The 144,179-nt window shown below is 42.4% G+C and overlaps 1 protein-coding gene across 2 annotated transcripts; it reads left to right on the top strand.

Annotated features, from left to right (window-relative positions):
• The first annotated feature begins 44,132 nt into the window (after positions 1-44,132).
• Positions 44,133-124,022, top strand: ELOVL6 (ELOVL fatty acid elongase 6). Of its 2 annotated transcripts, XM_041395778.1 has the most exons (5): positions 44,142-44,189; positions 44,347-44,408; positions 94,744-94,875; positions 115,699-115,850; positions 117,761-124,022. In XM_041395778.1, the coding sequence occupies exons 2-5, from the start codon at positions 44,395-44,397 to the stop codon at positions 118,183-118,185; spliced, it is 723 nt and encodes a 240-aa protein (XP_041251712.1). In that variant the 5' UTR covers positions 44,142-44,189; positions 44,347-44,394; the 3' UTR covers positions 118,186-124,022. The 2 variants fall into 2 exon arrangements, with proteins under 2 accessions (XP_041251711.1, XP_041251712.1); XM_041395777.1 differs by having other exon boundaries at positions 44,133-44,408.
• Positions 124,023-144,179: the final 20,157 nt, after the last annotated feature.

Here is a 144,179-nt window from a genome sequence, read left to right as displayed (position 1 = left end):
GCTTGCTGGGTTCCAGTCCACTGGGATGTGTCCAGATTCTCAAAACTTTAAAAATCATTGAGAGAGGTCTTGTGATAACATCAGCCTGCTCTTTGCATACCCTTGGATGAATCTGATCAGGCCCCATAGATTTACAGAGAGGCAACTGTAGTAGCAAATCTCACACAAGTTTGGGATTGACTAGGAGTTTATCATTTCACACTGTATTTCTTTCTGTATAATTGCTAAGTTCAGTGGGATGTATTTCAGAAGAGGATAGCTCTCACAGCTGCAGCCTGAAATCTGACTCCATGAAAAGCTTTGGTATCAAACCTGATCTCAGTGAACTATGAGCAACCTGAGTACCTGAGTTACTGGGTGACTTTGGCTTTCAAAGTGTAGGGTGGGATTATTGGCTGGTTGGATATAAGCATATGAGTTTTCAAAGACGCAGATGGAAGAGTGATGTAAAGAGAAAAAACTGTCTGGCAAGTCAGCTATTTTGCAGTGTTTATGGTTAAATCCTCCTATCCTTGCTTCTGCTGTATAGCCTTAATTAGCTTCCTTAATATGCCTCCAGGAGTATTTAGGTAATAGGAGGAAAACCCTTCTCTACATTGTCTTGTACCAGGGGTGCTTGTTCAGCACCAAAGGTGATAGCAGTTAAGCAAGTTAAAAAATCTTGTGTCCCTTCTGATGCTGGCAACCTTGAGACAAATGTGGCTTCAGACTGACCTATGGTGAGGGCATGGCACACCGTGCAGACTTCCCTTTGGGAGTGAGATTCACTGGCATGGAGGTCTTCAAGTTTTGATAGGTCTTTCTTAAAAGTAAAATAAGCTGCTTTCTTTCAACATAAAGACAAGGATGTGTTGAGGTATCATGTCTGGTTCCAGGTGATAGTGACCATCAAGCTTTTCCATTATGATTAACCAGTTGAGTTTAGGTTTATGTAGAACACAGCACAATCCAGAAGACCAAGAAATATGTATAGCAGTATGGCACAGCTCAGCATGTGCCTGTGCCTGCTCATGGATCACAAGCTCCTGGAATACAACTGTCTACTTAGAATAACTGCATGTGCTCTGTAGTCTTAAAGTGGATGTGAAATGTCCTAGGAGGAAAACACATAGAGTTCTGGGCAAAATTTGTAAATTGCTTAGTTTTCATGGCTGATTTTTCCTGGGGGAAATTTATGAGTAGTACCAGCTTTTCCAGTGTTTTCTGTGTGGAAGTGCTTATATCACAGTAATTAAAAGGCCTGTAATTGCATGGAGAGGAGCATTTCCACATCATTTACACTAGCTGTGTGTTGCTGAGAAGTCACAAACAGGAACAGGACTCAGGCAGCTGTGCTGGTAATTCCCAAAAGAAACTACATAAGATCCATCTTCTCTGCATTGCTTAACCCTAGCAGAGCAGAAACTGCTTTCAGGGATGAGAGGACTATTTTCCCTGTTCACTTCAGTGATCTTAATCATTATGGACACTGCCAGGGAACAACACTCAATTGGTGCCAAATATGGGCTGTGAGAAACAGACCTCAGCCCACTTGGAAAGCTCCACAGCCTGCCACTTCCAGGCTTGCAGATGCCTGGGATGAACTGTCTGGTCTGGCAATGCTTCCTTTCTCCCTCTTTGGTAGTGTGTAGTGCGCTCTTCACACCCTGAAGGGGCCCTTGCAGCAGCTGCTCCCAGGAGGGCAATGCTTTTCCTATGCTGCTGGAGCTTTCCTGAGCCACAGAGGATCTCCCTTTGTAGCCCAAGCCACGGGGGACCAAACTAGACCAAACTTAAAAACTGGCAGTGTGTAATACAAGCTTTGTCTTCAAGTTATGACCATTTCAGCTAAGAGTATAAAAGAAAAAATGTTATGGATGTCTTTTTTGTCTGTTTTCCTCTATTGTGCAAGCCCACATCATAAGGATAAGTCTGGGCTGTGCAGAAGCAGGTGGTAAAATTCTTATTGATTTCAAGAGAGCCTAGGTTTTACTTCAGAAATAAACTGTAGAGCTGTGCAATGAATTAATTCAGCATCCCAGACACAAACTCATACATTTTACTGTTTAAATTATGCTACTCTGAGTGTATAGTTCCTGCTACGGGAGCGTAAATTATTCCTGTGTTTGCTACTTGTTATTGAAAATCAGATGCCAGACTTAATCTGCCTAAACTCCCAAACTAGTGACACATAATTCAACTACAAATTGTGTGCAAAAATGTGCAAGCTGACTGGAAGTAGCTTCAGTCAAATATGTGTCTGGGATTCAGTAATGGATACCACGTTACACTTGCCAGTTCATTGCTGTCTGTGCTTTCCTCATGCATACATCCTTGACTTACATTTTTACCTAATGGTAGGCCCATTCCTTTCTTCCCAAAATACTGAGAAGGGAACTGAAATGAAAAATTAAAATAATTGTCTAATTTTGTACCAGCAGAAGGTTCTTTGGCATAGATTTGCAGTGAAGCAGGCATTATTGACAGCTTTGTCAAATTTCCCATATGGACAGTTTATGCTGATTGCCAGGCAGTTACAAATAATTGAAGTTAATATCTCTGTAGCTTGTCTGACAAGGCTGAAACAAGAAACATGTATATGTTTGATTTTGGGAAGTTTATAATTTCTGGTGCTGCTGGTTTGCCTCACCAAGGAACTAACAGTTTATCTTCCATCACCAAAGAGCAGAGACTAATTTGGCACTGCCAGAAATGATCACAAAGTGACTTTCATAAAAGATCAGACAGTGCAGCCTGAAGAAAGCTGGTAATGTCAGGAAAAATGGAGCAAATCCTTCTGTTCAGTATGTGTTGAGCAAGAGTCCATTTCACCTGTCTTTGCTGTCCTACAATCTAATTTTCAATATGGAATAAAAACAGTTGTAAGGAAACAGAAGCTTGCCAGCCTGACAGCTAGACATCTTTTTTTATGGTGAAGATGTCTGTGGCAGTAAAAATCTGTTTATTAAAGTCTCTGAATATGTGTAATTATAGGGTACTGTGTGATAAATAAAGATTAAGTTAGGCATGAAATAAATGGTATTTTAAATGCTTGAAGTAGTTGTTAGATACCTTAAAAGCACCTTAGCTCATATTGGCAATGTATGAACAAAATAGACTTTCCTTGATGACAAAAATTGACAAAATTACCAATGATCAAATCCAACAAGCAGAATCACCACAGTCATTATTCCTGAATTTTGTGTGTATGACAAGATTTGCATTGTATATTTTATGTGTTTGCACTACTAACACAGTCAATAGGGGCAGGACCAAGAATCTACTGATAACTGATGTGTGTTGTAATTATGCTAGGTCTGGTTTGTGTCTAGTGATAAGATTCATGCGTTTATATAATTTAGACACCTGAAAAGGAAAAATGGGAGTTTGGAACCTCAAGAATTGAGGGAGTTCCTTTTCCTGCTGATTCATGGAAAATAATAGGGCTGAAGGTTGAGAGGTTATCTAGTCCATCCTCCTAAATCAGTGTAAGCCCAGTGCCTTTTGTGCAGCCTCTGAGGAACCAGGAGTAGATGAAGAGCATTTACATATTCCAAGGCTATTCTCATGCCAATTCTTCAGTGCTATTTTTTTAGGTTGTTGCAGTAGTCTTTTCTACACCAGTGCTCCTGACCTTTTCTTCTTCCTCCATAAGGTTTATTAGGGGAGAAAGAAAACTCCAGAAGCACCTTCTGTTCTTGAAAAAAAGAACTCACAGTGGATCTTTTCAGTGAATATGAACACAGAATCTTGGGTTTATTCACCTTCAGTCAAAAGCTTTGCCCACATGTCAGAATGGTGCATTTATGGACTGTCACAACTTGTTGCCCTTGTTAGAGGCCTTTAGGATTAGCTGTTTTTCTGCAAGAAATAGGAACTTTTTATCTTCATTGACATAGAAGCAGTCAGTGAATCTCAGGCTCATGCTTCACTAGGAAATTTTAATGAGAGTCCATACTAGAAAAGTCCACCTCCCAGTTATAGCAGTATGGTGCATTTGCTGACTTTGGGAATGTTCTATCTGAAAGAAAATCTCTGAAGTATTTATGGCTGTTGCTTAACAACATCTTTAGGAAGATGTAGAACAATGTTAGGTCAGGTATAAAAAAATATGATGGCATATTCTTCTACATTTCTGTCTGGCTAGAGACATATTACCTTTTGTTTGTTCTGTTTGTCCTGATAGAAAAACTGAAAATCATGAATCAGAGAAAAATATTATCTCATTTGCCAGGCTTCTGTTTCCCTTCTCAACCCCTTACAGTTGTATTTATTCTATTAAGCTAATGTATTAAAAAAGTTAACTTTACCTCTGAGTTTTGATACTGCTCAGTTCTTTGCTTCATCTTACAAAAAATGTTGGAGTTTAATGCACGTGTTATGGATGTATGGTACCTCCAGTAGGAATTGCTTCAGCTAGGGCTATGTAGTATTTACTTTGAACAGGGAATTCTAGGAGATTCTATACAATCTAAAACTATATGTAATAAATAATAGTAATATTACTTTTATGCCTACAGTTAGGATCTCCCCTTCTTCTTGCAAACCTTGTCCTGGAGCATTTATTCCAGTGAATTTTGATCATGACTTACAGAAACCAGTGAAAAGTTTTTTCAGTCACACTGCAAGGATGTAGTACAATTGTCTTTAAACTGCTCTTGTTTTCTGTCTCCTTTTGTTGTGCTTAGCATTCTCAGTGTCACCTCCTAAGCTTCCATAGAGTTCTCTTTTTGCAATAGAAGTGCTGTCTTCCACTAGGATTCCCAGAGCTGAATTTGGCCCATAACCTCAGTGTGCTCTCAGAGTGAGTGTGATTTCCTTCTGAAAACATTGATTGTCCTGAAAATATTGTTTAAATATCTAAAAACCTACTTGTCAGATTCCTAGAAGATGAGCAGTGATGTAGATCTCCAGAGTTCATCCACTGGTTGCTGCCAGAGTTCAACACCCAAACACCCTGAATAGCTGTACCAGATTGATGTTTGTATATGGAACTAGTGAACATTTATAGCACCAGCACATAAAATATCACGCTGTATCATTTCTTCTTTCTCACAAGTACAAACAGTTTAGAGTATCTTAAAAGTCATTAAAGATGCAGAGAACTAACAGACCTAGTTTTAATTTAAAAAATAATGGTCATTTAAACAAAGTTCCCCTTGCAAATCGATCAAATCCTCCAGTCTCACACTTCTGCATCCCAACATTTCATCTTAGTGTCATCACTTTCCACATAAATAGCAACAACCAAGTGTGTCATCCTTAATAGTTATGAGGAATTTCTCCCTTTCTGACTCTGAATTTTGCTTGTGAAGAGCTGGAATTAAATTCTCATCCACCAAGTGTTCTGTCTTTCAAAATAACTAAGTTTTCATTTACCCACAGATTAACTCCATGAGTGTATCATCCTCAGGAGAGATAAGGCTTTGATGTCAAAGAATTAAATCATTAATCTCTCTTGCAAACTCTCTTGCAAAATTTCCAGAACTCTTTGGGGTTTTCCTAATTTTTATCAATTTATGTCCGCATTTTATATTTCATGTGTTCTCTTTTTTCTCTTCCCTAAAACTTTGTACATCTTTGTCTGCTGATTGTAATTTCTTCCTTGTCTTTTCTTCACTTTTTGCTTCTTTGAGGAAATCAATTGTCAATTTTTTAATTAATTATCCTAGCACTGTCTTTATATTGGGCATGACCTTTGAGATTTTACAGTTTTGGCTGATTTAATTGGCCAAGTGACACGCTCCTCCTGTTTACTGAATTCCTCTCCTTGCTGTAGAATCCCATTTGTTACATCTGGGTGACAGAGCTCTCTCAGCTGCAAACCATGTCAGAAGAGCTTTTTCTTTCTTATCACTCACTCCTTTCTTTCAAAAAAAATTTCTATTAATTAGTTTTTAAATCATAAGTTTGAGTATCTCTGTGTAGTCTCATTCTTATCTCTCAGTGCTTTACACTGAGGCTGTCCTCAATTAGGTTGTGATGGCTATTTATATCACTCTGGAATGTTCATCTCCAATTATAAATCTGTACAAAAGGCCATATCTGAATTTACACAGAGCATACTTCACCAGTTATAATATAACTGACTGAAGTGTGATCAAAGAAATTAAGAGAGTCTTGTGAAGACAATTTAAGGTTCTCTTGAAGTTACTGAGGCTCTTTTAAAGTGATGAAATCAGGATTTGATGCCAGAATGGGAATTTTACATTAGATTTGGTATCATATCTGTCAGGCTGTGAATTTTTCTAGTATACAGAATAGAAATAAAAACAGATCTCTTAACATCATTGCAACTAGTTTACAAAAAGATTTTTGCTCCTCTATAAATATATAAATTTTAATATTTGTCTTGGGATTGTTTTTTTCCTAGCTACCTAAGCTGGAAAAAAACCCCACCTCTCTCTTTTGTCCCAGCTGAGTATACATTAACTTCAGGTGAATTTCATATAGTCAGTCTTTCCCATAAAATATTTATTTTTAATTGTAAATCTTGTTTTCAAATACAGTACAAGGAAATAGCATGCTACATTTTATGTAATAAGCTTCTGGGTAAAAGGTAGATGCAATCAATAGATTGAACACAAGTGAAATCTAGTCAAAGATATGTGAGGATATTTTTCTACTGTCATCCTTTCTTTCTCTTTCCTTCTTTCTCTCTGTCTTCTTCTAACTTCTTCTCCAAATATATTGTAAGCCAGACTAAAAGATCCCAATCAATGCCTCAGTAAGTGCCTTATGTCTGAATAAGTTAAAGATTACGTTTTTAAGTTTATGAAATACCTTACTTTGTCTGTATATTGTTTTAAAATTTGCCAAGTACATTATTCTACCTTATTGTCCTAAAGTTTGCAGGTAAAAGTTTGCCACTGAAGCTTCTGAGAATATTGTTGTTTCTCCCACACACCACCTAGAGTGAATCAAAAACCTTCCCCAAAACCCACTGAGCAGACCAGGGCATAACAAGGTGTTCAAACCCTGTCATTCACCATGTGATCCACCCACAGATGCTTTTTTACCGCTCTTTTAATGGGTTGGAATATATTCTTCAGTCAGATTCTGTTATGGAGGCTGATTTAAGGATTTCTACAGCAATCCAGAAATATCTACTGCATGAAATTTTAGCTAGAAAACTGCTTATTTCTGAACCCTTATTTTGTTTGGGCACTCTGTAGAGCTGGTTTTCTCATCTATGTCAAGATCAGGGGTGAAATATCTATGGAAAAGCAGTGCCTCCAACACTAAGTCCATTTTATCCATTCTTTTCCCTGTTTGAGACCTGTGTGCTTCCTTGATTAGTCTCAGGGTGAGGAAATTAGTCTAACTTAAGTTGCAGTAACTGGAAAGCCCCAACCAGTGGTTGATTTTAGTGCCTAATGTAATTGGGATTACACCAGTGATGAATTTAATGCAAGTTTAACAAACACAGTCCAACTATAAAAATGTCTTGTATAAAGCTGAAAATCCTTTCACGCAGTTCATTAAACAACCTCCATATTGCAGAGTAGTTCAGTGACACTTTTTCCTCATTTGTAAACATTTGCTTCTTGCTTTAAAATTCCCAGTTATAATGCATCCAATTGTAGATCTTATCTACAGTCCAGGGTGAATTGTACAATAACACCCTTTAAACACTGCAGTATCTTCCCTCTAACACTACTCCCTTGACTGGTTCTGTTGTGAAAGCTCCTGGAAGGGCTAGGACTGTTTTCTTCAATACTTTTCACTAGATCACAGACTCTCTCTCCTGCTTTCCTGCTAAACAGGACCCTGTCTGGGCTAGCATTGACACTGAAGATAACTGATTCCTGCTAATGGGGCACCATAAATTTGTGTAGAATTCATCCAACAGCAGAACTGTCTGGGAGTTCAGGCTTCTTCATAGTAGCCCCAAAAATATTTGACTTTCTAAAGGTTTATAGTTCTTGAAATTATAGACTTTGAACAATATTGTTTTATGAATGGCAGAAAAAAACAGCAGCTGCACTAATCACCCTCTTATTTCTTGTTTTCCAAGTCAATATTTCTCAGGCAGTATGTTGTGGTCACTGGGGATCAAAGAGGAGGAGTCAGAAATCTTCACAATTGAGTCTATTATCCACCTTGGTGTGACTGATGTCCTGTCAGCAGTTAAAAGTAGTTCTTATCCTAGCTTGTGTAAACTGCAAAAGGAGATTCATCAGCAAAAGGTTTAAGGAACACAGCTTTAGAGTTTGTATAGAAAATGACAGTTTCCTGAAAACTGGTGAAGTGTTCACAGTCTAAACTTAAAGTCTCAGATAGGTTTCATAGAGATGAGGAATCTGATGTTAATTGTGAATTTTTATCCCAAACATCCTGTTGAAAATGTCTATTTTGAAGGAACAACACTTGCATTTTCCTTTTCTCTGTGAAGACCAATAATGTTTTGACTCAGTATAGTTGACTAGATAACACACTTGCAAGTCTTGCAAGTTTTTCATGACTTTTCATCCTTTCATAAGTTTTTACAGCTCAAGGAGGAAACTTTCATCAATAGTTGCCAGCATTTTAATTCTGATTCCTACATGAAAACGAATCAATCCCCTTTATAAATCTATCCACACCCTTTGTTTTCCTGTCAGCAGATAGCACAACAGAGCTGAGGGAAATAAATTTAAACAGACCTGAAGGAAAGAAGTTCAGTGTGAGTGATTATTATGTCTTTCTTTCCATTGTCCTTGTTTCTACCCTTTGCATGGAAAAGCAAATGGATTGTGAGACTGGGAGGAACTGAGAAGAAAAGCTGTCCCTTTTTGCTTGGTGAAGGAGAGAGTAGCAGGTGTGAAACATTATGTATCCAGCCTACTGTTAGCAGTTCCCATTTACCAGCACACTTCAGCTTGGAATGCTCTGTGTTCATTTTGTACTTATATCTGCAATTGATGCACAGATCCTGTAGAGCATTGCCTTGAGAAATTAAATCCTCTTCTATTCCTCTAATGGTGCATTTGATTTCCTTTATTTGGGCTCAGTTTATTTAAAGCTTTCTGAGCATTGAACCTCTAGTGCGTAAATAACCTCAGGCAGTCCAATCTATTGGGAAGAACATCTCCAGTTATTTATTGTTTTTTTCTAAAATGGCACACATGGAAAAGCAGACAGTGAAAAATATCGATGCATAACTGATTATTATATAATTGTGTATATCATAAAGAGGGCAATGTGCTATCTACTTTTAATTGCCACTTCCACTATAGTATCTTGAGGCACAGGTCTCTTCTTTCAGTAGTATACTTGTTTATGGAAGCAGTAACTCCCTGCCAGATAAATGGTGCTGTCATCATTATAACAACTTCATAGTCATGTCCTATGTGCAGTATTGGGCAGGATTTCAAACTGCTTTGTTTATCCACATGTGTTTCCCTTGTTGTGGATATCTGTGTTTGTGGGAGCTAATACAAAGAGATTGGCAGCATTTTGATAGTTTTTGCACTGACCTCCCTTCAGTTTTGTAGGAAACTGCCTACGGGTGGTTCAGTGCAAAGCAAAAGCTGACTGTAGATTTAAGTATTACTTACTCTGTATTTTTAGTAGAGAGTGCACAGTGTGATCATCTGTCTGAAACAGGCAGAAGAAAAATGAATTCCAAGGAAGCAAAGAGCAAACTGTGCCATGGAGGAGGCCATTCCAAAGCGATTTTCTCTAAAGACAAATACAGCAAAATTCTTCCTTTTGTACTTGTGTGAAACAAAAGGTGAGCCTGTATCCTGCTGAGCTTTTTTGCTTTTCCACATCCAACTCCCTAGTGGCTAATGTAGTTTGAGTGTTTGGTGCAGTGGGCTAAGCTCTGTCAGTACCTCTCAATAGAATCACAGAATTATTAAGGTTGGAAGAGACCTCTGTGCTCATCAAGTCCAACCATTAATCTAGCACCACTATGTTCACCATTAAAGCCTATTGAGTGCTGCAGAGAGCCAAGCTGCCCTGTCTCAAAGGCAATAAGCTTCAAGCATATCTAGGAGTTTCAAGGGGTCCCAGGGAGTGCTGATATTGTGTTGCCTTACCTCCCTAGGTGTTATATTTTCAGGGAAGTTTGATTTTCTTTGCCTACTCTTTCTTTAGCTCCTTTGGGGCACCTAGTAAAGTGTATTGGGAGTCTGAAACAAGACCCCAGAAACAAATCATTCTATTAACTGAACACCCTAGCTCTGTTGAGGAGGAAAAGATGCTTTGAATGAAGATATCCTACATAAGACAGGTCACAAGCAGAGAAGATAGATGATCAGGTAGAATCTGCAGGATGGGCAGCTATAGCCCTGAGCACAGATCTTAGTTTTGGCTGACCTGTGCTCCATTAAGAGAAGTTTTGAGGCATTTCAGAGTCCATAGCTGGTCTTAGCCATGGGAACAACTGAGGGGGAGGAGGTCATTGCTGTTGTGCAGGGATAGCTCCTGCTTGTTTACTGAGAGCATCTATGTCTGCTTCAGTTCTCAGCCTGTCCTTATAGGAGAGGTGCTTCAGCCCTCTGATCAGCTCTCTGGCCTCCTCAGAACTCACTCCCACAGGTCCATGTCCTTCCTGTGCTGGGCAGCCCAGAGCTGTTGCAGCCCTGCAGGTGGGGTCTCAGCAGAGCAGAGCAGAGGAGCAGAATCCCCTCCCTCCCCTGCTGCCCATGCTGCTCTGGATGCAGCCTGGGACAAGTTTGGCTCTCTGGGCTGTGAGTGCACATTGCTGGGTCAGGTCCATCCTGTCACCCACCAGCACCCCAAGTCCTCCTCAGCAGGGCTGCTCTGATCTGTTCCTCCCCCAGCCTGTGCTGGTACTGGGGGTTGCCTCAGCCCAGGTGCAGCTCCTTGCTCTTGGCCTTGTTGAATCTCATGAAATTCATATGGATCCAGGTCCCTCTGGATGACATTTCATCCCTCAGGCATGTCAACCATACCACTAACCTTGGTGTTGGGAATTTTAATTTAATTCAGTCTCTTAGTAATAGTAATTAATTCAGCTGGGACTAGATCTCATTAAAATACCTAAAAAGGTATTGACTGTACTTTTGTCCATAAAAAACTGTTATATTCTCTTAAAATATGACACTACAGTGCATTTTTCCAAATGGAATTTAAGCTCCTTTCTAAGCTGGATTCTTTTGGACAAACATAGAGAGATTTGGGATTTCTTCAAATGCTAGAACACAAGCTGAGTTAGAAAATAGTATATTTTACAAATAGTGGGAATTGAACTTTAATTAAATAAAACAAAGAGGGCAGTTCCAAGTGTAATATACAACATTAAATTAGCAACATGTCTGGCAAGGATACAGTATATTCTGGAATATCTTTGCAATTGTCAAGTGTTTAAATTGTTGTTTCATTATCAGCAAGGTAAAGAGAAGTGACATAGGATCAGAAAGTTGACAGAAAAGAGTAAGGGTGAAAAGAGATAGGAGAGAAAAGTGAGTTATGCAGCAGCAAGAGAAAGGAAGGAGGCCCTACCCATTCATCTAACTACACAGCAGCTTGAAAAAATAAACTCAAGCTGTGAAAGGCTGCCTGTTACTGGCATCATCAGTGGCCTTTGAAGACATGAGGGAGAAAGCAGAAAAGCTGTCGTGCATCATCCTGTGCTGTACCAATTCATATCTGCTGCTGAGGACAGCCCAGCTGGCAGTGGCAGCTGCCTTGGTGGTGAAGAGGTGCTGCCTTATGCCTCTGCCCCTCAAGGCTGGCAAAAGGAGCTGTGCAACAGCGACTGTGTGACCCTGGGTGTGCTGGAAGAAGGAACTTCCTTTTCACTGAGTGCAAAGTTACCTTCTCCTGCGTTTAACCAGGCTCATGCAAGTGGGGGGTGTTTTGAAGCTTGCGGTGAAAATAGGTCATTGTAGGAAACAGCTACTATGTCAACTCTGTGATACTGTTTCTGGATACCAAAGCTCTCAGAACTCACTTTTCAAAAAGGAGATTCAAAGAGAACAGAAGAGCATCCTGCTCCTGTAGGATATGATAAATTTTGTCATCAAACAACTTTTTTCTTATTAATGTCTTTGGTAAACTTATTTACGAAGTAGTAGTAAAAGTGAATGTTCAATGTATGGTTTGAATTGCAGTACAGTCAAACCACTACTTTTTTTAGCAGACTTTTAGCTACTTTTCAAGTGTTAACGTCAAAGGTTCAAGTCAAGTGCCAGAAAGCAGATATTCAAAACACATGTTGGGTCTTTTATAGACTCTGCAAAGGCAGATGTAGCAGTATCAGACAGAGCTGACCAGAGAAGATCCTGCTAGCATGCACTGAACCTTCTTTGATCCGGTCTGCCAGCTGCTCCTCCCATCCACTCTGTCCTGCCTCCTTTGGGGCAGTGGCTGTCCTTTGTCATGTGCTTCTGGCGTCCTGTGACATCCTAGAGTCACAGAACCTCAGAATAGCCTGAGATGGAAGGGACCCACAAGGATCATGGAGTCCAACTCCTGGCCCTGCACAGGACACAGCAAGAGTCACACCATATGGCTGAGTGTATTGTTCAAGAGCTTATTGAACTCTGTCAGCCTTGCTGCTGTGACCACTTCCCTGGAGAGCCTGTTCCAGTGCCTAACAAACCTCTGGGGGAAGCATCTTTTCCTAATATCCAATAACCTTTTTTTCTAATTTTCTAATTTTCAATTTTCTAGTATCTAATAAACAAAACCTCTCCTGACACAACTTCAGGCCATTCCCTCAGGTCCTGTCATTGGTCACCACAGAGATCAGTGCCTGCCCCTCCTCTTCCCCTCTTGAGGGAGTTGTAGACTGCAATAAGGTATCCCCTCAGTCTCCTGTTCTTCAGGCTGAACAAACCAAGTGACCTCAGCTGCTCTTCATAAGGCTTCTCCTCAAAGCCCTTCACCATCTTCACTGCCATCCTTTGGATGCTCTGTAACAGCTTAATGTCTTTTTTATATTGTGGTGCCCAAAGCTGCCCCCAGCACTTGAGGTGAGTCCACCCCAGCTCAGAGCAGAGTGGGACAATCCCTCCCTTGCCTGGCTGGTGATGCTGTGCCTGATGCCCCCCAGGACAGGGCATCCTGGCTGCCAGGTCACTCATATTCTATTTGGCATTCACCTGGATCCCCAGGTCCCTTTCCACAGTGCTGCTTTCCATCATCTCATTCCCAGTCTGTCCATAAACCCAGGGTTGCCCCATCCCAGGTGCAGAATCCAGTTTTCCTTTCTTGAACTTCATATCATGGGACTGTTAGAGATATAACTGTGCTACATCTGAAGTTTTGGAGGAAGTCAGAGTAGGTAAGCAAACTTCAACTCCAGCACTTTCATTTAGGGGTATTATCACCTCTTATCTCTAAGCTATATTAAATCTAAGGACCTCTCTGCCTTATCTGCTGCCAAATAAAAAGGGAGTCCAGATATTCTGGCAAGGTTTATAGGCAGGCTGTCAGATAAAATCTGAAGAAATACAGGCATAAAAAGACTACAGACATCGTATTACTAGCCCTTCTTTTTATGAAGTTGCTTTACTGGAGAAAATGGTTTATTTTAGGTAATAAACCATCTTTTCTCTGTCTCTCTTTGTTGCAGGCAGACAGTGGTAGCTGTAAATGCCATCCTCTTCCTTCCAGTGACTTAGCAGAAAGGCAGCATGTCTGCCAGGCAAGTACAATAGAAAAAATTGCTAAGATGGTTCTGAAACATTGAACCTGGAATGGAAATGCTTCTGCAAGTCCTTTAGCACTACTTTCCAGCTTCACTCAAATAAATTCATACATTCAAGTCTGCTCCTGTATATTGTGCCCAGTGATTGTACCAGAAGGTCTTTGCTACCTGCCTACATCCATTTTTAGCTGCAATACCTTTCTATTTTGAGTAAGTTTTTCAAGTGGGAAACAGTCTCATGAGAAGCTACAGCAATCTGAAAGAGCAGTAAGTTAGTTAGCAGTCATGAGATGCTGCTGGGAAGAAATGTAATCCCCACAATTGAAATATGCAAAACACAGCCCTGCTGTTTTGATCAGAAAATAATCTTTCAATTCTGATTATGCTCCATTCAGACAGCAGGTCACCAGGCAGGGCTGCAGTTTTTTGTTAGCAGAAGGCAGAAAGAAACAAAGCCAAATATTTTACCAAACCATTTCCCATTGCTTTTTTAACAGAACTCCATAGGTTTGCTATAGTATGGCTGCTGGAATCACCCAGGCATTTAAGCCAGTCCTATAAACCTGTTCAAGGAAACAGAGTAGACCAGATGTATTTTTTCATACCTTTTGCACTTAGTTGCCTAATAGTAAATAGGATTTGCCACCTATTTTTATCTGATTATATAAACTGAGCTTGGTAGTACTGCTAGGCACTGATTTAAAGCTGAGATAGTCAAGGTCACAAATCCACCATTTACTTGTGAGGTCTGTCAAGTGTTGAGGCATATTTATGGGAAAGTGCGGGAGGAAGTTTGTGCATTTCCAGTGACTCGCTCAGACTGTCGGTCAAGGTGCTTTGAGCACAAAATTAATTTTATGTTACTTTTAATCCCATTCATTTCTGCCAGGGCAGTAGGGTTTGTTTCTCAGATAAAGTTTTGAAACAAGCAGCTATACCAAGGGGAAAACATATGAGGTGTTTGCATTTTTCTGAGACCATTGACCTCCCAGGCTCCCTGTCAGTCACACCAATAGAAGTGTGCAAGGAATTAACCCTGGTTCAAATTTCTGTCATACTTTGTAGACTTTTTTTTAAAATGAAATCTGGAAGCTGCTTAGCCTCAAATATCTTAATGACCTGGAAAAAGCAAATGCACCTTCTAACTGATTATGGAAAAAATGTTATGATAAGCATCTCTGGGTTTTTGGGGTTTTTTTAAGAGTAAGATTGATGGTCAACTTTTAAATGGAAAGAGCTGGCTGAGTCAGACCAGCTTTGATGCCAAGTTCTATAATGGAAGGAGAAGATACTATCTGTTCCATAGTATTACTACTTTATTCCTAAATTGACAACACTGTGCACATGGGTGAAATCCATGTTTCCCATCAGGACTATATAATAGTCAAGATGTGGTTTTGTCAGGATGGTGGAGTAGGAATTATAGAAGCAAAAGGGCCCTTTGCATACTTGAATAAATAGTAAATATTCAACTGACCTAAACAAAGAAGGTACTCACTTATACCACAGTTCATGTTCACTCTGGGAGAAGAAGTGTAATTGATTTAATTTCAACTAAAAGTATTTAACTAACCAATAGTTAATAGTTAATTACAGCCCACTTAAAACACTGTAGGAGACATTGGCATGAAACTGCATGTAGCTGTACCCAATAGGCAGTGATCTAATACAATATCCTTCAGCTGAATACAGCATCCAGCCACAAATGGGGGATTTTTAATTTAAGTGTTCAGTTTGATAGGAGAAAAGTGGTCAACAATTCTAGCAATGTAATTTCCCTTTCATTATATGAAAAGTAGTCAGGCATAACCAGTACTAGCACTCTCAGGGACAGCTATGAGCACTATCCTACAAGAGCAGCTAATTCAGTTCCAGCCCCAGTTCTGATTGTTAAGTCCAGCTGTCAGCATTAACTGGGAAAAAACCCCATAATTTTTGAGTGGAAGTTGGAGCACAATATATACCCTGTGATATTGACTTTAAATTTTTTTCTGGAGATTGGAATTGAGCTGGGCCAATAACAGCAAAAATCAGCTTTTTGTTTGAGAAATTGCTATAAATGGAGGTGTAAAGTACTGGGCATATACATTTTTTAAATAGATAAGGGACTGTGCTTGAAAGAGCATGTAAGAAGGGGCTGGGATCTCCCTTGGCATACTGCTCTTGGCAAAGCACAGATGGAGCTCCATGACTCAGCTTCCTTGTTCTGCTGAAAAGATAGGATGAGTCCTTGGTAGATCCGAAGTGTTATTCTCTCTGTGCCTAGACAGCTCCAAAGACAAATTCAGTTTGGTGGTACATGCAGCCTTCTGCCCAGACCGCAGTTCTCTCTCCCTACCTGCTTACACGGCAGATGGAATGCTGTCACCATTATGTTGTATAACTGTCAACATATTTTTCCCATACAGCTACTGCCAAGGTAAAGTTGCTACTTATCCATAGGCTAAAACTCTAACTCATAGACCTTCATGCCCCTTAGACTCCTTAAACTGCTTGCTGAAAATGAAATATGCAGTCTGTATGGACACAGGCATTTATGACTGACTGGTGATACCAAGTCTTCAGAGAGAAACATTATGCAAGCAGATGGTAGCTGCTTTCAGCTGCCTTTAACCAGGAGATGAAGGGACCAGCTGGAGTCTTACTAGTGCTTGAAAAGCAAAGGCAGCCACTCATTGACATTTCCCTGAGCCACCCAGTTTCCAGAAAAATGTTTTTTAATGTATCTTCTGCAGTGCAGAGTTCCAGCCAGGAGCTACAGCCCAGCAAGTACAAAAGGAAGAAGAGGTTTTATCGTCTGGGACTGATACTGATGTCACTGGCTTTGAGAGCAGAAGTTGATTGCCATACAGGCATATGAGAGGGAGCCATCTAAATCAGGAATTAATTCTTAGCCAGGAAACCCACTGACAATGGTAAAAAGTGCTGATGGGGTTTCTACACTGAAATGTGCAGTAGTTTAAATGTGGACAGCATGTGCATCATGAAATCCAAATTTCCTCAGTGTAGGATGGCTTGCTGGTTTTTCAGACTGAAAACTGGAAATCAGCCTCAGGAGTTTCAAAATTTCTCTGATAGCTTAGTGCTGATTGCAAAGTATGCTATGCTGCATATAAATGGCTGGTTACAATATGAATAAAATACATGGAAACTTGGATTGCTTGGAATTAAGCCACACGATTTATTTCAATTATAGATATATATCTATCTATATATATATAGAGAGAGAGAGAGGTTTTCTCCTTTCAATTTGGACAGTCCTCTCTCTTATCCAAGCATCATGTATGCCAGGGCCATTCTAGAAGCAAATTCCTTTCCTTTCTGCTTGCAATCCCTCTAATGACTGCAGGCAGTATTTTGGCTTCTGTTAAAGTACAAATTTTCAAGTAATAGAACGGATAATTTTGGAAAACAGCTGATTGAAGTTCATATGTATGCATGCAAGGGCAGAGAGCAGATATTGCTGGTTTGGAAATATTGCCAGCATCCTCTTCACTGCTGCCTGGGGAGCAGACTTCTGCTCTACTCTCTCAGAAGCTGAGAAGCAGGGGCTGGAGGATCTCTGCTGCAGTGCTTTGCTTGTCTGTAAAGCCTCTCTGTAGTGTGTGCACTTCATCACTTGCATAACCAGTGCCCAATTGACCACCAGATGGCCTTTGCAGAAGCAAGAAGTTGAGGTCAAGATTTTTATTTCCAATTTGCAGAAATTTCCAGTCCTGTATAAACAGATTCTCTGCTCATCAGCTAATTTCCTAAGTCATAATGTATTTAGATGGGTAGAAAATTGCTTACATTTTTACAAGGTAAAAATTGCTTACATTTTTACAAGGTAAGCAACACTCCTCAGTATCCTTCTTGCAGAGAGGCAGGATAGAGACATGAATTGTTAATCACACAGGTTCTCCATTCACTCCCAACAGACACTGCAGGGTTGTGGTGCCTCCAGCTGGCTCAGGGGGGCTTAGTTTGCAACAGAGTGGGTAACATCTGTCTGTTGTACCCACAACATCAGGGACTGCAGAAAATGCTGCAAAATGGGTTGGAGAAACTGAATGAGCAGTAGGGTGGATATTTCAACACTGAGTTTTACAGCTGCAGCAATAGCTGAAGAGTTTTTGACTTAGGTACATCTGCTGTATTCTGTTATTGTGGCAGGGCAGCGGAGTCACTGTCAGGAAGCTAAACACTGAGCTGTGCAACTTTCAGCCTTGGTAACGACAATGAATCTGTACCTCAACCTTTACATGTGGTGTAAATGGAAAATAGGAGTGTACACAGGACTGCACTGGAAGACGTTATGTCTGTTTTCAGGGAATTGGATGCTGAAAAGCATTTCCAGGTGATTTCAGTCCCAGTTAGAAATTGCCCTTCCTGTGCCAAACTGACACAAAGCTGCCACTCCTCTTTCCACATGTCCCCTCAGGTCTACAGAATCCCAAACCATTCCCTGTTCCCGTCTCACTTTTGCTTCTGCTGCAGCTCCAAGCCATCAGTCTGTGTGTATGTGTGTGAGTGTGCAACATTGCCTCTCACAGCAGTCCCAGTTAGTCTAGGTGAATATTTCATTATTCAGTTTTTTCAAGGACTGTTTCCTTCTTTCTCATGCGAGGTGAGGCAAAGGATGCTTGTGACTCTGTGTTCGCATTGCACGGGGTGCTGCTGAGGGAGGGACATGGCATTTCTGGTTATGAAAAAATTAGGATGCCTAGAGTTCCCAGAACTATCTTCCCTTTGTCTTTTTCCTCAATGCTGATGGGTTAGCAATCGCCTTAAAGCCTTCAGAGATCCATAGCAAAGGGTGGGCTTGAAAATACAAAAAGGAATTAGATTGAATCATTGTTTTTTAAATTAGATGGCTGGAATAGTCTTCATGTCCTCTTCCAGGTTCAAGGAAAAGTCCAACCAAAATACTGATTAATTTTTTCTTTCACCATCAATATATATTTATGAAATGCTCTTGTATGTCCTGTGACTGTGAGTTTATTGAAGTAAATCACCACCTATTTCTTGTCATTGCCAGACATATGCCAGGATGTGTGAATGAGTAGGACTGCTTGTGAACTTCTACATACAGAATCATGGAAGCATTAGGGTTGGAAAAGTTATTCAAGACCAAGTCTTGGACCAAACACCACCATGCCAATCAGACCACAGCACTAAATGCCATGTCCAGTTGTTTCTTGAACACTTTCAGTGGTGATCAGTCCCGCATTTCCCTGGACAATTTCTGTTCCAACACTTAACCACCCTTTCAGGGAAAAAATTCTTTCTGATGTCTAACATGAACCTCCCCTGGTGCAGCTTGAGACCATTTCCTCTCATCCTGTCACTGGTTGCCTGGGAGAAGAGACCAACACGCACCTGGCCACAACATCCTCTCAGGTAGTTGTAGAGAACAATAAGGTCTCCCCTGAGCCTGCCTTTCTCCAGGCTGAACAACTCCCAACTTCCTCAGCTGCCTCTCATGTGAGTTACTCTCTAGACCCTTCACCAGCTCCATTGTCCTTCCCTGGACATGCTCCAGGACTCCAATGTTCTTCTTGTTGTGAGGGGCCCAGAACTGAACACAGCATTCAAGGTATGGCCTCACCAGTGCCGAGTACACGGGGACAGTCACTGCCCTGGTCCTGCTGGACACACTCTTGGCAATACAGGGCAGGATGCCACTGAGCCTTCTTGGCCACCTGGGCACAGCTGGCTCATTTTCAGCCAGTGTCAGCCAGCTGTGCCCAGGTCCTTTTCCTCTAGACAGATTTCCAGCTACTCTGTTCCCAGCCTGTAGTGCTGCCTGGGATTGTTGTGACTCAAGTGTGGCACAGAGAACTTCACCTTATTGAACCACAAACTGTTGGCCTCAGCCCATAGATGCAGCCTGTCCAGACCCCTCTGCAGAGCCTTACTATAAACTCCTGCAGATCAACACTCCCACACAACTTGGTGTCATCTGTGAACTGACTGAGGGTGCCCTCAATCCCCTTATCCAAATCATTGATAAAGATTAAACAGAACTGGCCCCAACACAGACCTGGAGAAGCCCCCTAGTCACCAGCCACCAACTGGATGAAATCCATTCTCCCCAACTCTTTGGTTCCAGCCATTTGGCCAGTTTTTAGCTCAGAAAAGAGTGCACCTCTGTAAGCCATGGCCTGCCAGCTCCTACAGGAAAGTGCCATGGGACATGGTATTAAAAGCTTTTCTAAGTCCAGCTAGACATATCCACAGCCTTTCCCTCCTCCACTAGGCAGGTCACCTGGTCACAAAAAAGCAGGTTGGCAAAGCAGGACCTTCCTTTCCTAAACCCATGCTGGCTGAGCCCAATCCCCCAGTTGTCCAGTACATGCTGCATGATCACACTCAAGATGATCTGTTCCATAACTTTTCCTGGCACTGAGGTCAGGCTGACAGGCCTGTAGTTCTCTCGATCCTCCTCTAAGCATTTTTCTTGGGTGTCACCTGGTCAACCACCAGTCATCGGGGACCCGCACAGTTAGCCAGGACTGATGATAAATGATGGAGAGTGGCCTGGCCAGCTCTTCCACCAGCTCCCCCAGTACCTTCATGTGAACCCCATCTGGCCACAGAGACTTGTGAGTTTCTAAGTGGCACAGCAGATCAAGTAAGGATGCCAGGGATGGTGTTCTCATTGAATATACCTTCCAAAAAAAAGCGAGGGCAGAAGGCTATGGGGGAGCTGCCAGTGGACACTGACAGAACCAGGAGAAGTGCAAGAAATTCTTTTCCCAGAAATACAACTGTCACAGCAAAGGAGAGGGTTGTGGTGCATCTTATGAGAGAAAGTGTTTTTACAGTATTCCTTACCACACAGGTAAAGATGTCAAATGAAAATCACAGCTATTAAATAGATAAAAGTGGGAATCTTGAGCAGAAGCTATTATAATGGCTGAATTCACAGATCAAATCTGCTTAATTCTGTGCCATGACTAATTGTTGCTTCACAGGGTGCAATCAAGCTTTGGATGAACAAAGCCACTAACAAGGGTCTTACTTGTATAAGCTAATCGTGTGCTTTTTGCTGGGTGGCAGACCAAAACTGTGGGAGATGTTTACATTTTTTTCCAGCTCAACTTGGAGCCCGGTTTTGGCACAAAATCAGGACATACCTCATTCAGCCAGAAAAATGTATCTTTTTGGCCAGCCAGGAAAATTCACCTTTGGTTTCTGACCTGCCAGAGTTCTCATTTTGTTTCCTTCCCAAAGCCAAGTTTCAATTAGCGCACTGAGAGCAAAGACTTGGGCCCTACATGACAGTGTTTACCTCAGTGTGGAAACCACAGGAGATTGCTGAGCAACCAGGACTGCTAAATAGTTCTTGGGAACTAGTGCAGAAAGAATAATTGAGAAGCAGATGAGGAGTTTGTGTGCAGCCCGTTCGCACAGGCATACACAAGCCTGCTCTCAGTTGCAGTAGCTGAAGTTGTGCCTACTAACAAGTCTCAGCTGAAACCATCGGTTTTATACTTGACAAAGGGTGTTTGTGCAGTGTCAAATAGTTGAAACATAACAGGTTTGGGGTTTTTCTCCCCCATTTTTATTGTACTGTATGTTTTGTGAAAGTAATCACTTAGAAATCTCCATTATGTAATGCTGTCTTAAAACATTCTTAAGCTCCATGAAAAAAATCTGTTTTAATTACGTGATCAATTTCTTCCTTTAGCGTGCTTTTTTTGCATGCTACATGCCTTTCTTTCTACCACATTATCTTCATGGGAGCATAAAGAATAGCACTATTTACTGTTCTAGGATTACAGTTTCATAAATAAAACATATAGTGAGAATTACCACATCTAAATAGGATTAGCATTATTTTTCTTATTTTTTAGGTGGATTATTTTTATATAATTTATTCACACCCATATTTTGTGTAGCAGTAGAACAGCTTTAAGCTTCTAACCCTCTTCTTCCCTTCTTCTGCCTGCTGAATATTTTCTTAACATAGAAGTTGCTGAATAAAGCTAGAGGCCAGGTCATGTATGAAACAGGATCTGATTTTTTTTTTTAAACTGGAGATATAAACTTAGAAGTCTATATCTCTCTTTCATCCTTCACTGTCCCACCAGAAGACATGCACTAAATGATGCAGTTCAGGAGGGGAAATGTGCCTTCCCTGAGACTGAATTTCTAAGAGGTGTTTTATGGGCTCTGCCTAGAGCATGCTGCTGGAGGGGCTCCACACACCCTTAGCTGTGGGGATAGCTGACACACCCTTAGCTGTGGGGACAGCTGGGCCATAAGCAACTCCTGGAAGAGTGTCCTTGCTAGACCTTGGCCCCAGCTCTGTGGACAAATACTTTAAGGAGTGCAGCTTGAAGACTTCAGCTCATTTTAAATTCAGGCTGGTGGTAATCTGCTAGGGACACTTGACATTCTTACTCGAAGTAAGAATGTCCTCTGAGGATAAGGGCAACAGCTAGCTCCCATCTCCTCAAATCAAACTGAAAAGCCCCAAGGAACAGGTGCCTGCCTTTCACCCTGCAGGTCACCTCCTGGAAAGGGCATGTGAGGGCTCAGAGTCCCCACTGAGCTTTGTGCAAGAAGCAGGCTCAAGGGGCTGCTGGAAGATGCCCGGAGTGTTTGCCAAGACGACATCAGTGAGAGCTGCTATTTCAAGTATGATGCACAAGCAAAAGTAGCAGTTTGAATGTTCAGAAGGGATTAGTTTCAGAGACAGAAATACAGATTAGCAATTAGGATACTACTGCTTCCAGGGGTAGGTGGCAACTGAGAGAAATCTTGAGGGCACCTGCCTGAAACATGGAGCCATCACTGATAGTTTTGTTAGACAGCCTGATTGTGTTCCCAGAAAAGCCTGGGACACGTTGGACAAAAACTTTGTTAAAATATCCACTATAATGAGAGAGAGTATTTTGCTTTCTCAACAGCCAGTAGTTTTAAAGGAGCTGGTTGAGGACCTCAGTATTTCTAGGATGAATTTCAAATGAGTATTTAGAGGCAGAGGCATCTTCAGCTCTATGCCAATGTTTACAATCAGAAGATGGCATGATTCAGATGCTTTCAACTGCTATTTCTCATTCTGATATTCATTCTCTGTGAAATATTTTAAATGGGATATAATAATAAAATAGAGGAGAGAATTAATGAGTTTATAATTATTACTTCTTGCTATTTATTAAAGAGCTTAAATGGATGCTTTCATATTTGAAATAGATTGCTAGATAAAAGGATAAATTTGGCTAGCACTGGGGGATATAACATGCTCAGGCATCTGGTAAGAGTTAGATTAGATCTTACATAATATTTTGACACTAAATAAGACTGCCACAAAATTACCAAAGCACATCTTAAAAAAATAAGATGGGTGACAAGTCTTCAGTACACATAAGTAGGTAACCATGAGCAAGCATATGCTCTTCCAGAGTGGTCAGTGGTCAGCTGGTGGCTGCTTCTTCATCATTGACTAACTGCCAGAAACCAAAGAGGTTTACAATGACAGCAATGTTGAGCTTAAAATCCAGACAGAACAATGGGGTTCTTTGAATAAACTGAGAATAAGCTAAACAGTGCAGGTCTTAAAATGAAGTTTATTACTCAAATACATGGTCTGGGTGCAATTTATAATAATAAAAATGAGGGGAGGAAATAATCCTGCATCCCAAAAGCAACATCTCTGCAAAGAATGGGAAGGGTAATTTGAGCTGCTGGGGTAATAAGTTTCTCCTTGACAGGATAGGGTCTAATGCAGTCCTTGGATGTATAAACAGAGGTAGTTCAAATAGCAATGGAGCAATGATATTTGTGTTTGGCACTGGAGAGAGCACTAATGGAATCTGTGTCCAGTTCAGTCATTTGAGAAGGGTACTGGCAAACTGAAATGGGTTAGAGAACAATTAAGAAGCTGGAAAATAGTTATTATGGGTAGAAAACCGACAAGCCATGAGCTAGTTTCTATTTTATAAAAAGAAAGTTAAAAGGTGCCTAATTTGCAATCCATGAGTTTACAAGGGAGGAAAGCTTTGGTGATGGCTTCCTGCAGCCTTGAAGCCAGAAAAAATGGGACTAGAAGCATGGCACAGGATCTAACAGTAAAGCTCTCATTATAAGTTATGGTAGCAATTGTAAAACTTTTTTTTTCTTGTTTGCTTCTTACAGCTACACTTTAATGAGAGACAACACAGGGGAGTGCCGCTGGCCTCCCCATTGGCCTCAGGAGCCACAAACCTAAGAAAACTACAGAGAGTATCTCAAAAAAAGTGAGTTAAAATTGCATGAGCATCCACACAGAGCCATAAATACAAGCATGAGGTCAGGGTCTTACCTGAAACCAAATGCTTTGAACATTGAGAAAACTGCTCTAGACTGTTCACATGTTCATATGTACATAGAAAAACAGGCACCATATGGCACACTGACTGTCAAGAGAGAGGTAAGAAAGTCCCAGTGCTTGAGACTGAAAAAGGAACCCAATATTGCTAGGAAAAAGGGTTGGTTGGGCAAATAACGTGTGTAAGGTGTGGGGCAACGAGAGTAGCAGAGAAGCCAAGTAACCCCCTGCCATGAAAGGAGGTCTAAGAGTGGGGTTTTGTACAAGCACATAAGGGTGAAATTAATCCTGAAAGGAAAATGGATGAGGTAGGGATTTGTGTTAGGCTCAGTTTTTATGCAGGTGTTCTCATTAATGTGAGAGTAAGGGGAACTGCAGATGATGTGAAAGTACAAGTTACTGTCCTGGAGGAAATATGAAAGAAGATACAAAAAAGTGGTGGAGGATAATAACACAGGCACAGAATAACAGTGTAAGATTCAGAGTGAAAATATGTAAATTAACTCACTGAGGAAGAGGAAAATATAGAATTAATCCAAAGGAAGGGAAAATTGTACAGAGCAGCTATGCTGAAAGATAAGAAATGTGCAAAGAGGGAAATACAGAGCCAGTGAAATGAGTCTGCAGTGTGATGTGTAGCTTAAAAGATGGCATTAGTTCTGGATTTCACATGTGAAAACACAAATTCAGAGTCTAGACCTGTAGGAAGGTCTGCTGCCAGGCCCTAAGCACAGCACGAGGTAAAGATCTCCTCCTAATGTTGTTTTCTTGGGAAGAAAAATACCATGCTGTGAGTTGAAATATCAATAATACAAGGCAATTTTGGAGTAACTGAAAATAGTTCAAGCAGGATCCAGACATGGGTCAAAGTACATTTGGATCAGAATTTAGCTGAGATATTTTGATATTGGACAGGCTCTAGCCAAACTCCCATTTGCACACTGAAAAGTGACACAGATTGGATTGAGGCATGTTGCTGAGGAAACTACAGGCTGAAAACTTGGAGAAAATTAGTTCTGAAACTGATCTGGAAATCTGAGTCTTCCTTGGTTGTCAAACAGGGCATTTCCTTAGAAAACTTCTAACAACATTTTCACTGCCTTAAATACAGCACATGTACAACTGTACCATAAAGAAAAAAAGTTTCAGAGGCAAAAGGATGGATTAGAATACCCACTGTTTTTTTTCCACCTTTGTGATGACTTTATGAAAGCACTTTGTCAGCTCTTCACTAACTACTGTGCACTTAGCTCTGATCTGTCCTGTCAGTCTATGGTTTGGGAAGTTAGATTTAGCTATAAATTCCAATCTGTCTCTCTGAAATCTAAAAATAGAATAGTTGAGAATGTAAGGGCTGAATTATGGATCAAATGTGTCACTGCAGAAATCAAGGACAAAATGTGTGACATTAAACTGATGTAAAAGAAAAACTCTTTACTTGACTATTTCTGTACTCATAGAGTACATTTTTCATACACAGAGCTCTGTGAAGACATTAGCTAATTAATCTTCACAGGATGTCAGGGGACCATTACTCACACTTTTCTTTTTTAGGCAGAAGAGAAAGTTTAGAGATTCTTTCCAGCTTCCAACGGGAATCAGGAATATGAACATCTTGCCCCGTGCTGAAGTCTCCAGCCCACACTGCCACCTAATGCCTGGCTAATACATGGGAGAAAATGCAGCCTTGACAAAACTGATTAAGTAGACATTTTCAAACTAGTCACAATTTTTAGTATTTAAAAAAATTATATGATACATAAATTCGCTCGAGGGAGGGTTTGAACTGGTTTAAACTGGTCTGGAAGAGTTTAAACCAGTTCGATCTGGTTTGAACCAGTTTGGACTGGTTTGAACCAGTTTGAACTGACTTGGACTGGTTTGAAACAGTTCTAACTGGTTCAGACTGCTTTGGACCAATTTGAACCTGTTGGGACCAGTCCGGACTGATTTGAGCTGGTTTGAACCAGTCTGGACTGGTTTGGACTGCCTTGAACGGGTTTAAAGCGGTGTGTACAGGTTTGAACCGGTTTGAGCTGGTTGAGACAGTTTTGAACCAGGTTGAACCTGGGTTTAAAGTGGTCTGGACAAGTTTGAACCAGTTGGCACTAACCAAGGCAGATGCAGCACAGAGTGAGGAGCACTGTTTCCTCTTGGGAGAGGCTGCAGGCTGCCTGTCTGTGCTGGTTTGCTGCAAACGTGATGCACAGCAGCACGGGCACTGATCCACAGCTTCTGAGCATCACTCGTGGACCACTCTGGTAACGCCTGCCTGGGGCCAGCAGGGATTGGAAGGAGTTTCCTCATCACTTAGGGGGCTCCAGGATTGATATTTCCCTCTATCACTGCAGCAAGCACTGGTGTATGAGCTCCACCTTTCTGGTAGAGGGGAAACTAGGCCAGCCTGTGATTGCAAGTCTTCTCAGAGAGCTCAGGAGCCCAGGAATCCCCAGCCATCATTCGGGATTACAGCAGCTGCTGTGCCCTACATACTGATGAGGCCAAAACTTGTCCTGGGACCGCAACGCTGAATTGCTGCTCCCTCCATAGCAGTAACTTCTACTGCATCATCAGTCACAATTTCTTTAGTTTGCAGCTCTGCCACGAGCAGTTAGAGTAGCTATTATTCACAGATCCATCCCCGGCACAGCAATATTCACAGCCACACAGGCCTCTGTGCGCTCCCCCGGGTTGTTTGCAGCTGCTGAGGCTGGACCAGGGGCAATGCCATTTACACAGCCATTGACAGAGATGCCACTGTTCTTAAAACAGAAAGAGGTGGCAGACTTGTTGTGCTGAGCTAACATTCCTGATTCACCTACACTCTAGATTTGCTAAAAAGACATGCTTGTCAAGTAGCCATTGCCCAGAGGCAGTATAAAGCAATTGTAAATATTTTTTCTCAAATTCTCCAACAGTTAGGATATTCCATTAACAGTAATATTTGCATGGTCTTGCAACTCACTGAGCAATTTTCCTGTAACTATTAGGTTTAGTACTGGTTTAATGAACCCTGATATTTTGTTGTCCCAGCAGTGCTGACAGCATTGCCATTGGAAGACAATAACAAGGCAGAATGAACTTCTATTGTCATCTTGTTGCCATTGTCATAGAGGTGAAAATCTGTTTCGCTGTGGTTGAATAACCTTTAAATCGGGGGAAAAATCAGGCCTATACAAGTACTCTTGTGTTTTCGTATACAATATGCTGAATGTAGGGGGTTGCTGACAAGCAAGGGAAGCAGTCATAGTGAAAGCCAAGCTTTTTCCATTAGAGAACATTCCTGTCTTTCTGACCATCACTCAGAAATCCCTTATTAATCTAATGCATGACTTGTCCAAAGCTACAAATGTATGCACAGAAATGTAATGCTATACCTTTGAGGATCTGGAGATTACACACTTTGCTTTTGTCCTAATTCAAGTGGAAAAACAAAATGTTTGGAGTCCTTTATGTCAGCACTTGAAGGCATCCTTACTCTTGACTTATGTTGACTGCATAGCAGACATCACTAGAGCTTTCAGTCCTAAAAGTACCCAAAATTTGTGCCTGCCAGAGATCTGTGCACCAGGCAGACTAGCTTACCTGGCATCTTTTCCTTTTGAAGAGAGCTGCCAACTGACTGGGAAATGGGACAGGCAAGAAACCTGCTGAAGAGACCTTGTTTGTTTTCCTTCTCTCTAAATTTCACTGGCACAGACACACATTTGCAAAGCATTTCAGGTTCAGTTAATTCAGCAACTTGTAGTGAAAAGAGAGTTTTCTCTGTTCTGTTTTCCCCACAGTGGTTCTAATCTTACCAGAAGATAGCTAAAATTACTGAGTATTAACTTTCATTAGAAATTGTTAAAGAGAAAAATTCATAGCCTGATTTTTAAAAGGTAATGACTGCAAACTTTCCCACTGGAGTGCACATGCTTGAAGAAATTAGGTTATTTTCCTGTTTCAGTATCTTTCAAAGTAAGCCAAATTCAGCTTGGGAGGAAGTAATTGTATTTATTACAGGACAACTCAGTTTTCTGGGAAGTCAGTGGCTTTTTTCCAGGAAAACTTCTGTTGTTGTTACTATTATTGGTAGTGGTGTTGTTTCTGTTAATTCTGTATGGCAGTCCCACTATGTTATGTAATATAAGATAAAAAATGCTCCCTACCTCGAAGAAGGTAGATCTCAGGAAGAAAAGAGCAAAGCAAAGAAAAGGAGAGGAAAGAGGAAAATTGCAGTTTCCCCATGGGATCACATGTATAGGCCTTACTGTTTCTTATCAGTCATCTTCTAACTTTCCCCCACTGCCACTCGAGTTTAAAAAGGAAATGTTTTTGATGACACCCACCCCCCTCTCAGAGCATCACAGTGTCACTGCTCTGTGCTGGGTTTCCAAGTGCATTCCCAAGCAGTCAATTAAAGCAGACAAGATAGGTACCAAAGGAAAAAATAAATATTCGTCAGCTGCCACCTCGTTATGGAATGCAAGTGCCTGCCCCCTGTCAGAATCACTGGAAGGCTTTTTACAAATGCATAAGTGCATAAATTGTGTCTGGGAAATCGCAGCTACCATTGCTCCCAGAAAAGTGCATCCCGTTAGCTTGCTTTTTAAAAGATAATATAATTAAAGACATGAGTGAGGCTTGTGCAAAATTCAGACATACTGAATCTGGAACATGAACTTTTGCAAAATTAACAGGGCTTCAATTCTTCACATATCTTGGCAGATATCCTCCTTTGCCAAACATTTCCATTCTGCTGTTTACTAGACATGGGACAGGCTGAATTCAGGAAGAGGCAAAGTCCTGGTTTTGTCTAAGAATGCAGACACAATTTCTTGCCTGCAGTCAGGTACATGTAGTAGCCAGTCAAATGCTGAGACTAAGTATGTTAAGACACACAGAATTGTCCTTGAGAATAAATAATGTCTTATGCCTAAGAGGCAGCAGACATCAATTTACATAATTTATCACAGATCAGCCATAATTAGCCTGAGGAGCACATGCTAGTCTTGAGCATTTTATTGCCAAAGTTGTGTGGATACAGTATTTGTATAACAGGAATGCTATGCTTTTTGTTTTGTTGTTGTTGTTGCTAAAGCATCACATTACAGTGTTATTTGTACTGAGTGGCTGTGGGGAGTAGACCTCCTCTCTTCCCTTTGAGCAGAGGGTGAGACAGAGGATATTTTGGACTGTGATTTCTACCTTTAATTGCTACTGTTTTGTCCTTAGAGGTAAGCTAGATAGAATATCTATTTCTGAGCCTGATAAAAGAAGCTGAGATCAAAGTGTTGATCTTTTTCTTCTTAGTGGCATTGCTGTAACTAACTAAATTACTTGGGAATGGAAAGATAATGAATACAGAAAATGGATTGGAAATGTTACCAGAATACCGTAATGAAATAAAAATTTTAGAAAGGCAATTCAGCAGCACACTGATTGTCCCTTACAAAGTCACACATAACAGTTAGCGTGCAGTGCAAAGTACAGGAGGAGCCTACCACAGTGACCAGCTTCCATTAAGCAATAACACCTAAGGATGAAGGTTTTGTCCTTGACCTCACCTTTGATGAGCTTTGGTATTCTCCCTGAACTTACTTATGAAACTTCAGGTTTTTCAGGTCATTTTAGGGGACAACAGGAGTGAAAATCTTGCCATTGTAAGTAGTTGGTTTAAATATAATCCCAGTTGCTAGTGGCCAGAATTCTGCCTGCTGGCACACACGGCCAATGCTGGCATCCAAGCTCTGGTGAGATAATTGTCCAGGTCCCAAAGGTCACCATGACTGGCTTTACATGCATTTGCAAGGAAGGGATGTAGCTGAAAAGAAAGCTGCATTTCCACTTCTGGAGGCCAGCATGATCATGCATACTGCTTTTGATATTTATTTTCTGGAGGCAGATGATTTGCCTTCAGTCCTGTTTGAGGCTCTCAAAGACACCTCACTGCCTTGCTGGAAGGGAATACCTCGTGCAGTAGAAAAGCATGTTTTCCCACACACACTTTCAACTCTCTGACTCCACATAAACACAGCCTTTACAGACTGAGTACCTCGTAATAATGCAGGAGGAGGAGAGCAGTACTTCAACTCTGTCAGTTCCCAGGTGTGTTCATGTAGCTCTTGAAAGCCTGGCACCTTCAGCAGTAACACCCTGCTTTGTAAGATCTGAGTTGCTGTTTTTCTGGCAGAGCTGAGGAAGTTGTTGGCATCCAAGATGCACAGAACACCTTATTGTTCTGCTTGTCAGCTACGATGCCAAGATCATTGCCTGCACACTTCAGTGCACATCTCACAAATTATAGCTGTACCTGTATGCAGGCTCAGTTAGGTTTGTTTGTGTACAGGAAGCTGAGACATTTCAGTGCTGCCTCTGCCAGTGCCTATTCCCAACCCTCTGACGTGGAAAGAAAGAATAAAAGGAGTACTTTTCACAAGAGAGAGCAGAAAAACCAGAAAGGAGACCTGCAGTAACACTGGTCACTGCTTCTCATTGTATTATCTACAGAGCAGAAAGATCCAGGGTAGGAGCAAGGGCCTGGGATGTGCACAGGCCACTGGGAAAGCAGGGAAGGAGCACCAGTGATATCATGGGGAACCCAGGCCAGACCTTTAGGGCCAGAGAGAGGTCAGGAATAGAAGCAATAAGCTTGAAGTTGCTTTATAATCATCTGCCTGGGGTTTTTTTCCTTATGTCTCTTCCCCAGTTAAAGAATGGGAGAACAAATTAATACTTCTCTAGTTTTCTGGTAACTGAGGTCTTTAATTTTACTCATAAGCTGAAAAAGCAATGAAAAAAAAATTCAGAATGAAAATTTGAACGTTTAGGTTTCAAAGGCATTGAGATTAAATTTTGGCTTATCCTAAAATATGCTATAGGAGCAGAGGAAAACATGGGATCCAACTTAATTCAGCTGAATTCATGTGTGATCACTTGAGACTGAATTCTCTATTACATTTAGCTGCATTTGCTAACAAAGTTTAATCCAGTCTTGTTTTTTTCTTTTTTGTTTAATAATTACAGTTTATGGTACAACTATGCTCATGCTGCAAACTAGATAGTTCCTATATGTGGATGTCTGGCTGTAATGCTATTTCTAATAAATTTGGACTCCTTTTTATTTTTCATTTCTTACTATTTAAATGAAAATTATTTCTGATATTAAATAGTTCTAGATGTTGAAGAAAAGGTGCTAAAAATGACATATTGAATGCTTGGAAAGTTGATTTCAGTAAATACGCATGAGTTTGGACAAATTAAACAAATCTTGCCAGAAGATCCATTAAATATTTTTTTTTATCTAGGTAGTGAGAGATGCTTATAATTTATATAGTATGACTTGCCCTTAAAATGTCTTTTACAGTTAAGGTTCTTATGTCACCTGTATTTATAAATTATTTGAATGAAGGGGAAATCAACCAGTTCCTTAACATGTGACTTAGGGCAACATTTGTCCACCAGACTCTGAAAATATGAAGATAGTGAAGAAACAGATGTTGGAGCAAGGAGGTGATTACTATGGCCAGCAGGAAGACAGGGGCTACAGATGTGCTACCAAGCCTGAAACCTTCATTTTCCTCATCATGCTTGTACTTTGACTCAGTCTTCCCTGCTGCTAGAGCTACAATGCAGCTTTTTGCAGACAGAGTTTGTTCTGTTAGAAAAGAGGGTGGTGACCTTCCAGGCTGGAATTACAGATGAATGCCTTTGGAAAGGCAGCAGGAAAACTGTCCTCAGTTTCAGCTGTCAAAAATGAAAGGCATGTCTACATCAGTCATGGTACATATAGGCACACACAGTTCTGAATTGATCTCTGGTCCTACTTAAGAGTTACAAACAGGTTACAATACACAAAATGCTATTTTGTTGCATGTTACATTGCATTTTACAAAATACCTAGGAGATATTTTACATTGAGGGTTAATGTTGTTTTCCTTCAATAATATGTATGGTAAAGAAAGGTGCATAGTAACTTAAAACACAGGCATAAAAAAGAATTATTTTTATTATTTCTATTAAAAAAAAATCAGTAGTGACAACATTGAATGCATGTAATTATCTAACACTTTCCCAAAAATAATTCCCCTTCTATTTCAGTTTCCTTTCTCTTCACTCTTCATAGACCCTCAGTAGTTTTTGTCCCTGCTATTTTTCTTGTAGCTCAAAGCATGGCTTCCCTGCAGAGAAAACAAATGAAAGGAGTTTAGCCATTGATTTCAAAAGGGACTTGATTTGACTCCAGATCGTCTTCCTGGCCATCACAAAAAAAGAGTAAGGGCTGAAACACACAGTCTAGGAGCTTTTATGGAAATTCAAGTCTTTATTCTGAATGCACTCAGGTGCAGCGTTTCACAGGAAATTTCCAAAGGTTCAGCCAGATGATAGAAATCAAAAGTACAGTCTCACAGCCAGTCTGACCACTTTGCCTGAGACTGAAAATCATGAGGATTTCCTTTGAGCAGGGCTGATCCCAATAAGTGCATCAGGCCTCTGAGGTTAAATGTATTGAAAGGCAGTCATTAATGTCACTGGAGTTATAGCAGGGATGCATTTATGCTGAGAGAAATCTGTGGTGTAGAAGTACAAAATGCCAAGCTCAGTTGAAAGGTTTTGGGGCATGTGTGTGCAGATGGGTAGAAAGATGTGATTTCTTTCTGCTCTGTTTGATATTTGGTTTTTTATTTTATTAAATTTTTGGAGTAGTAATTTATTCGATGCAGCATGTAGTGCTATTTGTCATCCTTATTCCTTCAACCATTCCAAAATCGAGGCTTACCAGTTTTGGGTGGCACATTTCAGGTCACTAAACTGGGAAATGAAATGAAACTGGAAAGCCTGTAGAAGTAAACCACAAGGAAAAACTCCTAAAGGACTGCTATTATCAGAGCATTGAAGAACAAATACAGAAAAAATATGCCTGTGTCTCCTATTTATCTGAGCTAAACAGTGACTGTGACCTACAGAAGTTGTGGACAGGACAAGGTCTGTTTGTCTAGACGCCCACGACAACATGGACACATATAGCACTTTCTTCAACGCTCCTGAGGGAACACCTTAGCCTGTCCACAGCCAGTCTAGAAGCTTTAATTTATAGATGCCAGCATGCCAGTAGTATTGGAAGGTTTTCCAGTTTTGCTCTGCAATTGGAGCAAAATCTCTCCCATCACTATGCAGAGACCATAGTAACTCTGTGTGTGCATGAATATTAGCTTTGTTGGAGCACAATCTCCCTACCAAGGAGGTCCTTCAAAAATGCCTAATTATTCTAAGGTAAATTCAAGGTGAACCCACAACCCTTCTTGAATGTGAAGGCAGAAACTGTCCCCAAAATGCAGATCAATGAAGGTGTCAATGAAGGCATATCAGAAAGAATAAGTCAGTTATACATTTTATTATTCATTCTGATCTCTCAGGAGTCTTTGCAAAATCCTTTAATGAAAAAGTGATTTGGAATGTTTGCACTGGATGTGGAAGTGATATAAAGTCCTTCTCTACATTGCTGTCGGCAGAAGAAAAATCTGTGATGGAATGCATGGTAGACTTGAACCAGCTGATGTCAACTGACCTTCCTCCACTGATTTCCACATAACTAAAGTGGTTGACCCTCATTAAAAATCTGCCCCAGTAATTCTAGTCCTTCTCCAAATCTGTTTCTTATTAGCAAATGAGTTTCCTGAAGTACCTTCATCCATCTTGTGCTCTTCTTCCTATCTAATATTTTCCAGAGTAAGACATCCTTCACTAGAATACATTTCACTAGGTTAATTCTCCTGAGGTTTATAAATAACAAGTCACATAAGCACAGCATCGTATTTGCTGTATCTGCTTCATTTATTTCAATACAATTCAGTTGTATTTCCCTGCATGGAAGCAGCAGGAAATAGCCTGCAAGTACCTAACAATACTCAAGACAGTACAAAAGATTGTACTGAGTAATGAACTCAGCACAGCTCAAACATCCAATGAAGCTGTGACAAAAGCCTCTCACAGGCCACAACTTACAGAGCCAACCTCCAAATTACCTCCTGGTGCAAGAGTCTTGATTCTCCCTGCAAAATAGAGGAGGAAGCAACACTAAAATCTAGTTCAGCAGCTGGGCCCACTTATCAGGGTTTCTCAGTCCTAAGGCTGGTGCTTACCATCCCTCTATTCAGTGGAGAGAAATGGAACCTGGCACTGGGGAAGAAAGCCTGCTAACAGGCTGGAAATTGCTGTATAGACTGCAGAAATTAATTAAATTTCCACTGGAGCAGAGAGAAACAAATAGTGAGAGCTCTTGTTCTCTGCAACTAAAATTTACCTGGGAACAGAACACTAGAGCTCAGGTGCCTGGCTCTAGGGTTTATTCAGTGTCTATCCCAAACCAAACAGTGACACCATTGCAACCAACAGGACCTTAAAATCAGCGGGGGAGAACTGTTACTGACCCCATCCCTTGAATCAGCAGCCTGGGAAAGCCCTCAGGAACACCTGCTGTTGGGAGTGGGGGCTGTGGAGGGCTTACTTGGATTTTAGCACTGACTGGCCCTTTTGCCCAAGCCTGGGTTTGGGTCTGGTCATTACCCAGCAGTGTCCAAAACGCAGGCTCCAGCAGAGGGCACAGCCACCCAGCAGAAGCAGGGAGCTGGGCCAGCAGCAGAGGCAGTGCCAGCAGCAGGATGTTCCTGGGAGCAGAGATCACACAATCACAGAATCTGCTGAGTTGGAAGATACCCACAAGGATCATCGAGATCATCTCCCAGCTCTGCAGAAGGCTATCCCCAAGAATCACACCGTGTGCCTGAGAGCATTGTCCAAATGCTTCTTGAGCTCTCTCAGGCTTGGTGCTGTGGCCACTTCCCTGGGAAGCTGTTCCAGTGCCCAACCACCCTCTGGGTGAAAAATGTTTTCCTAGCATCCAACACAAACCTCTCCTGACACAACTTCAGGCTGTTCCCTCAGGCCTTGTCATTGGTCACCACAGAGAAGAGATCAGTGTCTGTCCCTGCTCTTCCCCTCATGGGGAAGCCATAGACTGCAATCAGGTCCTCTTCTCTATGCTGAACAGACCAAGTCTGTTCCTTCTAAGGCTTCCCCTGAAGGTCCCTCACCATTTCCACTGCCCTCCTCTGAACACTCTCTAAAAGCTCAGCGTCTTTCTTATATTGTGGTGCCCAAAACTGCCCCCAGCACTCAAGGTGAAGACACCCCAGTGCAGAGCAGAGTGGGACAATCCCCTCCCTTGCCCAGCTGTCCCTGATGTCCCCCAAGACAGGCTTGGCTCTCCTGGCTGCCAGGGCTCAGTGACTCATATTTGACTTGTCACGGACCAGGACCCCCAGCTCCCTTTCTGCAGCGCTGCTCTCCAGCCTCTTGTTCCCCAGTCTGCATGTACATCCCAAGTGCCAAATCTGGCACTTTCCCTTGTTGAACTTCATATGGCTGGTGAAGTCAAAACGCTCAGTAGAACTGGCTCCTGCTGACCCCAGATGCACCCTAAGAGGATCTGGGGCCCTTTTCTAAAAACACCCTGGTCCCTGCCACTTCCAAGAGAGGTGCAGCATCTGCTTTTAGCACCAGGGCATATGAGCACCTGGTCTGGGCAGGTTAAAGGAAGGTAGCATAGCCAGAATGTTGGTGGTTTTTTGGTTGGGTTTTTTTGGTGGTTTTTTTTTTTTTTTTTTGGGGGGGGGGTATTTGTTTTATTTGGGTTTGGGTTTTTTTCAATGTTATGTTTGATCTTATTTTGGATATGTGCATCAGGCAGGCTTCCTAAGCTGGCAGCTGAGTTTTACTATTTCTTCCCACTAAACTCAGGTTCTAGATTCAGGAGTATTTGTGAGTCACCTGGTTAGAAATGTGCTTGCCTTGCAAGAAACAGAAAACCTACCAGCTGTAACCTGTAAAGAGCTTTTCTGCCTAGTTCAACAGGGAGACATGGGCCTGAGGTGTAGTGGGGCATGGAGGGCCTTCCTCTCTGAGCTGGGACAGCTCTGCTTCCTTTCCCCTCTATTAGCCTCTTCAGCATTTCAAATGGACCAAAGCAAAGGCATTCCTCCTTTTCAGCCAACAAGTGAGGAGAAAGTGATAAACATCCTTCAGGGAGTTACAAATCAGGAGATGTGCCTTCCTTGTGCGAAGGAGAGCTCAGGGACCACTTCTTCCTGTGATGCCTCCCAGTGCTCATTTCAGCTCTGTGTTCTCCCCAACAAGGGCTCTCCCTCTGCGGCATGATTGAAAGCACACTTGAGCTTTCTGTTCGTCTCTGCAGAGCATCATGGCAAGTGCAATTGTCATATTATACAACATGACAGCAATTAACACCTAGCTACAGCACTATGGCATCGAGGTCTTTCTTCACTGATGGCCACAAATCACAGACAAGAATTTACACTATGAACAGTATGAATAGGGTACATTTTAATTACATGGACAACATATGTAACAGATATGAAATGTAACAATTATGCTTTGTACATAAGCACTTTCCTTCTAAGGCTCTCCCTACATTTGAAACTCAGTAATGAATTTAGCCTTCTGAATCAGCTGTGATGGGAGAATTTTGCTCTTTAGAGAGAAAATGAAGCACAGAAGTGACTTTTCAGAAGCATCTTGGAAACTCTGCCATTGACCCATTTAGGCTTAATGAATAAAACCCATAAAGTTCACAGGTTTGGCGTGTAACCATAAATTGTGTTTGCACATGCCTGCTTCTTGGGCCTGACTGAAACCCAACAAATATTCTGTTGATTCCTGCAATAAAGAGTCAGCACTTTGACCTTCAGAGATCATGCCATGACACAAGTTGTAAGAAGCAAGTGATGAAATTTCCTGTCTTCTGGGTGTTGATTTGAACAGATGAGGGGTTCAGATAGGAAATACATTGATTTGCTGTCCTTCCTAAAGAAAGCTAGTGAAGAGCCCTATATGGAAATGCAAAGAATCTTCCTCTGGTCAGTTCCTCGTGCTGATCAGGGCTCATATCTGACCTGTGTATTCAAACCTTAATCCAATAGTCATATAAGCATGCTGGAAAATTAATCTCTCTTGTTTGGACTGTCCTGGACAAGGGAGAGAGAAATGAGGAAAAAGGATCTTGGGATAAAAGACAGTGGTATATTTCTGTATGTTCCTATGTGAAGGCAATTCTTATCCCTGGAAGGATCTTTCCCAATATCTGTACTTTTGAAAATGTTGGAGAAAAATCCCACAGTTCCAAATTTTATCACCGTTTGTTCATATTCAATATTACTTAAGCTGATATAATAATGTCCTACTTTATGTCCATGTGACAACTTATATATGTCCCTCATACCAGAACTCTGAAACCCCTCATTTCCAATTGAGAGCCAAACTTTAAACAGGGCCCTCTCCCACACCGAGCACAAGTTAACTAAGCTGAGCAAACCTGAACCTATCCCTTTCTGATCAGAATAGTTGGCCCAAGGCTAATCTATTTCAAGCACTCTGCTTCTCTGAGTGAGAAGTTGTGTCTGCTGTAAGCTTGCAATGCTGCAGGCTTATCCTTGGACAGCAGCTGGCTGTAGCAATATGCATTTCCCAGTTTACAGATTGGTAGATAGATGACCACTGAAGCAGGAAAACAAGATTAAAACAAGCAGATAGCTGGAACTGAGGAACAACCTGTCTGCTCAGTAATGTATAAAACCCAGAGAGAACTGACACCTCACACTTTAGCACCCTTGCCATACTTAGCAGGTGGTCTTTCTTCCCTGCCTATCCCACAGCCCCTGGAGGTGTTTCAAGAGTTGAAACTTACTGGCTCACTTGGCCTTTTTGAAAAAGTGCAAGGGAGCATCTCAGTTCCAGCTGTACCACCAAGCACACTACTCACCCTTTCTATGGGCCAGACCTGACCTTTCAGGGAGCCAACACAATTCATTGCACAAGCTATTTGCCCTTCTTTTTTTAGATGAATTACTGTAATGAGCAGCATCAGCTGATGGAGGGGCCAAGGGAATGCCAGGGTCGCAGAAGCACGGGGAATGCACGACCAACAGGAGAGCAAGGAGCAGAAACTCCCCTTCTGTGGCAACCAGGCTGGTTCAGCCCTTCCACCCAGGACTTCCTGCCAGTGTGGCAATCGGTTGGAGTTCAGAGAGCAAGATGACATGTTATTTTGGAACACTCCCCAAATAGCATTCATCCTCCAAACAACTGTAATTCCTGTGGCACTTGTGTTGGAATGCAAACAGCTTGAGGCACACAGGCATGGTTATGTGCTCAACTGCAGGTGATTGCATCCACGGGTAGGTAGGCTAGGGTATCCAGCACATTTCTGGGGCTGGTACAGAGGACATGAGACTTAGGGAAGCAGCTCCTGGAGGCCAAGAAGAATACTGGAGGATATCTCAAATAGCAGTACCAGGCACCTATCTCTCTGAAAATGAGTTGAGACGGAACAACTTATGTTAAGGGTCCTCAGCCATGATGTAACATAGCTCCAGCTACACTGATGAAACTGCTGGGATATAGGATACTACAAGGCTTGAGTAGCAGGGGCAGAGCCTGCCCACAGACTTCCCCAAACCTTTGAAACAGTGACAGCAGATTCAACATACAGCTGGGTACAAAAACTTACCCTTGACCCCACTGACTTCCTACAAAAATCCTTGTAGTTTTATTAGCATCATAATTTGTTCTCCTTTCTTCATGTATTCAATCTAATGCTATCATAGACCACTTTTTTATGCCAACAAAAAGTACTTATGAAGCCAAAAAATACATGTGCAGAAGATGTTCAAAGATGTGTTTAAAAATTAAAAGAAGCCCTTTAAAAACAGCTTATCTGTGCAACCGTGCAACTGTTTCCATAAAGCATTTCTTTCTTGTACTTTAAAGTGCGTGCATCTCTAAAACACAAAGTAAAGTAAGTAAAGTTCTTTTCTACAATATTTTTCCACAGATTCCAGATGGCACAGAACAAGTAACTTTGCTATTGAGAACTAAAGGTTTTAGAGGAGGTGACTATAAAGATTTCTTTATCTTTTGCACCCCTTTCCTCGTTGATTGTAGGGTTTAGTCTGACTGATGAAGTGAAAGAACAAGAGAAAAGCTCAGCAATCATTTCCCGTTTTCAGTCTTGAAGAATCAGCTTAAGCATTATTTGAGGCACCATTACTTTTTTGATAATTCCCTAAAAGTGAATGTGATCAAATATTTGTATGGTTAAATGTCTCATTATTGCATGGAGGAGTGAGACCTTCTTTTTCCTCTTTCTAATCAGTGAGCCTTTGTGCATACCTGTATGACCTCAGCAGCAGCAGGAAGATTATGCAGCATACCTATGACTTAGTCCTGTCCTTCATTTTGGTAATCTCTACATGGCACTTGTGTAGCACATTCACATTTGATCTAATAACAGCAGTAAGTAATCATAACCTTAACAGTTAAGCAATAATTAACAGGAATTAAATCCTGTTCCTGCTGTGAAGGAGCCCAAGTGATAATTTTTATCTTCAAGTAGGCATCAAGTGGGCACCATTTCCAAATCCCACCGCTGACTCCATTACCTCAGACAGCAAGTGTGCCACCATATCTAGTCCCTGCTGAGACCAGCAGGTCTTTCCAGAGCAAGATACAGCACAAAGTTCTGCAGCAGAATTGCAGTCTGTTTGCACTGCAAGCTGGAACAGTTGGGATGGAGCCTGTAAGCCATTTGGCAATGCCACTGTTGCATTATCAGGGTTTTCTTACGGAAGGGAGTGAACTGATTTGTTCAGGAGTGATAGCAGTATCAGTTGTGTTGGCTCTGGAAGCAGTTAAACCTGCACAGAGCAGAAGCAGGTGAAAAGTCCAGGCCTGTTTGATGACACTTTCCTAATCACAGCTGGCAGGCAATCTCACTGCTAGAGGGTGAAATCGTGAAGAAAAAAACCCAGCCACAAGATTTTCAGGGTGCCCAGTATTTTGCTCTGCAGCCACTTTATCAAAGCACTTGTCAGCTTTTTGCTCACTTTCCAAGATCATGAAATATGCAGAAACAGGTTTTCAAGAAATCCAAACTATAAAAAAGCATGGAAACTAAAGGTAGAAGTACACACATTTGTTGCTATGTTTACATATTTTCACTCTTTACCCAAAATACAGGCATATCTACTCAGACACTGGTAATAACAACACTAGGCATCTGAAGCCATGTTTTCTGCTTCTATGTATTTTGTACTGCAATGTAAAATTTAAATGGTCTGTAGAATCTGATTGCACAGACCCCATTACTTCAACCATATTTTCCATTTTAAACTTAATTAAATTAAAAAGTAATACATAGGAATGACAAGAAAATATATAGATTAACATCAAATACCATAAGTCAGTTCCTATTCCAATCTCTGCCATAGACCTTTATCATGACCTCAGCATGCAAACAGGTTGTTCAGCACAGGCATCCAGCTGCAAAATTATGTGTTCATATTTGAGCTTTTTCGCCTTTTGCTTCTGCATCTTGCCTCCTTGCCTTACAAAACAGATTCTTTTTGTTGAGTTCTGAATAATGAAAGCAATTTATTTTCTCTCCCATTTACTAATATCATCCTACACAAGGTTGTAGGGAAGGAAGGACGCTGTTGTGTTGTGCTTTCCCCAGCTTGCACGGATGAAGCACTCCACAGGTCTGCAGATGTACTGGCAGATAATGCAGAAAAAGGCTTGTGTCTTTTGCCTATGAATGAATACCATCTGGGATATGCTGAGAACTGCTACTAGTGTGTGCAAAGATAGCAAATACAAATTTGGTGATTTATATGGAAATGGCTGTAAGGAGGGAGGTCTTGCTGTTGGATTGTGCTTTATATACAAGATGTCATGTGATCTAAACCCACAGATATTTTCCACTTCTTGCCACAAACCACAGGCTAGAGCTTCAGCTCAAACTGAAGAATGCTTCTGGTTCTTATGGCTGTGAAGGAAATACTGAGAGGGGCTGAGAAGTGAACCATGTGAAGACAAAGATAAAATTACCCCACTTTCAGCATTAAGCTTTTATTGAGCCAATCTAAACCATAGCCCTGACAATGAGGAGGGGCAGATCTGAGCCACCCACAAGGGCTGCACCCTGGAGCTGCTGCCCAGGCCCAGCATGCCCTCTGCAGCTTGCTCCTGCCCATCATCTTTTCTGTGGTAACTGTCATGAGCTGCACTAAAAATGTTTCAGAAGAGCTCAGATCTAGGTGGCTTCAGAGCACGCAGGTGACTTCTAAGCATATGATCAAGCTGAAGTTCCTGGGTTCTGTAGCATGACAGAAGGGAGTACATTGAGACATAGGCTATTTTACAGGCCTTAAAGATGACACAATAATCCTGCTTTAAATTTCCTTGTAACATTGTAATTCAGGTTAATGTTTACTATTAATTTATTATGTGCTAACCCTTCCTGTGTACAACAGTTGGTTCGTAGGGTTGCTTAGACTTAGCATGGAATCCATTCAAGCAGCTTCCCAGCAGCCCATGGTTGAGATCAGGAGAAATGCACTGGCACAAACAATTTGCAGGCCTGAGTTGCCAGGTAGACTTGGGCTGGACACAAATGACCTTTGTCCATTCTTGGTTCATTGCTTGGCACTTGATAAAATCTTTCTCTATGTTAGGACCATTCATTCTTGATACTAACTCCCACTGCCTTATCCAAGAACATCACCGAGCTGTTTCTAAATCATGGGGTATATAGAAGAACCCAGTTTTCCATGGCTTCCATTATTGCATGTAGCTTTCATTTCAGGTACACCAAATCGCAGACAGAGAGATTAAATCTTTTGATGCATTAATTGATACAGCTGGAAATAAGCTCTTGAGCACACAGGTCTCCTTCAAGTCTTTGTGTGTTTTAGTAATTGATGTCATGTTTAAATCACAGTGTCAACTCTCATTGCCACTTACTATACCTTATGTTGACTTGTCAGCAGTATAGCATCTCATTTCCCAGCAGCTGCTAAGAGTTTAGCTGAGACCTAGGTATACATCAGCAAGACAAACTATTCAAAATTACTTCTAACAGCAATAGAAGCCTAATGGTTTTTGCAATAAATTAACTCTATGACACAGAGGGAAAAGTATTTGCTTAGTAGCAGAAATGATAATGGTAAGGTGCCCAACCTGATCAGAGAGTTGTCTGTAAATCCTGAATGAAGCTGCTCATATTATTCAACCAAAAGGTCTTGGGTAAATGAAAATGGCATAAACATGTATCTGTATGTATCATTTACCTGCTATGCCTTCTACACAGCCTTAGGAGACATGCTAAATAAAGGGAATGAAAAGTAATGCTCAATAACTATCCACTTACTGAACGAGATGGGCACCCCATAAAAAACCACAACAATATAGAGGTATGCACATGAACAAGCACAGAGGGACTAACATTTTACTCCCTGTCTCTTGAGACCACGTAATTCTCCCCACATCCTTTCTCCTGAGAGACATTTCCTACTTTCACTTCAAGTTTGTGCTTTTATGTGAGAACTAATTAAATTACTTCAAAAATGGTTACATAAAAGTTCTTTTCCTTTAAAATAGACTGTATGTTTTTGTTTACTGTTCTTGACTGTGATCAGTTTAATCAACTAGAAGCAGGTCTTACAAACTCCTCAAGGCTAAGAAGGTTTTTATGCTTTTCCATTGTTCACACAGATTTTGCAAGTGACCCCAAACTTGAGGATTAACTTGTAGATAGTAATGTGCTAGGGGAAATTTTCAGGTAGAGCAGGACAGGAAAGGAAGTAAGAGTCACTGCAGATTGTTTAACCTATGCAGAAGTTGTGAGAGCTATAGAAAACTTGGAAAAGTCCCCAGTGAGTTTTTGAGACTCACATGAATCTCAGTAGGCTTTTGTATTTCCAGACTGTTTATGTATTTCCTAAAAGTGTGAGTGTACATTTTCAAGTCTTGCTGTGAATTACCCTCTACCTGATGTCTTGCACTTTGCAATGAAGGCTGAATGCCACTGGATGCTTTGCAAGTCTGGTTGGCAGTTGAGCTCCCAGGTATACAGAAACCCTGCAGAGGTAACAGTCAACCTTATCTGAAGCCCCATGGCCATCCTAACCCTAAAGGAGCCCTTGTCATAACATAAATTTCCGCTTCATCCTGTGCACTCTACGCCATGGCCATCCTAACCCTAAAGGAGCCCTTGTCATAACATGTTATAACTTTCAGCTTCATCCTGTGCACTCTACCAGCTCTGACAACAACTTTAAGAAGCTGCCAGTGTAAGGGAGCAGGTCTTCAGAACTTTGGGCTAATGTGCTGAAAAACATGACTCTGAAGAGCGTGGTAGTCCAATTGCAAGCAGGATCATCAGATTGGTTAGCTGTTGATGTCTCAATACTTGAGGGCTCTCTTTTTTCATTTCTTCATTGCTTGGGTTTAATGATACTAAAAACTTCCATGTCAATGAGAACTGAAGTCCAGGAAAGTCAAGAGCACTTTGCTGACCTTGCTGGACCTGCTGGCTTATGCTGGCTTCTTTGACCCTGTTTTCCTCCTGCCTTAAGACTTCAAGTTTAGTGGGGGCTGGGACCACTCTTTTAGCTCGGCTTGTACTGCAGTGCACATCCAGGATGCTGCTGGAGTAGGAAGAGCTCAGCTGGAAACAGCAAGTGGCAGATGAGACGGGAAGGAAATAAAGGCTACATAAACCCCGTGTGACCCAACTGCGAGAGCGGCTCAGCAGGTGATGGCTAGACTTAGTGTCTCTGCCCCATGCATACTGTAACATCCAAAAGCGTGTCTGTGCACAGCAGGGAGCTCGGGGCCACCTGGCTGCAGGACGGTGCCCCCCGCATGGGGACACCCAGCCTCAGCCGCTGTCCCCGCAGCAAGCTGGACCCGGCTGGGCAGGGGGGCCGAGAGCCCACTCCCTCGGGATGGAGGCAATCGCAGCAGGTGCGCTGGGATCTAAATGCAAAAAAAGGACGTGTCGGGGGTGTGTAGGCTTCTTCTGGAGAAGGGTATGGGTCTGCCCTTCTGGCTAAATTCGAGCTTGTGCTTTTAGGTTCACGGCTGGCCGGCAAGGGCACGCAGGGCGCTGCGGCATGGATTCAACACAGGGGTGGGGGCTTCCTATTTTTGTAGCTATTTTTGACAGCCTGCAGTGTGTGTGTAGGGGGGGGTCCTTCCTGCCAGGAGTGCAGCCCCGGCGCGGTCCACGGAAGAGCGCCAGGGCTGTGCGAGGGGCGGCGGGGGGCGGGGGTCCCGGGCGGCGGCGGCGGGCGGGCACTAAGACCGCGCCGCCCCCGGGCGCTGCGCGGCGGCCGCAGAAGAGGAGGAGACCGGCGGGCCCGGGAGGAGAGGCGCGGAGGGGAGCGGAGCTATGCTAAACCCGGGGTACCGCTGAGGCGGGGCGGGCCAGGCCAGAGGCGGGGGCTCTCCGGCGGCGGGCGCGCAGGGGCCCGGCTCCCGAGGCGGCGGCAGGCAGCATCTCGGCGCGGGGAGCGGCTCCGCAGCCACCGGGCCAATGAACATGTCAGTGTTGACTTTGCAGGAATACGAATTCGAGAAGCAGTTCAACGAGCATGCGGCCATCCAGTGGATGCAGGAAAACTGGTGAGTGCCGCCCCCGGGCCCCGCCGCCCGCCCGCATCGGGGAGGCGCTGAGCCCATCCGGGTGCGCGGGTTGCGCCCGGCCGGCGCGGTGCGGCTCGGCTCGGCTCTGCGCCGCCGTGCGCGGGCACACGGGCGCTGCTGCCGGGGCTACCTGCTCGCCCGGGCGGGGTCCACCCCGCCGGGTTACACAAGGCCGGAGCATCCCGCCGCGGGCGCGGTGCGGTGCGCTGCGGGGCCCGAGCCCCACCGCCGCCCCCTCCCGCCGCGCCCCGGCCCTCCGGCTGGCCTGGCGGCGCGGAGCCGCACACGTGCCCCGGCTCTGCCCTCGGCCTTTCTTGCCTCCATCCTTGCCCGACCCTACCGCTCCCCGCGCTGCAGCCTCCTTCAAACAAGTTGCGGGTTTGCCCGCGCTCCCCGCGGAGCCCCTTTGCCTTCCCCCTCCCCTCCCCCAGCTCGTATTAAACTTCATTTGCAGCCATGCGGTTATTAACTTTCCCAGCGTGTGCGTGCGGCCGGGGAGCCAGGGCGAGCCGAGCCGCGGCGGGACCGGGGCTGCGCATGGACCCGTCGGGGCTCCCCGGGTCGCGGCCAGCCGGAGCCTGACGGCCCCGCGAGGGGACACACGGTCACTGCCTGGCCCGCCGAAGGGGAGTGGCTGTGCCGGGAGGCTGCTCTCTGCCAGGCACTGCCCCGGGGGCATCCCTGGGCCTTGGCCGGTAGCAGGGAGACGAGGATGGAGAGAGGACCCCTGTGCCCTTCCCCCCTCCGCGGAGCCCTCTGAGCTGTCCTAGGGGCCGGGATCCCTCTCTCGATGACATTTGCCCACCTTGCCCCGGTCCTTGTCCTAGCTTTGACCACCTGCACCGGCCTTGTGTTCACAGTCTGTCCCCACTCACCTGTGCCTTGCTGGTGCACTGTCCCTGACCACCCTCTCCTAGTGCCCAGTCTTGCCCTTTCTGCTGCTCCTGTGGTCTCTCTCTCCAGCTAGCCCCCAGCTTTTGCTTTGCCTGCAAGCCCCCCGTGGCAGGGCTGTGTGCCCTTTTGAACCCCTGAGTGAGGACCTTCCCCATGCCACCCTCATGGGACAGTGGTAGTATAGGACTGCCTCTGGGCCCATGCTTTGGTGTCTACATTTGTAGGGCAGAATGGTCCAGGATCCTAGGTGAATCTCAGCCAGGGATATGCTAGAATCCTTTAGTGATTTGTCTGGAGAATTTTAAGGGCAGTATAATTAAAATGACCATTTAAGTGCATGTATGTCTCCCTCTGTTCTGCAGGTAAGCTCATCACCTCTTGAAGGGTGCCTGGTGTCACTCATGTTTCAGGAGAAAGGAGACCACATAGATATTCTTGGGCTGGGAGTATTGGATGCTTCCCATTCTGTCCATGTTCCAGAAGAAAATTGGCATCAGAATAGGACATGCTGGTGAAAGAGGATGGAGGGGGTGATACATGAGTGTATATAATAATCAAATAACCCAGAAGAGATACAGTTTATTTAAAATAACATGCCTAGCAACTAGCACTCCTGCATCTTCTCCCTGACTCTCCTGTGCTTCATGATGTGACCTTGGGAACATTACATAACCTCTCCTAGGCCTCAGTTTCCCCAGCAAAGAAAGACCAGGGGAGTGAGGGATAATAATGCTGAAATGCCCTTATGAGGTGCTTTAATGACTTAAGTAATGTTTACTGAGTGCCTTGAAGATGTCAGGTACTACATAAATACCAAGCAGTGTTGTTGAAATCTCTCTGGCAGTTTCATGTGCTGCAGAGGTCGTCAGATGGGGTTCTGTAACGCCGGGCTCCCACTTTCCAGGTTCAGAGGAGGAGACTGTCAGTGTTACGCTGCTGCTGTACAGCTAAAGAGGCACAATCATACATGTCCACATGCTTTTCAGTCTAGTTTCACCTTCTCTGAGGGAGCTGATGAATTAATGTCTTTGTATCTTGTGAAAGTGAAGGAGAATGATCTTCTTGTGTCCTGGGAATAATTTTGGAAATTAAATAGAGCTGTGGCCTCTGAGGTCTCTGTTGTGGCAGGCTTTTCTTTAAAATGCTGCTGAAGACTCTTCCAAGTTTCAGGTTAAATTGTGCATTTTTATCTTGAAGAAATGCTCTTGCTTAATGAAGCAGGTCCTGTTCAAGTGCTTGAGTTTTGCAGGGAGCTGAACTGGTAAAATATAGCAGCGTTTTTTGCTTCCTGTCAGGATGACTCAATAGGTTTGTGTATGCAGACATCAGTGGCAGAGTACGTGGCTCCTGCACTTTGTAGGTGTAGCCTTAATGTACACATCCTTAACATAAGAGCCATCCGAGATGAAGTTGTCAAGTAGCAGTATGTAGGAATAAACATGTTCCTGTGCTCTTTGAGCAGGAAGACAGACTAGGGAGACTTGCTTAAGAAAAAAACTGGCAGGATATTATACTGTAATTGTTATTTAAATTAGGGTGCAATACTATTACAATGTATAACAAGAAGGTAAACAAATTCTATAGGTGTGGCATTTGCTATTTTACCTCATCTCAGAACTGTCTTGTTACCTTACAACATGCACACACACAAAAAAAGGCTGTAGGGTGTTAGGGGGCATGAATTGGCTTTAAGGAGTTGACCCTGACTTTTGGATTTTGAAATGTCTGACGAAGTTGCATATGAAGATGTAGTCTAGTTTGAGGATGGATGTGAATCCTTTTACATATCCTCTGAGTTCTGAGCTGGTTAAAGCACCATCATGCTCTTTTAATTAAAGCTGTGTAAGCCTAAAACTGGAAAAGCTTGAACTGAAAGCCTAGGGGTAGTGGTATACACCCCTAGGTACTGGTATGGTTGGTCAGGAAGGATCATGGTGCAAGGTCTGGTTCTGTTCAGCCAAGGCTTGTCCCTCTTTGCCGTGGTCCTTTGAGCCTGCTCCAAGCTTTGTCACTCCCTGGGGCAAGTGCATTTCCTCTGCCCTCACCAGTAGCTGGCACCCAGTCTTTTCTTTCTCCTCCTGGGGATTGTTTGCTTACTGCCATTTGCCCCTGAAAATCCCATCTGAGGGCATATTGGTCTAGTGGCAGTGAATGAGCTCTTCCTTCCTTCATTCCAGATATTCTTGCTTCACTGTATGGAGGAAACATGCATGTCACTGAGACCTCTTTAAAGCTTGGGCCTGGATTAGCAGTGCTGGAAAGGGGGTGCTGTTTTTGAGGAGAAATAAAGAGTCTGTTGCCTGATACTTCTGAGCGGATGGGTTTCATGCCACCCTGAATGCCTGGCTTTATGTTTACACACACCTTTATGGAATAGCCCCCAGACTGCCTGGTTCTTATGCAGGTAGGCAGGTTGGAGACTGCAAAGATGGACCTGCAGCCTGCTGGTCTCTGATGATAGGAGCTGCCAATTAGTTGCCTTCCCTAAATTAACAATGGCAGGATTTCAGGAGGTTAAAGTACAGCAGATCCATTTACTCTCATGAAACTCCTTATACTTTATGTTGTGGGAAAGCTGTTGTTGATACATATCTAAGTATAGTGCCATCAAGTAGCTTTGCTTATAAAATACAGTATCACTTTAAGATATTGTCATATTGTGCTCAAAAATCATGGAAGGTTTGATTTCAGTATGTTCAGGATTAAGTCAAATGTTTATTAAAATAATTGCTTCAGATGATTTCTCAAATCAAATTCTCTCTGCACCTCCTCCAAAACTTCTTCGAAGAGGGAAGTGATATGAAGTAAATAGTCTGCAAAGGTTTTTTTTCCTTTAAGCTGCTGCATGAGAATAAATGCCACTCTAATCCTTTATTTCTTATGGGTAAGTATATTAATATTTGTGGAGAAAATTCACAAATGTTATGTCAGACATGCAGCAAAAAGTGTTGTAGCACTGAGCTCCCGATTCCCAGCTGCAGCCTGTGAGGCAGGAAAAAGCTGGCTGGTACTCAGGAAAGGCAAAGTGACAAACATGCCTGGATGGAATAGTGACCGCTGGAGTCCTCCTTCATCGTGCTGCAGAGCACCAGGTTCAGGCAACAGCACGAAGTGACAGTCGTTCCTGTTATAATTGTCTGGCCAATAATAATTATCTTCAGATGTCTGCTGACGAGGGGCTCGCCAATGGGGAGGCAGGAGGCCTGTGCTGACTGCACTGAGATTATCTGGGAGCGCTGACGTCACACCAGGGCTTGCCTAAAATCACAGAAACTTTTCCTGTGCTGCTCCGCTGGCTGCTGCAGCGCTCCGGACGTCCCTGCCCCAGCCTGATGTCCTCCTGCCAGCTGCTGCCCTGGGCAGGCTCTCCTCAGTCCTCTTTCTCTCCTTCCTCTCCCATTTTGCTTCCTAAAAAGCGAAGGTTTAACCCTTGGCAGCCGGCAGCATGCTCGCAGGTAGTACTGGGAGGAGGACGAGCAGGATGAAAGTGAAACTGGTTATTCCCTAAACGTGCTGTTGGGCTGTGCTGCAGAAACTGGCTGATTTTGTTATCATTATCTGAAGTAATGATTCAGTAGAGAGAAGGACTGCTGGGAATTTTTTGGTATCTGACAACTCAATTCTGAAATCAAGTTAGTGGACCTTGGATGAGGATAACTGTTTATGTATTTGAAAGAAAGCATCTGTGCAGGAAGTTATTTTTTAGCCTTTTGTTAACAAAACTTTTATGAGACAGAGGCAGAAAATGGAGCCTGTGCTGTGAGAAATTTGTCCTTTGTTGTTATTTTCTTTCGAGTCACAACTAGAGATAAATGTGGAAGGGCAGAGGGTCAGCTAATTTGGATTTGTAAATGCACTTGCCTTTTAATAATTCACACAAGCATCATCGTCCTAGACAGGTTTGTTTCCTAAATGCAGAACAAGCTCTCCTCATCCACTTAAGCTGCTCTTACCTCATGCAGAAATCAAGAGTGAGAGGCTGTGAGCGTACCTCTCCAGGCATATGTGCGTAGCAGCCAAAAACTGATGTAAATTACTTCCCCCCCCCTCCGCCCCGAGTTCTTGCTAGATGCCAAGTGAAGGATGTAGAGAGGGATGCTGCAGTCACTGTGTACTTTCCTCTGTGCTGCAGCAAGGACTCATAGGGAAGATGTGAATGGTTCTTTGCAACAGGGGGACTGTTTTACTTGAGCAGAATTCAGTTGGCCCAAAAATTTAGCCTACCTCCTCCACATGTAGTTCTCCAGACAGGATTTTTCCTGCTCTCTTGTGCAAACTGGCCATAAAGCTGACAGAGCCACCAGTGCATGGCAGAGATTAGAGGATCTTATTTCTTTGCCTTTCTTTCATCCTGCAGGCCTTTTCTGTCTGTGTGGGTTTGGGGAAGAAAAAATTTTAAAATATGGTAGACACCAAAATGTCATCCTGAAGATAAAAACACCAGTGTCTTCTTGATTCAGCCTACCACTGAAACATAGGCATTGGCCTTTTGTTTACTCTGTTCCTAGAGTATGAACATATCAGTCATCATGTTGCTTCTGTGATTTTAAGCCTCTTGAGACTTCTGGCGACTTCTCTTCTACTTTGTGAAACACCACATGCTTCTGGGAATAATAAAGGAGTGCAGCCAGGAGTAGTTTAGGAGCTTGCCATCATCTTCAGAAGTGAATATGGCATGCAGGAATGTGGACGTTCCAAAACACTTTTTGGAAAGCTTTGTTAAGAATTTAAGTGCTTTTTCTTTTAATGGAAAAGAGAAAAGATTAAAACATTATTTTAAACTGTAAATTAGTTTGAAATATAAAATAAATTTTTCACTGGCTTAGGCTATACCAACATGTAAGATGTTTGTGTAACCACATTACCTGTGTAGTGATACCCAGTAAATTTTTTCTTACCAACAGTTTTGTCAGCCTACTTGAGCCTTGCCCTGAGTTGGAGTGGTAGGGTTTTGTCTTCTGCTATGCTGTCCCATCACCAAAGTGTCCCAGACTGCTGCTACTACAAGCTGTGCTGTTCCTGTGTGCAACCCAGCATCACATCTCCTGGGGCTTCCTGGATTCGCTGGGGAAGGCTGGTGCAGCCCCATGGGGAGCTCTGCAGGGACAGCCAGGTTAACATTTCGCAAGCTGTCAACAGAGCAGGAAACAGCGAGGCTGTGGCTGCACCCAGGCTAATAGAAGGAGAAAATTCTATCAGTTTGTGTGCAAGGTTTGCAAATGTTATGATTGCTTTCAGAGCCAAAGTAGCAATGGTACCTGATACTGCCCTTCACGGTGTGCCTTGTACTGTGTGCTCTGTTGCAAACCATCAGTTGCAAGACTTGTTGACTTTTGTGAGGACACAAACTTTTTTTGGTGTGAATTTTATTTGCATACTAGGAGCAAGGTGGAAGGACTCCAAAAGCAACATGACCTCAGTTTGCCTGGAGAAGGGACTCTGGTCCCACAGATCAGACATGCCATGAAATGATGGGCAGAGCTTGCATCTGCTGAGCAGAGTCCTTGACCTCCTGTGGGAGGAGCTGGTATTCAGAGTGGGAAAGAAGAGGCGGTCAAGTTGGGGGAGTTGGGACCTTGCAGAGCACAGGCAGTGGTTTATGTGGTGCGTGGCGTACAGGGAATGATATCTCTGAGTATATGGAGAGCCTGACTTCAAACTGAAGGCAGCCATAGCCACTTTTTAGAAGGTGGGTATCAGTCAGGTGCCTGAGTCCCATCATTTCAATGGAAATCAAGGACCTGTGTCATCTCTGAAAATTTCTTTTTGTGCCTTAGTTCCTCTGCTGTGAAATAGAGAACAATTCCTTTCTGGACATATTCAAAGTTGGTTTTCTGCCATGTCGCAAAGGTGATCCTGAAGTGGTAAGACCTTTATATAACTATGATAAAGCAGTACAGGAAACATAATGGTCTTACACCATTGCTGTGCACTTCTACACTTGTACTAGCAGCAAAGAATACTTTATTTTTGCCAAGGATGTGGTAACTGAAGACTGAGAAGAACTGCTGTAATATTAGAGGCAAGACAGTTTGTCATAGGATTAAACTGCAAAATTCCAGACCACTTTTAATTGCAAATTTATGAAAGGAATGTCCTTCAAATAGTCCAATAAAACTTCAGACTTTTCAACATCTGATGATAACTTTTAAATAGAATTTTTTAAATTTGTTGGTAATTAATTTTGGTATGTGATGTCTGCAAACTGAGTAAAAAATGAATTGGATGTCATCCGGGTTGTGAGCTCATCAGATTGAATGTGTTGATTTTGATATCTGATGGCCTCAGTTACCCCTGAACAGAAAACTTGAGGTCAGTCAAGAGTGTAATTAAGGCCAAATGTCTGCTCTATATGTCTTGAGTCATAAGTAGTATAAATACACCTGGAAAGAGCAATCCCAGGGGGTGCCAATTAATGTTTTAAGGGGAAGAAACAATGGGCCAAGTTAATTTTTGAAAAAAGAGGACTCTTATCTTTTGACTAATAAGATGTCCCGGGTTTCAGTTATTTTTTTTTTTTTTAAAGTTATTTGGAGCCATTAAGAGCTACTTAAGATAGCACTAAAATCCCCTAAGTGTGAACAAAAGTGGGATGCCAAAATTGTTGCACTGTGCCATACAGTTTATGAACAAATGTTTACAAAGTCTGTCTTTTTCCTTATGTAATTTTCTTTTTAGCTTTAATTAGGAATTTACCCTCTAGGTCCCCTGATGTGATTCTTCTGAATGCGGGTCCTCTGTAAACATAATTGGGAATTTTGTTGTTGCCAGCATACATCATCTCCAGGCAGCTGAAAGCCATGGCTTTTCTTCTTTTTTGTTCTCCCTGGTGGAGCTGGCTGTCCAACTCCTTTCCTATGTCTTTGCAGGTCACAAGCAAAAGAAACGTTAGTTATTAGCAGGAAATTATTGCATTTCAATTCCTTCTTGTTTCCTTACTCACCTTGGCTTGACAGCCATGCAGAAAACTCCAAGCTGTTTTGTCCACCCCATGGATGTCTGGATGCTCTTGTCTACCTTGACTTTCACAAGGGCTTTTGCTCCGCTGTCGCAGTAGATCTGGGGCTGCTGCTGCCCTGGACCCTGTTGCACCTCAGCCCCGGTCCTGGCTGTGGACAAGGATCCATCCTGTTCCGTGGCATCTTCCATGGTCATGAGCATCCAGCCCAAACCCAGCCAAACCCATGGGTGGTTTCACTGCCTTTCCTGGGTAAAAGCAGAAGCTGTGAGGATGTGCTAAGTGGAACTCCTGATGAGAGTGTGCAGCATTCATTTCAGAGTCACGATGAAACAGGTTGTTTAGCAGGCAGAAGTATTTCAGGATGCATAATGTTTTCTATACATTATTTTGTGAGGGCATTTCCCCATTATAGGCTTTCATAAAATACTGCTGTTGGCACTGTCTGAAACAGGATACTGCCTAATTCAACCTTTGATCTGACCTGACTGCTCCTGTGTGCTTAAATATCTTATTTTGATCGCATGTCTGATAAAGAAAATACTATTTTTGGTCACAAAACAACTGTCTGGGAGTGACGTTGCCTCTTGAAATGGCAGTGTACACAGATGATCAGATTATTTTGTTACGCCATTATTTGTTGGTTTAGAACTCTGTAAATACTGTGGAGTTAAATAATTTTTTTTTAAAATCTTGCTTGGGAGACTCATGCTAGGCAAGATTCCTTCTGTGCAAGGCAGTGCCCATAGACGCAATGAAAAACTCTTGTCTTGCCCCTAACTTTAGGTTTAGTTTAAGACTAGTACCCCAAGCAGACAAAACTCACTATTTTTTTAAAAGTTCAGGTAAATTATTGCTTGAACTGTGACAGCCAGATCTGTGCCGCTACATTGCCACCATCTCTGTGACCCAGTGGGGAGTTTTGCTTCTGTTCCACTGAGGAGAGAATGGCTCCAAACAACCTAAGACCATGAAGAAAAGTAATGTTATAGCACTGAAAGGAATCTTCAGTGTCCTTGTTCACAAACTTCCAATATCAGGATTGAAATGTAAATTTCAGTCTTAAGAAATTCACATAAGCTTTCCAGCATTTTCCAAGAGCTCCTCTCCTATATCAGTGCTTAGATCATGGACAAATTTCAAAATTTTGTTTGAAAGATAGGATCAACAGCAGCTATTCCTATTGTAACTCTTGGAGCCCGACTGTCTCAAGGCTGTTGTAGCCAGGATGCTCACACTTGTTAGGAAATAGAGGAAAACATTTTGCTGAAAGAAAGAATCTGAAAACCAGTCCCCTGATGTTTGTGAGAGGGTGAGAGGTGGTCCATGTGTAATAGTGCCCCTGCATCAAGATGGTCATTACAGTGGATGTGCTTCCCAGATCCTTCCACACATGATGTCTTTTGACAAAAGACATTTTGATGTCTTTTGTCCTGCTCGGGATGTTTGCCCGGGATGTTTTGTTTAATGTCCGAGATTCTGGTATTTGATGATTACAGACAGTTTATATTACTGTTCACTCAGTCAGGTCCTAGGAGCACCTTGCAGGCACTGGTGATGGCATTTGCCTGACCACAGATGTCTGCTGTGTGAGGTGTCTGAGTCATCAGGAAGTGGGCAGCTGAGGGAAGAAGTTTTATTGTAAAACCGCTCCCTCTCTTACCAAATGTAGAGACTCAGGGAGCAAACTAGACCATGGTTATTTCTCCTGATCCTTCTTCCTTCTTCTCCCCCACAATGCATTTTTTCTCTTTTTTCAGGTATCTATTTGGTTTTTACTTTCTCCCACCCTTTCCCATTCCTCTTTCATTTTGTGTATATCTTTTTCCCCTTTAGGAAGTTAAGTTAGCAGTACAGGTGGCTGGGGAAGCCCTGGATGTTTCTGCAGAACACCCTGCACGATGGAAAACAGCTGGGACATATTTTGGGTTTGGGCTGGTGGGGCTGGGCAGCACAGGCCTGGCCTTGAGCTGTCTCTGGCTGAATGTAAAAAGCACTGCATCAGGGTAGTCCCACTGCCATCTTCTGATGAAATGACTTGGTTTCTGGAATAAGGCAGTAATAACCGAGGAAGAGTGCTTGCTTGTGCCTTTCCACAGCCCCATCGTATACTGGTATAAAAGAGCCCTCTCTTTTAAAAGCCACTTCCTAGTCACTAAGTGGAAAAATTCTGAAGTCAGTCCATGGTAAAATGGCAGTTGGCTTCAGTGTATAAGATTTGGTTCCTAAGTTTATGTGTGTTGGCTAAATGTAATGTAGCATCTGGTATGTAAAACAATTATGACAATTCACATATTTTGAAATGGTCATTACTGTAAATGGAATAATTGGAAAAGATGTTAGGAGAAAATGAAGAGAAAAGAAGTTGTGCCTACATTTAGAAAAAAATACACCAGACTGATAATATGGGCAATCCAGAGATTAGAGAGAAATCATAACTGGAAGAGCTACCACAGCTTTTTATTGTGGGGTGAATAAGCAGAGCTCCTTCCTCTGCTTTCTGTAGTGGCATGCCATTGATGGAGAGGAAAACTGGATGAGGGTAACAAAACAGGATCTGTTGCATTGATCGTGTATCAGCATTAAAGCTGGGAAAGCAGATTTTGACCTCAGGCTTTCCAAATGTTCTTGGCTTAGCAGTTCTTGTGACTTCAGATCTTAGGGTGCCATATGAATTCTGGTGGCTCTGGGGTAGGCATGCTAAGTGTGTAAGATACTGAGGGTGGTCCTTTGCTGTGCCTCAATGAACTGTTGCAAGGACTGTGACCAGTTTTCATTGCTTTCAATAAAATGGATTATAGGATTGAGGGACGTTTGTGACAGTCCACAGGTATCTTGCCTATGCTTTTATGATTGTGGTCTGGCATTTTGTCTTTACAGGCTGTGTCCTGATGACCATAGTTACTATTTATTTCTGTCAGAGTTAGACTGCTTTCCATTAAACTAGATAGTGTTGTATCTGTTTACAGGGGATATGAATTTGGCTTCAGACATCTTTAGCCCACTTTCCTTGTTTAAATTTTCAAGAATGAGTCTTTACTTGATGGAGTTTCAGGTAGTTCTTGTGTTGTAAAATAGCTGTACATCTTGAAAGAGGGACACTCGTGTTCACTGTATTACCATGAACAGTTACGGTATTTTAAGATTCCTTTTTCACTTTGCTAAGATCAAGACTGAATCCCACAGTCACATTCCTGGTGAGTTAGATGCTTTAATGACAGAAAAGCATCTATAATGTAGCATTTCTAAGAACAGGAAGGCTGTCTTGAAAGTTGTGGATCCACACAGCCACAAGGGCTGCTCTGAGAGCTGCCTGAAGCCATTGCAGCTGGAAGTCTTCCCAAATGAAAACGACCATTTCCACTGCCTTTCAGCAAAGGTCTCTCATCTAACCTCCAAAGTCCTATGTGACATTAAAAGAAAGCAAGACTTTCGTTCCCAAAACTTTGGAGAGTCTCCCATTGCATATACAGACATAAACTTGGTACCATCATGCATTTTTCCTGGATGCTGGATCAAATTCTCCCTCTTGAATGTCAGCCAGTCTGTGAGGCAGCAGGGACAGCCTCACAGTCAGCCAGGTTGCACAATGGGATGATATCAGGGTGGGATGCCTTGAGTTTGCTGGCAGTGGAGTAGTTTCCCAGGGCTGAACTTTGGCCCCATGCTGCACACGTGGAAGCGCTGCCACAGCTGGGTAAACGGAGCTGCATTTCGTGACTCCTCCTGCGGCAGAGTGGAAGGGACCAGCAGAGGCAGTAAACTACCACACTGCTCCAGCTGCCTTGCCTGGAGGCTGCCTGTGTAGCTGTCCTGAAAGCAGTTCTGGAGGAAGCACGGCATGGAGGTGATGTGTCCTAGGTAGTACCCGTGGTGGCATCTATGCTCAGGTGCTTCTGTGCCCAAATGTTGCACCCATGCAGTCTGAGCTGTTTCCTTATGGCTGTGTGAGCGGGGATAAACACTCTTAAGTTGTGAACTGAGCAAACTCCCCTCTCTAACTGGATCCCACGGTCTGCTGTGATAATGCCCTGTGGTGTGGCTCATAGACTATCCTGCTCAACCTGCTTCATTCAAAGAGTGGGAAAGGCACCCATCTGGAGAGCTAGAGACTGTCAAGGACCTTCATTATTAAAATTGGGGCCTGGGATTCATCCAACATATCTGTGATGGGAATGGGAAGAGGATGTACATTTTTTTGGATGAGTAATGAGATGGCTCTACCATTACCTGTAGCTTTGGAGCAGACAGAAATCTGAGTGCTGCTGAAGTCGACTAAGCCACCGTCCCACAGGCTTCCTGGAGAAATAACGATGAAGAGTTTTAAATGCAGGATCTGGCTGTAGAGTAAATGATTAAATATGTGAGATCACTAGAAAGCATGAACACTAAACTGAAAAAGGCTTTTTTCCCAGATACAGACTTAAATGCAATCTTCTCTGTGCAAGTGCTCCTCCTCCAGCATAAAACTACCCAGTGTTGAATGAGTTAATATGAGCAATGGCTTAGGCTGCCTTCTGCTGTGCTGTGGGGTGGTGGCTGTACACTGCAGAAAGCCTCACAGAACAGAAAGGGGAAATATGTCATTTTAAGTCAGGCTGTGTTGACTCATAGGAGACATCCTGAAGGTTATAGATATATGTTAAGCAGGTATTAAATAGCTCTTGCTTTATAAATATCATTTACAAAAGCAAGTATCCTTGAGGCACCAGAGTATATAAGCATGTGAGTTAATTAGAGCCCGCATTTTCAAAGTGGCGGAACAGGATTTAGATCAGAAAAACTGCAAATAAGTTTGCTGATGACGTGAAATCCAGTGACTTCTGTAAAACTTCCTGGCTTTGTGCCTGCTTTTTCTTCCCCCTCACTGCTTTCTGTAGCTGTGTCCCTTGGATGGACTCTGTGCAGTGGGTTGTGATGCGTGTGGCCCCAGAGAGGAGTGGTGCAGTCCCATTCCCTGTGGCTGTTGCACAGGTTCAGCACTGATGGGGACATGTCACAGCAGTACTCTGAGGCACTCAGTCACTTCTTTTGCAGAAAAAGCAGGCTGGCAGGAGGAAGAGCCAAACCACAGGCTAAACAGGCTCGGTGGAGCATTTCATGGCCTGCAAAGTGACCAGGCTAATCCTGGAAACCTGCAGCCTTCATTGTGACACCTGACACAGCAGCACAGCTAGCCTCCTCTGCTTTACCAGATTTCCATGCTCGCATCTCTGTCTTTCTAAACATGGCACAGATTTTTTCCTTTCTCCGGCTTAAGGATGGAGGGAGGGTGGGGGCACTGGGAAAAATCTACATGAAAACCTCCCCAAAACCAGTATGAAAATTTAGAGGTCCCCCTGCAGAAGGGTAGGGACCCTCACACCAGGATGGTCTTCCAGATTACCAGGGCTGTGACTTTGCAGTGTGAGCAGCCTGGTGGTGCATTCAGAAATGCTTGCCTGACTAACATATTGCTCACATTTGCTGACTCACTCTTGCACTGCCTTTTCTCTCTTGTTCCCTGGATGTGTTGATTTTTATCTCTGTTACTAGGGCTGTGTCCCAGACACTGTATAATCATCGTGTTTATGTTTGGCTCCTGTGTCGGTGGGAGGTATTTACATTTGGATACAAACGTTAATATCATTCACCCAGAAGTGAATAACAGCAATGAAATACGGGGTCTGAAGACCCCTGGGATGGGAAGGAGTGCAGGGACGGACATTCTGCTCTGGGGCAGGGCCATCCCCAGTATCAATGCCTGGCATTTCACATCACCATCTGCATTCGGTCTTGCTGTCTCTTCAAGCCCTGCTCGCACAAACTGTTTTGTACAATTAATTTAAATTCAGAATCACAGAATATTCTGAGCTGGAGTGGACCCACAAGAGTCATCAAGTCCAGCTCTTCAATGCATGGCCTGTAGGCAGCTTTGTGTTTTCACCTGCAGAAGACACTAACACAAGCAGCCTGTGGCTGAAAGCACCTACTAAGTGGGAGCCACACAGGCATGGCTAAGAACCTTGGCAGAGCTTGTGGGTCCCCACTGTCCTGCTTTTCTAGGACAGGTATGAGTGATCAGAGGCCCTGCCCTGGTTGTAGGTTGCTCCTGGAAGGGCTTCATCTGGCTGCTCTTCAGCAGCTGTGCTCTGCAGCCCTGCCTCCTCACATCCCAGTGTGCTTTCTTCCCACTTCGATCTCTCACCCAGAGCTATTTAGCGTCTATGTCTCTTGCCACTTCAAAGAATGCCTGTTATTGATATGCAATGTCCATATACTTCTGGAGATACAGCTCATTTCTGACATGTCTTTTCAAATACCAGTGATCCTAAGTGATGGTCCTAAAATATTCGAGGGTCCAGGTTAGTATGCAAGGATATTATGTCTTCAAGTTCTTTCCCTTTAAATCCCAGGCTCCTAAACTTTTGTATGAGTAGCACAGATGATTGCAACTATCTTGCCTTCTCAATGGCTTCTAAACAAGAAGCCATTTATTTTTCTTGTCCAGCTTGTTTAGGTCTAGTTTGAAGCCCATCTCATTAAGTTGCCATCACATGATGCTCGTGTCTCTTGTTTTAAGAAGACGATGTCCAGTGTATTCACATAGTCCTCATGCAAGGACACTGCATGGCCAATTACCAGGGAACTAATTAGCAGCTTCTTTCTCATGGTTCAAAGAGCTCTATGTATGATTTCCCATAAGATCATACCACATAGCATCACCTTGCAGCAGCATTGCTGTAAACAAAACATGCTGTTTGCCTCTCTGCCTTCTCCTTCCTGCTCACCACTTTGTGGCAGTCTAGGTGCAGACAGACTGTGCTCCCCAACATCACCAAGAGGAATCCAGCTTCCATGGTGCCTTCAAAACTGTCCCTGGGTTGGAACTGCCGCCTCTCTGTGCTGGTTCTGCACCTCAGCAGCTGAGCAGAGCCAGGCTTCTGAGTGTGAAATATAAAGCTGTGTTTCGTGTCAGGTACATACAGGCAACGTGTGTATCTGTATTGTGATATGTGTGGAAACTGACCGTAGGGCAATTATAAAGACAATTCTAATAAATAACTGAGGAAGTAAAGCATAGAAGAAGGCCTTCGAACCTATTCTTTGTTTGCAATTAACCTGTATAAGTCTTAAGTTGATACAAGCTGGACCTGTATAAGTCTTAAGTTGAACAATTTAAGGATATTGCTGTTTGACAGGAACTTTCTGCTTCTAGCTAAAAAGAGTTTTGCAATAATAACCTTTTGAAGTATAATTTTAGAATATTGCTTGTAGTAAAGATCTTTGAAACTATAGCTTTAGAATATATAAAAAAGAAAAGTGCTTATCTAGATGCCTTAACAAAATATTGAAAAACAGCTTGAGAAAGGAAGATGAACATCAACTCAAGGATTGATCGTTTCGACCAGGGGAAGCTGGACATCACTGTTATGAGATTTATAGTCCTCGCAATTAAAAGGTGAACCTGCATCTGGAATCTGGACCTCACCAGCTGGGAGACTTCTTTCTTCTTTCAGAAGCTGGACCCCCCCATCTGGGGATACTCCTTTCTGAGATACATCCTCAGAAAAACTAAATCACAATAGTTATAGAATTGTGACGTAAAAATTTGGAATAGAAACTGCTGAGAAAGCGTATGAGTACCCCTATAAATACCTGTAAGCCCCAACTACCGTTGTGCAGTTGGAGGGAAAACTTCCCCTGCTGTAGCCAGCACTGTATTGCTTATACTTTACCATATTAATTAATAAATTGATTGCTGCTTGAATATTGGCCTAGTCAAGCTTCTTATTTATAACATGAGTGCCTGGACACTTTGAGGAGCTTTAGCCTGGAAAGGGCTGCCTTTTTGGTTCTTCTTAGGCATGATTGTTTTTCTCAAGTTAAACAGTATTTATAGGATTCCTTTTTGCAGGTTTCAGTATTCCAGATTCAGTGAGATCAGTGATATTTAGCATTTGCAAACAGAAACTTCAGAAAAATCTTGGCATTTTTGATTGTGAATTTAAGTGCTGGAGGGAGTTAAACATGCAGCTTCTCTGGTGTCTTCTGTTACCTGTTTATTCATAGTGGAAATGACTGTCAGCTTCTTGAATCAAGCTCTGAAAGCCCTCCAGGCATTTCAGTGGCAATGCTAAGGACTTGTGTCCAGCTTCAACACTTCAACATTTACATTTTTGTCATTGATTCTGAATACATAACGGACCGAGTATATATTCAAACAATATCAGGACAGTGTGTGCTTGTACACATAATTTTGTATACTTGTTAATGCATTTTTCTCAATCCCTTTGACAGCAGAATGCAGGCTACAGTCTGCTTTCACTTGGAGGGGCATGCAGTACACCTGAAATCCACTGCCCCAGCAGTAGAAATACAGCTCTATTATCTGCCATGGACTTACCCAGACTGCACTGGAGTGGGATAAAGCTTTGGAACACCTGCAGTACATTGATGATATCATTGTGTGGGGCAATAAAGCAGAAGTTGTTGAAAAAGGGAAGAAAATTGTCCAAATCCTTCTGAAAGCCACTTCTTTTTACTGAGTCTCAAAAGCAACGCCTGGCACCTTGAACCCACACAGTTCGAACTAAATGATGAGCAGAGCTTTTGTTTTACATTAAATTAGCCCATCTTCTCTATCCCAGCTTCCTCTGAATTTGTGTTATACTTACTGGCAAAGAGCATCTAGCATGACCCATTTGTAAGTCATATATTTAGATTTATTTTGCCCAAGTGAACAGAAGCCAGTTCAGAACAGACAGTAATATGAGGGCTTTAATAATGATGCCTTATCTTTATCAGTTAATGGTAGTGCGTATCCTGGTGAGGTCTGCTCTGCTGAAATATTTCTTCATTTCTGTTGCCTAAGGTGAGCAGTAAGCTTTTTCTTCAGTGTGACACACTCTCACAGGACTGGGTGAGCAGTGGTTCTAGAACAGATGAACCACCTCCAAACTGCAGCACCTGCTCCTAGTAATGTTTTATGTTCCTTTGTGCAGTTGGACAATGAATTTCTGGGACGAAAAGCTGCTTCAATGCAGAGTTTATAATGGAAACCAGGATTTTGCCACCCAGCTTTCAAATCCTCTCTTTTAGAGAGTTGAGTAGAGGGCTTTGTTGCCTTACCAGAGTACCCAGTAGCCTGGAAACCCTAAGCCTACTCCCACCCTGGTTGGCCTCCAAACTGCTGACCCTTCAGTTTTTGGCCATATGCCTTTCCCTGGTGACTTGGCTTTTTCTATAAGATAAAGAAAGAGGTTTGTACCTCTGGAAGGTGCTTTAGGCTGCAGGCAGCGTCAAGGAAATATCCATATATTAGTTATATGGATAGTTAGATCAGATTTTCCAGCTGTTTATTTTACAAGCCTGTTGCGACATTGTAATGCAGTTAGAGGTTATTAAGTCCAAGTTGTTAATTTTAATGATTTTAATAGAGCTGTAGCATTTCTGTTTGATCCAGTACTACTTATTGGCTTATGTTGTTTGTTGATACTTTTTTAAAGTGTCTGATTTGGCAGTTCTCTGAAAGAATACCTGTGTTTCCCAGATACTTGGACGAATTTCTTTCTGCTGCTGTTAACCAACATAGACTTCGTAGTTGCATTTGGACTAAAATTAAAAGCCATCTGCAGAAAGAAGCCTGATGCTGTTGTAAGCAGCATCACTGGCTGATTTTGAAAATGGTGCCTGTATGTGTCTGCCAGGCAAAGGCATTGGGTGGAAGGCTGATTGAGAGAGAAGGGAAAAGATTTGGTTTGGTTCAAATGAGGCATAAAATACTGTACCAGCCAAGGAGACCTAAGAAGCTGCCCAGCTGACCATGCAACCTTGTTCACTGAAGTGAAGCCTAGCACAAGATGCTTTCCCTCTTCAGATTCCCTGGGAGAAGCATCCTGCTGGCTAAAGCACAACAGAATGAGTATCAACCACTTTTTCTGTGTATCAAACACTTTTTTCTGTGTTAGTTAAACATCTTTTCTTTAGGCTTAAAAGTGCTTCTCCACTAATCCAGTTTTAAGTTTCAAAGTTTCTAGACTACATTAGCATTTAATCTGCTTTCCACTAGCTGGCAATTTCTATCCTGATTTGCAGTGACTAAAAAGTAATCTAGGTAAGATTTGGTGGTACTCCAGGATTCAGGCATTTTGATCTTCTAAGTCAGATTTTAAACTAAATGTACATTTACATGTACATCTTATTTTAAAAAAATAGAACCAGAGTTTCATTTTTAATGAAAGGACTATTGATGGTTTTCTGATTTACTCAGAATTGTATAACTGTAGCCCCACAATGAGAGAGTACATTTCATTTGACTGGGGGCATCTTTTTGTGGCTGGTATCAGAAAAGTACAAAAGCAGTTTGTAAGTCTTTACCTGTGGCTGCTACGTTTGTGCTGTTGTGTTTCAGGAAGCAAACCCGGGCAAAGTTTTCACTAATGCTATAAGGACAAGTGTTTTCTATACCATGAGCAAGTGTAAAAGAATGCTAACTCAAAAAGAGACTTGAGCCCATGTGAATACTTGTTTCTCTTACAGAGATTATCCCAATGGGACTTTCCTAAATAATTTGTCAAGCTTTTCTGTCTTTTGTTTTCTTTAGCATATGTTGGCACTACATGTCTGCTGACTTTTTGGATCAGCCTTCATTGTTTAATAACTTCAGGTAATGTATGCAAATCCTGGAATTTATTTAGTTGACTGGTTTATGAGTAAATCCATCTCAGTGTTTGTTTAAATCTGCTTGAGTCTTAAGCAGTGAGGATGTTGATACCCTATGAATGTATTGCAGGTACTTGCACATGACAAATTTTGTTTAATTACAACAAATTACCAGGTGGGAGTGCTAATTGGGGTACATGACGTGGACCTATTGGAGTGAGCCCAAATGAGGCCATGAAGATGACCAGAGGACTGTAACACCTCTCCTGTGAAAACAGATTGAGAGAGTTTGATTTTTTTCTTCCTGGAGAAGAGGAGTTTCTGGGGAGACCTTTGAGCAACTTTCCAGTACCCAAAGGGGGGCTATAAGAGAGCTTGAGAGGGACAGTTTCCAAAATCATATAGTGCTAGGAATAGGGGCAATGGCTTTAAACTGAGTGTAGATTTAGATGGGATATAAGGAAGAAATTCTTTACTGTGGGGGTGATGAGGCACTGGAACAGGTTGCCTGGAGAAGCTGTGGATGCTCCATCCCTGGAAGTGCTCAAGGCCAGGTTGGTGGGGGCTTTGAGTAATGTGTTGCAGTGGAACATGTCCCTGCCCACAGCCAAGAAGGTTGGAAATAGATAATCTTTAAGGTCTCTTCCAACATCAGCCATGCCATGATTCTATGGTTTTCCATAAATACATCATAATTAGTATTCATCTAAATTATTCCTGGCTATTAGTTCATAAAGGGCTACACAGCACTTTCACTGGTTAAATTCAGTGATTAAGCACGTATGAAGAAACTCAACTAACCAAAGCTGTAGTCTTTGGTTCCTGGTGTCAGTGCTTTGTCCATATGACTTTCATGGCTTGCCTCTCACTTTTTCATGTCGTGATCTGTTTAGCTTAAGATATGTTTTGATCTTTGGCTTGTAAGCAGAAGCAATAAACACTTGTGTAATGTGTCAAGGGCTTTGTATTGAGAGGAGTCTGTTGTGCCATTTAGTAACTGTTTAGTAAAACAGCTTAGTGAAATTTTAGTGAAACTGTTTAGTGAAATAGCTTATCCCACTAGACACTGAAATGCATTTAAATGGTGATCCTATTTCTAACTCAGGTTAGGCAAATAACTGTATTTGGACTCCTCACCAAAGGTTACTGTGTTATCCAGTAGGCTGCAGTCACACTGTCAGACATTGTTTTATCATCTTTGAGTAGAAAATAGTGGCATCCTTGAGTAGCATCATGCCGTGTCTCAGTTTTTCAGCACCACTCAAAAGCAGATGTAATGAGCATTGTTTTGTTTTCATTGGGCCTGCAGTCACTGACACATGGGGATAACCCCTGTTTCTATTTCGTTATGCATGGTGTGTACTCCTGTGTTTTACATCACTGCATTTTGCTTGGTACCAGCCTGGACTGTGGTCCTGCATGAGGTCTCCCTCCCTTTGTCTCACTCTGGGAGCTGCTTCCAGTGCACCTCAGGGTGAAGATGCAGCAAATCTGCAAAAAGTGAAACATTCAGGCCTAGGTTTCAGCCATATTAAAGTTTTTGAATATTGAAAATCTTTGATTGTCATTCTTATTAATTTCCTATAGTGAATGTGAACTAGGTCTAAAATTGCAACATGCTGTACGTTTTAAAGCTCTTGTAAGTATATTTCATTGAATTCAGAGAAGATTTAAAACCTTTTAGGGTTACTTTTTCAAGTGAAATATAGAACAATGCTGTTACTGTTCTTTTGTGTATAATTCTGTTTTGTGACTTCTTCATTTATGTACAGTACATTTTTGGTGTTACTTGGGTAACATTCCTAAGTCTGATAAGAGGTTAATTTAGAAGACCTAATTCTTAAACTTCTGTCATTTTAGCAAGGTGTGTCATTTCAGCATTATAAATTTGTCATCTTCTGCAAGTAGATTCGTAAGTCAGAACAAAGTTCTAAATCAAGTAAGTAAGAAATAAAGTATCAAGTACAGACTTCCAGAATCAAAAAGCACAAAGGTTTAAGAAAAAAAGAAGCACTGGCTTTAATGAGATGTAATGTTCTTACCTTGCAGAAAAAGCTCTCTAGAGAAAGATCACTGTTGTCTTTAGGTTATTATCTAGAGTCAAATGTTTTTCTACTTACAGCTAATCTCTAATACAATTGCTTTTCAGTTATAAAAAATTTTCCTTGAGACACAATGGCTCTCTTATTTAGTGTTTCTTGTTTTTGCTCTCCATAGGTGGGACCATAATAACTGTCCTGCTGTACAATAGAGGTAGCAGACCAAATACAGGCACAGCAGTGTTTTGCTAATTTTCTGACAGATAAGATAAGGCAAAATCAAGTACCCAAATTCCTGAGAGCATTGCAACTTCAACATGTGATGTGTGGGAATCTGGTGCTCTGCACAGGACTTCACATTGGAGTTAACTATGGAGACAGACTCTGTATTTAAATGGTGAACTTTTCAGAAGGTGATAAAATAATATCTTAACATTTACATAAGCTATTCCTCAGTAACAAAAGGTGATGCAGGAACCTGCACAGGTTGATGTGACTAGACTAGAGTGTCCAATACAGAATGACAATAATGCTGTTCCTTTACTATCTATTACCAGTAGAAGAATGATGGACAGCCCAAACTGCAAACTCATGTAGACACTGCGTGCTCTTTCCTCATTCCCATGCTTGCAGAACTGTGCAGAGATCCATCTGTTCTTCTCTGCACTTCAGTGTCTTCTATGTGGGGAGAGAAAAATCACAGGTTTGCAATGTTTTTAGGCTCAGTCACAGTCTTCACAGAAGGCAAATTTTGAAGTCGTTTTAGAAGATCATAATGAATGAATCAGCTAGCCCTGTACTTTTCAGTTAGAATTGTTATGTAATTCTATATTAGATTTAGTTCAATTCAGTGTAGTTTAGATAGTTAAAATAGCAGGGAAATAAGCAGTAAGACTGGAGAATGAGTCCACGGGGGGAAAAAAATCACCAAAACCTGGTCAGCATCTCAAAGGTTTAAAAAATTAGCTTATTTGCAAAGAACTTCAAGCTGCTATTTTCTGTAAGGCCAGAAGGAATTTGCTGTATTCTGTCTGATCTTTTTGGGTCACTCCCTACGGCTCCAAAGTGTAAAGGTGGCTAAAACTAAATTTGCTTAATGTAGAAAAGGGGTATGTATTTTTTAACCTCTTCTTTCAGTCCAGGATGGAGAAAATTAGAGAAAAAGAGAACAGCCTATGAAGCATGGTGTGGACCTTTCTCTGCAGACCTGATTAACCTGGGAAGCTCTTAGCAATTATGGGGTTTGTCTTTATAGGGTCTCTTCAGTACTGGGCTATGTAAACAGGAAACAGTTGGAGAAGAAGTACAGTGCTCTATTTCCAATGCATTTCCTGTGCAACACTGTGGGCTGAGCCATTTGGGAATTTCCCCTTAATTGCACCCTTGGTTGGGAGAGGTGTGTTGATTGAGCTTCAACAAGATCCAAATTCTGAGTATTAGACTTCATCCACAACAACTCCTATAGGCTGGGGGGAAAGAGAGTGGAAAGTGGCCCCATGGAAAATGACCTTGAGATCCTGGTGAACAGCCAGCTGAATATGAGGCAGTGTGTGCCCAGTGGCCAAGAAGGCCAGTGGCATCCTGGCTTGTATCAGCAATAGTGTGGCCAGTGGAACCAGGGCAGTGGTGAGGTACTCCTCAGGTGCTGTGTCAAGTTCTGGACCCCTCACTACAAGAAAGGTATTAAGGTGCTAGAGTGAGTCCAGAGAAAGACAGTGGGGCTGGTGAAGGGTCTGGAGAGTTAAATCCTGTGAGGAGCAACCGAGGGAGCTGAGATTATTTATTTAGCCTGGGGAAAAGGAGGCTCAGGGGGACCTTATCGCTCTCTGGTACAATTACCTGAACAGAGAGTATAGCCTCGTGGGGGTTGGCCTCTTCTCCCAGGCAACAAGTGACAGGACAAGAGGTCCTTCCTGTCATGGTCTAGTTGACATGGTGGTGGTCTAAGGTTGGACTTCATGATCCTGGAGGTTTTTCCCAACCTAACTGACTCTGTGATTCTGTAGCTGATCTTACTTCACACACCTGCCTACACACACACGTGCTTGGAAGTGATTGGGGCAAATTGCCGTGTGTAATGAAAGGTGTTTCAGCTCAGTTTGCTGTCTAAAAAAACTGAGGGCTGAATTCAGTCCTCAGTTATGCAAGATGAGTTGCAGAGAGATTGTGACCCTCTTGCCAGCCGTGGGAGGAGGACAGCATGGTATGAGCTTGGCACCATCCTCCCTTCAGGCATTCCCAGAGAAGTATCCTCATGATTACAGCTTCTGCTGGTTGCAGGTAGCCCCACTGTGTGGTTGGGGAATGCGCCCCTGCCCTTTGGTCACACATGAAGTTGTGTGTGTTGCACAAATAAACCTTACCATATATAATCCTCTGAGCTCTCTGGGATGAGCTGCACTGCTTGCCTTGGGGCTTCCTGTTTGTTGCCATGTTGCCGTAGTAATAGTAATGGCATAACGTCAAATCAGACAGAGGAGGAGACCATGTGAGATGGGCAAGTCCTTTGAAATACAGTGAGTGCCAGCAAAATGAAACTAGGACATCAGGGTATCCATAACCCCTTGAAAGTTCAAGAAATTTGTGCATGATTAATAGCAGTAACCAAAGCAGAGCAGCAGTTGAACATTGGTCTTGGCTTTGTTTTGGCAACTGTTTGGTATGTCAATTTTCTTGACTAAGAAGGAGCAAGACTGGAGGTAGGTTTCATTACTATCAAACTCAACTCGATGCCACTGACAAGCTTTATCACTGCTGAAGATCTCAGGATTGTGTTATTCTTTAATTTGCCTTCAGAGATGCATTAGTTCTGAGGTTTCCAAAGGATGAATTTGGCTGCGGATACAGTAAAATCTTTTAGATTTGCCCCAGATGACTAAGACCTTTCCAGATTTCTGTAGTGCTGATTCAAAGGAAGATGCAGGCAGTTGTTCTCAAACTCCTCTTGTAAGTCTGCAATTAAAATCTATAGGGTTTTATGATACTTGCTGGATTATTCATCTGTATTATCCAGAAGATGTAGCTGTGCTGTAGGGATGGATGCACACATACATGTAAACTTTTGAAAGGCAATTTTAATGAAAAAAATGAAGCAATACAGGGTAAATAAAAAATAAATGCGTGGTCAAACTTAAAATAAATTGGTTTATGTTGGTTTGTTTGTTTGGCTGGCTGATGATATACCCACTCTTTGGTAAAATGATTTTTCTTGGTGTGATTGAGATGTGTATGTAAAGATCACTGGTTGGATTAGAAGTTTCTGTGTGAAATGCCATTTGGCTTCTGCTCCCTAAGTTTTCATTTAAAAGCATCTTATGATCATCCAACATGAAATATGAGATTGGATTGATCATATATCCATATCTGTAGAAAAGAATACCTTTTGAATCTATGCACATGATGCAGAATTACTCTTTTTACATAGTTGTGTTTGGAGGGATGGTATTTAAATTACAGCCTAGAATAATTACAGGAAAACAAACAAATACATTCATGCATCTGATGGTTTAGAAGTTCAGTTTCTTAAATCTATTTGCTGAATAAATGTCACCTTGCTGGAACTTGCACAACCGGGTGATGTGTTCACTTGCACAATTCAGAGCAATTCAAACAAGGCAAGAGGACAAAGATAAACTTGGTTTTGTAATGATAATGCCAAAGGCTTTTATTTTTGTGCAATTAAAATTTCACCTCAAAATTGCGTAGTGAGTTGTTTGCAAAGCATTTCCTTTGAGTCGTCAGCCATCTTATTCCAAGAAAGATAACATAAAACATGTGTCAAACAGGTGCTGAGCTGCACTTTGTTTGGAGCTCTTCTGGGCTGTGGTGCTTGCTTCTGATGAGGTAGTGCTTAAGGTGTCAGGTGGTGCTTTTAGTTGTAGTCATCCTAAGTTTGTCTGCTTTCATATTTCTTCCCAAGGGCTGAGAATAACTTCCAGTGAAACATTTGTGGGTAGCTTAACCATTTTGCAGTTTGTCTTGAGCCTCTCAGCCTCTGAGTGCTTTGGTATTCATTTTTTATGGCAAGAAGGAGGAAATCCCTGCTTTTCTTGATTGTTTTTAATCTTTGGTGAAGTGCCTTGTAGAGAAATCAAGCACACAAGCCCATGTTTAATGGTACATCCAGTGTGCTTGGGGTCCTCTGATTTCAAACAGCACTTTTGGAGGATGTGCCAGTGCATTGGCAATTGTTGTTATAGACTGGTTAGGTTTTTCCTTCCACAGAATATGCTCAAGCCAATGTCCAAAGAGGCAAACATGGAATAAAGTAAAAGAATCGTTTTGGATATAGAAAAAAAAAAAATTGTATGTATCCAGCATTGACAGTGTTATTGCAAAGATGGAAGAGATTGGAAAGAGCTCTCAGGTGATTCAAGGTCTGCAGAAGATGCCCTCTGAGAAAATATTTCAGCATTTATCTTATGGTTTTATCCAAAATTGTCATGTTAGCACCAGAAAAGAAAGAAAATACTGAGCACTGAAGACTTCTTCCATCCTGTAAAGGGAGGATGAGCAAGGGTCTGTGCCTGAGAGGTGAAGTCCTATGCACAGCATTTGTGGCTGGTAATAAGCCTGATTATGTATTGGAGGAAATTAGTAACCTACATAAGGTGACTACTGTAAAATGTTTTAGCACCTAAGAAAATATTGTCCTTTCCTTAAGTGTTTCCTGACAGTTCTTCTTGTGATAATCACATCTTCAGAAACAGCATATATTCTTATCAGTCCCTAGGAAGAAGCCTTTGATTCTAGTGAATCACACTAGTGAAAGAATGTTCAGAAATTGTATTATTTTAACTGCCATACATAGTTGTTTGTGTGTACCATTTCATGTGTTCCCAGTGTTGATGATGGCATTCTGGGACATAAGGTTTGTTGTCACATAAACAGCTGCTGGAGATGAGATGCATCCCTTTCTTTACTCTTGCTCACTGTTGTTCCCAGGGTCAACTTAAATGTATGTTCAGTATGTTACCTGTATAGTTTCATTAGATTAGCTTTATGTATTTGTTGCTGTGGGTGTAACAATATTTAGAGATACTGCTGCCTTTAATTTTCCACTGGATTATCACATTTGTTTACTTATACCTTTGACCAAATTATTCAGCCAGAAGGTGAAGCTAAAATGAGGAAAATGAGGAAACTAAAAATACTGAGACCACTGAGCTTTGGTATGGGTAGCAAACAATTATTTTTTCCTGAAAGCAAAAAGTGTTTGCAGTGGGTAAAGCCAAGGGATGACAGAATTTTTTATCAAATACTGCTGCTCATAACTGCCACTTGGGTTTCAGAAACCAAATTGTCAGATAAAATAGAACTAAATACTTGGGAAAAAATTATTAAACCCATGTGATTTAAGTTTGCATCAACATGTAATTTTCTGCCCCATTGCTGGAACTGAATTGAACGCTGCCTAATTTTTTTTTTTTCCATAAGGCACTAGTTCTGAGAGTTTAATGATAACAATTTAAAAGCATTCTTCGCTGATTCCTTTGTGGGCAAACATAAAAGAAGTGGACTGGGAACATCACATCTGAATGGTGTGATGGGCTGGGTGATGGGCTGGATCTGAGAAAGCAGTTTTGGGGTTTGTTCCAATTAAATTCCCTTTCCTCCCTATTCATCCCAATATGCACACAGTGTATATATAGGGTGTGTGTAGGTATTGCTTTTGCTCAGTGCAAGACACAGAGATGTCCCAGATAGTAAATTTTGCAAGCTTGTCTTTCCTAAATGCTTGTGTTAATGAAAAGCTCATTATTGGCTGCTTCTGGAGCAGAGGCAGGACACTTGGTGGTGGGCAGCAGCCTGTCTCTTATGTACCAGATGTTTCCCCAGTCCAGCTGAGCTCCGGGCGGTCCCTGCGGGTGCTCTGCTCTAGCAGCAAGTGACATCGTGCTCTCTGCAGGGACACAGTGACTCAGGAGCAGACAGATCCCATACCAACATCATAGCACTGATGGGAGAGTGCTCAAACACAGCAGCCAGCAGGGATTTGAACAGTGCTTGTGCTTGAGAGAACGAATCAGAGGCAATGAAAAAAACCACCCTAAATGGCTGGAAATTTAAAAAAAAAAATCCCAGCAACCAAAACCAAACCCCGCATAACAACCGTAGTGCATTGATCTGCTTATTGAGATATGTGTGTCTGTCCTTCTCTCTCTCTTTCTAGTAATCTTCTCCACTGTCACTTGGAGTGCCTGATTTTTGAAAGACTGGGATTGTTTTTTATTAAGAAACTAACAAAAGCACTATGTCAATTAGCCAATTGTTGTGGAAGCAGGCTGCTTATTTTAGTTTATTGTAGGAGTAAAATATGCAGTTAGGTCAGCAGAGACTAGCTAAGCCTTGTAAAGCTGCTTATGTTGTATTAGAGAACCTGTAAAGTAAGGGGAGGCTCATTATTTCTTATTCAAAGTTATTTCAGGAATGTCACTGTGAAGTGCAGAAGATCCCACTTCAGAAGAATCCCAAATATTTGGAAAAAAAAAAAGAAATTATCATTGCAAACAATAAAAAGATCTGTCAGTAGTACAACAGTGCCATACCTTACTGTTTGATGAAAACTATAAATGCAGAATAAAATGCCCCATTTCTAGAGAATCAAAGCTTTGTGTTCAAGCAATGCTGTTAAAAGTGCACATTCTTCCTGTCAAGTCTCTGAATTCAGACAGATTTGATTTTGATACATTGAGGTAATTTTTCTGTTGCTTTGTAATATCAATATCTTTTGGAAGCTGCCATCCAATCTGTTTAGAATAACTATTAAAGTCAATAAACAAATAATTTGAATGTGGCTGTAGTTAACATGACTGATGGTGTGGTTTCCTAGAGTAAAGCACTAGCCACTCATCAAGACAATCTAGTGTGTCAAAGGTTCTTTTGGTTGGAGCCTTTTTTAGTGTTGAGGGTTTTATCCAGGAAGGTGCTTATGCAAGGGCTGCAGGGATGACTTCATAACCCAGCTGGAGACAAGCAAGTGAAAGCACGGAGCAGCTGAGTTATTACTGAAGGGTGCATGTGTAATTCAGGGAAAGCCATGTTTGTTTATGTGGTGTCAGATTTGGAGGGTTCTTAACTAAATGAAGAATTATTTGTTTGAATCTTAACACATGGCATTCATTACTCTGCTGCAATATTTGTGTGAAATCTGGAAATGGTGGGCAAAGAGTGCCTGTGAGCAGGACAGTGTCTATGGAGTTAGGGCTGCACCATGTAATGTGAAAGTTTCCCTTTGAAATGTGCATGAAGTGAGATGCTTAGTCTTGGATCTATTGTGTCTCAAGGTTTCAAAGTGACTAATGGTTATAATATCTCCCCATGAGTTTCCTAGTTAGAAACACCTTATGAGAGTCTGCAAAAGATATTGAGCAGCTCTTCTCTGAAAGCCAGACTGGGTGCCAAGATCTTGGCCACAAGCATTTACAGTCACTATTCCCTGTGACATCTAAGACAACACTGCTCAAAAAGTTGTTCTTGGCTCTTTTTTGAGGCTCAGTCATTTTATGACTTTGCTGAGGCTCAGTTATATATATGTAAATGTAAATATATGGCAACTTCCCAGTTGGGTCAGTGACTGGTTTTTACCCAAGCTGCAATCCTTTTTCTTTTAAAAAAAAGCTAAGCTAGAATTACTGTCCTATATGACATGACTAAATACTAAGTATTGATCATTACTTTTTAAAAATTCATGAAATAACAACACCCTGCAAGCATTTAATTTCTCCCGCATCTGCACACATGGACATTGGAAGGGATAGCCTGTAACTACATTTGAAAGAGTGCTCTGATCATAATGTCAAATCCACAGAGGGTGGAGTTCCACTCAGCAGTTTTAATTTCATTTTCCATGGCCAAAACAATGGTGAGGGTTTATGAGATCTCCCACCAGTAATCTCTTGCAGCAAATAATCCAGTCCAAATAAAACTGTTCTTAGGAGACTAAGGAAGGGGAAAACTGAGGTAAGCTAGGGAATTGCATTTATTGCATACATTGCCTATTTTGTCAAAATCAGTGCTGGAGGAGGGTGCTTGTTCAGGATTTGTTGTGTGTCTGTTGTGACTCCATGTAAAAGCAAGAGTTAGATGGTGAGGTGAAGGAACATGGTGCCAGAGGTGTCATCCTGTTAGTGAGACACATAACCTCGGTCGAGCCCCTGTGCAGTCACAAGAGGAGTGCCAGCTTGAGTGCTTAGTATTTCTGTTTGAGTAATTCTGGTGTGCCTACCCATCCTAAAGTTCCCCATGAAAATGTAACAAGTCCCACTTCATATAAGTCCTTGAGCAAATAATTTTGTTGCATGACCACGTCACATTTTACTGTCTGTGAAGAGGCAGCAGTATCTTTTAAGGCTTGCACTGGAATGCTGTCAGGGTGGATTTATTAATTTTGGTATGTGTTTATCTGTGGGCTGAATTGTATCAGTACCAAACAAAAGAGTATAAACTTTTAAAGGGGTGGACACAGTATGTGTTGGCTACTGCTGAGTTAGCAGTGTATTGTGTGTATTTTTGTTGTATTTTGATTTATGTGGTATATTGGTATTTGTGTATTTTGGTATGTGTGGTATATGTGTATTTTGGTTTGCTGGACTGTCAAGAGGGCACAATATACCAGGATTAACATGGTTCACATCCCTAAATGCACTTCTGAACCTAATGAGTGACTAGCTAAACCTTAGACGCAGTATGATCCTTTACGGGTTTAGGATTTATTTATTTTTCCTGTTTTCTTTACAAGTGTGCTAAAAGCAAACAATCTGTGACAGTGAGTCAGAGAGGCTAATGGTGTCTTGCGCAGAGACTCCACAAGCTTTTTCAACTCCAGTTATTTCTCTTTCACCTTCATTGAATTCATTGCTGGTGAAAGATGCTGGGTGAACAGTCCTAATGTCTGAAATATTCTAACCACAGCTATGTAAAAGTAGCAGTGACCTTGCTCAGCTTTGCGCTTCTGCTGAGAGGAAATGATAAGGCTGTTTCTTGCTAAGCATAGGCTTAATGCTACCAGCTCGTGCAGATTATCAAATAGTCTTCAGGTAGTAATGACCTTTGGTCATGGTGGACATGGGCCAGATCTAAACTAGCAAACTGTAAAAGGATCTATATCCCATTACCAAGCCTCTATCTGGTCTTACTCATTAACATTTTAGTGGCAAAAGTTCAAATGAGTTATTTCATTAATAGTCATGAAACTAATTACATTGAAGTGCATCTGTCAGTGGTAAAGACAGCTGACTTCTATGCATCTGAATAAATTCAGTCTGTATTAGGAAATGTTATTCTGCTTCTAAATGAGATAAACACATTGCAAATCATGAAGATGTATTAAAAAGGAGAATGTAGATGTGCCCTACATGTAGATGTGCTTGATGCTGCAGTTCCTTAATGCAGTTAGTTAATGAAGTGAATAATCAGAAGTGCGCTTGAGTAGAGGCGGGGTCTTGAGCAATATTTTGTGCCATATTTCCTCCAACAGACACCAAAAAGTCTGCAAGCTAAGAAGGGTAATGGGGCAGGAGTGTTGTCACTGACAGCCCTCACATTTGGTAAAACCAGATGCACCCCAGTATCAAGACTAGTTTGGATATAGAGACACCTGGGTATAATGAGAGTGAGTCAGGGAGGAAAGAGAAAAGGGAAGTCTTACATCTGTTCCTCCTAAGTTTTGCCACTGGACAGCATTTCTCCAAAGAAGAGACTCAAAAGCACAGGTAAGACAGTGAGTGGCCAGGCCTATATTTGTAACACAGTCTTCTGTCTGTAAAATGTCACTGGCCTGTTCTGAGCTGAAGTAAAAAAGTGTATGAGAATATTGTGAGCAGTAACGAGGTTACACAGGCATTTAAAGTAATGAACCACCTTATATAGTAATTATGGCCAGAAGTCAGCTCATTTGCCAACAGTCCACTGTTAGGAAAAGTACTGTATATGCGTAGTTGTTACTGTGAATTTGTCCATATTAACATGCCTCTATGTGTCTCATAATGCTGTGGTATTTTGCACAGGTATGAGAAACTAGCAGAAAAAGATAGTTTTCCTTCTTGGCTCTATTGTCTCTGATTTTTGTGTTGTAAGCAGGCTCCAGCAAACTGTTGTGTTCCAGGACATTGCAGGAGGTGGGGGACTCTGAAGTTTTAAGAAGATGATGCAGACATATAAAATATAATTAAATATTTATTTTACCTCTGGTTAACTAAACTGAGGTACTTCAAGTGACCTACAGTGAAGTTCATGAGGTGGTACTTCGATATGTAATATATATGCTGCATCCAGTAAGCTATTGTAAACCAAAGATGAAATTCAGTTACTTTTGCTCCTGGTAAGTTCTGGTTTTATTTCTGTTCTTCAGACCTACTCTAGAGAAACCTCCACTAGAGTAGGTGTACAGTGGAGTTGTACAATGCAGATCCACAATGCAGACAACCTGGCACCAATGCAAATTACAGTCTTGTAGCACTGCCACAAATGCCAGTGAAATGAACTTTAATGGGCGCAGCTGGGTCGTACGGGCCAAAGATTAATAGAAAGAGAGAAACTGGGTTTTTTTCTTTAGTAGAGTGCAACTTGGTTTTACTTTGTATGGAATGTCCTTCAGCAGCCTGGGGACTTCCAGTTTTTCTTGGGAAGAAGCTAAGCTGTAGTGGGACCAGGGATGATGCCACCTGTATGCAGTGACTGGGAGTCTTGCAAGGAAGCAGGAAGGCAAGCCTGCATTCCTTCTGACTCCCAGCTAATGCCTGTTGTAGGGATGCAGAGGCTGTAAATGGCTTGGATTAGCTCCTGTGGTTGATCACAGCAGGAACATGGTCAGAGGTGTAGTTCCGCCCTTGAGATACCTTTGTTTAATTCACTCTTGAAAGCTGGGCCGCGTGAATTTTTTAGATGAGGAATAGCTTTTTGAATTGTTTCTTTTTCACTTACTAAGCAATATAGATACAGTCAACACACCCATACAGGGAGTGGTAATCTTGCCAATCCAGTCAGGAAAAGGCAGAATAAAACACTTCAGAGGTACTGCAAGGAACCCCAGGGAAGGGGAATAGAGTTCAACACACTTTTGCCTGTGAATAAGTCACACAGAAAGAGAGATCACTGAAAGCTGCTAAGTCCCTTGAGGAAGTTTGCTTAACCAAGAAAAAGCGTTGGGCAGGGACTTGGGGGACTAGGAAATAAAATTGTAAAAGCTGTTGAGTTTTGCTGTCTGACTTAGGGATGTCAAAAAACAGGGTCCACCAATTAATATGCAACTTTTTCAAAGTGCTCTGAAATTTTAGGGAATTTCTCATTGATGCCCCTAAGCTTGTGCCAGACCTAAGTGTTTCTCTGGCAGTCAGAGAGAGGTGAAATCTGTTCCAGCTTCTGTGCAGTTTCACCACATATTTTGGCAATGTTTGGCATCCTCTGTCTGTTATTTCCCACTGGTCCTGTGCAGATAAAAAGGACAGGATACAAACATGTTTGTTCTTTGACAGGCAGTAGAGCAGCTTTGCCTGCAGCATTTATGTTTGGCTTGGAGTTGCTGAGTTGTGTTTCTCAGATATAGAAATAGGTGATTTCTGCCAACTTATGCCTTAAGCAAGGGTTGTTCCCTACCCTCCCTGCCCAGTAAGTTGCACGAACTTATGAGTGTGTCCAAAGAAGGACTGTGAAGCTGGTGATGGGTCTAGAGGGTAAGTCCCATGAGGAGTGACTGAGGGAGCTGGGATTGTGTAGCCTGGAGAAAAAGAGGTTCAGGAGTGACCTTATCATACTCTACAACTATGTGAAAGGACGTTGAAGTGAGTTGTGGGGTGGTCTTTTTTCAGAGTGATTTATGTTGGAAGGGACCCCTGGACATCATCTAGTCCAACCTTCCTGCTCAAGCTGGGTCCCTTAGCACATGTTACTCAGTTGTGTCCAGATGGCTTTTGAATATCTCCAGAGAAGAGACTCCAGAACCTCTCTGGGCAACCTGTTTCAGTGCTAAGTTACCCTCATAGTAAAGAAATTCTTTCTCAGATGGAACATCCCATGTTCCAGTTTCTGCCCATTGCGTCTCATCCTGCTGCTTGGCACCACCAAAAGGAGTCTGGCTCCATCCTCTTTGCATCCTTCCCAAGTAACACATGATGGGACAAGAGCAAATGGCCTCACGTTGCACTAGGAGAGGTTTAGGTTGGATATTAGGGAAAATATCGTCACAGGAAGGGTTGACAGGCACTGGAGCAGGCTGCCCAGGGAGTAGTTGAGTCACTGTCCTTGGGGGTTTTAAAAGTCTTGTAGATGTCACACTTAGGGACATGGTTTAGAGGAGAACTTGGCAGTGCTGGGTTAATGGTTGGACTTGATGATTTTAAACGTCTTTTCTGGCCTCAAAGGTTCTATGATTCTATTTTTTCTTGATACATGCATAGTTACAGCTAGAAAATTATGTGTAAAAGCACTGGGACCAAACAGCAGCTTGGCAGTTCTTTGTCCACCCTTACAGGCTGATCAGTGCAGGTGTCTCTACATCACTTCAGCAGTGACCTGGGCTGACCTGAACTGAAGTGAGAGAGTGACTCAGTTAATTCCCTGTCAGCCCTTTTGGCATTGGCTGCCACGATGGCTGAGCTGCCAAGTGCTGTCAGTGCAGAGCTGTGAGGTCCTTAAGGAGGCCTCTTGGGAAAGGGGATGAAACTACAAAAGACTTGTCAACATCTGTTGGTAAAAACTTCCAAGACTTACCAAGCTATGAGCTCAGATAAATGTTGTTACCACTAAGAGCCAGGCTCCCTTTCTCTCCTTTCTGCAAACACAGTGTAGGGCCAAACCCTGAAATCTTTGTCCTCTTTCTATTCTGTGGTGATACATAACAAATGCCCCTGATCCAAACAAAGCCAGACAAAAAGATGGTCCTACTACAAGTAGCATATTTGCTAGGAATGGGCTAGCAAATAATTTACTGTTTAGTTCTTAGGAGCACACTGTTGTCAGCCCAGTCAATGCACGGATGCAGCAAAGCGTTTTGGCAAAACAAATAGAAGGAGGAATCTCTGCATGGGTACTGCTTAGTGAGCTTTTTTGAGTAAGGGATTTAAACATTTGGTTCTGAGTTGCCTTCTAAACTGGAGCCCTTTAAACTGTTTGTGTAGCTGCAGGGATCTGGAGTGTTGGGCAAAGCTGGGCTTGGCTCGGGGAGTGTGGGAGCCTGTTCACTGGTAAATTGTAGTTCTTCACTGTTCTGCTGTGCAGGAGGCGAGCACATGGGGGAAGGGAAGCACAGGCCAGCAAAAGACTACATTTCTGCTATGAGTCAGCCCCAAAGGAATCTTAATTTTAATTTTAGGTTGAGCTACCAGCTGTTATCGGTGCAGCCAAAACCCCTGGGTCTGCAGAGCACTGCGCTGGAGGCAGACTTGAAACCATGACAGGGACCACTTTGGGATCCTTGCTGATCCCACTGCCACTGCAGCCACTCCAACCCATCCCAAGGTCCAGAGTAATGAGATTTTCTCAAGCTTCATGCCAGGTCCTGGTCTCTGTGTCCGAGTGGTTTAGACAGCACTTGTATTCAGGGGCCCTGGAGATAAGAGACCATCCTTTGTCAGTGGTCTGCAAGTATGCAGAGGGTGATGTAGCAGATAGGCTGGCAGTCATTATATGGCTGTGCAAGAGCAGATCTTTGTGTCCCTTAATGCTTGCAAACTTCGTTTTCCTTTGCTTCTTTCCTTCTCTAGATTTGCCTTCCTTGCTGATAGCTCTGCAGCTCTCCTAGGTATGTGGTTTGTAGGAAGTTTCCTGCCCAGAGGAGGGCTGTATATAATTTTTATGCTGCTGTGCTGTGCAGGAATCTCAGTCAGTTTCACTGTGTACATCTTGCTCAACAAGTCCCAGCCTTGCAGCCTGGGGGATTTGCATTGGCACTGCAAGTGCTGGAAGGCAAAGGAGAAGCTTTTGCAAATTAAAGGTGCTAGGCTTGCCTGCTTCTGTTTGCAGAATGACTCTGTTGTAGGATAGAGGTGAGACTTGGCTGCCACCTTTGTGCGTCACACCCAGCTGTACCCAGCAGCACCGAGCTTTGCCTCTCCTGGGTCTGTGTTTCCAGTGATCACTTTCAGCACAGTCATGCAGGAGGTGATTGGGCGCAGGCAGAAGTGCCCAAGCCCAGTTTAATTTTGTAAGGAACCTGAAGGGTCATGCAACCCATCACCTAGTCTTTAATTATTTTTTTCCCCAAACTTGCCAAGCCCCATCTTTGAAGATGGAAAACGTTTTTGCACTTGGAAAGCAGAGTCTCCCAGAGTTTGGATGTCCTAATGACTGGGAGTCATCTTCCTGCCCACACTTAGTGGTGGCTGGCGTCTGTGGGTTTGTTCTGCTGCCAAGAAAACTGAAGCAATTATATACCTTCCTCACCTTCCCTCTTGCATGAGAGCAAACTCAGCCTGCCAGGGTTTTTTAATAGACATGAAGCAGGGAAGAGTTGTGCGAGCCTATGTAAGGCATCAAAAGATATTTAAAAAATAAATAAATTAAAGCATGTGTGGTTATTGCAGGCTGAGGAGCAAGATAGTCCTTTAGATCTTGTGAGATCAGCCATCCAACTGTGTCTGTTGTGATAGATTTGCCTAGCCTTTGTGCTAGAAACTGTTTCTCACTGTTATTTTGTTAGTGTTTATCATTTAATATGTATGGAGAAATCCTCAATCATTTAAGATGCTCGCTTGTTCCTCCTCTCCCTCTCAAACTAAAGAAGGCTGAAAAGTAAGACTGTACTTAGGAGAGGCAGCAAAACCTTTTCCTAGTATTAAAAATTGAAATGGATTACAAAAAGCAGCTACATTGTTTGTTTCTTTTTTCTTTTAATGCAGAGAAGCATGTTTCCTTTTCATTTGTTAATTACAAAAGAAAATTTACCAAGGAGAGTCTTGTTAAACAAGTCTGGCATTGGGCAGGGAAAGAAAGCAAAGAAAAGGACCTGCCTTTACTCTGTAGCTGCTTGATCCAACTCACAGCCATGACCTGAATTTAGTTTCCTTCCAGCTTTTTGTTTCCACATTTTTCCTCCAGTTTTTTTGATCCAGTATTGACAGCTCCAGGAAGGATGACAGAGCCCTATATTTTGCCCCCAGGCGCCACATGGAAATGCAGATTTAGAAATTTAATCGTCAGGTATGGACTTATTTCTTGTGACATACACTTGCAGCCCAGGGAGCCACGCGAGCAGTGATGCGTGCCCATTGCTGGCAGGCAGCTGCAGGGACTTTAATTTTCCAACCTTCTCCCTGCCTGTCTGACTTCCTCTTCCTCAGACCCATCAGAGACAAATACTTGCCCAGCCCATTTTATCTCGCTGTAAAATGCTTAATTTGCAGGAAGCAGAGATTTTTTTTCCAGGCAGACTAAGAGGCACTGGGTGTGGGAGCACTTGGGATGAGCCCCCTTGCAGGATGGTGACCTGAAGTCACTGAAACATCTCATGAAAAGCCTTTGACTAGTGAAAGGAAAGAACTGCAGCTCTAGGTCTAAAACTCTGCCCCCAGAAACAGCATTCATAAACCTCACAAATTTTGCTGGAAAATCAACTAAATAGTGAAGGAGTCTCCCTTTTGTGAAGGAGCCCTAGTTCTGGTGGGTTCGTGGAGCTTTGGATGCAGAAAGTTTTCCAGGACTGCTCACTCTCTCCAGTGTACATTAGCATATAAGAATAAGCCATGCAGGGACATCTAGACATTATTCTGTCACTTTCCAGTTACATTAGCTACAGGATGATTAGGTTTTGTACCAGGATTTTGAAATTTTCATTTTGGCTGCAGGATGTATGCCAGAAGGGTGCTTTATGTGCCACCCCTATAGATTAAACAACTATGGTTTAAAGTGCTTCAGTGTACAATGGTGAGGAAGAGAAGCAGCTGCTTGAGAATATTTTTGCACTGTTGCTCTTTTGGATCAATGCAGTCACTAAATTCACATAGACACATTACCAGCTTTTTCTTGGTCTCAAGGAGCTCCCAAAGCATTGCTTATTAACACATCCTGTCATCAGTAGCTTTTAGAAGGTCTAATGGAATCAATTCATGAGCCTTCTCAGAAAGGTGTCAGCCTAGCACAGCCTGTGAGCACCAAATTTAGCCAAGTCATTTGAATACAGTTTTACTCAAAGTTTATGGTCTTTCTGTGAATGCAAATGTAGCACTGGCATTAAATTTCAATTACATGATGCCACTTTCTCAACTAGTTACCTCTTTTGTGAGTAAATTCATTTTCTTTAATCATTATTTAAGAGGCTCATTTAGCATGTTACCAGTAGTAATATTATCAGTAGTATTTAATTTTTATCCATAGTGCTGGTGTTATTTAAGTGGAGTGAGTGAGGAGTAGAAGTGGGATTTATTCTTCCCACCATCCAAGAAAACAAGCACATGTGAGACACTAATAGATTGTGTTATAGTGCTATAGGGAATTTGTTGTATATCAGCACATAGTTTAAATACCAAGATAGAAGAACAAGGAAACACAGTCTGATTTAACTACTAACAACTGGTACAGCTGTGAGTAAAGTCTAGTTATGTCCATTATCTGCTTTGCAGGCATGCTAATATCCTTGTTTTATTTAGAGCAAAGGCTACCAGGGGTGGGGCAGGATGGGTGCAGTGGCAACTGTAACACAGATCCAGCATTTTGCAGAAATGTGGATGAGAAGCTCAAAACTATTTATGAGAATTCAGTTCCCAAAAGAACAAACTTCTGCAACTACAGGCTTGATTCATCTTTGAACAAGTCACCAGGGTCCTATGAGATTGCTAAATGTCTAAGGTGGGGAGTTGCTGATTGTTTTTGCTGATAGAGTAGACAGGTAGAGCGACTAAAACGTAAACTGTAAGCTGAAATAAAAAAATTTGCAATGAATCACAAACTAACTGTGTTGCTTGGCCCAACCTGTTCTACCAATGGGGCTGAAACTGCTAAACCAAAACTTTGAGCAGGAATGTTGTTCCTTCTTGGCAAAAGACAGAGGACTTGATTATTTTTCTTCAGAGGTTTCTCTCTGTCATTTGTCCCTCTGTACTTGCTGTCCGCTTGGTGATTCAGACCAGTGGGAAGGACCAGAATGAAGGGCTGCTCTGGACATGTCCGCATGAGCTGGTGCACCCCTGCACTGTGCTGACCGTGGGGACACAGCAGCCTGGAGCCCCAAAGAAGCAAAGCAGAGCTTGTGCCTGAGACCATTGCTGCTGGCTGGCCGTGCAGGTACAGGCTGACTGCAGCACAGCAGAGCCATGGCCAGGATGCAGGCAAACACAGGGACACATGTCTGTGTTGGTGGTCACTTGGTGCCGGTGCAGGTCAGGGTCTCTCACATGTTTTTGTTTTTAGTGGGCTGGAGCCCCAGTGATCTGGAGAAATTGGATAAAGTGAAAAACCCCTTGCAATGGGGCAGAAGAGGAATCACTGGCATAGCTCCCTAAAATGTGAGTAAACTCTTTCCCCTTGGTGCTTTCAATTCCAAGACTATGTGCCTTTTGGAAAACAGGCTGGAGTGAAGTGTCAGTCCAGGTGCACAGTAATTGTGTAAGTCTCTAATATGCATTTATAGCATGCTTACACTCATAAATCTCAAAACAAGCTACAGCAACAGAAGAAGTAAAACCAAAAGCAGTAAACATTAGCAAACTGCCATTTGCTCTAGAGTATCATGGAAGTGGAAAGGCTTGTTGAATACACAGCTGTGCAACTTTTTCTCCAGGCAGTTAGGTTAGCTGGGTGGCAAACGTGCAGTTGTGTTGATCATTACCAACCTCAAAGAGATAGCATTTACCTTCCCAAGGAGAGGCTCATAAAAGCAGACTATGCTAATGTGTACTTAATGCCCAGAAACTGGTGTGCCCCACCTCTGAGAGTGTGGTAGGTGCTTGGATCCTGCAGGTTTAGCAAGAAAGCATCAGATATTTCCCAGTTGCATGTGTGGATTTTGTGATGGGGCCACCAGGAGCAGGGGCAGTGAGGGTGACCAGTGCCTGGGTGTTGCTCCTGTTCAGCTGGTGGGCTCTGGTGGAAGAGTTGCAAAGCACTGGAGCACCTCAGGGCATCTTCTGAGGAAACAGTGTCTTTGGGAAGATCACTTTCATCCCCTTCTCTTGCCTACCAAATCCTGCACGCAGGGGCCAAGGGATTCTTGTATTCTGTTTGCAAAACAAATAGAGCATCCTTGAATGAGATACTGATGCAAAGGGGTTCATGTGTCATCTGATCATAGCATGAGGGAAACAGTGGGCAGATACAGGAGGCTGATTTACTGCTGACTTTACAGCAGCCCCACGAAAGAAAAGTGGTAAGCATAGCTGATGAGAGTGGAGAGTATTCTACTATGGTAGCTGTGTGATACAGAAATTAATGTAGGACTAGCCTGGCTTTTGACTGGAACTGATTTTTTTTTAACCTCTTTATAGGCCACCCATAAATTAGTAAACCTGCCATGGAGAGAAATTTGAGCAAAATCCACAAGTCACAGTGGTGTACAATCCAATGAAGAAAAGAACAGCAAATGGAATATATTAGGAGATGTAAAACAAATATTGGTTATGTGACTTTTGAGAACAAACCAAGGTCAGGTAACTTAAATAAGTTCTTTACTTCCACGGGAGGCTGCTTCCTGTTTAAAAAGAATCTGAAGCAGGATCACTGACATGCTAACAGCTTTCCTATTCATTTGCAATGATCTGGTTCTGCTTTTTGTCCTTTAGTGACCACAGCCATTGAATTCTGACTGTTGATGTATGTGAATTGTTTAAAAATTTATTCATATTTATGCTCTTGCTTACTCCATTTGTCTGTCTGTCCAGAAGAGCTGGATGTCAATTACTGCTCTCTCCTCATAATCCTCCTTTTCATTTTCTTGGGTCAGCCACTTCCACCCTAGTCCAGATTCATCACCTTGTTTGTGGTCTCTTTCCTTTTGGCATCTCCTGCTTTTAACAGGTTCCCTCTGAGCAAGATTTAGCAGAGACTAGGACAGGCAACTCTCTTTGTATATGTAACACTTTCATGTTATACTTGCTAATCCTTCAGTAACCTGGTCTTCTTATGCTGCGATGGAAAGTGAAATACGGCTAAGCAGTTTAGTATCCCATCTAATTAGGTGAGGGGGTGGCTAAGGGCAGAATGCAGTCAGTCAAACCATCGTGGCTGGAAGCAAAAAGAGACTCAGACTCTTTAGTTTGGGAGACCCAGTGGGTCCTGCCACCTGTTGAGAGAGACAGAAGGGCGTGTGCCAAGCATGACACTGTAGGCAGAGGTGGAAAGGCAGAACAAGCTGTCACAACCATATTGCTGACAGGATGGAGATAAGCTACATTAATGCCATGTACTTTGTACTGCTTTGTGCCTCTCCTGCTGGTTTATGCCAATTGTTTTGGACTTGTTCAAGAGTGCAAGTGGGATGTCTGCAGGAATGGCCAAAAACCAGCCAGGCAGTGATATTTAGTTGAGGAACAGGTGTTGGTGATTGTGTAGCTCTTGCTACATTCCTTTGTCCCATTTTTTCCTCTACAGGTTTCAGAATGTCATCCTGCTTCTTAAATTTTGTCCACCTCAGATCCTGAAAATTCTGACAGTAATTAGAAAATTACTTCCACTAGTTTATTGTTTGCAGTATTTCTCATGGTGTTTAATATACTCCTCAAAGACTTATTAGTTGGATTCAGGCCAGTTTGCCTCTACCTTTGCATTTGAAAGGGTCTGCTTTAAAGATATTGCCTTGACTGATTTCAAGTAAAACAATTCTGGATTTAATGGAGAAGCTATAGGTCACGGTCAGTCTCATGGGAATTGTGACAGGTTGAAAGTACCCGGAAATTTATTAGCAGATTATTCTGAGTATTGAAGCCTCCACTGGGAATGGAAAGCAAGAAACTCTTAAGTAAGTAGTAGTGAGGTTTAGCTCATAAAAATGACATTTGGTAGTGACAACATAATCAGATAATGCTACCTTTCCTGCCAGTGGACTCATTGGACAAGTGGCAAAGCATTGTGCTGGAAGGAGGTAGCAGCATGTAAACCTGCCTCCTAGCTACTCCAGACTGCTTTCTATTGCAAGTTTTGAGCTCTGATGAAACACCTTTCTGTTTGTTCTGACCTGATTCCCAGTTGATTAAGAAGCAGAATGGCTGTTGGGCAGAGCTCTTTTAGAGAGGTAATTGAAAAGATTATGAAAAGATTGCCCCATTTTTTTTCCTGGATTTTTCCTGATTTCTGATTGGTCAAGAGTTAGGTCTGGCTTCACTGCAGCATGTCCATTAGCATCCTTTGTCACTTGTTCTCTCACCCATAGACAAAGATCACATGTCCTTGAAGATTCTATTAGATATACATCAAGCAGTCCTTGACATCATGCATCAAAAAGTACTGTGGGACCAGTCAGAGCAGGCAGTTGTTTTCAAGATGACCTGATTTTTCTTCAGTAGGGGATGCTGGAAGACATTCTTTCATTTGCTTCTCCACCAAAATGTCCTTTTTTATGAGTTCCATTTGCTGCTTTCTCTTCCACAGGTTGGCTGGACATTCAGAAAGTTTGAAAGCAAGACATTTTATTCCACATTTCCATTACAGCAATATCACTGGTACCAGTATCCTCTTTTAATCAAAGCTAGGCTACCAAATGGTATTACTGGTTTGCTCTCATCCATGTGTATGGTTTTAGGTCTTTGGGTGGTGAAGAAAAGGGGAGTAAGTGCATATCTGACATGGTTTAAGAACGGTATGTTCCAGTTTAGAATTCCCACTAAAACCCATGCTCCTCTCACTCACTCCCCTCCTGGCCACTCCCCTGCTGCAGAGGAGAATTGGAGGCACCACAGGTTGAGATAAGAACAATTTACTGGAAAGAGCAATGAGAAGAGAAAACAAACAATAGCAGCAGCAATGACAGAGGGCACAGGAAGGGAAGGATTCACACACAAAACCCCCAGCAGCCAACAGGCTGGACAGCTCCCCCTGCCATGCTCACTTGACCAAAAGGAATCCCTTCTTCCCAGAAGAGACTCCCTTACCTCCAACCTCGGCAGTGACATGTGGTGGTACAGAATAACTTCTGGGTCCGAGCCATGCCCCCTCCTGGCTACTGAAAAATTAACCCTGTTCTGGCTAGACCCAGGACAGTATTCTAAATTATTATGCTTTTCAGGCATCCCCTTAGTTTGGTTTCCTCCAGGACAATTTAATGTTTTCTAGCACTGAAAAAGTTATATGGTGATGCTTTTTATAAGGTGATCAACAAGCCCTAGCTGTAAGGTCTTAATTGTGTATTACTTTTTGCTGTCCTGATTCTACGATTGCTCTCTGCTCTGTGGGAAAATCATGCATGACTCCTTTGGCTGAGAACGCTCTCAGGGAAATCAGAACAGCTTTATTTGTTTGTGTTTTGCAATCCACTGACAGTTGTAGCAACATCCTTTTCTGAGGCTGTATTGCAGAAGGCTGGAAGGGAGCAATGTCTGCCGGGATGTCTTTTAGGGCGGATAGATAGAAAAATAACACACCACTCGCAGCCCCTCCATTTTCCATGTTGCATCTTGAATGATTGCTTTTATTTATTTAAATATTTTTTGAGATCCAACAGACACTTTCCCATAATAGTTACAAATTGTTTTTGCAATGGTGGAGTCACCTGAACTTGCCATTGTTGTGCTGAGGCTTTCTGCAGGTGCACAGGCAAAGCCAGCTTCAGTTAAGTATTCTTATTGATCTGTTAGTGGAGTTCTGTTTTGTTCTGTTTAACAAACTAATATCTATTTTCTAAGCAGTTTAAAAAAGCAGCACCTGTCTATGTAAATAACATTTTGAATTTCTTCAGAGATCTTCCGGATTTGAAGGCATTACATTGGCGTACTCCTTTAAGTGTAAAAGTATGAAATGTCATAACCATTGATTAATTTGATCAGATAAAGCAGATCAAAGGAGTAAGGCAGTTTGGAAATCTGGTTATTTTCATGCTATGTCTGTATGACATACCTCTATTAGCATCTTCATTAACTGCTTTCAGGTGAGAGATAGGAACAAACAGAATGATTTCAGCTGGGGAGGATGTAGGTTAGTAGTCCCCAAGTTCACTTGCAGTTGTGTTTACTAGCTCCAGGTTTTTATGGTGGAGGCCAGAGGTTTACATTTACATTGATGAAATTAAAAGTGAAAGTACTGTAGCTTTTCATCAGAACTGCAGTGCCTGTGACCTACATTAGCTTCTCTGCTTTCTGCCATCTCTCCACCAACTGCCTGAAAGTCTCAGCAAAGCCTGGAAAAACCAAGTGGAATTGGGACACCCTGACTTGTCACCTGTTATAACCCCAAATCTTTGTCTTAAGAACTATGTATGTTGTCAGAGTGATACCAATAGATTTAGCAGAGGCTCCCAGTCAAGGAGTTCCTCTGACTACACTGAGCTTCTGTAAAGGCTCTTAACAAGGACAGGGATGGTTGTCATTTTTCCAGTAGGGTCCTGTGCGGCTAGATTCAAGTCTTAGCACTGGGCCTGTAAATCTTGCAGGTGGTTGTGCAAAAATGGTTGTTACATAGGATCAATGTCAGTAACAGTGGGGTCAGATGCCATCCCTGGGACGTGGCTCATCCTTGGGATGAGTGGTGGCACTGAGGATGGGGCGGTGCAGGCTTTGACTTAGGTTGAACCATGTCACTTGGGATGCCAACTGGGTAGGAGGGTATGGTGTGGCTCACCCCAGTCACCCAACCCACTGCAACTTCCACTGCTGTCTGTGCCAGGTGAAAACTTCAGGAGTGGCTGTTGTCATGCCAAGCACACTCACCTGCCATCTCCACTGGGTGGGTCCCCATTAACTGGAGGAAGTCTGGGGCAGAGCCAGAGATGAAGCTGATTTTCCTTCAGTAATAATTTTGGCAACTTGGTTTCAAAACCCAAAGTTTTGGAACTTGTTTTGGGGTCTTTTTCTGACGGGCTTTCTATTTGAGAGGTTCTTTTCTCTTGTGACATGGCTTATATTTGGGATTGTAATTTATGAGTTTTTTACAGGTTTATGGTTTGTTCCATCAAGTCTATATGAGGCTTATAAAGAGCAGGGGACTGTACTTCAGAGCTGAGTTTGCCCCTTCTATCTGAAAAAAGCCCCCAAATTGTTCCTGAATTTTAACTTTATTTTGTTACCCTTATGCTTTTCTTATATTTTCCCACTCACAGAGAAAACAACAAAAGTTTGCTGCTTTTTTTTGTCCCTAGCTGCCCACATTTTAAGTGTGTGCCTGATACTCCGTAACACGCATGTTTTACAAACATGAGTGTTACCAATTACTGGCAAGCATTTCAACAAAACAGATGCAACCATCAGGGAGGTGCAGGACATGAGCCACCTTCCTCTATGCCCCCACACTTCCGTGCCCTTGTTTCTCCTCTCTGTAATTTTAGGACTGTTGGCTGCCCTGCCAGCTCAGGAGTGGTTTCCTGCCCCTGGCTCTGACTGAATGCAGTGTGGGCCGAGGCTCAGGTGGGCGCAGCCTCTTGCTGCCCTGGGACAGTGCTCTTGCAAATTGGCTGGTGGTGGACTGGGGCTATCTCCACTGGACCACAGCATGCTATGAGCTGGTGAAGTACCACAAAAAATGGTGGCTCTGCTCTTCAGAGGTTGCTGCCCCTGCAGTTCTCACCTTTGGCACTCTGACCTGGGCAGTGGGGACCGGGGCTTCAGGCTGCCCCTCAGCTCAGCCACTGGCACTCATAGAGCAAGAGTGCATACACAAGTCTTCCTCATCTTCCATCCTTTTCAGCAATGTTGTGCTTGGGACAGTTTCCACAGCAGTCCTCCTGGCAGCCTCCTGGCCCCGTGTTTCTTTCCTTTGTATGGGTTATGGGGTAGAGGCAGTGACACAACTACTGTGTGGCAGTAGTGACAGAAACTGAGTGATGGCAGAGAGAAGTCCGTGGCCCATGTGTGTTCCCAGGGCCCTGACTCCTCTTCCCTTGCTCTCAGGCAGGAGAGAGGTGCCTGGAGAGTTGCTCCAGCCCTGGAGGAAAGCACAGACTTGTGCATCCAAGAGTACCTGTCACGAGGAGGCTGAATGGCCTTGCAGACGCAGGCTTTAGAAATCAAGGGATCAGATGATTGGTATGAGATACGTCTGTGGCTGCTCTCTGATAGCTTTTTACGTCAAAGACCATCATCAGTGAATCACCTCCATGTGTGTGTGACTGCCATCATTGCTGTGCTAAATATAAATGTCAAAGGGTGTTGAGCTGCAGGAATAAATCAGACTCTGTTGGCATGTGTGTATCAGACAGGTCTTCCTCTTGTCTGTGTCCTTCTCTCTCTGTTATGAAGGCTGCTTTCAATGGGAAGCAGCTGCAGGAACTCAAATCTAAGCCAGGAGTACAGGTTATATTTTCATACACAGATCTGGCATATCCACACATTGGATCTCTTCTTGCTGGTTCTGTCAAAGTTGTATCAGTGAAGAGAGAGAGAAAGGTTTGTTTTGACAGTATTTCTGAGGTAGAAACATTCAGAGACTGAGAAGCGTTTTCACACCCTTTTTTATACAGAATGTGTGATTTTTAAATAAGCACCAAAGAGAAAGTAACTACCAGCCCTGCTGCCTGCTCTGTGGACATGGGTATGTTGTGTGATTTGCATGGGTTCAGGTTAAAGCACTTGAGCTAGACTCTCAAGTTAGCAGCTTCAATTATAAACACAAGTTATTGTTGTTATTTTCTCTTGAAAGCTGGCAGAAAAGCAGTAGGAAAATTCCCTTATATTTCATGTATCCAGATTTTTTTTTCCCAGTAAATCTGATTAGGTCTTTTTTTTACATCAATAAAATGGTGATGAAGAAGGCCAAGAGAAAAATGTCAGGAACCTGAAACTGCTTGTTTACTTTGCAGCAACACTGCTCTGGCAACTGCAGTGGGGGTTTTTTTAATCTGTTGTGCTCCCTTTACAACAGATGAAGAAGTGGTAGTGAATTTAAAAATGAGCCTTGAATGTGCAAAGTAAATACATCTTGATTTAAAAAAGCTTCAAAAACCCTGTGGAATGTAGGAAGAGGGGGCTAATACCACTTTACTACTCCCTTACTGAAGGCTGTTATGCAGATAATCCTGTATTACGTGATAAAAGATAGTTAAACAATCTGTGATAAGGTTGTGTTTTGGACATTTTTGTAAGGACTTTCCTTAATTAATAAGGAAATTCCTGTGGAAAAGGTCAATTTTGTAACACACACACACACATATATATATATATATATCTGTTTCAGTTTACTCATTAGCATCAGAGAACTCTACAATAATGACTCAGGCTGCTATTTTCAGGGGGAAAAATGGCAACAGTGCGTCTGGGCTTGAAACCACCTCCTTCAGCAGTACTGCAATATTCAAGGCTATTTCACTTAGCATTGGAGACAGGGGGATGTCTCACGCTGTTGCACATGAGGCTCACCCTCAGGCTTTGGTCCCTAATTTTAGAATACTGTGGATATACGTTTTCAGCATTTTATAAATAAGTGCTTCTGTGGAAGTCAGGATTTCTTAATCCTTAGCCATTTGTTTATAACTGCTTTCGTCTTTGCATTATTTGCTGCCCCTTCCCAGAGCTGTGTTTTCCTGCCTGAGGCTTGGGTGGCTGATCTCTACTTGTCACTCCACGGTGCCTTGAGTGGGCTTTCCTGTGAGGGACACCCTGGCTGGAAATGAGGAGAAGCTTTGTTTCTGTCTTTCTTCATCATTCTCAGTTTCTGCCTCCCTCTTTTCAACTATACTTTGCCTTTTCCTCTTTCCTGTCTCTGTGCATCTGCGCAGGCATACCCATGGATGCAGGAAGCATGCTTCCAGGGCTTCCAGCACAGAAAGGACTTCAAGCCTCCTTACCTTCCATGCTGTCCCAGCTTTATGTCCATCTCATGGCTGCCAACTCCCATCATTTGCTGCCATGCTTACTGTTCATCCTTTTTCTTCTCTTTCTCACATCATGTCTCCCAGCTTCTTCCTCTCCCTTTGCCTCATGACACAGCCATCTCTCTGCTACTGTTCTGGAAGATCTGTCTCACATCTTTAGCCCATAGCCCCTCTTGCCTCCCTCTCTTGTAGTAAGCCCAAATATAGCTTTTAATAGGTTCTCCAGAAACCTATAAAGGGGGAAAGAGCTGGCAGCTTTTGTCAGAGGAACATGGAGTTGTATTCAGTAGAGGTAGTACTTAGTCCCTGAAGTCTGAAAATGTAGGAAGGTGGGAGACAACTGTGAGAAACAGAAATGCCAGAAAAATGTGGAGGATTTGGCAGCCCTGTCTTTATGTCTACTGTGTTACCCTGCAGAACAGAATTGAAGACAAACATATGAATGTGCTAACATTTAAGTTATTGGATGCAAGTCTGTTACTGAATTACTTTGAGGGATTTTATTTTTTTAGTTTCAAGGTTATTTTTTTGGTCATCATTCTGCTCTATTTAGTTTCTCTTCAGGTAATAGTATTGAAAAGGTACATTGCTCCAGAACAACTCCAAACCTCTGTCTTTCAAAATGCCTGTTCAATATTACTCTGCTTTGGCTAAAATCATACCAGACCTAATTGAATTCTGTCAGATTGACATTCCTTTATGTCACTAGCCCAAGACCAGACTGTTGTATGAACCTTTGGGAAAATCCATCATAAAAACACCAGTAGGAAACTGGTTAATACCAGTGTAATGGAGTTTATCAGATTATCTTAAGAGTACATACCTTTGCAACCCCTTTATAACTCTGTCACCTGGCCTGCCCAGTTCTTTTAACCATTGTTAGGCTGAAAAAAATGAGGAAAATTCAAAGTCCTTTGAGTGCAAAAAGTAGCAGGGATCAAAACAGTGGATGATTTCAAGATCAGCCTAATCATTATTCAGTATTGTGCTTACCCCTAATGGGAGATAATACTGCTGTGTCCCTCCTTGTCTGAAACTGCTTACAGCTGCTCTCTGCAGTTCACCTCATGTGTGCAGTCAAATCTTGCCATGATACAAAGCTGCCACTGCTGATACAAAGCTGCATACTCTGGGAGTACCATTTACCATCATTATAAATAATGCTATACTCATTACAAAGCTTTAAAGTGACCTAAAATTTATCTGTTCTAATTACTGTAACATAACTATTGACCTCAATAAATTGATTGAACTCACGAAAGATCGTTTCAGTAATAAGAAGCGAAATGAAATGTTACTTGATATAAATATATAGATTATCTGGTTCAGGAAGAGGTGGAGACAGACAGAACGTAGACCTGAATTGCTAACTCATTCAGACTGCTTTCTTTTGTCTTGAACTGGAACTGAAGTTGAACCATTACTTTGAAGTCTCGGCTGTGTTTGATCTAGAACTGAACTGTTTCCAGCTTGCCTTCCTGCAAAGTGTCTCTAGCTACTGCTCTTGAATTCTGACATCCTCCAGTGCCAGCCTGCATGGCCTGTGCTGTGTTGGCAGCTGCATGGCAGCACTGCCTGGCAGTCTTTTCCCTGCACTGTTTGGAATGTCATCCTGCACTGCTCTCAGTTGCTTTGGAGATCAGTGCAAGACAGACCTCACCCATGCCCACTGTGGCAGTGGGCTGGCTTCACACTGCTGCTGAAAAGGCTGCAGAGGGAAGGAGATGGGAATGCAGTCCAGACTCACACTAACAACCTGCTTCTATCTTTCAGCCCATAAATCTTGTGTAAACAGTTAGGTGGTTCAGTACGAGCAAGCTTGAGGTGGTTCATCATTACCCAGACTGGTTGACAAATATTTACTGATCTCCAGCCAAGTTAAAGTGCAGTCATGCTTTCACATTGGTGATTCTGTCCCTTCCCTGACCAGTGAAGTAAAAATAAATGCTTTTTTTCTGTATTATATGAATAAGGGCCAACACTTTGTCATTTTTAAAACCTGGTCATGATAACCATTGCCCTGGCAATTAGACCATCTCAATGCACAAAGTGAGAGGGTGCTGGCTCTGTGGTCATCCTGGTCTTCCTGGGGCTTTTGCCAGCATGGATGCTAAAGCTCACCCAGTGGATTACAGGCACTGTGTCCTCCCTTCTCCGTGCATCAGGTGTATTTTCATGCAGTTACCTGCATTTTACAACACAGAGCTATAAATATATCAGTAGAAACAGTTTCTCAGTGGGCAGAAAATAGCATGCTGCGGAATGCTTACTGATATGCATCTGTCTCTCTTGGGTTAGATTTTACTTAGCTTTCAAACTTATATAAAATTCAATTCATTTGTCTTGATTGAAGGTTGCATGCTTTCTTTGTATTTCCAGTCAGATGTGCTATAGATTTCTTAGGTCTTCTGAACCTTCCAGGAAGACTCTTGGCCATCGAGGATCTTGTGATCCATTACCAGCTGCCCTGAGGAGACATAGGCACATGCTGTGCTGTGCCACACTGCTTGGCCCTCAGGACCATGCTGTGCTGGACAGATTCCTTGCCACGGGGTAACCTCAGCTGGCCAGTCACAATGGAAGAGCCCAGAGGTGGCATCTACTTGGTACCAGTAGTGGCAGCATGGCACATACTTGTTTTTATCTTGAGGTGAAGCAGCATACTCTCATTTAAACATCCAGTTGAAAATCCTATGAAAAGTCTGAAGACCTCAATATGGGTGAGCCTGTCTCCCAATGGGAAGCCTGGGCAGTGTGCCGTGCCCTAATCATAGGCCTGTCTGCCACTGCTGCCCTTGGGATTCCAGTGTCAGAAAGAGCTAAAGGTCTTGTAGCCTGCTGCTGTCTTTTCACTCATGTTAATGAAGTAGTTACCTTTCTTGAGAGTATTTGTCATTCTTTCTTGGAGTACAATAGGAGCCAGAAACTCCTGGTTCAGAACTATAGTTCACCCTGTATTTGTGAATGTAATGATAAATTATGTAGAGAAAATTCTATTCTTGAATAGATGCCCTTCCAGTTCGGCCACCATTAATGGTGTACATCATTAAGTCTTAGTCAGTATAATGTTGTGCTGTGTGGGAAGGAATCCCAGCCTTAGTCTATTTTTGACCTCTAATGGTTGATTTAAAATGAGTTATAGTAGCAGAGTTCAAATATTTGGTGATTATTGCTGAGCTGGATTACTATCAGGCAGTTTTAAAAACAAATTTGCAATATGAAGAGTATAATTGAAGTTCCTTTAGAGAGCTTTGCTTGACCTTTCAGCAAATGCACTGGATTTCCTGAACCAGCTCTCCCAGGCAGGGCAACGCCACAGGGCAGTGCCAACCAGCTTGGTCCTTCCTGCTGCTTAATGGGGCTGTTGACCTCTCCTTGCTGATTCTCTGCTTCCTGTGAGGCTCATCATGGTGTGTTGCAGTGCTGGTGATCTTTAAGTGTCTTTTTTAGAGGAAACACTGGGAAACTGAATTGCCACATAGGGAGGATCCTTCAGGGAACAAAAATTTGTATGAAAAAGATAAATGAGGCACAGAATGTGATCAGCTGGTTCGAGTACCAGCCATGTTTTGCTTGCAGAAGCGTGTCTGGGCTCTGCCATATCTATTCTGTTCCTCACAGAAGTTCAGTCTTCTGAAACTGGTGAAGAATGGGAACCAAATTTGTCTGTCCTTTTACAGAACTTCCCCAGGGTCAGTTTTGCCTGCACCCAGCGCTGAGTGTGTGCAGGCATGTAGTTTCATACAGAAATGATAAGCTCAGCTGGGATGCAGTAATGTCTCCGAAAGAGTTTCCTTTCAAGGAAGTGCACAAGCCCTTAGCAGTGATGTCCATATGTGGCTCTGCTGTGTATCTAATATTAATTAAACATTTGACAGGTGTTTTTGTTGTTTTGTTTTGCAGGAAGAAATCATTCCTGTTTTCAGCTCTGTACGCTGCCTTTATATTTGGTGGTCGGCACCTAATGAACAAACGAGCAAAATTTGAACTGAGGAAGCCGCTCGTGCTCTGGTCTTTGAGTCTCGCCGTCTTCAGGTAGGCACTTCTTCACAGCATCTGCCTTTGATACCAGGCCCTGAAGAGGTTTGGGGTTCTTCACCTACTGCAGCACTGCTAATGGAACAGCAGGCTCACACAGAAGTGGCACTTCTTTGCTTCTGCTATTCAGGATTGTGTCCTGATTCACTCCTTAACATTGAAATCATCCCCTTTGATTTACCAGATTATAGAGCATTTAAAGAGGGGAGAAATCAATAACAAAGGTGAAAATACAGGAGGACATGAGAAAAAGCACTTATCATTGCAATACATTTACCATGCAAGCTACAAATGGAAATAAACACATTAAGATGTTAGTCTTGTCTCACCTGCTAGTAGTATTATGTTTATGTGGTGTGTATATATGGAATATTTAGTCAGGACTCTGATCTCCATTACAGTGAGGTAAAACAAAAGTCACTGCTTTGATGACGGGTAAATTAGACCACTGTAACTGATATCAGGAGCTGACTTCTGATTATTCCATCACAAATTGCTTGTGACTGTAGCAAAAAGGTGGCTCCACAGGGAAAGGCTGCTTTTTAGTGGCGCACATCTCTTGGCTGTGTGTTGACTCCATATTTAGTATGGGGACTGTAATGTTTGGATTGTTGGTAGTTGTTGAAATCAGAAGTAAAATTGGCCAATCTGAACTCCACTTTATATGCTTAATATGCTAATTTTTAATGAGGCTGAAGGTAAATGAATGAATAAACAAATGCTCATAAAAATAGCCCTTATGAACACATGAATTTTGGTACAAATTACTAGTAACAGCACACAGATGACCTGAGGACTATCCTTCATTTCAGGGACTATTGGAACTTTAAGTTAGAGCTCACTGAACACAAACCATCCACAAACCATTATCAAACACTGCTACTTGTATCTTTCTAATATCAATATAATAATTACTGATTATATTACTCACAGCTACATAAAACACGTTTGCTTACTGAGCAGGTGTAAATGGTGCATTGCTTTTCACAGCATGGAAATAGTTTTTGCTGAGAGACTCTACAGAGTAAAATAAAGCAGGAATGGGGAAGTGTGAATTTTTTTCATGGCTTTTCCTTTTGCTCTCCAAGATTGTATCACCTTGAAACTTTCCAAAACTCTGGCAGAGGAAAACAAAATTGTATTTCTAATTCAAATTGTATTTCTAATAGGTAGGACGTGCTAACAAATGAACTTTAATTTGGCTTGGTTTTAATAGTTCATCAACACACCAAAGAATATCTCAGAGCAGACAAAACTTTTAGTGGTCTGGATGACTTTGAAAGCAAGCTTTACACTGTGGAAATTTGTAATTTTCATTTGATTGCACTTGGTGCTGTATTTCTGGCTGTGTGTCTGACATCATTTTGCTTTAAGGCCCTGTAAGCAATTCTCATTTTTTGTTCCAGAAATGGCTGAATCTCAGCAACTGTTGAATTGGTTCCGAGATGGCATTGTGGTTTTGGATCACTAAAGTTGTTTGTAGCCAGCAGGATCCCAGTTCTTAGGACTTTCTTAATGAATGTGGACAGTAGGAACTAGCTGGCTTACACAAAGCATTTGTAGTTTCATTCTCAATCTGAGGTGGGGAAGCATGATTTTGGAACTCTTCTTTGCATAGGATGTCTAGGGAGAATTTAAAAATCAAATTATTTTGAGATGTGGCTGACATTCACAGTGTGGGGTTTTAAAGCAATTTCACTGGCTAATTTCCTCCCAAAATCTGGGGTAATCAATGCACAGATTGATGAATAATATGAATTTACACTATACTGCCTAGATGGACTTTGAAATCAACAGATTCATTACTTGCTGATTGGAGTTTCCCATCATAATCATATGAAGTAGCTAACTCATGGCCAGCATGAGCTGCTGAGTGATGCTGGGTGATATAAAACTGTGGACTTCATGTTTTGAAGCTACAGTCTGCCAGGATGAATCTGCCACAGAGACCACCTCAGGGCAGGCACTCGCGGAGAGTTCTGCATGGGCACATGAGAAGCATTGGCCAGGACACAGTTGGGAGAGGGATTCACAGCTCCACAGTCTGCTTCCTCCATCAACTAAAATAGCACCATTCAGGGACAAGGGTTCCCAAAGCACTGCAGAACTCACCCTTTCCTCTGTATGTTAGGAAAAGAGACAGCAGAGCAGAAGAGATGTGTGAGATGTATGGCCTGCACAGAAGCACTGTGCATTTACCCTGCTGGATTTGCCATGGGCATCAGTTGATTATGAAAATTATGACTATGTTTTGCTCTTCTGAGGTGCTGAGTAGTGTGCAGACGAGTGAAATAGGGAAAGGGGAAAACCAACCCCAAATGTTTGCAGTAAGACAGTGTGAAACCTTTGTAGCTTCTATAGCAATATGCAATCCCATACAAAACCCCCTGACCTCTTGCCTGGAAAACAGGACAGGTGACAAATTCATGAAGATATGAGACAAAGACTTAGAGAAGTGTTCTCTGGTACATCCATTACCTGGTGCTTCAGCACCAGTGTCCTTTCTGGGGCCATCTGTCACAACCTTACTGACTGTCTCAGCAAGCAGCACTTGAAATGCTGTAAACTTGTCAAGTAACTTGGATTTGGTTTTTTTCTGATTCCTGTAGTAACTAGGTGTTGTATTTATACATGCATGGCCTGAAAGGTGTTCCAGCTTCCTCCCAAGGTCTATTCATGTACTTTTAGAGTACTGGATACTTACTGCAGATCCAGAAAAATGCTCCTTAGCTTTCAAAATATTTCCTTTTTGGTTTTTTCTGGGATGCTAAAATGCTCTTGACTTTTACAATACCTTGCAGAAATTCTAAGTAATGTATTTGTCTGCCATGAGTGCTTGTACTGAGGAAGAAAAACCTGCCTGGAGAGCCCTCAGTATTCTGCCTCAAGGTCAGTGTGAGGTTTTTTTCTGGACTCCCTGTTTATTTCCCTTTTAGCACTCCTACCATTTTACCTGCTTCAGATATCCTCAGAAATAGTAACACTTAGCAGAGGCTGAAAAGATGTGTTTTGGGCTTTAAAAGAAAAGGAAATTGCCTGCCAGGCAATCACATGGTCTTTCTTCAGAAGGTATCCTGTATGCCCTCACGCTTGCCAAGATCATTTAAATGTGGTAGCTGCTACAGTAGGAAACTCGCCACGCTTATAAATAAACAAAACAATTACACCACCCTGCTGAGCTTGCTGAGCATTCAGGAGCCTGGTCAAGAGCGAGTTTTGTGTCAACATTGGCAGCCAGCAGGATTTCTGAGAGAAAAAGCAGCTCTATTTCCCTTTGAAAGCATTGACTAGTTTTGAACATTTTGTCACTGAAAACTTCAGTAAAGCAATGACAGTAAATCTTGCTTTTTGTTTGGAAACCACTGTGAAAACGTCACCTCCTAAAATCTTTTGAGAAATAATTTTGAGATACTGGGGTTGCTGGGCTGGTTTGGTCTTTTGGTCCCTAGAAAGTTTGTTGACTTGTTTCAGTCATTGAAGATTTGTTCTGTTTTGTTTTGATTTGTTTTCTACACTTTAATTAAGTGTGTTTACCCAGCTTGGGTATGTACTGAGGTCATTGGGGAGCAGAACCATGTTGCTCTGTGGTAACAGGAACATGCTGTTAGGCAGCTACACAAAAGGTCTTTTTTCAGTCCTATAAGACCCCAAGGAAACCATTGCTGTTTCACCTACACAGTTAAAGTGACAGTCAGTCCTGTATTTTTGAATTTCTTGGGGGCAAAACACATCAAACCTGAATTGCCAGTTTTATATTCATGACACTTTGAACATAAAGTTGGGGCCATTCATTGAATGTTTTACTTGGAGTAAAAAAAAAAAAAAAGCTGGGGCCAGGACTCACAGAAGGATACAAAGTCATTAATTCATGTTTTCATTACATCTCGGATGGATTTTTGTAATTCCTTTCATAGGCCACAGAGTCTGTGTATGGGTAGCTTTTCTTTCAAGGAGCTTAAACGTGTTTGATCTCCTTGTCTTCACAGAGGACAGCAGCATGGCACCAGTTTCCTATGCATCCTTAAGGGGCTGACAACAGAAGTTTCAGGGTCAAGGCTCTAACTAATAATAGTAAAAGGTTGTCCTCCCTAGGGAGTGCTGTCACATCAATGCAGGAGGCAAAGAAACTAAAACATCTAACGTGATGCAATCATTTGTAGGCAGAGGCTAAGCTTGACTAGGGCTGGTGGGTGCAGTGAGAGGAAGAATATCTCTTCATCTAGCCAAGCTACACCACTATAATGCTCTTATCATCTCCTGAGATCACTTAGATTCTAATCCAAACCCAGATATGCTTTGTAGCTGTGGTGGAAATGAGTAGATGTCAGTACAGGGTTTCCAAATGTCTTTCTTCCACTTTCTCTAAGCAGTAGAAATGGTATCAAATGTAGCTAAAAGGTTGCTATCTGCTTGCCACAGAGCTAACCAGAGCCTCAAAAGCGAAGTAATTCCCGCAACAACAGGTGTTATACTTGAATGACAAACCCAAAACGACACGCTAAAGGAAGGTGACTCACTTTGCCTTTACAGAACTGGTGTTGACTGATTTCCTACTGAAGGCACAGCAGCAGCGTAGAGGGGTTTGCACCCACAGAGGGCTCCTGACAAGGGAATCTGAGACATGCCTTTATGTGAAGAGCTCAATTCTGAGCTGAATTAAACAGAAAAGACAAGACATGTATTTAAAGAAAAGATTTCCATTGCTTGGATTTGTGACTCTGAAATACATTCTAGTTATCATGCTTGTAAGTAGGAAAATCGATGAAAGATGGCTGAGATTTATGTCCCATCGTAAGAACTGCTGTTCACAGATACTTGCCATGGAGATTTAAACACAACTTAATTTCACATGTTGCTGAGCAACCCATCAAAATCTTAAAATACTCTGAAATTTTATAAGGTCCTGACAGTACATTCAAAGAGAAAATTAATTACTGAAAAGAGGAATGTTTGCCAAATAACATTAAAATTAATAAGCACATTTAAGGTGAATTAATAATCTTCACACATATAAATTTAAAAGGAAGTTAATTCAAAGTGAAACATTCCCTATATTTGCAAAGCATTTGTAATGCATATTCTCAGGACATTTCTCAGAACCCAAATCAGCAAAAGGCTTAATATACACCTACTTAACAATTTATATCTATAGAACCATGTTCATCTTTACATATTTACCTGATTTTCTTACATGACAGATAAAGAAACATCTTTTTAATTACCACTTTGGAGATGAAGTTGAATGTTGGGTGAACAGTAGAAATTCAGAATGATTGGAGAGAAGACAAAAATCCATTGGATAAGATTTAAGAGTTTAAGAAGAAAAGTTTCTTTTCCATAAGTCATTGTAATTCCAGTAAGAAAATATAAACAGCATTGTGTAGAGTGAATTCATACAGTGCAAAACAAATGAAAGCTGGCATTAAAAAAACTGTGTAGGGGTGATAAAAATATACAGACTAAGAACAAAAAACTATCACAAAACAAAGAACTGTCAAGAAGATGTATCTCCAATATCTACCTTATTTATTCTAACTAACCTTATTCCCAGATTTGTAACTGATGCCATGTGACAAAATGCTGTGCCTATCTTCTAAAATCTCACCCCTTTGTTCATTCTGCTGTTACTCCTGTGGACTCCTGTGTCCATCAAAGTAATTTTGAATGTAAGATGATTTTACCGTTTTTACCTACTCAGGTCTAATTAAAAGTAAACCAAGGAGTCACTATGAGACCTGATTCTACTTTACAGGAGATATGGATAGGTCTGTCTAAACATTATTATGAAAAATCTATTTTCTCAGTGCTAAGCTGGGCCTCCTTTCTTTAAGACCTTTTCTTTTTCTCTGGCTTAGCTTGCTTGCCTTTATTGCTGGAACATGAACATCTTAGCAAAGTGAATTCAGTACATCTTTTGGAAAACTGTTGTGCTCATTTTGCCCTTGTTCCTTCCCCTCTCTCACAATCAATGAGTGTGTTGACACTCAGTGTATCACCTTGAATTACACCTTTCTTGTGAGCTCATCCTGTTCCAGCCCACAGGAGCCCTCACAGGTCACCCACCACCCAGCATGAATAATACCCAAAGCAAAGCCCCTGAGAGTGAAAGTTTGCCTCTCAATTTTATGCAGGGATCAGACTGAAGTGCACATTTGAGAAATAAAGAATATCTGTCTGGTGGCTTAAGCAGGGAACTGTACTAGAGGGAAAGTGTATAATTAATTTAAAAGGAATCAATCAAATCAATCAATCAAATTCTCTGCCCATGTCACGGCACTTCTGCATTTTACTCAGCCTCAACACTTAGCTCGTGAGCATGCAGAAATCCCTGGGGAACTGGTATGTCCATGTATTTCCTTCTGAGTAAGTCCCTGACAGCTTGTGCTTGTTGGAGGCAGCGGGAATACAGCGCTGAGAGGTGTTAACTTGCATGACCCATCACAGGCAGTGCTTTGACTGCAGATGGGCTGTTAATAAACCCCGCCGGAGCCAGCGGCGCTCGCACGCGGGGCTTGGCTGCGCGCGGGTGTCCGCCCGTGGTTTAGCAGAGTCGCGGTTTTGTCACAAGTTCACCTTCTTTTAAACTAATGTGTCTCCTTGTGCCTGTACCATTCAGCATCCTCCTCCCAGCTTGTTGCATTAAAAAAGAAAAATAAATTATTTGCCAACTGTAGGCGAATCCCTGAGATGTGAACTTCCTTAGGTGCTTGCAGGAGCATCACCCCACTGAGGACAGAATGAAAAAGAAGATCAGTGGCTCCAGGCCAGCAATTGGTATTAAATTTATGGATCCGAGCAGCTCATTACAATTGTATTATAGCTTCTAGCTTCTTTAAGCCTCCTTTATTCTGTCAGATTCTAGTGTTTCCCTGTAACTTAGATTTTTCTTACTTTGTTATCTGCCAGTTTTACAGCTTTACTGGTGGCTGGCTTCATTGGTTGGCTTGATTCTTTGCTAAATCTTTTACTTTATTACTGTTTGGCTTTATTTGCATAGGATAATTTCAAACTCCTGAATACATAAATTTCAGTGCTATACATGACAGTTACTTTGCCAGCTTGATACTTTTGATCCTGTAAGTATCTTTAATTTATCCTGCAGAACTAGATAATGCCACTTTTTTGGATTATCATTTAAATCACTGCAATTCTATACTTACTCTAAGACTGCCTTGAGATGATGTTGGATGCTGAGAATAATTTCAGTAACAACACAGGAACAAGTGCAAATGCCCCTGACACATTCATTAAGGACTGCTTAAGAGGCACACTGTGCTTATGAATCCTCATGGGCTACTTTAGAAATCCTCAGATGGATTCCTTAATTCCTATGAGATTTTGCACTAAACATGAGGCTTAAGTCAAAAATTGATTTTTTTTCCTTTTTAGTAGTTGAGCCACAGTCCAAACGTGTCAAAATAAATATTCAAGAATTAGGAAATACTTCTTGAAAGAAAAATATCTCATTGAGTATGCAGCCTTCACAGGGTGCCAGAAAATTTCAGCTACAGCAAAGTCCAGTTATTATTTAGTGATGGTATTGCTCAAGAAGTAACAGCTTTCATCAAGAAATATTGTTCCTGCAAGTTCCCACCCTCCATATGCTAGATCACCAGGAAGCAATGTCAGGTAGCAGCACACTGAATAGGGTAAAACCAGGTGCTAGGTAATTACTATTTATTAGCTTCTAACTGACTCTTTGGAAATGCAAGGATGCAAGGATGCGTGGTTAGAGCTGGAAAATTATTTTTCATTCTCTGTAAGAAAAGAGTTATGTGATTTTTGGCATGTATGGGCACAAGAGTGTTTCTCTGGTGTTACTCGGGTGATGATTGAATGCAGCTGCTCTTCAGCCTGACCATTGCTCCCTGCTTGTCTCTGCCAAAACCCAGTGGGCCTTGCAGAGCTGCCGAGTGCTCTGGGTAAGGCTCTCTGTGCAAGAACAACTCTCCTTACTTTTACCAGTTATCTTCCCCTCTGTTGCACAGACTACTGGTAGGGATCTGGACCCACCTTTTTTTTTTTCCACTGTGCCTTTTAAGCAGCACAAGTTCTTCCACCAGCTCACAAAGCTTCACTTATTGATTTTTTGGTTTTGTGCCCTTGGGATTGCCTGAATATAGCTGTTCCCAATCATAAGGAAGGCAGATCTGGAGAATCAAACTACATTTATTCAGGCTCCATGAAGAGAGACTGGAAGGCAGTACCTGTGGTAGATTGATTTTTATCCACAAATACAAATAAGCCTTACAAGTAATAGTTGCAGCAATTGGCAGAATTGTTGAGGTTGCCACTTTAGCAGGGGAGAGTCAGGTGGATTTTCCTCTGCTGTGGTGTTAATGTGATTAAAATCTCCAGATGACAGTGTCCATTGATCGGGAGCCCTGCAGAGATGTCACTGTTTGGGTATGATTAATGAGGTCCCTGGGGAGGGAAAGAAATAAGTTAGGTCTGGCTTTCCTTCCAGTTTTGTCAATAAAAAGGACAAAGAAATGGATTGGGGAGCCAGGTGAGTTGTGACTAAGAAATCTGCCGGCAAGAGGGAGGGAAGGGCTGAAGGGAGTGGCCCCACACTGAGGATTTATTGCCGAGAAGAAAAAAAAGGCTGATGCAAGATGCACAGTGTCTGCCCTCACTGGGAAACCACACAGCGAGCCATTGCTTTGATAGACCTCATTACCTTGCCCAAAATTTATCACATGGGATCCTAACACCACCCAGGCATGCATGCATATGCTTATGGGTCTATATAGCTGCACAAATGATACATTGTTTCTTGGAGCCGTGTAAAATATTTGCACAATTTCTAAATCAATCTGAGCTGGCCTGACTTCAGGTTTTGGTCCTAACTGAAAACACAATTGATTTTCATTGAAAAGCTTTCTAGAAAGGCTTCTGGATCACTACAGTAGACAGGTCTGAAAAACAAGGTTTGTGTGCTTGGTTCAGTGGTAGGGGTCTTTTTTAGAAATAGAAGGGGAATTCTGTCAAATTTGCTTTGGGATTTTGATAGGACTGAGCCCAAACCTCAAAGTGCGCATGAGTTTATGCAACAAGACATTTTCTGCCAAAAAGACTGATGATAACTGTAAAGATCAGCACAAGTTGTGTTCATACACATGGTCCTGAGAGCCAGAGAACCTCATTATAAAGTACTTCCAGTACTGCTAACCAGCAGGTTTAAGGATAAGCAAGCACCATACTGAAAAAAGGTGTTATTCCCCATCTTCTCCTATTCCAACCCTTTTTTTTTTCTTTTTTTTTTTTTTTTTAACATTGCTGTGGCTTGGACTTTACCCTGAATGAATCTCCTTCACCTTCAAGTCTGGTAAAGGAGGACTGTGTGGGTGAACTGCAAGATTGATTTGGTATCCTTCCCAGTTAGGAAGTGGTCAGGGGGAGAGGCTGAGGATCAGCTGGGCTGCAAAACATCAGAAGGAAGGTTTCACTGTTGGGGCTTGTTAAATTCTTGGTGTTCTCATGCATTTGTGTATGTTTTGGAGGGACCCATTTCTGTTATTCAGAGCAGTGGATTATAGAGATAAGAGTCTGTAATAAACATAATGGTACCTAATACAGCATTGGTACAGTTCTTGCTGCATTCTCAACTGTAGCCTGTGTGTTTCTGAGCTTTTGAGTCACTCCTGGGATTTTCTGTCACCCTGTAAAGGAGCATATTTAAAACAAGATCCAGCAGAGATGCCAACCACTGTCTTGAATTCCTTTTCAGTGGCTTTCTAGGGCAGAGAGCTGCTCAGAGCACGGCGCCACATTTTGAACTCTCTAGTGCCAGGGCTGGCTGGAAAGGCTTCTGCCTTTCCCCATCTTTGTTCTCCCCACTATGAATGAGAGCAAAGAAATAATCTCATTAAGAAGTGGAGGAGAGACTATTTTAGCTGCATCATTCACCAGTCCAGGTGAATGGCATGGCCGAGGAGCCAGCCAGAGCAGCACAGCAGGGTGGATAGCCAGGCACTGCAGGCAGCACCTGCTTGTGGAGTGGGTGGAGGGGTCGGAGAGCTCCAGAAGCAGAGGGCTGGAGCTCACTGTGGGGTGCATGGGTACAGGAGCTTAGAGCGGAGGAGAGCCACAGAGAATGCCCATTGCTAGCAATCACAGTCGCCTCCCCACAGAAAGCAAACATTTCCAAATAGTGCATTCCCTCTCCTCTCTCAGCTGGAAAGGTAAAATTGCAAGTGGGAACAAAGGCATTAGTCATGGTGAGCTTTCAGGCCGTTTAGGAAGTTAAAGACATTTTCTAGTCGGAAACATTGGTGAAAATAGTGCTCTTAATTACAATGGTTTGGTCATTTTATAGATACCTTGTAGCCTTTGAGACACATGGGATGAAGAGAATGAGTACTGTCTTCTTTTTAAAGAATGAGATTGACATAAGTGCTCTTAAATTACTGTTATGTTAATTTTTGAAAAAGTGCTTTTAAAGGTGTTCGGTTACTGTAAGAGAAAAATGTATCATGGAACCAAGATGCTTATTCCATTTTTTTCTATTTCCTGCTTGTTGTAAGAGAATAAATAATGGTCCCAAATTATTTTATATATAGGCTAGGCCTTGGAGGACACAGGCATGAGGGAGTTGTTCCTGTGCTTTCAATTATCTGCTGCAACTGAATTGTAGTAACTGAGCACATTGTTGTCTAAACACAGTTAAGGTGTTGTCTAAACACAGTTAACAAGGGCTCAAATATGGTGGCAAAAACTTCCTTCTTTGTTTTTACGGTTTTACACTAAAATTGCTAGATATAGAATGAGCATGTAAATAGTTACCATAGTTCATCAGCACCAGAGAAAACTTGGTAACATTTTTTCACATCTGTGCCTGAAATTACTTTTCTTAAAGGAAAATGTGAGAAAATTATAGCCAGTGTGATTTTTTTTTTTCCCTAGTGAAATGCAAACAATATAGAGCAGAAGGGAGTTCAGCTTAGGTGTTCGGTAATGTTATGATAGTCCTAAATCCCAAACATACAAAAAGAAGTGTTGCAGTCCTCTGAAAGACTGAGATTGAAATAATCAGATTTTTTTTCATTCTACAGTGAAAGTTTAGGATTTTGTTTTTGTCCAGAGTTGACTCACTGCTTGGGTCTTCAGGCTTTTCCTTCATAGTCTTGGCTGGATAGAAGCCTTATAAAAATGGATTTCCCTCATACTCCATTGCTGCTGAATAGGATTAAAACTCCATTGTTGTAGTTTTATCAATTGAAGGCATAAGCAAAGGAGAACAGGAGTTTTTAAGAATATTGGCATTGAATTTTCCACCTCACTTTTGTATCTGCTCATGTCACAAGGAGTTAAGCACCCCATCATGGATTCTGATCCATACCTGATTTTATTCTGGAGCTGACTGGTGCAAAACAATGACAGTAGTTAAAACAAATACAGAACTTCCACAAGGGAGAAAATCCAAGTATTTTCTGCTACAGTTAAGGTCAGTTGCTGAGTCTGGTCCTCTGCAAACTCAAGAGGTGTGACTGTGGGGAGGAGGTAGAAGCATGGATGCCCTTGAAACTCATTTTGTAGGTTCACATACTCTGTCACTTCTGTCCAGCTGTGTCAGGCCAAACCTACCCTGGTGTTTGCCTAACGTACTTTCCTAAGGGAAAACCGAGGGAAGGCAAGGGTCTGACTGCCTCTGTGGAAGACACATCTGGTTTTCAGGCTAGGTCAGAATGTTTTCAGCTGTTGGTGTTTCTAGGACAGCACAGCTTTGTAAATATGCAGCGTATGTCTCTGCACATCACTCTGTATTTTTAGATCTTGAAAGTGTGCTGCCAAAATATCAAATGTACAAGCAGTGAAGTGCTGTTAAGAGGTGTGCCAATAGCTTTTATGTTTATACACTATTTATCTTGAAAGGTATAGGTGTACCTTGGGTAATTAAGATGAAGGATGTTGGACTTGAAGGTTTAGAGAGCAACTTTAAAAATGAAAAGAAAATCTACAATAGGTCAAAGGACTCTGAAGAAAATTCCTTCTACTGGAGTGTGTTTACTGTTTTCAGTGATACAGAGTGAGGTCAGACCTCTTTCTGCTTACATCAAACAGACCTCATGGGTAGGGCACTGAACCACAACTCACAGATTCACAGAATAACCTGAGTTGGGAGGGACCCACAAGGATCATCAAGTCTAACTCTTAAGTAAATGGCCCATATGGGGATTGAACCCACAACCTTGGACTCACGAAATTGCACATCATTTCTTATCCCAACTTGGATACAGATTTTTGACAGGACAATTAAAATTCAGTTTGCCTCACCTCTCTTTGAAATGGATTTTATGCTTAACTACCTTACAAGTCTATCACATAAGTAAAGGCCATAAAATTCTGTGAGGAATTCCTACATGAAATGTTAAAGGCCTTGGAGATGCCAACACAGACAGAAGTCTGAAGGAAGTCGCCTGAACAGACCCCAGCTCATGAACAGCTTTGTACCTAGCAGTTCTTCCACAGGACCATCTGACCTAAAGCAGTTGGTGGCCTGAATATTATTTAGGTTGGTAACTTTGGGACAGCCCAGGCTGGAGGTGGTAGGTGTTAGCTGTTGGAAAGCAGAGAAGACCAAGTTTTTGGAATGGCAGAGAAAGGTCTGCTCTGTGGAGAGAATGGAGATGCTCTTTTCACCTGAAGTGAATTCAGTAAGGAGGCAGAGGTTTCTGGAGAGGTATCTGGATCAGTTTGAGGAGGTAAAACAGAGAAGTGCTTTACAAATATCTTAAAACAACAGTCTTTCTGCAGGAACAGGTCTCCCTCTTCATCACTGACCTTGGCATTGCTTGAAAGCACTTTGGAAATGTTGAAAGACGTTGAAACAATAGTCTAATTGCATTCATTTTGTTTGCCATTTCTTACAAAATAACAGTTGAGCTGAGTTCATCAGCTGTGATTTGAACAAGTGTCTCTCTAGGATTTCAACATAAATCACTGTTAAGAAGTCCTGTCTTTTAAATGCTTTTAGAACACCTCAAAAATATTACATTCAGAGTTAAGAGTGACCAAATCCATACCTAGTACCATTATTTTTCAAACTTTTTTGTGAGTATAATATCGCTGTTTATCCTTCACGGATCAAGAGACCGATTAATTTAATTTGGAAAGTTAAACACTCTCCCACAAACATAGCAAAATATATTTAATAACTAGGCACAGACTTACAAAGCTAATTCTTCTAGTCAGTTATTAATATAAATGAATATTTCATATAGGCTGCCCTTGTGTCACATTGACCCTTTAGGATGTTGGGTGCCAGATCCTTTTCCTTTTTGTGAGTTTCAAGTACTCATTATTTTGCATTGACTTAACAACAGATGTCATTAACTCCATGAAATCAAAATAAGAGCCATGTAGGTCATCACATGGAGCAACAGTCAAATGATGGCTTTCGGTCATTGGTCACATTTAATTTGTGCTTAATGATCAGCTTTTCACCATACAGTACAAATATCATGATTTTGCAATCAAAGGTAATTCTAAAGAAACCATACAGTTTCTACAACAGCTTAAATACAGGAAGATCCAGGACTTACAGTAATTCATGGAATTTATGTCACCTAAGTTTTATTGAATACCTTCAAGACAAACTAAGACAGGAGTCACATCTGAGATAAGCTTTAGGTGGTCTGACAACCTTTTCATGACACTGTATATAAAGATTTTCATAGGCATAATTGAATCATTCTGTCTTTTAGAAGATTTGTTCCATCTGGAAAATCCAACGTTTTTTTTTTTTTTTTAGTACTGCACCATCACATATTGCACATTGTCCAGTGAAGTTGGTGCTGCTCTTCCCTTCCCCCTGCAGAGCTGGCCAGGTGTGGACAATTATGTCCATCAATGGAAAAAAGTCAAAACAAGACTTAAGATATGATTCATTAAAAAATAAAAATAAATAAATAAAGTGGAGGAACAGCTACAATGAAATCTAACCAATCCACAAACACCCAAGAGCAACCTGGGTATTGGAAATCAGATTGAAACAATTACAAATTCTGATGGGTTGTGTTGCCCCTTTGCCATGTTCCTGCACACATCAACCCCCCCAGAAAGTGAGGCCCACAGGACCCACATTCTCTCTCAGTGATACCCTGTAAACATGTGCCCATGGACACAAAAGTTTAAGGAAACTTAGTTAGCCAGGAAACATATTTCTCACTCGTCCTTTGCTTCAGTATGCTAGAAGGTTGGTGTGTGACCAGGTTTTTCACCATCCCTTATCAATGGAGGAAGGAATACTGTCTCTGTCAGACAGACTCTTAAGGAGGCTATTCTTGTGGTCTTAATTCCTTTCCCAGCCTTGAAACAGGCTGGCACATCTGCCCACACAAGTTTTTGGAACAATAGTCTTTGAATAAGCACCCAGGCACCAGTAAAAGTCAGTAGGCTGTTGGTCCATAATTCTGGTCAGCACAAACCAGACCATAGTGTATCCTTTCCTCATTTGTTGTTACCCAGATAAACACTTTAACCTGGACATTCCCTTTTGGTATTGCTCAACTTTAAAAAGAAACCAGCCTCTCTATAGCCACATCCTGGGAGAACTGAAATTTTTTTTTTTTAATTTTTTTTTTCAGATGATGAGGGCAGACTCCCACAAGCACTCTGATTTAACTGCTAAAATTTTGTTTGATTGCCTTCTCTTTTTGCCATTATGGTTAGCAGTTTTGCAGAGTACTCTGTAGCTCCTAGGGGACCTGAAACCACCACAAAATATAAAGACAGATTTTAGATTAGGAGCAGGCCAATGGTTCATGAAATCTTCCCACTGGGCTCATGGTATAATCACCACAGCAATAGCAATACAGCAAGCACACTGTGATCTGACTACCTCACCTGTCTACACAGGTAATAGTTTAGGTTTATCTTTCTTCAATACAGCTGTAAATATAAATTTAGAATGTGGCTGCCATACAAATGCACATTCCCAGAACTCCTGCCGTTTGCTAGGTGGGACCTGTCATCATCTCCTTCCTTCCTGGAATAGGCCATTTCCCAACACTGGTCTGCTCACTTTATCTGTAGTCACCTAGGAAAAAATAATACAAACTTGGAAAAAACCCTTTCAAGAAACCCTTTCCTCTGCTGGTTGGAAAGTCCCCCTTCAATGCCAGCATCCTCTGGAGGCACCCCAGTGTCTGTTGAGTCAGCCAAAACTAATGTTATTTCTCACATGGCCAAAGCAGGTTCATATGGGAGACCAATAGAAATCTCCTACAAAAAGCTTAATTTCCAGCAACAAAATCTGTCAGTTTCATAAGAAATCTGTCACCTAGCCCTGTCTCTGATGTGTTATTTTTGTGGTGGACATCTTTGATGGGCTGGTACTGTGGGACCACAGAAGAGGAGAGTGATTGGAAAGAAGCTCACCCTTACGAGGTGGAGAAGAAAAGTACTTCCAGAGAACTGTAAAACAAACCTACTCATGTTGAAAAATTGCTTTGTTACAAACTTATTTTTAGGAATGAGTTAAAAGCACAGCAAGGGAATGACTGAAGGACGTGAGGTGTTCTTTGACATGGAAATACACCCACCTTGGTACATGGTGCTTGGTAATTCCAGGAGTTCCTGAGTTTCTTTACTCTTTTGACTACTGTCCTGTTGGGGAGTTCAGCAGTGCCTGATGAAGCTGCATTTCTTGTCAAGAAAATTAGTTCTGAGAGTTGTTTCTGACACAGGCTTCCTCCCTGCATTTTCCCAGTATCATTTCATCGTTTGTGTGTGTTCTGTTGCTTGGCTAATCACAGAAGGACTCTGCTGCCCCTTTGTGCAGGTACTGCTGTCTCTAGGTGTGCTCTCAGGACTGTCTTGCTGCTTGGAACTGACAGACTGAGGGGTCGCTCTACTTCCCACGCTCCTGTGTGTGAAGCAGTGCAACTCCTTCCTCTTTCCTGCATACTGTGGGATTTAAGTCAGAAGGGCACAGAAGGGCCATTTTATTATGTTACAAGATAGGTAACTCTTCAGTAGCAGAAGGGAAGCTTGGAATGACTGCCAAAGTACTGCTGCTGACCAGAACAGGAAGGTGAACACTGTTTGATTTGTCATGAAGGAAGGTGTGGGAAGCTCCACATTCTTCACCTGCTGCCCTTTAGACATTTCAGAGTGTTCTCTCTGTAAATAGTTCACATGCTAAAAAAAAAAAAAAAAAGAAAAAAAAAAAGAAAAAAGAGTCAACAAACAACTAAAGAACCTGCTTCCCTGCTTTTCTTGCTGTTGTGGTACAAGCAGGCTGCAGTCAGTGTGGTCATCTCAGCTGCTTTCCCAGGACCACTGTGTGCTCGATGTGGCTTCCACAAAGGAGGACATTGTGCTTTGTACCATAGCCTTGTGCTTCCAGGGCACAGACTTACCTGCCAGAACTCCTGTGAGTCACCATGTAAGCAGGTTGGGGCAGAATTAATATTTTTTTCTCTTTTCCAGCTGAGCCTCAGGCTGGGAGCTGGAGCTGTGGGAGCTCTGTCTGGGTGGCCGGCTGGCTCGCTGCTGGACTAGCCCAGCTCACCCACAGCACTCTGTAGTCCAGCACCTCAGTTGAGTTCCACTGGTTGAACCAGCTGGGCACTGCATATACAGACTGCATGGTTTCTTTGGTTAAGTTTTTTTAAAACCAGAGCAGAGACTTTCCTCTCTGTGATTATCCCTTAGAACATGTTGCTATATTCTGTGCTGCACTTCTAAATGTGTTCTTATTTGGAAGTCACGTTCCCTGCTCAGTTCTGCAGTTTTCGTCCTGGACTGGGGTGTTCAGAGATGTCGGGAGCCAAGTGCGGGGATGGGTCTGTCTAGGGAAAGAAAGCAACCCTAGCAAAAATGTGCAGTGACCTCCACTGTGAGGAGGAGCTGAGCCTGCTGCAATGCCACCTGGGGTTGTGGCATTGCAGGTACATTGCAGGTGAAGGCTTGAGGTACCTGCTACTCACTTGGACTTTTGACAATGCCTTACTTCACTCCCTACTGGCAGGTAGGATGGAGACAGCAAAAATAACAATAGGCTTCAGACAGTAACACCTGCATTGTCTTCCCATCAGCCAGCTCTCCAGCCCTTTTTAATTCTGCACTTAACCCATGCATAGGATGTGTTTTGAGGCCCTCTGAGTACTGGATTTCTGTGGCCAGGTTTTGGTAGCAGGAGGACCATTCCTCATCCTGTCCTCCCCTTGCCACTGGGGAAGAGGAGGCACAGAATTCAGGAGTAAAGCTAAACCCAGGAAGAAGTGAAGATGGGGGGTGTTTTTAAGATTTAGCATTTATTTCTCATTATGCTACCCTATTTTGATTGGTGATAACTAATTTCCCCAAGCTGACTCTGTTTTGCCCGTGATGGTAACTGGTAAATGATCTCTCTGTGCCTTTATCCCAGCCCAGGAACTTTTTGATAAATTTTCTCTCCCCTGTCCAGTTGTGGAGGGTATTGACAGAGCAGCTTTAGTGGGTACCTGGCATGCAGCCAGGGTGAACCTACCAGCCCCTATTTGAAAACAAGCTGGAGAGGGAAAAATATTAGTTTGTATTTTACTCATGGATATTTTGATAATACTGTGGACAGTAAAATATCAATTGGGCATTTTTTAACTTGCAGAGAAGTCACTGCCTGAAGGGAGGAGAATGTGGGGCATTTGAGCTTGAATAGATAAGAAGGCTGCATTAGATGATGCAGTTTCTGATCAGTCTCTCTAGTTGTAAAGGACTGTAATTGTACAGTAATTCACTGCTACCTTATTTTAAAAATCCCTGCAGATGATTCCCACCAGACAGACTGCTTTGGTAAGCAGTTCATTTCAATACCTCACAAAAGCTACAGCAGAGAGCAGGGCGAGGACAGAATGAAGCAGAAGTGATTTACTGAGTAAGCAATGTCATCACTCTGCTGCACACCACGTCTTTGCAAGATAGAAATTTGGTGGTTGATTTTACCTTACAGAACAAACAAGATTAAGTGTCAGAGGCACAGAAAGCAGTCTTATTTCTCTGGCTCCAAGACACATTTGCAGGCATGCATTAGACCTTTTTCAGGGTGGCACATACTTGTTGGCAAGGCAATGTTTTGGCATGCAGCACTTCTCATAAGCTTCTACCTGCTCATGGTGTCTACTTAGGTAATTGAATGAGTTACTTGGAGTTTGCTATCCTTCTTTTGCATGAAGCCTTCCTTGGTGAATTATGTGAAAATGTAACTTGGTTTCTGTTGAGAAAAAAAATACAGATTAGTTTAACTCACACCGTGTAGAGCTGTAATTGGGGTCACTTCTAGAGTCATGGAACTAGAGTAAGCCACCATCCTGTGGAATTGCAGAAAAGTGTGTGAGTGTGCATCAGTGCATGTGTGCTCCAAGGAGAGCTCTGCAGTAGCTGCTAAATGGAAAGACAAGCAGAATTACATCAATATAATCTCAAAGACAGCAAAGGGACACTGTAATCCCCCCAGGCACAGACTCTGTGGCTCTGTTATCAGTCTAGATTAGATCCTGGGTGTCCATACCCAATCACAGTTGGATCCTTGTTTGCCTGTTGCTCAAACAAGTGTCCTTCTCATTTACATTTGTGCTCATGGCACAGAATTCGCTTTGGTTTTAAAACCTTAGTAGCAAAAAATTTTCTAGAAAAGCAGTACAGCTTCTTTATACAGAAAGACATGTTGCTTGCAGCTATTTGATTTCATTATTTAAAATTTCCTTTTCTTCCCCTATTTTAATGTCAGCACTTGCTAATGGGAAAAAAAAAAACCAGTGTATTATTAGGTATTCTGCCTGATCTTCCTCCACCCAGTTTTGCAACCACCCAAAACATAGGAGCAGGCAGCAGCATGCCCTGGCTAGCCTGAGGAGTTCACTGCCTCAGGAAGTGATCAGATCACATCTCTGTCAGGATCTCCTGTCTTCTTGGGAATGAGAAATGCAGCTCCTGAGAAAAAAAAAGGGGGCATGTTTTAAACACCAAAGAGAAGACACAGAATGAGTTGCACCTCATTTCAAAACTCCTCCTGCAAGTTTTGGCACTCTGCTGAGTTTAAATGACCAATGCCTGAAAGACGTGAGAAAAGCGTGCTGAGAGAACATTTCTGGGAGGAAACAACCTACATGGAGAGGATGTACTGTGAGCTGTGTGGATGCTCAGAGCTCTTCACTGTCTCCTCTGCATGCAGGGGTGGGTGAGAGACTGCGGTGGCTCTCTTGCCTAAGCCTGGGAATATGTGCTTTGCTTAGGGCAATGCTAATGGAAACACAGACTCAGCTAAACTTCTTCAGCACACCTGAGAACCACAGCAGGGTGGTTTTTTTACTTGCACATAGCGCAAGAGGACTCATCTGGCATCAGAGCCAACGAGCAAATACCACTGTGCAAATAGCAGATAATAATAGTAGCTTTGTAAGTGCTCACAGTCATGGTGCAGTGAAACCTCAGGCATCAGTGGTGCAGGAGCCAGGATGCAGCACTCCTCCGTGGGTATGACCTGGCTCTAGAGCCCCATCTGTGATGCCACTGAGAGCCCAAAGAGCAGCAGGCACTGTGGCACTCCACTGGGCTGCAGATTCCATGCAATGGACAGGGGAGAGCAGGCTGCATTGTTCCTTAGCAGCAGGCAGATTTGAGTGGGTGTATCAATGGTGCAGATGTGGAAATCTGATTACTCCGTGCATATTATATATAAGTTAGGTAGCAGTTTTTATGTGCAGTAGGCTTGCTAGAACCATCTAGTCTGACCAAGAAGCATACAAACTGCCATCACACTCAGCTTTTGAGGCTGCCTTGATGGTTGTAAAACAGTAGTCACAAAAGACAGTGAGGCAGAGTGGGAACCAGTTTAGTCAAGGTCACAAAGAAGCTAGAGGGGAAATAAGATGGAGCTGAGTAGAGGGATGAGGATGTATGATAAACATAAAGTAAGATATACTCAACCCCAAAATAGGTTGTGTCTGACTCTGCTCAATTTCTTTATGAAAGCTATTTCCTTCACCCAGTATTCATCACAGCTTATGCGGGGCCACCAAGCTACAGTAGTAAACAATGGGCAGGCATGTTCCTGCCATAAAACAATGAGACGAAACTCCTTCTGCAGAGCTCCTTGCTGGTGAGACAGAAGCCTTTGTTCCTGAGATGAGCTGGATGTCAACCTATCCCCTCTGTAATTGCAGTAATTAATACTGTTACAAATCTCTTGAAGTTTCTCATTTAAAGAACACTGTTATCTTGCATCTCACTTTGATGAGGTGAAGGTGAATCTGCTGTTTACAGCTTGATTTAACTACCTGTTTCCTCTGTTAGCAATGACCTGTTCAGGGATGAAGTCAAGCATGTGCACCAAAACACTGTCTCTCATCAAAATCTGTGTGCCTAGATATGGCTGTGCTCAGAGCTCCTGTGGATGTAACAAATACAGGGAGAAATGAGAGGAAACTCTGAGAAAACCAGAGTGAATTGGTCCTGATTATATTGCTAATACAGCATTTTATGAACCCATTTCTTGTTGTTTCCCAGCCATCAGCATCAAAACTCTGCATGTTGTTTTGAGCTGAAATAGAATGTTTCCCTGTTCCTGAAAGCTGAAGGATCATTCCTGTGGTAATGAAATAAAAAACACTGATGTTAGCATTCCAGACTTGCACAGGGGATGTGGCTGCAGTCCAGTTTACAGGTCTGAGTTCAGAGTAACTTCATAGAAGCCAGCAGAGTTTCTTCAACTTTAAAGCTGTCTCAAACTTACTATTTCAGCCCAGTTATGGCCTTTTCCTCATAATGATTTGAAGTATGGGATGTAGATTTCAAATGTGCACTGACCTTTCCTAATTTTCTCTTTTTGTTTTAAAGTATATTCGGTGCTGTTCGAACTGGTGCTTATATGCTGTACATTTTGATGACCAAAGGCCTGAAACAGTCAGTGTGTGACCAGAGTTTTTACATTGGACCTGTCAGCAAATTCTGGGCATATGCATTTGTGCTAAGCAAAGCACCCGAACTAGGTGAGTACCCTCTCTCTTTCTCTCATATGCATTTTTGTATTTTTAGAGGAGAAGTGTACATGCAGACAGCACAAGAAGGGTCTCATCACGGTCAAAATCCCATTTAAGTCTCAGAAAAACTGAGTAAGCATAACCAAGCCCAAACTACATGTTTGAGCCCAGGAATAAACTGCAGTGATTATACACAGCAGGACAGTCAAGAAGTAAAAGCAGTGTGGTCCATACCTCTTCCTGAACTACTTGCAGGCAAACAGGAGTGGCATAATCAGCGGTCACACACCCCGTGGCTACAAAAGTGGAGGGTGGGCTATAGCAGCTGTGTCAGCAAGAAGCTTTGAGTCAGGCTCTGCCTCCATTCTGCAGCTTTTATTCTTTAATACACATTTAAGTGTACAGTTATGAGCAGTAAGGTGCTTCCTCCCTAGACTATGAAAGCTGTGGCTGCCTGCTTCCTCCAAGTAGAAATCAATTTCCCATAATATCCCTAGCTTTTCCAGTCTTGATTTTTGTGAACTTATATCTCTCCTGCAGTTTCTTGGTAAGGGTACTTAGGATATCCATGTGAAAGCCAACTTGAAAGTCAGGCTCCATATGTTCTCATCCATGGCTTATTAGTGTAAGAAAGGATTGTTTTAATGGACAGGAGCAGCCCTCCAGCTTTCATTTCAGAGGATGCCCTTATTAAACCCCAAAGGACTGCAGCTCTCACTGTGTTCAGGTATACAGCAAAAATGAGACTTTACCTTTCAGCAGGTAATTTAGTTCAGCAAATTAGAGAGCAGCAATTCATCAGCATTAAAACTAGAATGAGACAGACGCCAGTTGCATTGCTGTGTCAGAATCCCTGGGTTTCCTGCTGTTTAATTTGCTGCAAACCCACAGAAATGTAGTTGTTAAAAATAGGGAACATCAGCTAGAACTGCACAGCACCAGTAAATTGAACATATGATTACTTGTTAAAATATGAGTCAACATCTTGCAGTTAATGAAGTGAACAGCAGCATTATGGTTTATTATAGACCTTGTGAAGACAGTGCAGTTTTGCTTCCATCCATGACTAATATTCAGGACTTAGATTTCCTGGGATACTTACACATCAAACTAAGTCCCCAGGTTCAAATCTCAGGGATCCTTTTGGAAACACTGTGTCTATAATGGTGCAAAACAAGTAACATACATATATATCCATAAATCTAATTGAGATGCTTATTGCAATCATGACAGCAGACGGAAGAAAAAAAGCAATTACTTTTCTACAGACTTACTTTTCTACAATAGTAAGATTGATTTGCAGAAAAGGGGTGTGTGTTTCAACAAAACCCAATTCTTTCTGGAAGCAACTCTTTCAGTATGGTAGGTTGAATATGCAACAGCTTTTTTGTGTATTACCTCAAAAGGCAAATTACCTCTACAGATTTTAACTAGGTGCAGTTTGCACGTAGACATTTCAGAGGACACTGTGCTGCTTCCTCTATGTTTTCTGCTCTCTGTCAAGCTGCATTTGTCTTCCAGTCACAGTATATAATGGGCAGTCCCACAGTAAGAGACGCTACACGTACATCCACCTACCTCACCCCAGACTTTTGTGGATAATGTTTGCAGCAAAGGGCTACCAAGTAAACCTATGGAGTTTTCAGATGGGATTATCCATACAGGAAAATGTAGATGCATTGCTTTGCTAAAGATTGCATAGAGATTAGGAGCCAAACTGGCTCTCAGACAGGCTCTCAGATCTAGAGCTGAGGTGGATTTCATGCTCTAAAGCAGTGTATACTCCAGCAACAGCAAAGGCAAGAGAGCACTGTGTTAATTATGGAATTGTTTGATATATTTCTCATTTCCTCCCCCCTTCTTTTTTTTTTTTTTTTTTTTTTTGTTGTTGTTGTTGTTGTGTTTTGTTTTCATTACAGGTGATACAATATTCATTATTCTTAGGAAGCAGAAGCTCATCTTCTTACACTGGTACCATCACATTACTGTGTTACTTTACTCTTGGTACTCCTACAAGGACATGGTGGCTGGCGGTGGCTGGTTCATGACCATGAACTACGGAGTACACGCCGTCATGTACTCGTACTATGCCTTGCGGGCTGCTGGCTTCAGGGTCTCGCGCAAGTTTGCCATGTTCATCACCTTGTCGCAGATCACTCAGATGTTGATCGGTTGCGTGATCAATTACCTGGTCTTCTCCTGGATGCAGCATGGCCAGTGCCATTCCCACGTGCAGAATATCATCTGGTCCTCTCTCATGTACCTCAGCTACTTCGTGCTCTTCTGCCATTTTTTCTTTGAGGCCTATATCGGCAAAACCAGAAAAGAAAGGAAGGTTGACTAGTGGTAGAAACGAGAAGCCATAGCTCAGGGTCATCAAGAAAAACAAAATTATAAGAAAAAAAATAAGGCACAAGGAAACACATATATGTATGGTGCAGCTAAATCTTGGCAGCTTAGGGAAAGTTAGCATGGTTTAACCCAGTAAGTTTATGATCCTATCATGGTGAGGACTCACTGAATTCTACTCTATCTCAAAGGACTGCTGATGAAAGACAACTTCCTTCTTGTACCTCTCTGCTCTAGAAAAGAAGGAGAAAAGAAGAGAAAAATCAAGAAAAAGAAAGAAAAAAAGAGAGAAGAAAAGAGAAATGGAATAATGTTAAAGGGGGAGAAAAAAGTACATTAAATAAGCAGTGTGTTTCCCCAAGGTGGAGGAGAGACTTATATTTAAACAAAAAAAAAAAAAAAAGGTTTCTAAATACTTTCTAATAATTTCTCTGAAAAAAAGCAGAGGTGACAAAAAAAATCTGTCTATAATAACAACAAGATTGCATAATTAAAATCTTTTCCATAGAAGGTTAATACCTTCAGCCAAAATGAAGCCCAAAAAGATGTTTCCTGCATGGAAACTGGCTGAACTCCACACTGTGGTTATGTATGGAAAAGAGAAAAGATTGATTTCTCTGCTATGTACTCTGCCAGGAGAGCAGATCTGGGATACAGAGTGACCTCCCTCAGAAGGTGGAAAGGAGCAGTATTTTTACAAGAGTTTAATGTGAAAAGATGCACTGTTGCAATACATATCTCAGAGAGTGCATTTCCAAGTGCATTTTTCAGTTGAAGACAAGGAATTTCTGCAGCAGGATAAGTCATAGAGGGTTAAATCAATCAATATTTGCTAAATTACCAGGGGCTAATAGCGGAGGGATGTTCAGAAAGGAGAGGGAGACAACTCCCCTTGCAAGATTTTTAGGAATTATCCATTACTCTTAATTTAGCCCGCAGCAACACCGAATTAAATGGGGGAAATCGGGAGAAATCGCAGTTAGCGAGAAGAGAGTGATTTATCTGCCCACTGTTTTCAGAACAGAGCCCTGTGGTACAATCTGGATTCAGTGTTTTTGCAGACACAAGGATGCCTGCCTGAGTTGGGAGAGGTGGCAGGGCTGTGCGACATTGGGTATCACTGTGCTTCTGCATCTGCCTCCTGGGCAGTGCAAAGATGTTCAAAGTGCCCTCCTCTGGTCACGTGGAGATACTACTACAAAACATACCTGGAATAGGTTTTTCTTGAGATTTGTGTAGAAAAAAATTAGTCTAAATGAAGTAATTTTGCTGCAACAGCTTGACTCTAAAGTCCAGAGAGAGTAATCTTTCATTAAATAAATATATCTCTGCAGAATCTGTACTGTAACATCAGACTGACTGCTTAAGAAGACACTCTTTCTTCTCTGAAGTCAGCTACAGATATAAAGAGAAATGTATTTCACTCTGAACCTTAGAGAGTTAGTTGAAAACAGCCATATTCTTTCAAAGACAAGTAGATTGCATTATCTGTGATATTCCAGTCCTTACAAAGCCAAATAAAATGTGTAAAAGTTCCTAGTATTTCAAAGACGCAAGTATGTAAACTTGATGTTAAATGTGTTAATGTAGTATTCTAAATTGTAACAGCTAGGTAGTTTAACTAAACAATTAGAAGAACTAGATCAACAAAATAGGGACTGCTCTTCTGCATAGAATATACACACACCTATAACTACACCCATATACATATTCTGTGAATTGTCAACAAGAAAAAACAGCCCAGTGGCAGAGAATCACATTTCCTGGCTAATGCAAAAGATTGTCATTATCTTTCTTGCTTTAATTTGAGATTGTACAGTACAAAGGGGTTTTTTTTAATTATGATTTTTAGCTTTAATTGTGCTGTCATTCATGAAACAGAGCTGCTTTAGTATCCTGTTAAGAGATGACAAGGGCTTTCGGTGTCTCATTATATACAGAAGAAAAACAAATAAAGTTACATTCCATATTATGTGAATGGTCTTACAAATCAAAGGCCTTTTCAGGCTCAAATCGTAATTATAACAAGCAGAAAATGAGTTTACATTTGTGTTATTTAAGTTATTGATGTGCTGACATTATTTTATGGTACAAAACATCGCAAAATGTGATATGCAGTAATGAAGCTATGATATTCATTAATAGGACTACTGTATACGTGGAAATATTAGACAAAAACAATTAAATGTGTAAACCATTTTGTTATACAGCTTGGGAGTAGATAATTATAATGCTGAATAAGCCTTTTTCCTCATGTTTAATTTTGCCCTGGCTGAAAAGCAGGTTAAGAAGACCCGTAAAGAGTGGAAAAGGCAAAATTAAAGTTAACTGCAATTAGCTGATAAGGTGTTAGCAGAAGCCCACCATCGTGCCATTTAGAGCCTGAGTCCCGTGTGTCTTAAGTCTGTCAGACAGAACAAGAGGGGCTGGAAGTAGTCCAGTGTCTGGAGCTGAAGCTGGAGCAGACCTCTTGGACTCTCTGAAGTCAGTGGAGGCTTTGCTGTGCTTTGAACAGAGCCAGTGTGCCTGACTGCCTTTATCTGAGCAGAGGGGAAGGAGCCCTGCATTATCTCCTGCAAATTGGAGGCTTATGGCTCATGACTCAAAACCTTTGTTGATGGCAAGTGACATCACAGCATGGCAAGAACTTGCTGCCCAACTTTAACACAGGCATGAAACGGGGTAGGTAGCAAACAACAATCTACCCTGTTTCATACTCTGTTTTCCTTAATTGCATAGGATTAAGCCCCCACATTCCTACATCCTGGATGGCAGTGCTGGCAATGCCAACACTGATTTCAGCAGAGCAAGAAATTCACCTGCTCTCCCAAAATTCACCCCATCTCCCAAAGCCCTCATGGGTACCTCTGCAGCATTCCCAGCATCCGCTCCTCACCATGCCCACTGCCCTCCCACACAAGGCTGGCTGTGGGGGAGGCAGCTTCCCTGCTGCAGCTTCCCTGCTGCCTGGGAAGCGGCTCCAGTGCAGTCAGCAGCCCGAGTGACCTCCTCAGCAGGCAGTGCAGATGCACCCCTGGTGTGCAGGGGAAGCTGAGCACCAAGTGCAGGGGGCATCCTGGCAGGTGACTGGGCTGCAGACAAGCACGCTTGTCAAGATGTGACAGCAGGATCAGACATGTAAGGCACATTGACAAATTAGGGAACATTTGTTGTCACACTGGGAACTGGCTGTGACACTGCCATTTGCTTCAGGAAATTATAACGTCACACACATTCATACCGGTCCTATGGCCCTGCTGTACCATTGGGCTTTTCCTCTGAGGTTTTCCACTGGAGCCAAATGGCCTAACTGGCATTAAAGAATTTGACAAAAAGACAAAATACAGGTGACACTGTTCTTCTTTTCTTCCCCTGAAACGTACATGCATCATATTTCAACATCATATTTAATCCACTTGCATATTCTTAAACACTGAGCTTGTCAACTCTTACGTAGTGACACCTCAACAGTACTCCTGCTGCTCCAGCCTTTGAGCCACAAGATACAAACAGAGCTAATTGGATCCTACTTATTTCCCCTGGCTTGAGTCTTGGAGTCATATTTTCAGATTTTTCTGTGCAGTACCAGAACTATTTTTTTCCCTAATTATTTTGAAGAAATCTGTAATTCTATTGCATTCACACGTGCCATGGGTAGCTCAAACTTTAGATAAATTTATAGGACCTGTGACAGCCGTGAGAGATGCTAGAAATGCTGTTATGGGATCCACTGTTAAAGTCAGGAAAGTTCCACTGGTGATGAGGTCACTCTACCAGGGTCAAAGTCTGTGTTTTATGTTTTGATGTACTGAAATAAAGCCAGAATGGTTGGTATGGATTTATGCTTAGGCAGCTGCCAGCAGAATTTGGCTCTTCCTTAAAACTACTTCTGTGTACTGAACGCTTTAAGGAAAATATTTTAAACTAGTTTATGAAAGAACAAAAGCTTGGATAATTCTGCAGCCTCCTTAAACTGTGCCTGTGATGAGAAGGAAACCCCTGGTTCTTACAGACCTTCTGTAACTCAGAGTCACAAATGATATGTGCTGGGCTCACTGATCACACCCAACTAGGAGCAGCTGGATCGAAAAGAAACCTGTCACCAGCATCTCACAGTAAAATGATTCAAGTTTTTTGCAAGATAAGGGCAGAAGCATGCAAAAGGAATCACTCAAAAGAGTCAGGCAAGGTAGCAGGAATGAAATAGGCAGGTAGCAGGAAAGAAATACTGTGCACAAGTTGCAGGAGACACACAGAAGGAGATCTATTCCATATCCCAGGACAAAGTATTTCCAGGGTGAACACTCACTTCTTTCCAAGATGAGGAGAGGCAACGTGGAAGGAGGGTGGGCTGCACAGTGCCAGGTGCTCGGGATGGGGTGGCTGGTGGAATAAAGCTTCCATGTAGGGGTCCCTCCTGGAGAAGTTAATTAGGCAGTCACTCCCTGAGTGCAAACGTGGGTCTGTGTGTTTGTTTGGAGAAACATACATGGTTTGATAACTTGTTCGAGTCCTGGGTGTAACTTTATTTTTTTCATCTGAAAGTAAAAACTTGGGACATTTCAGTTGAAAACAATGGTACCTCAGGGTTCAGGCAGCATTCGGGTGGTTTCAGGCAACAAAGAGCATAAGACACCAATTATTGTGCCTGGGAAACAGCAGCCTTTGTAAGCAGTGCCAGGTATAATGCAGTGGCACTGCAGTAATACCTGCAGTAGCATAGCCAATTGTGTACTTCAGAATCAGAAGCAGAAGTATAGCATCTTTGTATAGAAACCATAAACATAGATGTAAATTTATGAAGATGGCTTTGATGAAGGAAGACATCAAAACCAGTTTTAGACTGTACTGCATAAATTCAGTACTTGTTCCAATGCCTGCTTCAAGTGAGATTGTTGGTGAGATGTCCAATGCCTTCAGGTAGCTTTGCTTCAGCCCAGTGGAGCCCAGTTGCAGAGGGTGATGTAAGACCTAAATCCCCTTTTTGATTAGTGCTGACATGAACCATCTGGGGCATTACTCAGCTCTGATGTGGCTCTTCAGTCATATTTTCCAGCCTGGCATCAATGAGCCCTCTAGAAGGGAAGAATTGTAACTCAGAATTGTCAGTGGGTTTCCACTGTTTTATTTCAATACATTTTCCATTCCATTTATTTTATTCAAAGCAAGTTGAAGAACAAGTCCCTGATCCTGCTATCATGAATGCTCCATTGCAGCCACTGCATCATACACAGGCTTTTGCTTACAGGGGTAAAGGCAGGACCAGAGTCTTGTTACTGACTAAATTTCTAGCAGAGCAAACACCACAGGGTAGGATTTGATTTCTTAAATTGAATCGACTGTACCAACACAAATAAGATTGGATCTGCACATTAACTTGACAGCTAAGGGTAACCAGGGCCCTCCCCAGGACATCATAATGTAAAATGCTGCATGAAGAGGGGTTAGAGTGTATTTCCCAATGCGTATAAAATAATACTTCCCTGAAACAGTGACCTTCCTGAGAAATCTCCCTTCTGTCCAGTCCTGGACAGCTTCAAACAGGCCTGTCTGCTGAAAAAATGCAGCTCTGATTGACTTATCTGCTTTCTCAAAAGGGCCACTACATGCTTTAGGCTTTTTGGAGCCTTAAAGCTCAAGCTAGATTTATATTCAGAAAAAGAAAAACAACCTTAATATGTGTACAATAACTAGAAGAGAATAGTATGATAAATATCTTTATTTTACCATTTTCAAATGGCTATTTCATTACATAAAAGGAAGTTTTTATTTTTATTTTTTGGGGGTATATTGATATTCCAAATAAATTTTAACTTTTGGTTCAAAATAAAATCTGTCTCTGTGTCTTATTAATCTGTAACATCCATTTTTTCTCTCTACTGGCACTAAATTCATCTATTGAAAAAGAGAAGTGGTTCTCCAGGTATGAGACTACAGCATGACTGCTGTGTCACTTCCCAGCAGATCCCTACCAAGTTCATATTTTTGTGCACCACACAGAAGTATCACTTGGGTTTTTTTTTCTTTTTGTGTACATCACATGCATCTGTGTGATGAGAGTGCATATCATACAGGTGCTTAAATGTCCTGACTGTACATGCTTACATTTTGGAAATCCTAATCTTTGCATCTGTGGTAAGAAATGGGATCCCTGTCCACCATGGTACCATCTGTGCAGGGAGACCACGGGAGCAGAGCAGCACTTGCCAGTGAGCCCTGCCAGCACTGTGCTGTCACTGATGGCACTGACTGCTCTGCAGCTCTGGCTGCTCTCGCCAGCCATTTTCTGAGTAATCCTGTGTCTGATGTTCCCTGAACATCCCAGTTACCCATCCTTCTGCCGGCTTGTGCAGACAAGCACTCCTGCTGAGTGATGGACACAGCCAGCCCTGCTCTGCACAGCAGGAGCAGTTCATGGCTGGTTTTGCTCCTACTCTTTTGGAGTTAAGCTAAAGCAGCTGTGCAGGAAAATCTTTGTTGTCCTATATACACAAATCAATGAAGTGACCTGGCATCTATTGCAGGACTAACCAAAACCTGAGGCAAGATCCAGAGGGAAAAATGTTTGGGCTGCATCATCACCCTGCTGAACCCTCACCACTCCCTGCTGGCTTCCAGCCCCACAGCACCTTTCTGAGTAAAGACAGCAGAGGTTGGAGGCAGGTGGAGTGGGAAGCCCATAGCGGGGACACATGGGGATGTGAGAGACCCTGGTGACCTTCCTGAGGACTGGCTTGGGAATCAGCCCAAGGAGCAGTCTGAAAATGAAACAGCAAGAAGAGGGAATTGTACATATGGACTTGGAAGTGCTGCCTACCATCTTCAGTGTTATCACAGGGGGAGTGAAAGAGCAAATCATGTAGCAAAGCAGAAGGAGGTTTACAAGGTAGGTGCAGCTCAATAACTGGTTCAATAACCAAGCAGAAAAAGAAACAGGATTTGGGCAGTATAGGATTGCTTCAGGCCTATGGCAGAAACTACATTTTCTTTCCTCCAGCTCTGTGCTTCTGACAGATACCTGTGACAGTGTCTGTGCCCCCAAGCACAAAAGTCAGCTCTTCTTTCTAGTTTCTTCTGTCAAGATGCTGTGGTTTACAGTGAGCTTGTGCTTGGAAGTCCCCAGCAGAATTAGTCATCCTGACATCCCACTGAACGTGGCCTGCTGTTTACCCAGAAAGATGATATCAGGATGAAAGAAATTGTGTCATGCTTGTCCTTCAGCACTGAGTGGACACGCAGCCATGCATCACCACATGGCTCAAGCAGTGCTCTGTTTATTGCCATCCCAGCAAGAAGAAACATTTTCCTAAGCTGAGCACGTGCAGGAGCCCAGCCACAGTGGAGGAGAGCCGTGGAGTTGTAGTTGATGCTCTCCTGCCAGCTTGTGCAGGGAATAGGGTCCAGCCCCACCTTGATCCATGCTCTGTCCCTCGTGCACAGCGACTGCCTTGAAGACAAGGCTGAAGCACTTCACAAAGTTCACATTAAGGCCATGCAAGCAAACACAGATTCTACAGTGATGCTGGACATGGCCAAGAAGCTTCTTGAGTCTTTGCCACATTGCTTAATGTCAAGATGCTGAATAAACATTCTTCATCCATTCTCCTCCAAGTAGCTTGGTGACCTCTGTGCTCCCTCAGAGTGATGTGCCCACAAAATCCCTGCCAGAAACCTCCACATAAACACCTTCAGCTGGGACTGCTCTGCCACCTTCCAGCCCTTTGGAGGCCTGAGAATTTGTCAGGCAGCAAACCCTCACTGCTGTTCTGTCAGAAGCTCACCAGAGAAGGCTTGAAAGGGGTTATTTATACTGATTTTCACAGCGATGGAGCAGGCTCTGTTGCCTAAATTACTGATCTGGTGGAGACAGAAGAAGCCAGATGAATTCTGCTGGGGCACAGTGCTCTGTCTTGCCTCTCATCTACGCTGCCCTTCACATTTCCTCTATGCTTTACACAGCCCCAGGTCCTGCTGCTTCAACGATTTTGACTGTCTGTGTGTTCAGCCCAGGCTGAAATCATTGCTTTGCCTAACAGAGGAGGATTTTCTGTCCACCTGCTCCAGTCCCCATCCCACTGTTGTCAGCTGCAGTTTGCAAACCAGTGCTCAAATCCTTTCTGCTGCTGTGGCCACTGTATTTCTTCATATTCTTCATGCACCACAAGTGCATCTCAGGTGCTGCCCCCCAGCACGGCTGGCACCTCCACAGGGTGGGTGATGAAGAAAATCTAACCACAGAAATGGCAGGAGGTGAAGTTACAATAAAGGAAGCAGAAAATACTGGTTTTTGAACATTAGAATAATTTACTTTTGCTGACAGGACCTTAAAGGTCACAGGTAAAGGATTTTTTTTTATCAGTATTTTTTCCTTAAAATTTTCACTAGAAATGCCAGGGATCTGAGGTTTGTCCAATGCAATGCTGGCACTTGGATACAAATTGTGCCATAAGAACTGCTAAGAGCATTTAAACCATTTTTCCTCAGTATTTGTTAGACAGACATCAAAAAAAAAAAAAAAAAAAACCAAAAAAACCAGTTAACAAAGACTTTGCTGTTCACCTCTTCTCCTTTCTCACTACAGCTTTTCTTTCAACATGGCTTTATCCATATAAGATAAACTAACCCACAGAGGCTGATGAGCATTAAGGGTATCTGTTTGTAGGACAGGTGAGATCATGGCTGCTTGGGGGTGCACTGTCTGTTTGGGAATGTTTTTCTGCTGTGTAATGGAGTCTTTGTCTAGGGAGATAAAAGCTGTTCAGGTTTGTTATCACTTCAGAGTGATAACACCCATCACTTGTGCATTCTGTGATGGCAACTCTGTACCATTTCAGTATTTAATTCACAGCTATTGACATCCATAGAGTTTTAGGCTGGAAGGATATTAAATCATTTCAAGCATATCTCGTGGAACTGTTGCTTCAGGTGGAGTTTTTTCAAGCCCCAAGCAGATACGAATGCCTGTGTCCCACATGACAATCAGCCTGATGCAGGCATGGGGCTTGACCCACACACAGAAGCTGCAAGTGTGCTGGGGCTGGCATCCTCCAGCTGTGAGAAATACCCATCTTGGGGTCCCTGGCCCTGTCTGTGGGCAGTGAGTCTCCCACAGAGGGGGTGCCAGTGCTCCCAGGGAGCTTGGAGAAGGTCTAGTCAGCCTTGGACCTGACCCTGCCAGTGCTCCCAGGGAGCTTGGAGAAGGTCTAGTCAGCCTTGGACCATGGGCTGACCACAAGACCCGGTCTGTGGGCTACTCTTGGTGGGGTTTCTGCTGCTCGGCTTGCCCCAGGCAGCTGCTGGACCCGGGCTGACCACAAGACCCGGTCTGTGGGCTACTCTTGGTGGGGTTTCTGCCGCTCGGCTTGCCCCAGGCTGCTGGCTCAGGTTGGCAGGAGAGGACCTTGGCCCAGCCATGCAGAGTGCCTGGAGCTAGCAGATACAGTTTGAGGTGTGTGGATGTTAATGAAAGTCATACAAGGACAGCACTAATAACTTCACAGGGCTAATTTAAATCAGAAAAGGACAAAACATACAGGAAATTTGGCTTCTGAAAAACAGCTGCTGCTTTTAGCTGATGGAACATTCAAGAGAAAACTGGGAAAAATCTCAAAGACTCCAGCTTAAGGTCTTGGTTTTATCTGAGGTCCTCTGTGAACTTCCACCCTACTTGTGCAGCCAGCCCAGTCAGTACAAAGCCATCCAATGTAATACTCCTTGTGGGCCAGGGGAAAAAATTGCATGAGTTAAAGAGTTTTAAGTATGAACTACACCCAGGGAACAAAATTTCAGAATATCTGCTCCTATGCAATATATGCCTCTTTGAGAGAACACCTCTGAGCTGCAATTTTCCCTGCTTTATCCCAGACTTGTTTGAGTTAAATCAGGACACCTGTTCCTTCAAGCAAAAGAAGAACACAAGAAATGAGATGTGGCAGCTGGCCAGGACCATTGTATGCATGTATAATGTTGGTGGCTTGTACAGATTTGCATCCAGAGGCTGGGAACCCCTGGCTTGCTCCGTGTGAGGAAACCATGCAGAAATCCCAAATGGGCTTACACAGCCTTGGCACTGGGCTGTTCTCTGTAGCCACTTTGACCTCCCTTCACTGAATTGCCATCCCTGGTGCTGTGGGAGGAGGTGGGCAACACACAGCAGCACTCTGACACTCAGGGGCTGCTCACTTCTTGCACTGCCTTGACAAAATACTTCTCACTCCCTGCTCTGCCACCCCACGGTGTGGCCTAAGTCTGTGCATCAGTAAATGAGGCAAAGGGCTTTTCCCTGGGAGAAGGAAATAATTCATTTCTAGCAGGGGAGGAGGTAGCTGCTGTTTTAAGGCTGTAAGCTGTCCTGGAGGGCAGCAGAAATGCCACTGGCAGATCCAGCATGCTGCCCATGGGACTGGTGTGGGCTCCAGGCCACCACACAAAATGGCATGGCTCAGAGAGAGCGAGCTTGGCAAGGCAACTCTGCATGGGAGCCTCAGGAACAAAGACATCTCTGTCTTCTAAAATCATACAGCACCACAGGGAGGATTCGGTGAAGGAGCCAGCAAAACTGGACAACAAAAAGGCTCCTTTCCCTTCCACCTCCCTCAGTAGGGTAATGCTAATGAACTGGAGGGTCTTAGGCTGGAAAATAAAAGCACTTAACTTCTACAAAATTAACTTCAGATGTTAAACAGAAAGAAAAAGTTGCTGGTATTTGAAAGAGGACAAACTGGTTGCCATCATTACCCAGCCAGACTTCCCCAAGCCTGTCTTTTTTTATAACTGCAGATACTGCACATCTGACCAAAAGCCTCTGCCACAGCTTGGCAATCCAGGACAGGCTGTGATGTCTCTGGTACATCAGCACAGCCAGAGCCACCTCTCAAACCTGAGTCCCAGAGAGGCTGAGCAGCCCCTGAGCTGGGCTCTCTGCCTGCCCAGGGCTGGTGGATGTGCATTGCTCCTTGGCAGGGAGAGTGTTCCACTCTTTTAAAGAAGTGAACTATAACCATGTACATCACCATGATATTTTCTGAAAAATCCCTTCACCAGCATTTCTTCTCCTGGGAAGTTAAGAAGGCTTCAAAAAGAAATAAAACCATAATTATCTGATTCTCTTCTCCTGTGTTTGCTGCTTTGGAACGGGGTCTGGACATTGTTTACCAACAGGTGCATGTTTGATTGGTTCCATGTGAATTGTGTTTTCTTAATGATCAACCACAGCCAGCTGTGTCGAGGCTCTGAGCAGTCACGAGTTTTTATTATTCATTCTTGTTAAGCCTTCTGGTGTATCCTTTCTCTATAGTTTAGTATAGTTTTAGTATATCATTATAATGTAATATTAATATAATATAATATAATATAATATAATATAATATAATTAATATAATATAAATCAGCCTTCTAAGAACATGGAGTCAGATTCATCTCTCCCCTCATCCTGGGACCCTCACAAACACCACACGTGTACAGCTTCAGTAAGTCCAAACTATACAAGTGTCTCTTGAATTTTCAATTATTGCTCTCAACTGTGTGGAGTCTTTGTAATTGTTCTGGGGGGGACCTTTAAGCCAAGGGCATGATTCTATGATTGTGTAAATAGACAAGAACAGAATAATGCAGTGTGTAACCTGGTGATTCTTTAATTCTGGGGGGAGGGGGGGGTTCGGGTTTTGTGGATTTTTTTTATTTTGTTAGGGTTTTTTGGGTTTTTTTCTTTCTCAAACCCCTCTGTGTATAAAAGTGGCAATAAGAGGAACCAGGAGCTAACTTTGCTGCTCAAGTTCTGTAGAAATCTAGAAAACTCAGCAGAAGTATGTGTGCATTTATATATATAAAATACCAGTATTTTAACTGCAAAGGTCTCGTAGGTGAATATTTGATGTATAGAACTTCCTGGAGTCATTTTCTTAAAAGGCAACAACTGAGTTTTTTTCCTTAAAATCAGGAGATTTTTAAAAGAACATAAAACTTCCATTACGAATAACAGCTCACTGCTTGAAAGTATCCCATGCAAACTTTGAACTTGCAGTGTTACAAGCAGTGCTGTGAAATGGCAACCAACTATAAAGCAAGTTCAGAGAATACAGTTTTGTTCCAGATTCTGCCTTCAAAAAGGACTTGTATAACTCTGTATGCAGCATATACTTGCCAGTCCTTCATGAATTCATTCTTCAGGGGGAAAGTTCTCAGCAGTCAAAAGCCCACAGTGCTGGCAGCTGCCTGCAGAGTGAAGTGTGTGTATCAGACCCCAGCAAGTTAGTAATTCTGCAGCTGACACTTTTTCATTTTAAAATTAAGCAATTATGCTTGAAGAAAATTGTTCTTTACTTGTACTGATAAGCTTAATCCTTCAGTAAGGCAGACACTCTGGGTTTAAGATCTGTAATGTATTTTGTGGACCTTTATTTTTTTTTTTTGTAACTTCTTACCTGCTGTAATTCCACACAGGGCAGCCTGTTCCTGAGTCATCCCCTTCTGAGCTGGAGTGAAGCACCCAGGTCACTCTGGCTTTGTGTCCACTAATCTAAGCAAATCCTTCTCCTTGTGTAGCTCCTCTCTAATACACCGGTAAGCCTAAAAGAGGAGAAAAGAGTGAAAGGCCATGAATTATTTTTCCAGAATGATGCCTGGTGAAAGAGTCACTTTAACTCACCAGGTATCTGAGGAGACAGTCACAGCCACTTTGTTCCTACCAATGCCAGGGCTGCCAAAATCTCAGGACGGCTGGGCACTTGTGTCCTCTCTGCTGCAAGAGTTAGAAAATGTGAGTCTCAGGCATGTCCCCAGACAAAGCACAGAAATGGAAGCACTAAGAACAACAACAAGGACAGGCTTTGCACATGCAGCAGCCTACAGAGTTGTGACTGTGGTATTGTGATGTACTGAACCAGTTCCTTTACCAAACTCTCCATTCAGGATTATTTCTATCCATTGCTTAATGACTGACTGCTTGGTGAGATGCCTCTAAGTGCTTGTGGCTGGTCAGCTGTGAACCTGCTGAGCCACACTATGTTTGTTGATAAGTTCTTTGCTTTCTGTTTCTCCCCCTGGTAACACTGGGTTTAAGTGCAGCTACTGATGAGCTCTCAACATGGATGATCCTGTTTTGTACTGAACCCAACCTTTACCCTCTCAGTCAGTGTTAATTAGACAGGTAAAACTTCTAATTTTTACTAAGATTGCCTAGATAAGACAGACACTATCTGGGTAAGGCAGTGGTAGTCATTTTACATGCCTCCAGAGTTTAAGCTACTTATTTAACTTTCTCAAAGGTCTGGCCAGGTATCTACAAGATATTTCTTTGTTTCATCAATTGTCACTCTTTTTGTTGGCATGCTCCAATTAGGTGCCTTTCTCTGGTTCCAAAAAGTAAGATGATATTATCCACCACCTTTCAAAATCCTTTACAAGAGCTGCAAACGTAAAACTTCCAGGCCTGCTTGCTATTTGGTTGAGCTGTTCCATAGAATTGGTCATAAATTGTGCAAGAGGAATACAAATAGTTCTTGAATTCATAAAGACTATTTATGCTGTTGAGCAATATATACCTTACAGGGATTACAGCTCTGTAGAAGAGTTAGAATAAAAAAATCAAGTTAAACTATATATTTAAATTTAGAGAGTAGCACTCAGTAAAGAATGACTCATCAGTTCTTTCTTTATGTCCACATTTACAGCTTGAGCTGAATATTGCTGTAATTAAATGGGAAAGCTTCCAAAATATAAAGAAAGATCCAGACAAACATATTTTTGTATTTTAGCTGAAGTTAATCTCCTCATTGGTCATGTCAATGGTAGAATGGGAGCCAGTGGTTTTTTTAAAAATTTATATTTCACTAGCAGGACAGGTATAATTCTATGCTTTTGGGTAATTATTGCATCAGGACCCTTGAACCTTGAAAACTTTTTCAAAGACACAAAATTAAAATCTTGATGTCATAATTAGAGGGCAGGGGATTCGTGTGACCTACTCTCAAGGCATGAACCATCTTTTAACAAAGTTCTTGGCACGCATTACTTTACTCATGTTTCATGTGAATACAAATGCCCCCACTTAGCCTGACAGCTCTCCATTTGGAGAGGAGTTACAAAATGTGCACAAAAAATGCCTCAAAGAACCTCTCCTGATTTATGAGAGGCCGTGCTGGTGTTAGCAGTCTCTGCTCTGCAGTACAAAACTACCACAGATGCACTGTCCATCTGCAGAACTTCTACTGCTCTGCCTTTCTCTGTTTCTTCCAGTCCTCCCAAAGATGGGATTGGAGGGTCAAAGGCACTGTGTCTGTTGCAATCTGCCTGTTCACATGCTTAGCCAAGAGGGCAGTGGGTGCTGTGATGTCCTGTGATCGCACATTTGGATTGCAGCTGCCTGACCAGTGACTGTTGCTCTTCACAAGCTCCTTCTCTCCAGAGATGGTGTTTTGAGGGAGGAGGGATTATTTACCTCCCTTCTACCAGCTGGACATGGCAAATATAAGAATAAAAGAATAAGATGTATATAAAAGACTTTTTTTCACCTTAAAAATTTCTGGAATTTGCCATTTCAGGAAAAATACTTCCCAGCATTCATCACAAGCTTGGATCCTAAGCTGGAAGGTTTTCAACTTTCTCACCTTGAACTTTACAAGAAGCTTACTTTTGTTTTTGTGGTAACTCTTCTTCCCCTTCCTCTGGCACCAGGACTTAAAGAAAACTTAGAAAAAATTATCTTTGCTTAAAATTCAAGGAAAAACTGTCTTTACTCCTGCTTGGAACAAACATTATTCCCATGAGGGAAGCCATCAAGTAGCTCCCAGGATTTCCTTGCCAAAAGAAAGCATGACTGGCTGGTCAGCTAACCAGAGAGGTGGCAGATCTGCAGACAAAGGACTCACTTCGAACACAAAGTATATGGAAGAAGTTGGCCTCCAAGATTTTTTTTTCCTGAGTTGCTTTCCAACCGAGAAATACCATGCCCTTCCCAGCTTCAGCTTCCTTTTTGGCAGGCAGCATGAAGGCGAAACCTCTGTGCCAGCCTTCCATCGCCTGTTGGCAGCACATGGATTGTGCTGACCTGGATGAGGAGGTCAACACGAGTATGTGCCTTGGTGCTTGGGAAGCTTTGTTTCTTGGTGCCCTGCCTGCAGGCAGAGCCTGTGTCACCGAGTCCCTGGGCAGGGAGGGCAGGAGCAGCAGCAGCAGCTGGGCCCCTCGCAGCCGTGAGAGTCGCTGTGGGCTGGAATAGCAGCCCTTGGTTTTATCAGCTGGTGCTTCTCCCTAGAAATACATTTTGCTGCTGAACTCCAGGCTAAAAGCAGAGAGCACCAATCCTGAAATCACAGTGTGCCTGGGCTTTTGCTGCTGCAGCTCAGGAGGAGAGGAAATCGTGCTCCAGCCGAGCTCTGGAGGTTGTTGCGGTGGAGGAGTCAGGACTCCAGGGTTTGCAGATAGAGAGGGAAATGGAGCTGCTTGGGCAGGCCAGCCTGCAAGGGGAGACAAGCAAGCCCGTGCAGAAGCCTCTGGAGTAGGCATCAAATGGGCTTTAGTTTGTTTGCTCTGATGTAATTTCTTACTCTGTCTCATCATACTCAGTCACAGGACAGAGGAAAGACTTCCTCAGGATCTGGAAAGGGATTGTTGTATGTTTGCATTTGTACAAACATTCAAGTAGGTAAAGGGATTTTCATGTGAAAAGTCAGCCCTGATGGAAGAAAATATGGATACTGCCTGGGAGCACAGCAGGGAAGGAGGAGTGTTTTCTCTCATATGTTCCTTTTCTTCCTCCACATGTAACCCTACCTGAGGTTTTCTGCATAGAACCTGAAGGAAAGGAAAAGAAATTTCCACCAGGACTGGGTTTTGATGAAGCTGTCCTGTGAGGGTGTGGGTGAGATGTAATTCTGAGCAGGTGTCCACCGTGCAGCTCCCTGTGACCCATGAGCAAAGCTCACTGTAAGGCATGTGCCAAAACTGGGAGAGAAAATGACTGGCAGGGCACCTGACTGCTTAATGCTGCCAGCTTCCAGGGTAACAGTACCTGTTTGACAACCTCTCAGTCACTCTAATAAGGGGGGAAAACTTCCCATTCCCAAAAACTCCTGCTTTCTAAACAAGAGAGCTGAGATCAGGCAGGAACTAGGAAGGGACTGCAAATGAGTGAATAACAAATATCTGTGACAAGACTTATATCATGGGAACAAACTGAATGTGTCTGGGGCTTTCTTTAATCATCCACATAAGTAGCCCTCAAGAGTAGCTCAGGGCACATTTCAAGGGAGAAGGAATCTTTATTTTACCCTGCCATGGAAATTAAAAATGAAAACCAATGGATGATGTACGCTGCAGTTCTGGACTCCTGCCTTACACAGCCTGGTGGCCACCTGAAGGCTCTTCTCAGGAAAGTTGGGAAGCACCATCTGAGCTGCAGGGCAGCCACAGCCCTGCTCTGTTACAGCAACACTGTCAGTCATGCCATGTCCGAAACACACCTGTCTGAAATGCAAAAGAAAGCACAAAAGTAATTTTGATACTCCATGGGACACCAGCCTGAGTGTAGAGATCCTGCCAAAAGTAATGTGGGCCTGAAAAGTGACAGCTGCTCTGTTGTTGTTTTCCACAAGTGCAAGACTCCTGAATTTGCTAATCAGGCTGCTTCACTACCTAGTAAAACATCAGTCCCTTGAATAAAAGTTTACAGCCTTCAAATTAAAAAAAAAAAAAGGTCATGTTACTCCTCCCATCTGCAGACTTCTCTTAACAGAGTTTTCAGATGTTCTACTGGGAAAAAAGGGCTAACTAAACTGATGTCCCTCTCTAAATCCTCATGTAACAGTACAAGGTGACAAGCACTGAACATGACAAATTCAGAGAACAGAACCAGGTGAGGGCTGGCTTAGTGCTACTTGTCCCACAGTTCCCCTAAGCACTTTGGATTTCCATTCTTTTACGTGCATTAACTAGATGCTTCCTGCTGGATAGTTTAATTTGATTCTAGGAAAACTAGAGAGAGTTTGCAATGGAGAGCCTGGTGGATCTGGTTTTCCCATGCAAATGGCCATAGCTCACATTCCTGCTCCCATAGAAATATTTTGTATATAAAAGGGAATGCAGGAGTTGGGAAGAAAACCTGCTCTGTCTCTTCAATTAGTAGGCCTTGTCTGATTGATGAACAGATGATAAGAGATGCCTTTCCTTATCAATCCTGATATACATCAAGCAGAGCAGGGTGTGGAAGCAGCATTTCCCACACCTTTGGGAAAGCCCAGCCCAACAGCCATGCCCTCACCCTGCTCAGTCTCACCAACAGCCCTGTGCTGCCTTTCTTTGACAGATGGATCACACAGGTGGGAGTACCAGGAATTCCTCTCTGGTGCCCCTGAGGAGATGGATCACCTGGCAGAGCTCTGGCATGGGAAGCACCTCTGGTGCCACCCCAGCTAGCATCCTTGGCCCATTAAGGAAAAAGACAGTAGGATGTGGAAAAAGTGTGACCTGCTTGCCCCTAAGGGGACTGATAAAACCATTCTCCAGAGACAAACACGGCTCTCTGATTTCTTTGGCGCGTTCAGAGCACCAGAGGGACGACTGCAAGCCAAGGTAAGCTGTATCAGCTTAGAGCTGACAGCATGGTGAAACAGTCTCAGGTGAGTCAGGCAGGTCCCTCCGTGACTCCTGCTGAATCTGTGCATTTCAGATGCACATTCTCACTCCCACCTGTTGTCCCTTTCCTCCTTGCTCCCTTCTCACTCCTCCTACCCATTGGCCCAGGCAAGCAGAGCAGGGGATGGTTGCACGTGGATGGTAGATGGGTCAACCCAGCAGTTATCTTCTTTCATCAGATGCATGAAACAACATTTCAGACATCACTCATACTTTTGAGTTAATCTTCCTAACCCACAAACTATGAACTAGCCCCAGGGTTTTCTCTACATTAAACGTGGTGCTTATGTGATTTGGGGGAATGTTTGGCACAGCAGGAGGTGTTCACATAAATAATACAGGACAGCCAGAAAGTCAGTGGGGAGCTACTCACCCAATGCAAATGGGCAAAGATGGCAGCATCCCCTTGAGAAGACTCAGAAAATTAAATTGAGGCAAAAAGCTCATCTTGTTCCCATTCACTGTCACTTTCTTTCTTAAGAAAAAATTAAAGACTTCTTGATATTTCATTGATCAGTGTTACACACAGCTGTTAATAAGAGCTTGTGAAGGTTTGTCCTTGAAGGAGGCACCCAGAAAGTCAGCAGCCCAAAGGGACAGACTAGCCCTTAGGAAATGGTGAAGACAGAAGTGGTCTAATCCTCAGCTGCTGTAATCCTACACACCCAGTGGGAAGATGGATACACTGAGACTGGAATAAACTTGGGGATGGGCACTGTGAGGAGCAAGCAGAGGCTCTGACTAGAACTTGGCCTCCAAGTGAGCGTGAGTTCATCTCACAGCAGAAATTGCTGTCCTGTGTTTCCTTTGCTTTCCATAGCAGAGGTGAGCAGTTATGCAACGATGTAAGGAATTTTAGCAGGATTAAGTAATTTTTTTCTGAATTGAGAGAGTGATCTTTGATCTTTCCCTCTGCAGAAAGGATCTGCAGAAGCATGGTGAGCACGTGGACTAGCGTGAATGGCTTGCATTGCTGTTAGGCAATACATCAGCCAGGAGACCAATGTCCTGAGAAGATAAACACTTAATTTCTGCAGGTCTATGCTTTGCCACAAGAAGAACTGTCAGTAACATTTTTTTTTGCTTCAACTCACAAAGCCAGGAGACCTTTCAGTATTTTCTTTCCTTCTCATTTTCCTTTTCCTTTCAGAGGAGTCTTTGTTTGTCTCACACATCTTGCAATGTTGTTAAGGCCAGAACAAAGTACAGCAAATCAATCATTCCTTCATCTTTAATGAGGTGATCAGAGAAAGAATGAGCATACACAATCAAAGCAAAGTGGATGCTCAGAGCTTTCAACAAGACAGACTTGTTTGGGAATAGAAACCCCTCTTTTTCTTTCTTATGATACAGTTACTTTTTTTCCAGGAATCTGATATAAAGTAAATTGAAGCAAATATATCTTTCCTAACAGCCAGACTACCTCAAGGATTTTCAGCAGATACACTAGAAAAAACAAAGCTCTATATTATTGATCAAAAAAATTCCTTTAAATGGCAATGCTGAAAACTGTCAAAAGAATCCTTATACTATGACAATTCACTCAATTGCAGTTTAGACTGTAAAAATCTTGCCAGTGGAGAAAGATCAAAGAGCATTACTAGAATTAAATTCACAGCATTAACTAGAGTATCTATGTGTAAAACACAGCAAACTAGATGGTTTATTATCCTTTTATTTTTAATCCAGATTGAAAGAGTGAGAAAGAGGAGGAGCTCTGCCTCCTAGGGCTATCCACTCCCGTGCTATTACTCCTAGCAGATGGATATTGCAGCACGCTGCTGTGGGAGTTTGGTGGGTAACCTGGGGCAGTGGTAATGGGGGCTTCAATTTTAATCCAGCCAGGCAGCACAAAGCAGCACCGCACTGCAGGGCTGCACCAGCTCAGTATGCCTCAGTTCTTCCTCTGCCAGTGTCTTTGCTCTCAGTGCAGGCTTGGAGCGGGGTATTGTATTTGCAGGGATGGCCATGGCAGGGAGGAATGATGAGTCTGACTCCATGTTCTCAGAAGGCTAATTTATTATTTTATAAAACTATATTATATTATATTAAATAATACTATATTATACTATACTAAAGAATACAGAAAGGATACTTACAGAATGCTAAAAAGCTCATAATGAAAACTCGTGCCTCTTTCCATAGTCCTGACACAGCTTGGCACTGATTGGCCATTGAGTCCAAACAACTCACAGCAGAATCCAATGAAACAATCACCTGTGGGCAAACAAATTCCACATGAGCAAAACAGAGAAGCAAATGAGATAAAAATTGGTTTCTTTTTTCTCTGAGGCTTCTCAGGAGAAAAATCCTGGGCGAAGGGATTTTTCAGAGAATGTGAATGCCACTGGGGGGTTCAGTCAAAAGGGACTTTCTGGCCCTAGGCACACTCTGCCCAGAAAACCTCGAGGTGCTGAATATGCCTCGTGCCTGCATCGAAGCAGCATTTGCAAGCCTCATCTAAGATGTAGGGCTGGTTGGGCTTTGCTGCAAGATGCTCAGGTCTTTAGCTGCCCAAATGTAGGCTGTCTGGTTTTATACAAAACTTTGAGGGTAGGCCATTCTCACAGTTGCATCCTTTCAACACATTTTTTTTCACCCCTTGTCAGCACACCAAGACATAACACAGCCTGAGCTCTTCTCTTAATTCACTGTATAATTTTTCCCTTAGAGTATCAAACCACAAAACCAGCTTATAGGAAATCTTGGCAAAGTTATTCCCATTTCTCCAAAGGCAGTCACTACTCAGTGTGATAAAGAGCAAACAAGGATCAGTGGTTTGCTGTTCTCCCTAGGTTAGAGATTAATTCTGAATGATTAACTATTTATGTATCAGCTGAGATTTTTTTTTTTTTTTTTAACAGTGATCCACTTCCTTTAATTCTTTACAAACTTGTTCTGGGGATAGGCAGAAATTTTCAGGGGCAGCAATAACTTGTAATATTTCAGTGTCTTTCAGTCAAAATGAATGGACACAGCAGAACACCTTGTTCTATTTTGTCACATAATTTCAAAACTTGTGAAATATCCCTCACAGAGCTTTTTCTGAAGCATGCAGACCACATAGCAACTCCTTCTCTGGAGGAAACTAATCCCATTTTCAGACACAAATATGCACATATATGCAAGTTGCCATTTGGCTGTTCATTTCATGGCATGTACAAAGGTTTTTTGGTGGGACATTTTTCTCCACTCACACTCATAAGCCAAAATGAAATCATGTTTATTGATCCTGATTCCTGATTCTTCATAAATCAGAAAACCCCGCAGTTTCAGTGATGCTGATTTGCAAACCCACTCTTTTGAGGAATAAAGTTTTTCTCTAAAAGAGATGTATGGCTTGACCTTTGGGGCTCACCTATAATATTTCAAAGTATCCACAGGCTGAGTGAAGGATTTACAGCTCACACTGTCTCAAGGTGAGACACAGGGTAGTGGGAAGAGGAGATGAGTACTGCAGTGTGTACTGCAGGCATGGCTGTGGTGTGGTGCTTCCATCACTGGAAGTGTTGAAGAATGTATTAGAAAGATACAACATGATAATAGAATACAATATTTTTATAAAGGTAACTGTTCTTATCCTGGAGCAGAAAGAATCAGGCAAGGTACTGGATTTATTTTCAGCCCTGTTCTGCTATGATTTTAATTCAACCCTCAGTGGGTTTTCCTCAATTATTTTTTCCAAGCTAGAGCTGTACAAAGTATTTGCTAAGAAACATAAAACTCACAATTACCAAGTTGTATGGTCAGTAGTAAAGCTGTAAGAGTTCACGTTCTAAACAGGAACAGATGGGTTTTATTCCAGAGAATTATATATGGACAAGAAAGTGTACTGCAGAAAAGGGCCAAAAGAAGTCCTCAAGCAGCTACTAGGCAAAATGGTATTAAAAGCATAATCAATCTTTCAGTCATGTACAGCAAATGATAGAAAAACTGTAACTCTCTAAAAAGCAACTGGTATTTTTCCAGTGGTCACCCTTGGCCAGTGATGGTGGCAGAATTTACATGGATTTTCAATAGCAAGGGCTGGGGCTTAGTGGTCAAAAATGAGGCCATAAGTTTCATTTATTCACTGAGGCCCTGCTTGCACAAATAACCAACTTTTATTTCATGGTGTTTTAATTTTCCAAATGTAGGAATTAACTGTCAAGCAAGACGTGTCAGAGCCACAAATAGAGCTTTTGCTTTGTTATAAAGGGTCAATTCTAGGTGCTGCATGAATGTAATTCTAAAACATTCTGAAGTTTTATATAACTACTTTTTCCAAGATCATATCACTGCTCCTACTTTTCATCAGTGTGAGCATATTTTATAGCAATTTTTGAAACATCCTATGACTGGGAAGGTGGAGCGACGACAGGGGAATATTTTGTTTACAGACATAACAATACTGCACCAGGTGAGTGGGTGAGTGGTCCACGCACAAATAAAGATGGGAAATGTCTCTTGCACGGCAAATTTAATGCAACAAACCCTCTGCTGTGTTTACGTACGAGATCCTGTAAGTGGGTTCTGGCCAGGCTGCTGTTCCGTGCGGCAGGAGCGCTGGGAGCTGCGCTGGGAGCTGCGCACGCCAGGCTCTCTCTCCTCTGTGTGAAAGCCCCCTCTGCCGGACCTGCCCGACATGGAAACCATGCAGCATCGAAGCTGCTCAGCATCCCCCTTCCTCCCCAGAAACGGACTGCTCAGCAAAGCAATTCTCCATCAGCTGTCCCTCCTACAGGAGCCCTTTCCCTGACTGATGCCGTGCAGTCACAGGAGTGGTTTTGGAAAATACAGAGTGCCTGGATGAACACACAGCTTACCTGTCCCACACCTGAGGTGCACAGAAGGCCTTTTGTCCCAAGTGTGGAGGACTCCTGAGCTTCAGGCTGTTTACTGATATCCTGTCAAGACAATTCTTACCTGGTGGAGGGCAGTGCCATTCCCCAAGAGATGTTTTGTGCTGCCAATCCTTTCATTTTTATGGAGAGGATCCTCGTAATACTGAGGAATGTCTAAACTAGGAGAGATGTTGGAAGGTTGAAGAGTTAAACCAAAGTGTCCCAGTGAGTTGAGCAGGCTACTCTGATATCTTGAAATCACTCAGCATCGGAGAAGTCCTGGAGCAAAAGTAAAGATTTTTATTTTCCTGAACATGGTGTTAAAGAGGTAAAGAAATAAAATTTACTCTGTACCGAGAGAGCAACAAAGAAAGGAATGTGTTGCACTCCAGCTTCCCTGCTCTAATTTAGCTGGCTGTTGTCTATGTCCCCTTCACTCATGAGCCACTGGAGACAAAGGAACTCCACAGCTGCCTTTATATTCTCATGACTATCCGATTCTTTGGACAAGCACCATCATTACGAGCTGTCCACTTTCAGCTTGATCTTGGCTCCAACAAAAGCTTCCCAATTGCCCCTTCTCCTTGCTATTGCTACACCCAATATCTGAGCTGCACCCAGGGATGACCCTGTCCAGGGTCAATAATACATTAGGACATCAGTCAATATGGCTTTTGTCAATGAGCTGCTGTCTACAGCAGGAGAGCCTTTTAACATGCAGGAGGGCGAAGAGCTGTGGGTGCTTGCTGGGCAAAACTGGATGCTGTTACCACCTGACTTCATAATAAACCAAGTTATGCTGTGTTGTCAGTGTGGATTTTCCTGCCAGGCTCTTCTGCTTAAGCAGTTAACAATGGCACAAATCTGTGGGTTCAGCATCCAGGCTGGCTATAACAGAGTCATTTATACAACCTAAGTGGGGTTCCTTCTGGCGTCTGGTGACAGGGGTTTCAAGTTTCAGAACTAACAAAATGGATTACCTTCACCATGTGGTGTTTTATAACACATGCTGAAAATGACATTTAACACAAACTTGTAAGTGAGAGGCAGTGATGCAGCCACTCACTCTGCCTTGATGGAGACTAAACATGACAGCAACTCAAATAAACACCGGGACTATCATTAGTTTGCAATGAATCTCTCTCACACATGGCTTGCTGGAGCTGTGTGACAGCATCTCACAAAGACAAAAGAGAAAGCATCCCCAGTGAGCAGAGGGAAGAACTGGAGGGGAAAGGCCCACAAACCACTGAGAGGTGAGAGTAAAAAGCAGCTGAAACACATGACTGAGGAGAGAGGAGCCCTGTAATTCTGTGAAGACTCAAGTGAAAAGAATGTGAGAAGAAGTGGTAGAAGAGAGCGTGATAGAATAAGTGTGGAAGAGGTGGCATAGTTTCATGGAAGAGTATCACAAGGTTGGAGAAGGAGCAGTCTATAAAGGGGTCCAAAATACTCACTGTGAATCAGCACACCTGGAAAGCAATGAAAATAAATAATGTTCATTTCTTTTGGAAAACACATTTTAAATCAGTATATTAATCTGAACCCCCAAATGACTTATTTTCTGGAACGTGTGTTCCATGTGGGCAAACTGTGAGGTAATGACGCTCACCCTCCTGCCTCAAACATGCTTCTGTCATAGCACATTCTCTTCCTGATCCCACCACCTGTAAAATGAGAATAGTAGTACTATCCTGCTCTATCAGACCTTCTCAAAGATAAATACTCTGCTATTGCAAGGGCTCAGCTTTCCGTGGTGTCCTGAAAGAGATGAACACAGAGCAGTGTTAGCCTGCTGCCCCAAACCTGAATATCCTACCCCTCTGAGCCAAAATAAGAGGCAGTGTTTGCTGCTTTGCTGTTGTAGCCACAGTCTGTCCCTGATGGCCAATCTTTGAACTCATGTGGAAATCTCACAGATCAGTAAAACCCACTTCAAAGTTTACTTTTAAAGTTCACTAAATTTCTGAAAAAAAAAAAAAAAAAAAAACCAAAAAAAACAACCCACAAATCTTGGTCAGCAGTGTTAGCTAACACAATATTTCCAAAGTTTCCTCTTTCAATCTCTTGAAACAGGAGACAACAGAAATATCTGGCAGAAAAGGGTGAGACCAAACCTTTCACAACGCATCTTCTTGACATCCAGAGGTTCTGCTAAGGTCTGAAACAGTGCAGTTAACTTCACCTTTTTTTCTTCTCCTCCCTATGCACTCCACAAAACTGGCTCTTTCAATCCCTCCAAGCAATTCCTTGCTTGGACCAAGGTTGTGTCAAAAGGATCTCATCCCTAGTCATCATCTCAACTCAGACATGTGGAAATGGCTCTTTCATTTCTGAGCTTCCACCTACTTGAAGTTTAAACCTCAGAGTTACAGCTCTGTGTAATTTTTGATCAGTTTAAGTTTTCTCTTTCATCCACAACTGGAGCTGGAAAAACTGATTGTCAACAAATAACACATCCTATGACGTAAGAATCTCTTTCCATCTGCAGAATATCTGAGAACAATTGTAATTTTCTCAAATGTATTTTGTTTTCTACAACTGCCAAAAGAATTGTTTTGTTCTGTAAAACTCTAGTTGCAAACACCATTCTGCAAACATCTATGCAACTGTTTAATTTACCAATTACTTCAGCAAGTCAATTCATAATTATCTACTAAGTCAGCGTGCAAAGAAATACTTAATGTTCCAGAGTGAGGTTTGCTCAGCTGTTATTGGCCATGTTTAGGACTGCTTCCAGCCCTTGGCTAAGAGAGCAAAAATAACTGTGTAGCTTATATGTATTTCTGTTTCACTGAATACTTTTGCATTTAGGGTTTGAATGTAGCTCCTCTCAGATATTCCAGATAAAGTTTTGTACCAGAGAACGGACAAAACCAGACATAAAGTAGCTGCCAAAATTCACTCAAATGTTAATTCATAGCAAATATATTTTTGCAATACAGACTTTCAAGCATACTCCTATACACCCTCAGCGAGCAACAAGGAGTCTCACAGATAGTGCTGAGGTCAAAAGCTTTATGATTAAATTACAGTGTTTATGGCCACTCCTTCAGAGAGAATAGGAAGGCTTGTTAACAGGTTCATAAATCCAGGTGTAAAGATTAACCCAGTCATCCAGGTCTACATGTCATTACTGAATGTATATGTTTCTGGAAGATGGTAAATAACAACACTTGTGTTTACTGTTATGTGCTGAATGCAAACTGGAGTCATCTTTTCCCTTTATGTTACAGGATATGTAATAAATCCTGAAAAGCTCTCAGCATTCTTCTACAGCGTGCTTCAAAAGAGCTTTTATTCTTCTGGGTCAGGTTGAACAGTTCCTGGATTCCTGATTATACTGAGTGGTGAGCAAAACCAACACATGAAGAAACCAGCTCTCTGTGTTAGCTTGCCACAGAACTTAGCTTCACACTCATCTGAAGTGACAGCCCCTCTGGGTATGCACTCCTTACTGCCCTTCATTTAAATGCTGCAGCTTCTTTTTTTAAATGCACTTATATTGAACAGAAGACTAAACAACTGTTATATC

This window comes from Onychostruthus taczanowskii, unplaced genomic scaffold (genome assembly GCF_017590055.1).
Source record: "Onychostruthus taczanowskii isolate IOZ18803 unplaced genomic scaffold, ASM1759005v1 scaffold12, whole genome shotgun sequence".
Taxonomy (NCBI): Eukaryota; Metazoa; Chordata; class Aves; order Passeriformes; family Passeridae; genus Onychostruthus; species Onychostruthus taczanowskii.
The sequence above is the reverse complement of the archived record's forward strand: the minus strand, read 5'-3'. Positions and strand labels throughout refer to the sequence as shown.

Coding starts and splice junctions, on each gene's coding strand:
- ELOVL6 (XM_041395777.1), top strand. CDS start 44,320: ATGAACATGTCAGTGTTGACTTTGCAGGAATACGAATTCGAGAAGCAG. Junction 94,876..115,698: donor TTGAGTCTCGCCGTCTTCAG/GTAGGCACTTCT, acceptor TTTGTTTTAAAG/TATATTCGGTGCTGTTCGAA. Junction 115,851..117,760: donor AAGCAAAGCACCCGAACTAG/GTGAGTACCCTC, acceptor TTTTCATTACAG/GTGATACAATATTCATTATT.